Source organism: Vanacampus margaritifer, chromosome 4 (assembly GCF_051991255.1).
Source record: "Vanacampus margaritifer isolate UIUO_Vmar chromosome 4, RoL_Vmar_1.0, whole genome shotgun sequence".
Classification (NCBI taxonomy): Eukaryota; Metazoa; Chordata; class Actinopteri; order Syngnathiformes; family Syngnathidae; genus Vanacampus; species Vanacampus margaritifer.
In genome coordinates this window covers 3,586,916-3,716,785 of record NC_135435.1, presented here as the reverse complement: position 1 = coordinate 3,716,785, position 129,870 = coordinate 3,586,916, and the positions used below count along the sequence as shown (strand labels likewise).

At 39.6% G+C, this 129,870-nt stretch overlaps 3 protein-coding genes and 1 long non-coding RNA gene across 6 annotated transcripts; 1 reads left to right on the top strand and 3 right to left on the bottom strand.

Annotated features, from left to right (window-relative positions):
- Positions 1–12,959: 12,959 nt before the first annotated feature.
- ano1a (anoctamin 1, calcium activated chloride channel a) lies at positions 12,960–70,986 on the bottom strand. 3 transcript variants are annotated; one of them, XM_077563779.1, is made up of 27 exons: positions 66,966–67,051; positions 64,125–64,170; positions 63,930–64,030; positions 63,195–63,334; positions 57,993–58,340; positions 55,130–55,228; positions 52,528–52,679; positions 50,477–50,531; positions 50,194–50,236; positions 47,383–47,438; positions 47,156–47,197; positions 45,679–45,743; positions 45,131–45,265; positions 41,212–41,372; positions 32,871–32,953; positions 31,115–31,186; positions 27,893–27,967; positions 26,273–26,474; positions 26,024–26,135; positions 23,020–23,077; positions 22,328–22,428; positions 20,472–20,614; positions 19,312–19,464; positions 18,647–18,699; positions 18,340–18,524; positions 18,111–18,216; positions 12,960–16,326 (listed from the first exon to the last, which is right to left on the bottom strand). In XM_077563779.1, exons 1-27 carry the CDS (start codon positions 67,033–67,035, stop codon positions 16,084–16,086), a joined length of 3,099 nt encoding a protein of 1,032 aa, XP_077419905.1. In that variant the 5' UTR covers positions 67,036–67,051; the 3' UTR covers positions 12,960–16,083. The 3 variants fall into 3 exon arrangements, with proteins under 3 accessions (XP_077419905.1, XP_077419907.1, XP_077419906.1); XM_077563781.1 differs by lacking the exons at positions 63,930–64,030; positions 64,125–64,170; positions 66,966–67,051 and adding an exon at positions 70,887–70,986; XM_077563780.1 differs by lacking the exons at positions 63,930–64,030; positions 64,125–64,170; positions 66,966–67,051 and adding an exon at positions 69,786–69,973.
- Positions 70,987–74,179: 3,193 nt separating this feature from the next.
- LOC144050860 (uncharacterized) lies at positions 74,180–79,622 on the bottom strand. The gene is made up of 2 exons (XR_013293957.1): positions 76,097–79,622; positions 74,180–75,654 (listed from the first exon to the last, which is right to left on the bottom strand). It is a non-coding gene; the product is annotated as an uncharacterized LOC144050860 (long non-coding RNA).
- Positions 79,623–84,763: 5,141 nt separating this feature from the next.
- Positions 84,764–96,565, top strand: LOC144051082 (apoptosis regulator BAX). The gene is made up of 6 exons (XM_077564862.1): positions 84,764–85,009; positions 86,904–86,952; positions 88,723–88,884; positions 91,924–92,056; positions 94,138–94,242; positions 94,340–96,565. The coding sequence occupies exons 1-6, from the start codon at positions 84,940–84,942 to the stop codon at positions 94,436–94,438; spliced, it is 618 nt and encodes a 205-aa protein (XP_077420988.1). The 5' UTR covers positions 84,764–84,939; the 3' UTR covers positions 94,439–96,565.
- Positions 96,566–99,471: 2,906 nt separating this feature from the next.
- Positions 99,472–114,419, bottom strand: fgf19 (fibroblast growth factor 19). Its single transcript, XM_077564459.1, has 3 exons — positions 114,206–114,419; positions 114,010–114,113; positions 99,472–99,792 (listed from the first exon to the last, which is right to left on the bottom strand). The coding sequence occupies exons 1-3, from the start codon at positions 114,417–114,419 to the stop codon at positions 99,472–99,474; spliced, it is 639 nt and encodes a 212-aa protein (XP_077420585.1).
- Positions 114,420–129,870: the final 15,451 nt, after the last annotated feature.

Sequence of the window (129,870 nt, the reverse complement as noted above, 5' to 3'; positions counted from 1 at the left end):
CAAGATTTAGCGAGAAAGTTGCCAAGTTGGCATCAATGCTTACCCTAAATGAGGAAATGATGCGAGAAAAATAAATAAATCGCAAGACCACACACTTGGTCCCAATCACTTGAATCAGAGCTGAAGCCTCAACGAACCCTCAGCCTGACGGCCGTAGACATTATCGTCATTGACAGAATGCCAAGATCCGTTAGTATTGATGCGTTTATTGATGAGTACATTGACAAATGAAAACTCACTTCCTGCAATCCATCAGTTTTTCTAAGTTTCATCATTGATGGATTGACCCTTCTATCAACATTGACAGGTCCTGCACAATTCTGACATTGCTTTTCTTATATTTGTTCCTGCTTGTATTATGAATGTGTGAAAACAATGGCTCCCATCTCAGCATTTCTTTTCCTGTATTTCTTTCATCCTTTTTCCAATTTTGGACATTCTGGCCAACATGGACCAACATGGATATTTTAGTTTTTGACTGTTTAAATTGGAAGGCCACTTTTGATCCTGGAAGGCGTAAAGTGGCCCTGTTATCAGAATCCAGGCCGCTATTTTGACCAAACCATGCCCTCATTCACCAGTGTTGTGATTAAGACACATACGATGTGTTCTGTATTTAATCCACAAAATAGTCCCACACTTGACTGGCTTTTTTCATTCGGCGCTGCCGCTGAGCCTGGTTTATTAACTGTTCTCCACAATGCACTTCCAGTAGCATGACAAAAGAAAAGCGTTTAAGTTCACAAAAATTACATCTCCCTTTGCAACCCCCCCAAAAAAATACCATTCAGCAGGTTGCAAAATAAAAAAAAAACTACACTCCTACTTGAGGTACAGAAACAAATAAAATGCAAATTTTCTATATATGCAGTATTTGCTAGATTCCTACCAAATTTCACATCTTGCGATGTTCAACGAATGTCACACTTTGTGTACCGAGAACTGTTATAAGCTTTTGACAATTGCCATATGGATACAACAATATTATGCTGACTTAGTTACTCCTGTAATAATTACAGATCTTTACACATTTTACAGAAACACACCTTTGCTTAATATTTGTTCTTGTTTTAATTTTTTTGTTGACACATGTACCTTATGTTATAAGGACTCTCTCTAATTTCGAACAGCTTCTGAGTACTGTGGCAGAGTAGATTGTTGTGTGCTTTATACATTATTTGTGCAATTTTAAATTTAACTAAGTCGTAGAATGTCATTGTATTTGATTTGTTGGCTCTGTATATTTTGATAGATTTATAATTCTTATGACTCTTTTTTGCAGTTTGAAAACAGGATCGGTATTTGTTTTATATGTGTTTCCCCAGATTTCCACACAATATGTCAGATATGGTAATAATCATGAACAATATAATGTTGTCAATGGTGGTAGTCAAATATTAAATTTTACTGCATCTTAGAGCTTTGTCTACATATATTGCGACACCCCCTCCCCTTTTATTTTCCCTATTTGTTGCAAACAATTCAAATCCTTCCAGTACCATGTAACTATTTTTTAAATTATCAAGCCATGTTTCACATATGGCAATTGTTTTGAATTTATTTAATTTTTCAGGTATTCTTTGATTTTTGTAAAATTTCTGTAGATACTTCTACTATTAAAATGTATAATTGAAAGTACATTTTCCATGTTTATATATTTGTTGAATTGATCGTCCATGTAATAGTTGCAAGTGAAACTGCAGTGATCATTTTTGTAAAAGTGATTGTCTGGGTCCAAATTATTCTCAAATTATAATCATGTTCAACTTTCCTTTGTGTTACTGTGCTGCTGTTGATATGTACTTGTGCTGTATTTGTGTCATCATTTACAGTGAATTTATTGTATTGAATGCCCTGGAGATTGTTTATTTCTCATACTTTTGTGGTTTATTTGCCTTTACTGAGTTTTGGTGTGCTGGTGCGAGGATGAGTAATCAACTTGTTGTGTCGTAAGTATGCTATTTCGCCTCTCTCTCTTGCAGATCTCAGTTCAGGCATCAGCTCTTTTCTTTTCCTTTTAACAGCATCTATATAGTCCTCATTTATGAAATTTTTTGTTCCCTTAAGATTTTTAGCTTCGTGTACAATAACTGAATTGTCCCTAAATCTTTGCAGCTTCACTACCACCGGCCTTGGTCTTCCTTGTCTTTCCTCACTAAATTTTCCTGGGCCATTTCTATCTCAACTATTTGCTGAATTTTTAGGTTTTCAGTTATCGCTTTCATAACCTTTCCCTCCGTCTCAGTCCATGACTCTCCTGGTGACTCCGGAATTCCATCAAAGATTAAATTGTTTCTCTTGGACTGTCCTTCCAAATAATCAATTTTGTCAGTGACAACCAACATACTGTCACATACTTTGAAAACATCCGTCTGAATAGCTTTGCTATACTCCATCTGTTTATCCGTGTCCATTTTTAAAGCATTCACTTCTTTTTGGATGCATTGTAAGCTTATTTTTACCTCCTGTATCTCCCGTGAGAGTGCATCTAAACTGTTGTTTGTTGAATCCACAATTATCGATACCAAACTTTTAACATTTTCCTGTTGTGAGCTAAAGTAAAATAAACAGTCCATGTTAATGTTATGGTTGTGTTGCATGTTGACTTTAAATGTTATGAAACAGGTCAAAAGGACAGTGCTATTTTCCCCATTATGGGACTAATAAAAGTCACCTTGTCTTATTTTGATATTGTTGATTAGACAGATTATACCAAAGTAAAAATATCTATAACGTTGGTCTAACAAGATAGTTGCCAAAATTATATATGAGCATTTTTGCAAAACAAGAAAAAGCACAATTTTTAGCAAGCACATTAGTATTTTTTTTTATTGATTTGGCGACAGTAAGTTAAAAATGACTTAAGAAATTGTGCTTTTAGGCTGAGAAGGCTGATATGCGTTTGTGATGCTGAGGAAAACAACCACAGCAAACAGGCAGGTTAATTGAACGAAAAACAATTAACAATAAATTCTTATCAGTGAAGACTTTTATATGATAAAAGACAGGACTTAATAGAAAAGACAGGACTTAACAAAACAGACCATACAACAGACTACACTTTTCAGTCTACAGTTAATCTACATCCCATAAAGTTATAGTCACATCAACACATTTTTTGCTTTGTCAAACATGAAGAATGATACTTTGCTTAAAAAGTAACAGTTTTAGCTACAGTAAAATCATGTTATTTCAAAAAGAAAATAAGGCAACTTCACAAATTAGAAACATTAGTAGCATAATGGACTAATACACATATTGACAGATATGTGTAAAAAAAAATGTGGCCATGATCATTCTTGGATTAACTGGTCGCCAGTCCAGTTTGAATTCCTGTTTGAAAGCTGGAAGTTGACCCGCACACCAAATGAACAGTGACACTATGGCATATATTTCAACAAGATACAGCAGCAGGTAATGTCAGTAAACTGCACTCACATTAAGTTCACTTGACAGCAGAGTTATCAAAAAGTCTGTGAGAAAAAAAGGGTCATTTTGACTGATCTTTAATCAACTTACTGTAATAGATGTCTGTTCATTTAATTAGTTTCATTATTACAATATGTTAAATAAATGGGGCCTTGCCATGGTGCTTTTTTAAAAGAGCCGGCTGAGGAGCTCCTTTGGTGGAATATCTCATATGTCGTCATGTCTCTTCCTGTACAAGACACCATCGAGAAGTTTGAGCTTTGGTAACTCCCTCAAAAGAAGTGGCAAGATTGGAATCTCTTCTCGAGCTGTGGGCGGTACTTTCTCACCAGTTTCCAGCTGGTAGATAACCTCACGAAGTGCTGGATCTGCCTGTTGTTTGTCCTGGAGGTCAGCATGAGACAATACAGGATCAACGGACAGACCATGAAGATCTTCCATGAACATGTCAGGGACGACATCAGCAGTGGTTGTCAGTGAGGGTTCAAGAGCAGTATCGGCTGATGACCGAACAAGACTACTCAGACATACAGCTTCAACCACCTCAGAAGAGAGCTCAGGCGGACCCGTGGCAGCAAGATGTTGCTGAACAAACGTGTCCAGGAGTTCACAGTCTCTTTGTTCTTGCTCCAGAGTGGAACTGTCATGTGGAAGTCGAGACAGTGCATCAGCGTCCATGTTCTGCTTCCCTGCTCTGTACTGGATCTTGAATGAAAATGTTGAGAGAGCAGCCAACCACCGTTGACTGGTGAAGACATTTAACATTTTCAATTTATATTTTTACTGTTTATGAATTTCCTAATAAGTATATATTGGACATATAACTGTGTATTGGAATGAATAACACTGTGATAATTTTGTTGTGAAATGTATTGGAACCTTTACTCCCTTCCAGTTCTCATGGAGATAACACTGTGTGTCTGAAGGGAGTCAAGTTCTCATGCTACATCATATATCCGGGATGGTAGGAGAGCTGGAGTAAACATGTCGGTATATCACTTGTCTGCTTATTATAATTACTAACCCTTTGTCCAGCCTGTGAGTGGGAGAGGGAGTTTCTTGTGGATAAAAGAGTGGGTGTTTTCATATTCGGATACACTCGAGGCTGAACATCACTTTTGAATGTAAGCAAATTCTCCTGTGTCTTTTAAGAGCTCTTGAAATAAATTCTTTGCAAAGAAAGCTTCTTCATAAGATCTCATATGCAATTATTTAGAACACGCAAATATTACACTTAATATAGTAATCAACTAATACCCTCAAAATGGTGACCTCCGACGGCGACAAATTGGGACGTTTTGCAACAGCTGTGATGATCCTGAGCATTGAATTTGTAAATGCGCAAATATTAACAAGGTGAGTGGACAATTATCCACGTAGAGAAATTCTGTTTGTTTGGGAATATTCAAAGCTGCATTACGTCCGTACCAAATTGTATTTGAGATCTGTGAACAAGTTTGTGGGGTTTAAAAAGTCGTATTTGTTACGGAGGGACGCGAAAGTCCTCGATTTTGAAAATTACTATGACATTGAACTATGCATAGAGAGTGAAGCCCTTTGTGTACGGAAGTGACGTTAAGTAGGAGCGCTCCGCCGTTCGAAACGGCATATGAGATTGGTTCCGCGGTGGAATAGGCTGTTTTTATTTGTTTTTTGTGTGAATTAGCCGCCCGTGTGATATCATTCACACGGAGTGAGTGCTGTGAATTAGCCGCCCGTGTGATATCATTCACACGGAGTGAGTGCTGTGAATTACCCGCCCGTGTGATATCATTCACACGGAGTGAGTGCTGTGAATTAGCCGCCCATGTGATATAATTCCTCGGAGTGAGAGCTGTGAATTAGCCGCCCGCGAAGATCCTGGATATATTTATTAAGTCGCGCAATCGATATTTTAATTTCTGTTTCATTTTTTCTTTTTCTTTTTCTGAAGAAAAAAAAATATAATAATAATTTTTTGGGGGGGATTAACTCTTTCACTGCCACTGACGTTTAAAGACGTCAAGTAAAAACCTACGCTTCACTGCCAATGACGTCAAAAGACGTCATCCAATGATTTTTTATTTTTTTTTTGAAACGGGTAGAGGAAACCCTTCCGCATGTCTGATGAAAGTTTCAAGTCTGTCTGTTGTTCCTAATGACTATTTTTGGCCCCTAGAGGGCAGCGATGACTCTCTTTTGACAAGATCGGGTGGGCGTCAGTAGAGGCGGAGCTAGAGCGTCGAGCAGGAGATGAGAATGGAAGACAAAGGAAAAATGGCGGCCGGTCGCGAGGAGCTCACACCCGAGACGTTTTTTTCAAAGACCAAAAGCATCGCTGAAAAAGCACATTGTTGACGATGATCATCATAGATGATGAAGATGAGGGTGACTCCGTGGTTGGAAAGCATTGACGCGGCAGTAGAAGACGTTAGATGGAGCTAGATGGAGGAGGGAACGGGCAATGGCGAGCGTTTGCAAGCAGCTCTACACTTACAAGACGAAAGGCATCGACCAACGCTAAAATAGTGCATTGATGACGACGGTCATCATCCTCGATGATGATGAAGGTGAATCCGAGCTTGACGGCGAAATTGGAACCGCTGACGCGGCGGCTATTACGGTGTCGTAACGCGGAGCGCAACCGAGCACGCACAGGCGGACGTTCGATCGGACGACGGAGAGTGCCCCGAGTCCAATGCATATTCATCGGAGGAGTGTGTACAGTCTGCTACTTGCTTTTTATTCCCCGGAAAAAAAGGCCGTCAAGAAAGTGTAACGTTTGCACGCAAAACGGACCAATGTGAAAGTGAAAGTAAACTGTTGTGCGAGTCCAGCGGCGTCTCCTTGCACGCAGGAGAGCGTTACAAAAGGAAAAACTGTATTTGAAACATCCACATAATTGTAAGTAGTACCACAGTTGCACACATTTGGAAATAGTTTGCGAAATTGTTTTGTCAAATTGTTACACTGTTGAATGGAAATAAACGTATTTTGCAATCAAAAAACACTTTTTCATTGTTGATGAAAGCGTTTTACAGAAGTAAAGCACTATTCAGGTGTTTGTGGCATCATTCATGGACAAAAAGAAGTGTACAATTCACTAGAGTGCATGAAATAACATCGTTTCACAAAAAGCTCTTTTTCTCCGTTTTTTGTTTCAAAAGAGAGAATTTCGGTGAAAGTAACCATTTTCTATTGTTGATTACTGAAGAACGGAATAAGGTAGAAACAAACTTTTTTTTTCTGATGAAAGCTGAGAGTCCAATCTTTCATTTGGTAGTATGTGTGTTTCCATAGTCCAAACACAACATTTTCTGTGGACCTTGAAAGATCACTCAAAATGCTTAAATCGGCTGGCAGTGGGGACAACCCGTTTCTGAAAACGTCTGGCAGTGAAAGAGTTAATGAGAATAGTTTTGATCTGTTGTATTGTAGTACCATAAGTGAGACGTCACTGAGTTTATAAATATTATAAACGACTAAATTACTACATATAATGGACGACATTTTTGACCAAGACTCAGGATGGTTCGATTTGCATAAACTTACGGTCCATACTCAGAGCCTCTCGCTAAGCGAACAAGTAACGGCCGCAATGCTCGTCATGGCTGACGCGCTCCCACCACGGCGACGGCGTAAGATGAAAAATCTTTTAAATGAATGGATACGCACTAATTGTGATAAAGGTTGGTTCCCACCGTTAAAATCTGAGGCATGTCTGATTGCATTAATGAAGTCCGTAGAACTCGCTTGTGTAAAACAGCGCCAGACACTGGTTAACTCCGTAAAAAACACATCTATATTTTCTTCGAATGGGAGAAAAGTGAGATGACAATATAAGGTCGTGGACCAAATGTTGGTTAACGCTAGAATGCTTGCTTTGGGCAGCTCTGTGAAAGTTGCTCGTAAAGCTGTGTTGAGCGAGTCCGCTAGCCACGGCTCGGCTAACGGCAACGTGTTTGATAAACGCATGGCTAATGCTAGGCTAAAATCTCCGCCAGCTTATGCTGAAGCCAGTGCGAGTGATGGATTTGGCCCTAAGAACACGTTTACTGAATCACCGTATAGTATGTCTATTCAAATGCTGCAGGAAGCACCTATGTTGACAGTAAATGGTGGTAATCTCGATGTAAAATGGGATTCGAGGAAATGTGACGAGACGCTAACTAGCGACTCCGTTGTGAAGGCTGCTAGTGCGTTAGCTGCTGGCGTAAATGCTTCTGTAAAGCGGCTGGAATTGCATTTGGATAAATTGTTAGACATGAGAGGTGACCCGGAGAACAGATTAAATAAAGCAAGAGCTTTCGGATTGGAATTGGCTCGGCATGCGGAGATTCCACAGTCTATTCGTACTAATCTGGTGCGTTTTGAAAAGATCGCTGGAGATGAATTGATTGAACAAAATAGTGCTTTGAGGGCCGAACGTGAGGAATTGTTCCGTCAGCGGGAACATGAAATGACCGGAGAAGCATCTGTTGTTGCTAATAGCCATCAAATTGAAGATATACATAGGAAATTGGCAAAGCTAACATGTGCGGTGGAGAATGTTTCTGGGTCATGTGACCTCAGCGTGCCAGACGGACTTTTAAACAGTGCTTCTAATGAAATAGTGACTCGCTCTAAGACAAGTTTGCAGGCACCCATGTTGACGAAAGTTGATCCGGCCACTGGAAATTCCGCTACGATTTACAAGCCATTTCTGCCTACAGATCTGAGCGTGTTGCTACAAAGACTGCCACCATTGCAGGCGGGGGGGGGCAGAATTGTCTGAGGTCTTTGCAGAGAGAGGTGATAGGTCAGATTTTGACAGCGGGGGATGTGCGTGCATTGTTAACACAGGCGTGTCCTTTGTCTCAACTTGAAGTCTTAATGTCTAATTCTGAGATGCCTTCTCTACTGGATGGTGAAGCGCTAACACGTGAGAATTATTTGTCACTTTTTGAAGTATTAGGTGAATTATTTTTCTAAAATTGATGAGGACGCTGCTACATTCATTGATCGGGCACTTGTCGAATTCTCTTTAAAGACTGGACACTTGCCGACCGATTCTGTATTGTATTCACAAATTTTTCGGTCTGCAATTCTAAAAGGAGCTCCAAAACCAATTGTGCAAGCTATGGAGTCCAATCCGGACTTGCCAGGCGCTGAACATGTAAGGTGGTTGAGTCATCTTAAACATCATTTGAGAAGGTATGCAAAAGATATCGAATCAAAAAATGAAAAACGTAAGAATACTGAATTACAATTGACAATGCTACAATTACAAACTTTGAAGAAAAAAGAGGAGGACTTTGTGAGTTCGACTTCTGTGGACACGTCATCCCCTAATACTGTTGGATCAGATTTGATTATGTTTCAGAATGGAGCATCACATGATCGGAATTCTTGCTATAATTGTGGAAGACCAGGCCACTGGGCAGACACTTGCCAGGAGGAATCAGGTGTCAGGGGCAGAGGTCGGCGTATGCAAAGAGGACGTCAAAGTGGAAGGAGGAGAGGCCGTGGCTTCTTTCACCAGAGGGGGCGTGGTGCTATACGTGGCTTGTCAGCGCCACGACAACAATATCCCTCTGTTCCCAACCAGGAGTTCCTGCCGCCAACTGGTGGACAATATCCGCAATGACTGAGCCCTGAATCTGCTCTCTCTGAACCGATGCTTGATATTAAGGCCGGCTGTTTCTGGCTCAACGCTGCCACCCAGGGCAACCATCTGATGATCTACGCCCACACCAGTTGGAGCCATCTGACGGATCCAAAACATGCCGTTTCCAGTGTCTACCTGACAAGCTGTCCAAGGGGGGGAGCTGCATGCGGAGGAGGTCGCTGAAAGGAGATTCATTGGAGTGCTTTTTCCTAAGCCTCATTGCAGTTGATTCGCCTGGAAAAGCTGATCCAGGGGCAATCTGCTGTTTGAAAGGGGGAAATCACTCAATGGTGATTTGAGTCACATGCCCCTTTTCATCAATTCACAAGGATAGAGTCACACTGGGAAAGAAATCCCGTGACCTTTCCTTGGATCGCTGGCAGTGAGCCAGGGTTCGGAAAGAGGCTGACAGCGCCTCTTACTCTAAGAAAAAAATAAATAAATCAACCAACGACTGACAAACATCCTTCTCCTTCGACAAACGAACTTCTTCTCAAGATGGTTTGGAAGAAGAACTCTGCTACTAATTGCTGCATTGTGACGATTTTCCTCATATTAATTGTTGTGCCATTTTGGTTTTTCATGAAACCCCTTGACGTGAGTTTGAATACAACACACCGTGATAAAAGAAATGTTGTTTCTCCCCAAATTCCATGGATAATCTCCTGGGCGTATAATAACTCAATTGTCCTGACCGTTGCTCCTAACACAAACACATCTGTCAAACTCCCCATTAAATCTTTGAAGGGAATTAGTAGTGGGGGGCCTTTGGCTCAAGTACTGGTGGTATTTGACAGGTAGTGTTTTACGACTAGACTGGAGCACCTTCATTACCACCCAAAGTGGCCGATACTGGCCGTCAGGTTCCAGCGGGGAGGCAGTTTTCTTTAGCAAGAGAGTAACATTGCGTAGAATGGGAGGTCAATTCGAATTAACTTTTGTTCTTCCTGAAGGTAATATCCGGCCACCTAATGTAACCATAAATAACACCTTTTGTTATGGCCTAATGCTGTGGGCATGGTTCTCTGGAACTGATCCCTATTTTCCAATTTTAATTTGCATTGATAAAACTATGAGTAAGACAGAACAACCTAATATGACTAAATACACAATGGAGTCTGGGGTGGAAGCTTTTAGTTTCCAAATTGATGATGTAGTTGAATGGTTTCGGGCTACAACAGGTCTGTCTGGTGGCAGTAATAATTGGCTACTGTTAGCAAATGAGGCAGCACATGCTTCGGGAGACGATTGTGTTGTATGTGTGGACCCAAGACCTTTATTAAGGGTAATTCCTGCTAAAATAGAGGATAAATGTGTAATGGAACTGATGAATAAAACTGTCCCCAATGATAAATGCTCTAAATGGGATAAAGTTTATCCACTGGTTGATTGGCAAGATACTAAACCTATTTTTTCAAATAAAGTGGCGGATGGTGATTTTTCATGTATTAAAATGTCAGGTACTGGGAAACAATTGGGAAAACTGAACCACACTGCATTTCAGCAACAGATGTGGGTCGCAAATTCCAGCCTCAGTCCAGAGCTGACATTTGGTGGTGGTGTGGGGACAGCCGGATATTTGATAAGTTACCTCTGAATATGAAGGGATATTGTGTTCTCATCACCCTCCTTCTGCCAGTAGATATTTTCCCTACATCGGTTGATAACCTTCTGCAAATTGTTAATATTTGGCAACCAAATTTTTCTCATTCTTTTCAGAGGGCCAAAAGATCCACTTGGCAGGATCAAAATGTTCCCACATACATAGATGCGATTGGGGTGCCACGCGGGGTCCCAGATGAGTACAAGATTGCTGGCCAGGTGGCTTCAGGTTTTGAATCTTTGATTTGCTGGTGGTGTACCATTAACAAAAATGTAGATAGGATTAATTATGTACATTACAATGTTCAAAGACATTGGACTCAAACTGGTTTTGAGGCTGTACACGGGCAGTTGTCTGCCACATCTTTAATGGCTTTTCAGAATCGTATCGCCCTTGATATGTTACTTGCAGAAGGGGGTGGTGTTTGTTCAATATTCGGAGAACAATGTTGTACTTTTATTCCTAATAATACTGCACCGGATGGAAGTTTAACCATTGCAATTGAGGGGCTCCGAACACTTAATAAAAAAATGAAAGAGCAGTCCGGTATCGATACGTCAATTTGGGACACCTGGATGGATGCTTTTGGAAGATATAAAAATTTGGTTTCATCAATTTTAATTTCTGTATCTGTTTTTGCAGCTTTTTTAACTACTTGTGGTTTCTGCTGTATCCCTTGTTTAAGATCGTTGTGCACGCGGCTTATTGCCACCGCCATAGAAAAACAAGATGTACAAAACAAGTCGTCTTATATGATGGTAGAATCAGTAAATTCTAAAGCTATGACCGCGGTTGCGACATCCGATGAAGATCCGGCTGGAAATTTTCTCTAAACTGTTTTTTAAGGAATTAAATGTCTAGGTTTTGAACTTATAAAAGTTCAATGTAAGGACTGAAGACATTTAACATTTTCAATTTGTATTTTTTACTGTTTATGAATTTACTAATAAGTATATATTGGACATTTAACTGTGTATTGGAATGAATAACACTGTGATAATGTTGTTGTGAAATGTATTGGAACCTTTACTCCCTTCCAGTTCTCATGGAGATAACACTGTGTGTCTGAAGGGAGTCAAGTTCTCATGCTATTACTCATTATGTCGTAAAAACTGAAGGTCCAAGATCATTACCTGCCTACATCATATATCCGGGATGGTAAGAGAGCTGGAGTAAACATGTCGGTATATCACTTGTCTGCTTATTATAATTACTAAGCCTTTGTCCAGCCTGTGAGTGGGAGAGGGAGTTTCTTGTGGATAAAAGAGTGGGAGTTTTCATATTCGGATACACTCGAGGCTTAACATCACTTTTGAATGTAAGCAAATTTTCCTGTGTCTTTTAAGAGCTCTTGAAATAAATTCTTTGCAAAGAAAGCTTCTTCATAAGATCTCATATGCAATTATTTTGAACACGCAAAGATTACACTTAATATAGTAATCAAATAATACCTTCACTGGTGGCATCCAGCTTTGCGGTTGTCAGGGGGTAAGTAAGAGAGTTACTGTCTGTAACTACATTAAAATTGTGAACTGAGCTGGAAGTTGGAAGAATCACTATTGCAAAACAGCTCATACTGAATTTCAAGAGTGCTCATGCCAAACAGCAGAGAAGCTGGCAATTCAGGTCTGATACCTGGAACAAGTGCAAGAGTTTGTAGTGTGAAATCAGATCTAAGGAAATCCTTTGAAAATGTTGTATGTTGTCTCAACATATCCCAAATAAGGAACACTTTGACCTGCTGCACCTTCGATATGGAGGAGTTAATCAAGGAAATGAAGGGGTTGATTTGACAATCCAAATACAGTTCATTGTAAAATGACACAGGGATTGTTGTTACTTGTGAGTCAGTATCGAAAAGACCCAAACAAGTTTGGCCAACGAAATTTATTTCTGCTGTACACCTGGAGCCAATTAAACCCTTTGTTGGTCGTTTCTTTAGTCCTATTTTGGATATTAGTTACACATTGGACAAGCTTATCATTCACGGGACAGGATTGGTCCGGCACAGCTCCTGACTGTCCCTCAGCAGGAGCTGAGATCAGTTTAAATGTCCCGTGGTACTTGGTTTCTGCTGTTTTTGATCTGAAGGTTATCAAAACCCTCCATGATGGCAAACTGGTGAGAATGGATACCAGCAATATTTACTGCCCAACTGCCCTCATGGCTAGCTCACCAAGAAATGTAGCAAGTGTTTGAGCAATATTAGGTTATTGTATGTATCGTAACTGGGCTGGATCAGATGATTCTAGATTTGGCTACTGGAGGGCAGTGGTAGTAAATAAAGACAAGATTCAAAGCTTTGATTCAGGTGACCAATGTATTGGAAAAATAGAGATGAAAAACAATAGAAAATAAGCAAAAATAAATATTTACAGAACTACAGTCATGACAATTCACACATGTGCACGATCACAGTCAACAGCATGATAAGTTTCTCCCTTGACCCAAGAGTTCTCTTGCTGTGAGCCAGGCCCAGCTTAGGGCATAGGCGCCCTAGGCGGTTACATAGGGCGCCATCTAGTGAAGGGGGTGCAAAATTGCAGGGTCCCCCAAAAAAAAGATAACAAATATTCCCCCCTCAGGTTTTCTAAAATAAAATATGTAAATGACCCTGCTATTATTTTTGTTTTTGCATTTTGGTATTGCAGAATTGTGTTGTTTTATTGTGCTATTATAATATAATTGATACTTTTATTTTGAAGGATACAGGAAACGGTCTCATAAACCGGTAGGAACTGACGTAAGTAACCGACGTACTGCCATAAGTGCCATTAGTAGCGGCGTCTTCCAAATGCAGAGAAGACGTGTGCGCGCCACAGGAAATCAGAGAAAACTCAAGTTTAAAACTATTTCAGTGACCGATTCTTAAGCACCTGGCTGAGAAGGAAACAAGGTTTGTATTGGAGCAATGTTTAATTGTTTAACTAATGTTGCTATATTTCATGTTCATTGTGTAATTTACTGCATAGTAAAACATTACCGTTTTCGTCCACTAATGCTCCTTGGTAAATATTTAGCAATGCTATTGCTCAAGATTCTGTTTTATTGACAAAGAATCTGTATTTCTGTATGGTTTATTTTTGTTTTAAGATATTTATAAAGGCAACAGGCAAGTATAAATTGTCCTCAAGAGATTGTCAAGACTATAAAAAGTAATAATTGAAGGCAATTCATTAATTTATAGTATATGGTAGGGTGTGTGCCCTCTTTTGGGAGGACAGACCATTTTCTTACGTCCTGTTGGGGCGTCCGGGGGTTTTATAAATTCATGAAAATGTCCGGTTGGCATTGCGTGACTAATTGGAGGTGAAGTACACTGTGTAACTGCGACTGGTACCACACTTTCAAGGCAAGAGTCCTCTTTAAAAAAAAAAAAAAGGACTATGGCCACCCTAGCATATGGCTTAAATACAGTAAAAGGATACACAAAACATACCGTTTGAGTTATTAATGGCAATTATTGTTTATTTGTATTGTAGCTCTTACAGTGTGTTCACACAAAAGGTTTAATAAAAGTATGCTACAAAATGTTATAGAGCATATATATTTTATTTATTTTTCATTATATATATATATATATATATATATATAAATATATATAAATCTAAATCTGACCTGCTGCTATTTATAGTGAAAGGTAGAGGGAGGGGTTGCGCATCATCTCAGAGTGTTAGCGCTATTGATAGATGGATGGCTCGCTTATGTTGTTGTCTATACATCAAAAACCTTTACAATGAAAAGGTCCAAGCCCTCAGGTACAGCATTTAGAAAGCGGCGAAAGGAGGAGGAAAAACGGGCCCAGGTTAGAGGCATGTATGTCAGTCAATCATAATTTTCTATAAAACATAAGCAAAATCAAAATAGCGTTAAGTTTCCCCTCAATTGTTATACAAAATGGGCGTCTGTCATTGACCCCATTATTCTTATTACTTTTTATATGTAGCTTACACAAATCTATTGTACATAGTTTGAAAACATTTTGTAGTTAATGTCAGCACAAATTACACTAAACAGTTGTATTGCACTGTATTTATGCTATTTATTTGTATTTCTTGTAGTTGGGGGGGGCTACAATCTACACTTTCGCCTAGGGCACCAAATCACCTAGGGCCGGCCCTGCTGTGAGCTCAGGTGAGCGCGACTGTACTTTGAGTTCCTTTGATTGTGGTAGCAATGCGCGGATATCCAGAGAGAAGGTTGAGTTGCGGCGGCGCTCGATGCGAGTAGAGCCTCCTACCAGACCCTGGCCTCACACTAAGAGTTGACTGACAGGGCGTTCATAGGCTCCTGGTCTATGTTCATAGCTCACAATCAATGGAGTCAGAGTCATGGCACCTAGCCTGCAGCTGCTGCTCCTTGGCTTCTCTCCCACCTAACTGAAGGTAGCGAAGCCAAGGCAGCTTATATGGTGTCATGTTGTGTTCAGGTACCGGCGGGAGTGTGGGAAAAAACACTACTGAGGCAAAAAGTGTTCTTAACCCTGGTTGCACGCATACACGCACACACTTCTGGACAATATAAAACAGCTTTTCTTTACATTGAGACTTTTCTGTCATTCCGATTGAAATCATTCCGATTGAAGATCTTGATTGATTGATCTTGATTGAAGATTATGCCCTGCGATTGGCTGGCAACCAGTTCAGGGTGTACCCCGCCTACTGCCCGAAGCCAGCTGGGATAGGCTCCAGCACCCCCGCGACCCTTGTGAGGAAAAGCGGCCAAGAAAATGGATGGATGGATGGATTGAAGATTACATGTGACATGATCTCATTTGGTTTCATTCTAATCAGAATTCAAGGCTCCATGTAAACCTGGCCTTAGCGTCTTCAGTTAACCTAACATGCAGTGTCTTGAAATATAGAAGGAAGCTAGAGTACCCGCAGACAATTCATACCAGCACGGGAAGAACTAGCAAACAACACAAAGACGGCCTGAGCTGAGATTTGAACCCTGAACCCTGAAATGTGAGGCAGACATGCTACCTCAATATACAATCCTCAAAAAAAAAAATCATACACCACACAATATAATGATTAATAACAGAAAAAAGTACATTGTAATCATGTTGTAAAAAACCCTAAAATGATTAATCGCACTGTGACTACATTAAGACTTTAAGTTTGATAACAAAATAATTGTAAAACCCAGAATGCAGTGGAAAGCTGCTTTCGTGGAACTGCATAACATTTTATAGCTATAGAGGATGAAAAGAGATGAGCAGGTTATTCACTTAATGAGTTGTATACTGTAGGGTGGGCTATTAGTTAATGTTGTTGTATTGTATCATGTTGTATCTTACGATTTAGACACCCAAAACATTTTTTAATATTATTTTTTTTTATGTTTCCTCTGTATGGAAAGTTAAGGGCCACCCTGTATTTTATTTGAGTAATTTGTGCTTATGTTTCCAGAAGCTAAGAGTTTAATAGCAGTTTGTGTTTGACACAGGACGAGAGCGTGGTTGTTGCGGGCTCTGGTTCGAGGAAGACGGGGAAGTACAACTGTTATGGTGGTGACTGTCCCGTAAAGCAAGCCTCCTTCCGTGCTCTTCTTTCATGAATAGCTCCACCATGAGGATCTTCTCCTTGTGGATCTGGAGACTGATGTCCTTTGGTATGTCTGGGATCAACCAATCCACAAAGTCACTCATGAGCATCACCACATTCTGCAAAAGGCAGCAAGTGAGGAAAGATTTGAAACATAAGAATAAAGAGAAAGGGCAAGTGATAAATGTTTTTGTACATCTCTAATGAAAAAATGAAGGCTATAATGCTGTTTATGCATACAAAGCAATTTCCAAGGTGGAGGAAACTGGTCAGAGCTATATTATTCTCAAAAGTAGAAAACTGGGATCAGCGGTAAACCTTCAAAATAGTTCAACGTAACAGAATCAATTACTCATTCATCTGTACTGATGAAGCAGAATGAGGAGCAAATAGGAGTTCAGTATCTTCCTCAAGGACACTTTGAAATGGTCAAAAGGGCCAGGGCTTGACCCCACAACCTCTGCGTTGAGAGACAACCACTGAGCAACATATTGATATGATTCAATAGATTTTTGGGTGCAGTACACAGTAAATTTTGTATAGTAAATTTTATTCTGAAAAAGACTATTCAGTCCCAATCTAAACAGCAAACTTTATACACAGTAGAGAGTAAAATATTTTAAAAAACAACAACAAAAAAACAACAACAGTTGAGGAACAATCACAGAACTTTCAGGCAGTCAACCTAACCACTGACCCATGCCACTCGTACTCAGAGTCAATTTAGCGCAGATGTCAAGTGGAATCCATGTACAGCTCAATTTTTGGTCTACTTTGGGAAACATCAGCAATATGTCAGCTCACAATAAATCTAGCATAGCTCAAGTGGTAGAGTGGCTTTCTTCCATGATGAAGACTGTGGGATCGTTCCTCAACCCTTGAGCATTTTATTGTTGTTGTTGTTGTTGTTGTTTTTTTAAGGATTTTAGTCCCTTCCAAATGTAAAAGTTTACTCTGTTTAGAGAGGGACCAAATCTAGTCTTTTTAGAGTAACATTTACTCTATGAAATTTACTGTACTCAGCTCATAATTACGTTCTGCAGGAGGCTCTCAGCTGTGTTCGAGGAGAGAGCCATCAAAAACATGCAGGACTGCGGCTCTCTAGGACGGAACTTGCCTACCCCTGCTCTAACCAAACCGTGCCCGAGCCCAGTTGCCTCTGAAATATACGCCATCACGTTGACTCACGCAAGAAGAAGACATCATCATAGGGGGACTGCACTTCATCATCAGACCAACATGAGCCCTTTGCTGCTGCCATCTCTTTGGTAGGGATGCTCTGGTTGTTGTATGGCCAACAGTTCTGGTCACTCGCTATATACGTCGCACATACGTACGTGACGTCATGGCTACGTTTCGCGCGGCGACTACCCACCGCGGCTGTGCGCATGTGCGACCAACCGTACTGTTCTCTGGCCCACCTCTCCCAATTGTGCTAAACTGGGGATCCGAACCGTATTCAGGCGCGAATCGATTGCGCTCACACTACCGGACTTTGGCAGCAAGCGTACAATGGCCCTAGTATAAGTAAGGAAGTCGCACAACAACATTTACAGATTTTGGAACTCATGCACACAAAAGGTGCACCTAATTATAAGACACACCATCGATTTTTGAGAAAATGTAAGACTTTTAAATGCGCTTTATTTACGTGATAATATGGTAAACCTAATATATGAATTGCAGGGGAGGGTGATGACTCTAGTGTAGCCCAATGTAGCGGTGTAAGAGTAGTGTTTCTTCTTCACACATCTATTCAAGTAAAAGTAAAATGTATTGTGTGTTAAAACTACTCTTAGAAGTACATTTTTTCCAAAAAGTTACTCAAGTAAATGTAGCGGAGTAAATGTAACTTGTTACTACCCACTTCTGGTTACTCATCATCGTATGCGTGGTTACAAACCTGAAAGACAACAACAAAAGCCAGGCGAACTGCAAGAATGGCCCAGAACTCCTTCGAGAAATCATATGGTGTGCTGGACCAGGGTGGCTCTCGGTAGTCTTTATACCTAATTCAGACACATAAATAACGTCCTCAAATCATCTGTCAGAAGGTCACATCTTTACTCGTTATGCCGCATGGACATCATGAGTACTATGAATAATTAGCCAGCTGTAAAACATAACCTTACCTGCATATTTCTACTTTATGGCCTAGGATCATTGGCTGGACAGGGTCTGTGCCTGGCTCAAAGTCACTCACGTTGAAGTAAGACAGAGAGTGATTGACAAAGCCGTGCATGCTGCCATCAGGACTGTACATGTACTGGTACACAAGCCGTGGAATGAAGTCGGATGTGAAAGCGATCACAAAGGCCTGGGAACCAAAAACAATGTATTACTACTGTCTTCAAGAAAGGTGGATGAGATGATATGGGCAACATTGTTAGCTTGGAGCATGATTTGCAAGGGTATATGTTGACTGACTTGAAAACTCACATTTACGATGACAGCCACCTTGCTGAGGCCCCTTAACAGGTTGTACCAGATACCTACAAACAAGAAAGAATGACCGTCACCAAGTATAACATCTGAATGTCGGTCTTGGGCATGCTATTGGGATTTCAGTGAGCGCACCCCCAGCTGCACCTGGGCTCAAGTCTATCATGAACTTGAAACTGCATCCATCCATTCATTCATCATCTATCACTTATCCGGAGTCGGGTCGCGAGGGCAGCAACTTTAACATGAAAGCCCAGACTTCCCTCTCCCCAATCACTTCGTCTAGCTCTGATCCCAAGGCGTTCACAGGCCAGCCGAGAGACATCTCTCTGGTGTGTCCTGGGTCATCCCCGGGGGCCCCCTTCCGGTGGGACATGCCCGGAACACCTCTTCAGGGAGACATCTAATTAAGATGACCAAGCCATCTCAGCTGCATTATTTATTATTTATTTTACTAATATTATAAGAATACACCACCTCATATCACCACACAAATGTGCATAGGATTTATGTTCATGGGATCATGTAGACTCAGCTGTGAATAACTTTTATTTGGGTTCATTAACACAGGTGGGACTGACCTTTAAAAGCTTTTTACAAAGAAAATCTGTTGAATGAGGCCCAGAGTTGATCAATGTTTGTGTCTCAGGAAGAACACCTACCAATGTTTTTGGCTCTAACTGCAATCGGCCTTCGGAGTCCCATAACAAACTTTTTGGCATCCAGACGTATCTCAATGATGTTATTCAGAAGAGCGAAGAGTGGAGCCAGAGGAAATGAGGCCACAAAAAGAGTCACCATCCCAAATTGGATGACTACAGAAACATGAGACAGTTGCTCTTGTTAAAATACTGTAGAGGGCGAATTCAACAAGAAATCATAAATTATGTAAAACAGATGTAGGATATCAGATCTGAGAAACGAATGTAATCTTAGACAAATGACAAAAAAATATATAGGGTTTGTTTTTTTGTTTTTTAATTTACATTAAAGGAACAGTGTCTAGATATTTTTTGATTTTTCAATCTTTATTTAAAAAACACTATTAATTTCAAAAATATGCAAAAAAATATGTTCTACCACAATGTAATTTCTTTTTAAATTAGGGTTGTCAGGCGATACATTTTTTTAAGCGTAATTAATCGCATTACTTCAATAGTTAACTCACGATTAATCATTAAACTCGTTAAAGTTTTATATCTGTTCATTATGTACAATAAAATGTACTCTTACTATATATACTCTTGTTAACATAAAAGTGGGGGAAAATGTTAAACTAATACAAATATGACTGCATATTTTAGTCATTGATACAGTAATTTCATAATAATTCATTACATTGAGGTAAAATTAAAAAGAAAATGAGTGTGATATTGATTTGTGTTGGTCATTTTTCTGCTACTAGGTGGCATAATTGCATTTGTAAGACATTGGTGAAAGCTCAGTGCATTTTTCTTTTCATATTAAGAGCTGTCTAATCTTTAACATGAAGTAACTTGTGAAATTTTCTACATTTTAAAAATTGTAAAATACAAATTGACCCCAAAAATATATGCATTATTATTCAATTTATCTCTGCTAAATTTTGACGTGGACGTGTCTGCTGCATTGCGACTGGAATTCAAATGCATGCGCTTGGAATTTAGGTCATTGCATTCTATTAGTTCACCACTAGATGGCATTTTTTTTACTTTAAATGCTTTCAATGTTTTTTTTTCCTTTAAATGCTTTCAATGGTTTTTTTTTCCTACCATGGCACCCTGCTCACCCTTACCTCATACATTATCTAGTATCTAATGGTGATTTTTTTAAATTAACATACTCATTTCCATGTACTCTGGGGTAAGACCAACAAAACGACCGAGGTAATGGTCCTTCTCGTGTTGTTGCAAGGTTTTGGCCAGCTCCTCTTGTTGCTTTGGGTCCAGCTCAGACTTTTTCTTACGTAGCATTTTTTTCAGCTTGCTACAGAAAAACAAAGAACAATGAAAGTAGTGTCCCCCTTGTGGCTCACCAAACACGGCCTCACCACATCACAAACTTTTTGTCAACCACTGTGTCTATAATGAAAAAGGTACATAAATGAGAAAAGTTTATAAAATTCATGGCTGTGTCACAAACTGTGATTGCGGAGATGGTTGATGAACGTCTGGTTAAGTTCACTTGCAAAAGGTATTCTCAAGAGTCCTGGATACTGTTGCTCATGCTCAGAGGTGGCAAATCCAGGTCCAGAAAGTAAAAAACCCTGCCACAGTTTGGCTTTAGCCCTTTGTGCTAGCTAGCTAGCTCCCTATCAGGTAAACGAGCACCCGGGAAACTAGCGAGGGAGGTCGTTAGCGAGCACCTGGGGCTAAAGCCAAACTGGCAGGGTTTTTACTTTCTGGACCTGAATTTGCCACCTCTGCATGCTGATTTTCTGTGGTTCCTAAACTCACTAGTCCCCTAAATCAAATGGCACCAAAACTCCTCTCGACATAAAACATGTACTGCACAGAAATGGAATAAGCTTCCAACATAAGCCAAGTTAGCCACATGCCACCTTTGTACGTGCTTTTAAATCCAGGTTAAAAACTATGCTCTAGGTCTTTTAAAGCACTTTAATAATCAGTTTTTCCCAAACTCTTATTATTGTGCTATATGTTCTTTTATGACTTTATTAAACTATTTTTGATTTATTTAGTTGGCTTCAAATGTCTCTAACTTTTATGTTAGTCGTGCAATGCTTTTAAATGTTGTACTTTATATTATGTAAAGCAAACTGAGCTACTCTGTGTATGAAATGCACGAAATAAAGCTGTCTTGTCTTACTTTGTTTTTGTTGCATGTTTTGGGCCATTCTGTTGTAACAATGACAAATGGAAGAGGCTTTGTCAAGTTCTGGGGTTGCTCTACTGCATCCAGCCAAGGTGTCTTGAATCTGTCGAGTACATTGAAACCTCAAGACTATCCAGGCATTCTTTTGTATAGTGTTTGAGCGTCTAGGAAGGCTGAATGAAAATACTGTGGCGATTGTTTTCTCGTACATGCTAGTTTCCATATGGGTAAAGGTGATTTGGGGCAAATGCTTGAGATAGTGTACAATATACTCTGCGATCAATCTTGCTTCTAGCGCTAAATATAAGGACCGGAAGGTGAGTTTTTGTGTGTGAAAAAGGTCCGGGTGACGTCTCGTTACCATTTGTCTAAACCTGGGTTGTACCTTGTCAAGTATTAGTTAGTTTTCAATAGTGTTTGTTTATACTTTGACCCTTGTTGTTTTGGACTTTGTTTATTTAGTTATTTACTGTTTTTGTTTACCTATGTACCTTGTTTGCCTTCTTGTTGTTGTTAAATTATTTAAAAAATTTTAGCATCCCTATCTCACTGCCTTGCTTTCTCCCTACAACGCTGTCAAATAAGCCCAAATAAAAAGTTTGTGTTTGGTATAAATGTTCTTGCATTATTCGACACAGCATGCAATGTTAGCCTGGTTTCTTGTTCCAGACAGAAAAACCTGCTCAAGGACATGAATATCGTAGTGTAGTTTAGCTCGCAAGACGTTTATCAGGTTCTGTGTACGGAATAAATTTTAATCTAACTTTTCATAAAACTGAAAAAATTAGCTCAATTTGGTTGCCATGTGATGGCCATCAGACCAGTATTGGAATTATTCCAAAGAAATGAAAGGTTAGCACTTACGGTATGCCAATCTCAAACAGGTTGTTTTGGATGAGCTGCTTGCCAAGCATGGTGATGCATAACTGGATGCATAACTCCATAAGGCAGCCTGCATGGGCACACTGAAAAACAGGACATAAAGACGCTCAACTCATCATGCTAAGTGTTGCATGTGTGGAGACAAATGATCACTTTTCATCAAGTTTTAAAATATTATTAGAATCAAATTTCTTACCTTAAATTTAGTGATAGACCGATATGGGGTTTTCAAGGCAAATTTCAACATAATTTCTTCATTTTATTTAATTTTTTTTTAATTTTTCAAAATAAAAATTTTAGGGAGTTCCCAGTGTCTGCATAATTTTTATAAAGGGGAAATTTAAATAATCCATAAATGAAAAGTTTCCTGTATCCTAGATCTTCGCAGACAGTGAAAAATTGTCTGAATATGCTCGAAATGTCTTTGCGACAAGTAAAAACTGTCTGTGAACATATTACAAATCCTGATTAAAACCCTGAATCCGCTACATTCTCAAGCATTCACCGCTAAGTGAGATACCAGCATTATCGGCCTTCAGATTCGTATAAAGACCAATGCCGATATTTTGTATTTTGACAAATATCGGCACCAATAATCGTCCTGGACGATAATCGGTCTATCCCTAATTAAATTATATGAAATATATATCTTAAATATAAAACTCTATTGTTACCTCTTCCATTCTGTATGATCCTACGACATACAGGTATTTTCCTGGCCGCCCAACAAGCCTATTGAACAAGCAAATGTTTTAAAAAAAAACACACATGCAAACAGACACACACGCGTATGACGTGTAGCAAGCAAGAACCTTGTATGCATCATAAGATTTGTGACAACTTAATTTTGGGAACCTTTGCATCTGCTGTTGTGCTTTTGGGTGCCTTTTGTCTGTTTCCTAAAGTGACTATCCCACTGAACTGTGAATGTTGCCAAACGTTGCAAAATATTGAATTCGCCAACTAATGAGGTTGTCGTCTTTGTCATTTTGTGACCTTTTTGCGACATTTGAGAGGATGTGCGAATTCACCTCAAATTTGAGTCAGATTGACCCACACAAGAGATGAAAATGATTATTTTTCGTTTTCTTGTTTTTAGAGGATGTAATTATTGGACATTTTTGTCCAGTATTTGCCATCGCTGTGACATGTTGCAGGCATGCAACATGGCCCTGTTGATTTTTGACTTTTTTTCTAGTATAATGTGCTATAAAAATACATATGGCGTCGTCAAGTATTGCCATAATTTAGATAGCACTCCTACCCATCTCAAATTACATATTCTTCCGTCGAGAAAGGAAAAATATATATTGCGGAAGCGAGTAGTGACTGGCGAACACAGCCAACCTGTGTTTGTGTGTGCAAACGGTACATTACGGTGTCATACGAAGAAAATATTAGAATGAAACTCACAATATTTTGGATAATTAAACGAGAAGCGTTGCCATATTCATATGCTTATGCATAACAGCGCTTTCGATATTAACACATTCAGACCTTTTAAAGAATTTGTCCTGCACTCCCAAAAACGTATTTCTACGTTTTTTTTATTTTTTATTTTTTTATGCTAGAACATACTAAAGGCTTTGATACAGCTTCTGACATGAAGAGGTAGCTTAAAGCAATATTAGTTATTACAAAAAACGGCCAGCAGGTGGCAGCAGAGTACAAGAGATCAACCAGGGCCATGTTGGAAACAAGCTGATTTACCCACAGTTCTAAACTGATTTGTGAATAATGATGAAACTTATCTATATTCTAATGCTAATTGCAGCAAAACTGAAATGGATAGAAGTATACTTTCTTTCTGATGAAAAGAAGAGACTCTAATTATTATTTTGGTAGGTTCCATGATTTTATAGCAATAGAACAGAATATTTTCCGGACCTTGCAAAATCAGTTAAAATCTAGTAAAACAGCCAGGCGCGAAGGGGGTTGCTTCAGTGAAAATGACTGGGAGTGAATGAGTTAATATTATCCAAAATATTGCGAGTTTCCTTGTAATATTTTCAGACTATTATTATCACATATGTCTACACTTTATCATAAATTTCTGTGGCAATTAGTCATGTGTTTTGGACAAAAAGTGACGTAATGTACGAGGCAGGGGCGCAAACGTTACGAAGTGAAGAATAAAAAAAACTACTATGAGTTTCGGTCTAATATCAGAGTATCATTAGCACATGAACCTAAATTATTTTAGGAAAATCAGTCACGGTTTTCATTCATATGTCACCAACGGACCGGTTGCACACAAAACACGGGTTGCTGTGTTCATCAGTCACTTACGCAATAAATGTCTTTTTCCTTTATTTCTTTCTCAAAGGAAGAATATGAAACCTGCAGATGGGTAGCAGTGCTAATTATGGCAATACTTGACGACACCATACTCTTTTTTTATAGGATAATAGACCAGAAAATAAGTCCAAAATAAACAGGCACGCAACACGTCATGGCGATGACGTGGACTGCACAATAATGTCCAATATGACAGTGTGCATTGTATGTCATCATTTTGACACTTAACTTATTCACTCCCAGCCATTTTCACTGAAGCAACCTACGGCTGTTTTACTGGATTTTGACAGATTTTGCAAGGTCCACAGAATATTATGTTCTATTGCTATAAAAACATTAGATTAGAGTGTCTTCTTAAATCAGGAAAAAAATTATATTTGTATCCATTTCAGTTTTGCAGCAATTAGCATTAGAATATAGCTAAGTTTTAGGTAATAACTACCATTGCTTTCGGCGACCTCTTCATGTCAGAAGCTGTATCAAAAAGCCTTCTGTATAAAAGCATTAAAAAAAACATAAATACGTTTTGGGGAGTGCAGGACAGAGTATTAAAAAACATTCATACGTTTTTGGGTTTGTATGAGTTAATCTGCAAAAAAAAAATCAGGGGATTCAGATGCCATTGATATTTTAAAATTCATATAGCCTACGCCATGGGCTGCATTTTGTTGTGTTTTGGAAAAATTTTCTTCGGCTTGACTGTCCGCACTGTCTGCGTGGTGTGCACATTGAGAAAATATGTTCAACATATGTCTCCAAGCTGGATTTTTGTTTGTAGTTTTTGAAATATAATTTTCATGCATGTGCTCCTCCAAACAGATCTTGCTCCGCCTAAACACAAGCACTCTCACCGTAGTGAATGGGTATCAGAATGAATTTATGAATGGGGCCTCAGAAAGAACTTTGCCGACATGTCTTATGACAGATCAAGACGGTATTTACAAGCAAATGCGCATGTTGGCGAAACAATGGATTCGCAACAATGGCGACTAATTAACAGAAACGCAAAACAAATGTGCCATTTTCCAAATCCTGATGAAACGCAACATTCGTAATGTTCAGCAATGTTTGTAGCTCAGTGGAATAGAGGCTTTAACAATTATCTAATTTAAAATCTAATTTCACTTACTGCAATAGATGCCACATTTAGCAAAACTTCACAAATCCCAATTTAAATACAGTACAGTTAAATGAGAACTCACAAATGCAAGTCTGTTGTGTGGCATGGAAGCAGTATGCAAGGGAAACCTTCAATAAATAAATTAATGGGATTAATTGAGTTTTTTTAAGTTACACTAATTGGCCTGAGTAAAAGTGACAGTACCAATAATTAAATTTAAGTGCAGCGCCACAAAACCAGTAAACTGTGTTAATTCTTACCTCCCCCTAAAAAAAGCCAAATAAACAAGAGGCGTGAAAGCATTGACAAACTTCAAAATAAACGTCTTGAAGATAAGCCGCTCGTCAAAGCTTTTGCCTGTTTTTGGAACCTCTGAAAAAAGAAAGAAAAAAGAAAAATACTAAATAAAAATGAATAAAATGTGGCTCTTTCTATGAGAATGATCCAATTCCAGACACCATAACATTTGAGACCAATATTTCAAGCTTTTGAGTGAATTTGTTTCTTACCAAGTACAGTGAGCCAGTGTGCAACTTTGCCATAGATTTCATCTAAGATGATGATGACGATGAGGTTGAGGATGGCAGCTGTTGTTTTGACAGTGGCTCGGACATTGTACCGTACTGCAGGGTAGGTGCTAATGTGTAATGCTGTTTTAATGCTAATGCGGTAGAGGATAACTCCAAAGACAATGACAAAAGTCACTGCTATCTATGAGAAAAAAGAAAGAGAACAATTTAGCAATAGAAACCAGTGAAGGATTAATTTACTGTATCACTGCTTTTCTGGCAAATCTGATTTTTTTTTGTATTAACACTTTTACATCTTCAAGGAGACACTTTTATGCACTTGTTTCACAATCTTAAACAGTTTCCAGGTTACCCACATCATGCATTCAGTTAGTCTTAATAAGATGTTAGTTTTCATAGTAACTCCCTTAGTAAGCCACAGTTACAGTAACAGCAAGCCTTATTGTATATAGTTGGCCATTTTTCTTTCATTTTGAATTCTAATTAGTCAGTTGTTAATAATACTCTTCTTTGCAATGTGTCAAAAAACTATGTATAGTCTTCAACTATTTCTGAAATTGGCCACAGAATACTATTGAGTTATTCTGCATAAAATGGCTGCCATTTATAAATTGCACTTTTACAATTTTGAAGCGAATATTGGATTCATTCCTCATGATTCCTATGTGGGAATGATACAGGACCCAAACGACAAACCTCCCTTTAGCCGAGAAGTCTTAGGACTTGTTGCTTTTCTCATTCACAATTATAACACCTGTACCTTCAACTCAAAGGACTGGTATGAGAAACCCTCAGTGAAATGTAGATTGCTGCCATTGACATGTGACCATAACCACAAGAAACTCAATAAAATAGTTTTAGAGGAGAAAACACCACACAACACCTTTTTTTTTTTTTTTTTTTTAGAGAGGCCTTTGGAGAACACAGGGTCTGGTCGATTCACACTTCAAGGGCTAATGTAGACATGGACCAAATTGACTTGCCAATCAACATTTCTACTACTACACCCATCTCAACATTGTTGAAATGGCAACTCCAAAAGGCGATCACAACTGCAAGATACTCGACTCATCCGGTTTTCCCCAATTTAACAGAATGATAAAATAATGAAACTTCATGTCTATGTAATAAGTAGAATTCTATGAAATATTTTAATGTATTTATTGTTTAATGGCTGTGTGTTCATTTTTTTAAATCACTGCATGATCTACATTAATTAGTTTGCTTGTAGTAAGAATAACACTTTTGAATTAGAACATGTCTTATTTCTTTTACAATCGGTTGCACATTTACAGGGTTCGTACTTGTACTGCAATGGCGCCCCTTTAATTTGACTTTGTAGCCGAGGTTAATTTAGGAACTAGCCCTTACCCTCACAAATATTTAATCAAACTTATTAAATCAGCGCAATATTTGCTACAACGGCATGGATTGTAAAATGGCTTAATGGGGGCTTAATGGGATGGTATGCCAGTCAACATTTAATTCCACTTAAATTATGCACACCGAATCAAGCATAATGAGCAGAAAGGATATTGTTAAAACATTCCTTTCAATAAGGCTGTTAAAGGATCAAATTGAAAGTGACGTGTTACTCACCATGAAAGCCATCATGGCCACAGTAATCAAGTAAGCTGGCAGTCTGTCTGTACATGTCAGCTTCACTTTCTCATCCTATCATAAAAAACATACATGGAGTAAATACACAGCAACATAAAAACACACTGCATCTGGAGCTGACTGGATTATTGAATACTGTATGTTGAAAACATATATTTTATAGCCACAGGTCATTGTATAAAAAAGATGCACATACCCAAAACATATAGTGTACAGTATACAGAATCACTGTGTGTCTCCAGTGGAGCATAGCTAATTCAGCCTCAAGCAACTACTATGTCATAGTCAAGTCAACTGAGAATAGGGTCAAGAGACTCAGGCACTCTTTTCTTCATAAACAGACAAACACAAAAAGCTAAATTCCCAACATTTGGCCTTTATACAAATACACAAGCTAGTTACAATTTATAATGATAATTTATAATTGACTAATATATATGAGGTGCAGTCAAAATGGAATGAGCCCTTTTAAATTACGCGACTTATTGTATATGGTCGTTCATATTTTTTCCAGAAATTTCAACAGTGTGTAGTATAAACTAGTGTTGTTCCGATACCGTTTTTTGGCCCCCGATACCGATTCTAATACCCAGCTTTGAAGTATCGGCCGATACCGATACCTACGTTTTTGTTTGTTTTTTCTACATGAAAAAGCTGTCCTGCCATTGGTTCAGAGCATTCAAGGGCCAATAGGATATCTTAGCTCGGCATGCAGTGAACATGTCACACATCAGTGAATGTCGTGCATGAGCGAGGCACAAGATGATGCATCCAAAGTCCTATATTAGCATCAGAATTAATGGTATAGACATGTTACTTGTTAGGACTCACCGATACAGATACCACTGTTTTAATGCAGTATCGGTATCGGAACAACACTAGTATAAACTGTTAAATTTATTTGATAGTATCCTCCTCAAGTCAGCAATTTGGAAATAAAATCAGCATTGGGTGTCCATCAGAAGCAAAGAGCTGATTAAATAATAATAAACATTTTGAAAATATTGGAGAAAGTTGATGGGAATGGTGCAATAGTCAAAATGTGGGTTTCAAAGTGGGATCAAAGGTGAAGTAAAAGTTTAAACAACAGACAAAGAAGTGGAGGGCCATCGTGAGCGGGTAATCCTGGAGACAGTGTTAGGGGTGAGAAACTAGTCAGAAAAGATCGCAGAATCACAATTGATGACATTGTTGAGCTTTTTGGAACAAGCCAGGGAAGTGCTTCAAATATTGTGAGGCAGCTAGAATTTGCAAAGGTTTCTGTCAGGGGGGTCGAAGATGCCCGCAAGCCTGTTTTGAAGCTTGTTTGGAGTTATTGAGTGTCACAAGAGTGACAAAACTTTCCTCAACCGTATAGTGACAGGAGATTAGACCTGTGCTCCAATCTTTTGAAAATCTTTAACAGTACTTCTGTTGTAGGAACTTTCCGTTTATGTTGATTATGGCGGCAACATATGGATAAAAGCGGTATTGTTAAGTCTGAAGGAAGACCACATTTCCTATGAGGACAAGCGCATTGCGTTGTTTCTTAGTTCAGAGTGAAATCCAGGCCATTGTTGATCCTTGACTGTCCTTTTATCCGGGTAGCTTCCCTTCTTCTTTTTTCATTTTTGTCTACTCAGACAAAACTTTTCAGTTGTTTTGCAGTTCCTACCAGAAAAGCAGTAATCGTGCGTCAACATTCAAATTAACTTCCTTCTTTGTATGGGAAAAGGGGGTAGTGACAAATGCCATAAAGCAGTCAGCACATTTGTAGTTTTTTGTGTACCACCCTCCTCAAAGTTGTTTAGTGCCAGTAAAAATGATACAGACCCCACCTGGCCATGGCAAAGGTACCATTCAACTTGTTTTAAGTTGATGTTTCATCAGAAGAGTCAGGAAAATATTTTATTAAGGTTGAAAAGTTCCTTAGTGCTATTTTAATGTTGTGACTCTTCTTTTGTCATATTGGCCTTTATTCTGTCATATAGAATTAAACCTGGTCTTACTTGGAGTTACTAATTGACACGTCAAAACGTCTGCTCTTTGTTGTTACTTTTTTTGTCTATAAAGACTTTTATTTTTTCTGTGTCCTGTCGGCATTTGGGTCCAAGTTCTGCTACTCACATGACAGGTTCCCCTTCCAAAACTAGGAATTCAATCACAGCTGTTTGCTTCTGACAGACATCCAATAATGGCAACAAAAAAAAAAATCATTTTGTCTACAAATCTATATCGTCCTGTGGTTTTTCTTTTTTAAGACAAAAAAAGGTTGTGTTTTACCTTGATTAGTTTCGGCGACAACTGCCGCCTTCCTCAGAAGCAGTCAAACTGACAGTTATCAGCTGATGTTCCTGGGCGTAGCCGGCGTGGCGGAGCTGTCATGTGACCCTCCACGCCGACTATGCGCTCCGTAGTCGGCGTGGAGATCATCGAGCAACGGAGGTCGTAGTCGGCATGGAGCGTCACTTGACATGACATCCAATAATGACGTTATTTCCAAAATGGCTGACAGGAAGTGGATACGGTCCCAATTTTTTTTTAACATTATACATTTGAAGACACTGATTAGAGGACACTGCTTGGTGCTCAAATTATTATTTTTAATTGAAAATTATTTATTTTTATTATCATTTCTATCTTTTCTAGGGGTACTGTCATTTTTGTCCAGGCCTGTTTCTTTAGTTCATAATTAATGTTATGTTGTTATGTATGTTAACATATGTTATGGGAGCCAGCCATATATTAACATATGTTATGTTATATAATGTTAAACCACAATTGAAAAGCAATGACTGATTTGATGACTGGTTTGCATTGGATACTTTCAAAATGTTTAAAAATTTGTATTACTTTTGTCAGCATCAAGTTATTTTTTGTCACCACAATGGATTTTTCTTTCAATACCACAAGGGTAAAATTTTGTCTATGTGTGCATTTAGTTTTCATCGGCTTGTGGTTGTGCCACACTGTCAAGAGGTTTTAGGTGTGCTCGGATCTTATAATGTCTTGATTGCCTGTAGATGTGAGAGTAAGAATGAATGGTTGTTTGTCTACATGTGTCCTATGCCCCATATCTCTCACCCAAAGTTATCTGGGATCGGCCCCAGCCCATGACGGCAAGTAGGATAAGCGACATATTTGCAGGGCTTTTTTGACATAATAGCATTTTATCTGTTATAGATGAATAGAAACTTACTGGACATTCACATGTATTTTTACCTCAGAGTTGAACTCTTGTTGTCTCATTGCTTTTTTCCTGACACGGAGCTCATACTCGGCTCGGTTGTGGTCCTGAAAACGACATCACTAGATCATGTTAGTTATCGGTAATATCATATTTGATGAACAACCTAAGGAGACTGTAAGTAAAGGTCCTTAAGGAGTTTATAAAAATGTAGACATATATGAAATACACCAAACAAATAAGGTTAGAGAAAAAAAATAAACAAAAATACATGGGTCACAACAACATTTTAGGGTTAGAAGCAATCCCTTGACACTCAGTTTCAACTGCAAGATTAGTGTAGTACAAAGTCTTGCATCAGACACATCTACGCTGAGGATGGTTTCACACTAGCACATTTTGACTGCACTCGAGTTTGTGTCCCCCGTTGGTGCAGTTCAGTTGGACAGGTGTGAACACAAGGCTCAGAAACACCAATTCCAATTGTACTCTAGTGCGGTTACCATGTGATGTGAAAGCAATTTGACCTTGGTTCACTACAGCCTGCATATGAGCGCATCATTTTTTACCCTAAACTGCTCATCTTTGTTTGTTGTGCTGCACAGTTGAGCAACCATATTAGCCCCCCCGAAATACCAACCTGTTAGGCCACACATATCTTACATACCAGAAACTGTCACAGATGTTATGTTAACTTGTAAGTAGCTATAGCAGTGTTAGCTGTGGATGTGGTTGATGGGCAATTAGTGAGTTAAGATCTTGTTTGTTTGTAAAAAAAACAGTAGCATCTTTTTTCTGAAATGTATTTGCTGAGAGCAAAATAATATTTAGTTAATATTCTATGCTCGCATTACGTTCATATGCAGCCATGTACCCATATAGCAGTCTGCAGTAACAAATAGAATGCAGAAAGAGAAAACAAATGCTTAGCAAAAAAGTACAGCTGGCCAAAAAATCTAAAGTTTGAAAATAATACCCCAACGGAGAAGTTACAGGAATATAAAGAAAGCATTAACAGAAAGGAAGCAGATAACGTCAGTAAAACTTGTACTGAAGACTAAAGTGTTAATAGTGGTAAAAGGTAAAGCAAGTCAAACCTTATGTTCCTCCTGTAAAGTACACCATAAACAAAAAAGGGACAACATGTCAGACATTGTTTATATGATATACAATAATTCATACATTACAGATAAGCAGCTGTTTTAATAATAGTGGCAGAAATATCATCACAGTCATTTTGTGAGATTCTGTATCATTTTTCTGAAAACAGGTTTTCTTTATTGATATTCTAAATAAAATTACCATAGAGTGTTTGATTTATACAGTACATTTAAGCAAATATAGTAACTGTAAAAAAATACAAAATAATCTTAAAGAACTAAATGAAGTAGCTGTAATACACTGCTTTAGTGCTTTCGTACGATAAGTGCTATTAATATAACGTGTACCCTTCCAAATTATGTTTCAAATACACATAATTCCTAATTTGACATCATTTTATAATCTCATTTTATTATTTGACCATGTTGGATGTTGTCACCATGTATCAGGTGCCTCATAACCAACATGTGAAATCACTTCAAAACTCTTATAACTGCTGTCAAGGCGTGTCAAGACATTTGCCTCATTGTTAGAATTATGTTGTTATTATTACGTTCTATCATATTTTATGGAATTATGTGTGACATTGGAAATTATACAAGATTTGTGCCAAAATAATAATATAAATGCAAACAGAATTGTAAGAATTTGTGGACAACATCTTGAAATACGTTTTGGGCTTCAGCTCACCTCTTCCTCTCCACTGCCGGTCAGGTTCCAGACATAGTTAAGTCGCATCTGTCGTCTCTTCCAGTGCTCCATGAAGAGAACAGCTATACAACCAAGCATACACAACTAAATGTAAAACTCATAATAAATATTCAGATTTTTTTTATGTCAACACTAAAGTGTTGAAAGTCGTGTCATCGTTGACTAGTCGCTGATGAAATCATTGCTTTATACAATTGTAAGTAAGAATTGTCATGTTTATTTTCAGTCTTGTTTACTCCCTGTCATGTTTTCCTTGTGTTTTCCCCTTGTCTTGTCATTTCCTGTTTTATTGTGAAAAGTCTGACTCCTCTCGTTTCTGGTCACTTGCCCTTCCTCGTGTGGTGTCTGTGTCAACCCTGATTGTGTCCACCTTTCCCCATTACCCTCATGTGTCATCCAATCAGTGCCCTCAGCCAGGTGTGTCTTGTCATGTCATTAGTGTTGGTGTATTTAGTCGGTTGTCTCCCCCCTGTCTGTGTCGGTTCATTTTTGCTGTTGCAACTGTTGTAAGTCTTTCGCCACGTCACGCTGAACTCTTCGCCTGATCAGGATCCATGTCATGTTGTTAGTCTCGCCTTAGTTGTTTTGTCATGTTTAGCTTCATGTTTTGTTAGTTCAGTTTATTTTGTATTTTGAAGTTAGGTTTTTTTTTGATTAGATATTAAAACGTCTTTTTGGACTGCACCTCTGCCTCCTTGCCCTGCCTTCCCGCATCTGGGTCCTAAAGCCCCCACCTTACTGACAGAATGAACCGACCAAGATCAGACCCAGCGGGAAGCTTCCGTAAGCGACCGGCTCGTCGTCGGTCGACACGGAAGCACCATCAGCCTGCCATCCAATCCATTCCTTCCAAGTAAGCTCCTTTTCGCGGTATTTGTCTTCTCTTCCCCTTTCACGCGATCAGCAAAACGCACTCAAGTCTCTGCCCTACGACACCATTTTGTCGCCTCAATGTTTTTTAGACTCTGACATCTCCGATGATGAAAATGAAGGTCCCTTTCCCATTAATGCACTTACGGATTACAGTTCCGAATCTGACTCCGAATTGGACTTTTTCACCAGCTTAGTTCCCCACATGTTTTCATTTAGGGATTATTTTGACACCGGGTCATGTCACCCCTCCTCACCTGGGTCTCCGCTGTGTTCACCACACCGGTCCCCATCGCGTGCACCTCATAGCCCACTGTTACCGCCAGGTCATGACATAGTTTCCCCTTTACCTGGTTCCTTACCCACTCCCGTTAGTTTACGTCACGATCCTTCACTCTCGGTATCCTCGGGTTATAGTCTCCCTATTGCTCCTCACTCCCCATGGTGGCAGGCTGATGAGGCTCCGGCTCCGCAGCCTCAAGTCCCTATCGTGCCACGTCAGCCAATGTCCAAAGTCCCCGAACCGCGTCGGCCGTCGGAGCCCCAGGTCCCCGAACCGCGTCGGCCGTCGGAGCCCCAGGTCCCCGAACCGCGTCGGCCGTCGGAGCCCCAGGTCCCCGAACCGCGTCGGCCGTCGGAGCCCCAGGTCCCCGAACCGCGTCGGCCGTCGGAGCCCCAGGTCCCCGAACCGCGTCGGCCGTCGGAGCCCCAGGTCCCCGAACCGCGTCGGCCGTCGGAGCCCCAGGTCCCCGAACCGCGTCGGCCGTCGGAGCCCCAGGTCTCCGAACCGCGTCGGCCGTCGGAGCCCCAGGTCTCCGAACCGCGTCGGCCGTCGGAGCCCCAGGTCTCCGAGCCGGCTCCGCGTCAGCACCAGGATCCCGTGCCGGCTCCGCGTCAGCACCAGGATCCCGTGCCGGCTCCGCGTCAGGACCAGGATCCCGTGCCGGCTCCGCGTCAGGACCAGGATCCCGTGCCGGCTCCGCGTCAGCACCAGGATCCCGTGCCGCCTCAAGTCCTCGCGCCTCCACGGCAGCCTCAGGACCCCGGGCGTCCTCGCCTCTGCAGCCCCGGGCCTCCTGGCTTCGGCCGCTCTCGTGCGGGGTCTCTTCGCTTCTTCCATGGCGGCGTCAGGCCCATGGGGGTGGACAGGAGATGTTCATCCCACGGCCGTCCTATTCCGGTGTGGCGTCCGGGGCGCCCTCCAGATCAGCGCCGCCGGGCTCCCCTCGTCTGGCGTCCGGGACGTCCCCCGGACTAGACTGGAGGGATGTGTCAGGATCCCGCCTCTGCGCCCCCTCCGCCCGCCCTGTTTTTGAACTTTTTAAGGGACGTCTGGAAGCCGTCCCTCGACGGAGGGGTTCTGTCATGTTTATTTTCAGTCTTGTTTACTCCCTGTCATGTTTTCCCCTTGTCATTGTCATTTTGTTTTATTGTGAAAAGTCTGACTCCTCTCGTTTCTGGTCACTTGCCCTTCCTCATGTGGTGTCTGTGTCAACCCTGATTGTGTCCACCTTTCCCCATTACCCTCATGTGTCATCCAATCAGTGCCCTCAGCCAGGTGTGTCTTGTCATGTCATTAGTGTTGGTGTATTTAGTCGGTTGTCTCCCCCCTGTCTCTGTCGGTTCATTTTTGCTGTTGCAACTGTCGTAAGTCTTTCGCCACGTCACGCTGACCTCTTCGCCTGATCAGGATCCATGTCATGTTGTTAGTCTCGCCTTAGTTGTTTTGTCATGTTTAGCTTCATGTTTTGTTAGTTCAGTTTATTTTGTATTTTGAAGTTAGGTTTTTTTTTTGATTAGATATTAAAACGTCTTTTTAGACTGCACCTCTGCCTCCTTGCCCTGCCTTCCCGCATCTGGGTCCTAAAGCCCCCACCTTACTGACAAGAATGCATTTCCTGTAAATAGCACTTTTTAAAATACACAGTTGCAAAGCACTTCACAAAGGCAAGCAAGATTGAGTCAGATAGGTTAGTAGAGACAAACAGGAATAAAATTGACAAGCAGGTGACCATAACATCAACAGAAATAAAAAAATATGGGCACTTTCATAAAATCTCATTGAAGAATAATGGTAAAAACGATTTTTTTTATGCCGCCTTTATGGAAGTAAATATGGTGCAAAACTAACTTGTAAAAAAAGTCGAAATTTGTATCTGTAAAAGTTGTGATTTGTACCTGTAAAGAAAAATTGTATCTGTAAAAACAAATTTGTACCTGTACAAAAAAATTTTTGTACCTGTACTGAAAGTGTCAATTTGTATCTCTTTGACTGCCAGACGTTTTCAGAAAAGGGATGCCGTGGGTGCCAGCCGATTTAAGCATTTTTGACTGATCTTTCAAGGTCCACAGAAAATTATGTGTTTGGACTATGGAAACACACATACTACCATGAAGGATTGGACTCTCATCTTTCATCAGAAAAAAAAAGTTTGTTTCTACCTTATTCCGTTTTTCAGTAATCAACAATAGAAAATGGTTAGTTTCACCTCTGTTTTTAAAAAAACGTATTTTAACGTCTTTGGCACTCCTCCATATGATTTTACTAAACGTTATATGTTTTTGGCAGTCAAAGAGGTATCTGTAAAAGTTGTGATTTGTACTTGTAGAAATGACAACTTGTAGTCAAAGACTTTTACAGATACAAATTTAGACTTTTTTTACAAGTTAGTTTTGCACCATATTTACCTCCATACGCCTTGGTTTATATGTATGTCACACATGCTTAAACGGCCGTGCTTAAAATTTTCTAAACATTTTAGATTATTTTAAATTTTAGGCATGAATACAGTAGTAGCCTTACTGACAGAGTAAACAGTGGCGGTCCACTGAAGTTGAAATCTTGCATAATGGTAAACACAAGTGAATAACGGTAAATATATTAACAGCTTAATGCAAAATATCACTGTGCATTGCAGCCTTACTACACTGCAAAAAACAAGTTTAAATGCATGTGGGGCGCCAAAAAAATACTGTGAAATAACCAAATCTTATTCTGACTTCTCATAAAAATATTTTAAAGTTTGATTTCCCCATAAATAAAATACAGTTTGTAGTTGTAATTTCAACAAGATTTTTTCTTATTTTCAGGTTTAATTTAATGTTTAATTAGAAACATCACATTTCAAAACAATTACGTTACCTAGAAATATAGCAAGTAAATGTATTAATAATTGTAATGATTAAAATTACAGAAATATACTGTTATTAGTTGTTTTTAATTACATGATTTTATGAAAAGAGGTTACATAATGTGTTTGATGTAATGTAACAGTATATGACACAAAAAAGTTATGTGATTCATCTTTCAAAACATGTAAAAAAAAACTGTTGAAAAACTAGACATTGGGTTTAAAAATGCAACAATTTACTGTTATGGTAATTCATTTATGTAGCACTTTTCCACCTTACACGACCGTCAAACATTTTGACTACTCATTCACCTTCAGATGACACAGGATCAGGAATTCAGTAGCTCAAAGATACTTTGACATGGTCACAAACGGGATCGAACCCACAACCTCAGGGATACTAGATGACCACTCTACCCCTGAGACACGCCACCGCTGTTTTTAGTTTATGTTGTTCCAAAAAAATAACACATATTCAAACGGAAGGCAGCAACACTTTGCTTGTAAGAGTTCTGGGCGTGTTATATCTACCTGTTTTGCATACATTGTGTGGCGCAATTAATGAAGTTATAGGACGTTAGTTCATGTCATATGTGTTTGTGTTACCAGTAGATGAATGCGTGTCAAATTCAGCACGTTTATGTTTGATTTATGTTGGTCTATGTTTTTATTTATTTATTTTTTAACAACAAACTGTAACATTAGGTTGTGTGTAAAATAATTACAGGTCAATTCAATGTACAAGTTGCATTGCTTATCTGAGGATTGCTTGTGAAATTACAAATGTATATGTTTTGAGTTTGGCCTTCTGGTTAATTGGTCTGACATTACTGTTTTTTTCCCCTTTTTTTTCAACTTTACTATTTTTATATTATATTATACAGTGTTGGAAATGGCGGCCATCCACCTACCATACAGAACTTCATCTAAAATAGCACAGCATTCTTCTGTGATAAAACAAACAAACAAACTTGTATTTCCGAGCCCACTGAAAACACTTCTCCTTGTAACATGGTGGCCAAAATATAGCTTAAAAAATAGAGCTCTATGCATGACTAAGAGGTTTTTGGGACTCTAGAAACACCAGCAGCTTCAATCGCCTGCTTGTGAGTCGCCAATGGCTTTGAGCTGTTCCTTTAATAAGATACATTTGCCTGATTGAATTGAATTGAAATTTTCAGTGTTATTCGGTGCTCCTCATCAACAGAAAGAGTGTTCCTATTCCTCAACCATGAAGTCTGTGTCTTGCTGAACAATAAGGAACAACCTTTTGAAGTAATTTACCTTTAACCTTTTAAACCCCCAATATGAGTTCAATGACCCACCACACCTGGTAAGCCGGAAAAACATCATTTTCAAAAAACTCCCCAGAAAAAAAACTGGAAATCGAAGGTTTATTTCATTTTTCTACAATGGTAAACCCAAATTTAATTTTCACCAAAAAATTCAAGTACAATACTTAGGAATTAAAAAGGTCAGTTGCACTACTTGAGTAATTCAAGCCTACTTTACTAATATGGGCGCAAAGTAGAATGTAGCAATAAATCTAAGCTTAAAGGACTAAAAATATGTACTTAATCACACCCCTATTCTGATTAAAAAAGAAATAGGGCTCAGTGATTGGCTGGCAGGAAGTGGGAAGCATGACTTTTCCGACTTCATACCAAGAAGTGTGCACGGGAGCGTCACTTTTGGAGATTCGAGTTGCGATGTCTGTCATGTTTGGGTTCTGTTTTCCTTGTGTGTCTCCCTTGGTCTTGTCTAAGTGTAATCCTGCCCTTCCTCATGTGAACCAATCAGTGCCCTCAGCCACTTGTGTCTTGCCCCAGGTGTGTCTTGTTGTGTCGTTAGCGTCTGTGTATTTGGTCTCCTGTCTCCCCTCTGTCTGTGTTGGTTCATTGTCTTTTCCCCATGTCATGCTGCTCATTTCTGCCTTGTTGTTCCCCCCATGTTTTGGTTCATGTTTTGGTTTATCTTGTAATATGGAAGATCGCCTTTTTTTTCATAGAAATTAAAATCCCTTTTTGCATCATCAACTGCATCCTTGCCCGGCTGTTTTTGCTCCCTGCATCTGGGTCCTCCACCAAACCTCAACCTTCTTGACAGAATGAACCAACCACCATCGGACCCAGCGGGAAGCTGTCGTCGCCGACCGGCACGCCATCGGTCGGCTCGAAAGCACCGTCAGCCTGCCTCCCCATCCCATTCCCTCCATCTTCAAGTCCCCGAACCACGTCTGCTGCAGCTCCAGGTCCCCGAACCACGTCTGCCGCAGCTCCGGGTCCCCGAACCACGTCTGCCGCAGCTCCGGATCCCCGAACCACGTCTGCCGCAGCTGCGGGTCCCCGAACCACGTCTGCCGCAGCTTCGAGTCCCCGAACCACGTCTGCCGCAGTTTCGAGTCCCCGAGCCACGTCTGCTGCCGCAGCCTCGAGTCCCCGGGCCAGGTCTGTCGCCGCAGCCCCAGGTCTCTGAGCCAGGTCTGCCGCCGCAGCCCCAGGTCCCCGAGCCAGGTCTGCCGCCGCAGCCCCAGGTCCCCGAGCCGGCTCCGCGGCAGCCCCAAGTCCCTGTGCCTCGTCTGCCTCGGCAGCCCCAAGTCCCCGTGCCTCATCTGCCTCGGCAGCCCCAAGTCCCCGTGCCTCGTCTGCCTCGGCAGCCCCAAGTCCCCGTGCCTCGTCTGCCTCTGCAGCCCCAAGTCCCCGCGCCTCGTCTGCCTCGGCAGCCCCAAGTCCCCGCGCCTCGTCTGCCTCGGCAGCCTCAAGTCCCCGCGCCACGTCTGCCGCCTCAGCCTCAAGTCCCCGCGCCACGACTGCCGCCTCCACGGCAGCCTCAAGTCTCCGGGCCAGGTCTACCGCCTCCACGGCAGCCTCAAGTCCCCGGGCCAGGTCTGCTGCCTCCACGGCAGCCTCAAGTCCCCGGGCATCCCCGCCGCTGTCGCCCCGGGCATCCTCGCCGCTGTCGCCCCGGGCATCCTCGCCACTGCAATCCCTGGCCTCCTGGCCTCGCCCACTCTCGTGCAAAGTCTCTTCGCCTCTTCCATGGCGGCTTCAAGCCCATGAGGGTGGACAGGAGGTGCACGTCCCACTGCCGTTCTGTTCCAGTGTGGCGTCCGGGGCGCCCTCCGGACCGGCACCGCCGGGCTCCCCTCGTCTGCCGTCCGGGACGCCCCCCGGACTGGCCCATGAGGGTAGGACAGGAGGTGCACGTCCCACTGCCGTTCTGTTCCAGTGTGGCGTCCGGGGCGCCCTCCGGACCGGCGCCGCCGGGCTCCCCTCATCTGGCGTCCGGGACACCCCCCGGACTGGCCCTGATGGGTGTGCCAGGCTCCCGCCTCCGTGCCCCCTCCTGTCCGCCCTGTTTTTGAACTTTTTTGTGTTAGGGACGTCTAGGAGCCGTCCCTTGAGGGAGGGGTTCTGTCATGTTTGGGTTCTGTTTTCCTTGTGTGTCTCCCTTGGTCTTGTCTAAGTGTAATCCTGCCCTTCCTCATGTGAACCAATCAGTGCCCTCAGCCATTTATGTCTTGCCCCAGGTGTGTCTTTAGCGTCTGTGTATTTAGTCTCCTGTCTCCCCTCTGTCTTTTCCCCATGTCTTGCTGCTCGTTTTTGCCTTGTTGTTTCCCCCATGTTTTGGTTCATGTTTTGGTTTATCTTGTAATTTTGAAGATCGCCATTTTTTTCATAGAAATTAAAATCCCTTTTTGCATCATCAACTGCATCCTTGCCCGGATGTTTTTGCTCCCTGCATCTGGGTCCTCCACCAAACCTCAACCTTCTTGACAATGTCGGGGGAAAAAAATTATCCCGACTTCATCGACCGGCTTCAATCTGGATGGATGGATGAATGGATATTCAACTTAAATTGATGAGCTAGAACTTTGTGAATATTGACAGCTCAAACTACAGCTTGAAGCTGTGATCAGTTTGGTCATGATCATCGCACTAAGAAATTTCCATAACGTTTTATCTCTCATCAGAATACGAGACATACTTTTACAACCGCTTCAAACGTAGGAATGTAAGTGAGTAAGTTTTATTTGTACAACACAATGGAGAAAAAGAAAAAAAAGAAAAAAGTAAGAATTGTTTGTTTAATATGAGTGTATTTTTGTTAATGTTTTGTTCTGTAAAGAGCTTCGTTACAGCTGAAGCTGTTGTCAAAATGCTATATAAATAAAGTTGAGTATTCAAATCTGCCAACCTTAACTATACAAATGATTATTTTTAACAAGTTTTATTTGCATTCATTATGTATTATATGAAGGAGATTTACATTAAAATGGAGTATTATTTATATAAGAAAATAAATTGCAATGTATTTACCCCACAGGGCCATGAAGATGGAGAAAAAGACAGTTGCCGGGTTGTCGAAGAGGTGGCTGGCTCGTGCAGTACCACATGCTTGCACAAGTTTCCAGTAGCTACAAGCGTGATCACAAAGTGGGCACATTGTGATATTGTTCCTTGGATCACAAATCTCCATACTAAAGGGGGACAACGGAAAGCAAAATTAGAATAATTAATGGGGGGGGGGGGGATTATGCATGTGAAGCATTTGATTTTTTTCACGTTAGTTTGCCATATAAAAAGCAATATAGATACGAATACAACAAAGAATGAAAGTCCTGGACACTTCGACTTCAAATCGTTCCAATGTTAAATAATTATAAGACATAACAAGGAAAAGTTTCATTCATACCAATGTAGCATATTAGGAGAGTAAAGCCACTGTAAGGTGTTTGAAACTGCTGGTGTCTTTGGTGTCCCAACAACCTCTTGATCCAGCGTCTAGCAGTCATGCATACAATTCTATTTTAGTTGCACAAGCAATTTCATGAGGAGAAAAGTTTGAGTGTTTGTTTAATTCTGAGTCCAATAGGCATTTCTAACTTTGTTTTGACTAGTGAACGAGGTGCAACCCTGCATGGTCCAGATGGATGGAGTTCTGGACGGTTGGTGGGTTGAGATGCTAATCATCATTAGGGTGTTTAAATGTGTCAAAATGGCCGCTGAAAAATATGCAGAGTTTCTAACTGACCGGTCCCTGCCTTGGTAAAAAGTAAAAACCATGTCACAGTTACACGGCACTTTGAGTTGGGAGGCGGTCTCCAAGTGCCCACTTCACAGATCTCCCTAGCCAACTTTATATCATGGATTATTGGGGCAGCTGTGGCTCAGTTGGAAGAGTGGATCATCCAGTGACCGAAGGATCGCCAATTTGAATGTTGGCTCTGACTGTCGAAGAGTCATTGGGCAAGACACTGCCACTGCAATGTTCACACCCACAACTTTGAAAAACACCACTTTTTAAATACGCCACGCTGCACCGGCTTGCACAGGTATTCAAAAACATCAAAACTTAAGAGAAACCCATATCGCCTAGCCCTACCCTAAATAATAATATTTTTTTTGTTGAAGAAATTCAACAAAGGTATGATACGGAAGCGTATTGCATTCACTTGAAGAAAAAAAAGTCCTGTTTTCTTGACTAATTTTTCGGGGAGCTTTGTTTTTTTGAGTATTTTTTTTCAGTTTTATTGAATATTTTTTTCCATATTTTTTTGAGTAATTTTTTTTTCTCCATCATCATCTACCGCTTATCCAGGGTCGCGTCACGGGGGCAGCAGCTTTAGCAGGGAAGCCCAGACTTCCCTCTCCCCAGCCACTTCAGCCAGCTCCTCCGACAGGATCCCAAGGCGTTCCCAGGCCAGCCGAGAGACGTAGTGGGACATGCCCGGAACACCTCACCAGGGAGGCATCCAGAAAGCATCCGAACCAGATGCCGAGCCACTTCAAATGGTTCCTCTCAATGCGGAGGAGTAGCGGCTCGATACTGTGTCCCTCCTGGATGACCGAGCTTCTCACCCTATCTCTAAGGGAGAGCCTGGCTACCCTGCGGAGAAAACTCATTTTGACCGCTTGTATCCGGGATTTTGTTCTTTCGGTCACGGTGACCATAGATGAGGGCAGGAACGTAGATCGACCGGTAAATTGAGAGCTTTGCCTTTCGGCTCAGCTCCTTCTTTACCACAATGGACCGATACAGCGTCCGCATCACTGCAGACGCTGCACCGATCCGCCTGTTGATCTCCCGCTCCAACCTATCCTCACTCTGAACAAGACCCCAAGATACTTGAACTCCTCCACTTGTGGCAGGATCTCATCCCCTTTTCCGACTGAGGACCATGGTTTCAGATTTGGAGGTGCTGATCTTCATCCCAACCGCTTCACACACGGCCGCGAACCGCTCCAGTGAGAGTTGGAGATCACGGCTTGAAGCCAGCAGCACCACATCATCTGCAAAAAGCAGCGATGCAATGTTGAGGCCACTAAAACGGACCCCCTCAACGCCTTGGCTACGCCTAGAAATTCTGTCCATAAAAGTTATGAACAGAATCCGTGACAAAGGGCAACCTTGGCGGAGTCCGACCCTCACAGGAAACAAATTCGACTTACTGCCGGCAATGCGGACCAAACTCTGACATCGGTCGTACAGGGACCGAATAGCCCGTATCAGGGGGCTCGGTACCCCCCACAGGACTCTCCGAGGGACACGGTCAAACGCCTTCTCCAAGTCCACAAAGCACATGTGGACTGGTTAGGCGAACTCCCACACACCCTCGAGGTAATTACGCTTCCCCTGGGGACTCCCTCGTTCTGCTGGGGGACTTCAACGCTCATGTGGGTAATGATAGTGAGACCTGGAGGGGCGCGAATGGGAGGAACGAGCCCCCCCGCCCCCCGATCAAAACCCGAGCTGTGTTTTGTTATTGGACATCTGTGCTCGCCACGGACTGACCATAACGAACACCATGTTCAAACACAAGGGTGTCCATATGTGCACTTGGCACCAGGACACCCTAGGCCGCAGTTCGATAATCGACTTTGTAGTCGTGTCATCGGATTTGCGGCCGTATGTGTTGGATACTTGGGTTAAGAGAGGGGCGGAGCTGTCAACTGATCACCACCTGGTGGTGTGTTGGCTCCGATGGCGGGGTAAGATGCTGGTCCAACTGGGCAGACCTAAACGTACTGTGAAGGTCTGCTGGGAACGTCTGGCAGAATCCCCTGTCATCTGATATTGAGTCCGAGTGGACCATGTTCCGAGCTTCCATTGTTGAGGCGGCCGATCGGAGCGGTGGCCGTAAGGTGGATGGTGCCTGTCGTGGCGGCAATCCTCGAACCCGCTGGTGAACACCAGCGGTAAGAGATGCCGTCAAGTTCCTAAGGGCCCTGGATGTTGTGGGGCTTTCCTGGTTGACACGCCTCTACAACATCGTGTGGACATCAGGGACAGTGCCTCTGGATTGGAAGAAGGGGGACACTCCTCAGCCTCCCAGGTAAGGTCTATTCAGGGGTGCTGGAGAGGAGGGTCCGTCGGGAAGTCGATGCTCGGATTCAGGAGGAGCAGTGTGGTTTTGTGGTTATTTTTTTTTCAGTTTAGAAATATATATATTTTTCTCTGTTTTTCAGAATTTTTTTTGGAGGGTTTTCCCCTCAGAGAACAAACCATAATACAGTATACACATTCACTCCTTTATTGAGAGCCAGTAAGTAAACATGACCATCTTATTGCATATGTATGCGGGAAAGTGTCCGCTTCTGCTATTAGCAAGTCTACAACAAGTTACTTGAAGTTCAGAGGTAAAAAAAATAAATAAATACTCCAAAAAACAGCTCTGTTTTTTTTTAAATAATTTTTCCCCCCGTTTTTTTGAATAATTTGTTTTTCTGAGTAATTCTTTTCAGCCTGTTTTTCTGAATATTTTTGTTACAGAAAAAAACCCATCAGTAAAACATAAAAATATTCAAAAAAACAGAAAATGAAAAAAACAAAACTCCAAAAAAACAAAACTCCCCCAAAAATTTGTCAAAAAAACAGGAGTCGTTTTTTTTTTTCAAGTGAATGCAAAACGCTTCCGTAGTATGATATATTGTTTCATTAAGAATTTACAATTTCATCTGAGATTGAAAAAAATAGATAAATAAATAGACATTGTCTTTTACGATGACTGGATTAGGGGCAGTGAAGTGGGGAGAAAAGGGTTGGCATGATTTGACTTTACTTCAATTTTGACTTACTCAAGTAGAGTTATGAATTGTGGGGGGAAGTCAGAAAGTCAGAATTCTGAGAATAAAGTCAGAATCCTGCCCTAATCCTTTTTCGATTCCTGCATAAAATAAATGAGTTTCTGCTTGGAGTTGTGCGTCAAATTTGTTATTAATCAAATTTCCAGTGTACCTTGGTATATTATCATCAACAGTGGCACAGCCATAAAGGAATACAATTACTCCAACAATGGCAGCAGGGATTAACATCTGTGTGTAGACTCCCAGCCAGGCAAAGTAGAGCCCAACCTTTTCCCCAAAATACTTCCTGTGGGCAAAAAAACAAACAAAAAAACAATGAAAATGCAATCATTTTCGTCTCTTAGATGTACATATGTCAATGCAAATGTAAACAACTCTCAATGTTACATTTTAATAATTAATTTTTAAATAACGTACTGCTGGCAGAATGAAAAAAAAAAGCGCACATAAGTGCTATGCCAGCATAACAAGTCATGTAAGTGAATAACACTCATTTTTATTAACACTAAGAAAATAAAGACTATATGATTGAGATATACCCTGTCATGTACCCATCTCTTGTGAAAACCAATGATTGGATAATGACTCGATTGTATTGCTACTGTCTACTGCCCCATTTAAAAACAAAAACAAAAAAACTAAACTGTTTACCAGGCTATTTTTTCCTCCTTATCTTAAGAGCAGTACAATGAATCTCACCTAATTAGTCCAATGGGCTGGTACTTGTAGAAGACACTGTAGCTGGCCCATTCTTCATATAGTGTCTGTGAAGAAAGATAGTCAGTAACCATTCCAGCTATATGGAAATAACCACATGAAATACACACTATGCTAACTTGACAATTGAGATACTGTCAACAATTATACAATATTTTCTGAACATCGGTAATGAATGACTAAGTAAAGAAGCAATTAAGTATCAATACATTAGCAACACAAAATACAGCAGACACCATAAAACACTGAAACATTGCTGAGTCTCATGCCGAGTCAAAGCCCTAATAACCAGGAGCTGTCGTTTGAACTAGGAATAGGAAGATTAACATGTATTGATAAACGCAGGAGTCCCGATGCATGTGCATCAATAGACTAGCTGTGAATCGATGCAATTTTGGGCCGAAATCAAATTCCATCCGTTTTTTGAATGCCTCTTCAAGCATACAATCTGATCCAATTCATGTGGAAGTTAACCGTAAACATTTCTTGACAATAATATGTTATATGTGACCTCTCTAGTCTAAACATGACATTTTAATTAATATTACTTGTGTGGTATATGAGTTGAGCAGCAAAATCCAGTTGTTTTTATCCATTTTAGGGGGCTGCTTCAGGGTTGCATTCATCTCTGGCTAGTAGCCCAAAGAGTTAAATAGTAAATAGACTGTTTTTTACTTGTAGATCGTGCTTTATCCATTACACCATAATGTGCCCAAAAACACTTTACAAAGCCTCACATTCACCTATTCACACACACACATTCATTCATTCACCAGTGGCCGGCTGCTGCCATGCAGGACACTGCCAGGTCCACTGGGAGCAAATTAAGGTTCTGTTTCTTGCTCAAGCCCACGTTGACATGGTCACAAAGGCTGAGGATCGGTTCAAGTTCCTGTATCCAGTTTGCATGTTCTGTCTAAGAACTTTCAGGTTAACTGAGAATACTATTTAAGTAATAAAAGTAATAAAGCCAACTTAATCTTTTTTTTCAAGATTTCAGACTACTTGAAATAACTAAGAAATAATATATTTTTTTAAAGTTTACATGAAGTTAAAAATTTCATGTTGCAATAACTGTTAGAAAAATTATTTACATAAGTCAAAGCTGTAATATGAGGTGTGACAGATGACTTAATTTAATTTTTTTCAAATTCATCTAATGTCTCATTTTTTTCAGAGTACAAATAAAGGCTGTAGAACCATGTAACTGCAGTAAACCATTAGAAGCCTGACAGGAATGATGTCTTCTATCACATAAACAAACTTGTGAAGAGTTCCCTTAAAATTAAAACACTCTATTTGCAAGTTTATAGAAAGTCTAGTGAAATAGGATCAAATATGCGAATTCGCTCATTTAAACTAAGTTCGTTAAATTATCTGTTTTTAATACCTAGTTGAACTAAAACATGTATCAAGTAATAAAACAGATTACATTTATGAGCATGAGTCTATTGGTTACCTTTCTGTCATTGGGTTGGTCATTGACTCCCTCAATCTCCCCCTGGAACATTCAAACAACATTAAATTCAATATCTTCAACACACCAGCACAGAATTTAGAAGTTGCATGATAATTATTTGTTTGAGGCCACACGTGCCACACGTTCTATAAAATGGTACCAGAATTATGCAGCCTCTGGGGCCATCACTATTATACTGAAAATGTTACCTGCGCTCACGTACTCACATCATGAGGAGGATAAGCATCTGAATAATCACCGTTGGCAAGCAGACTGGTGATCCCTGTGAAAATTTATATTACAATCCGAAACATAACAGACAGAATATTCATCACATTTGAAAGCCAAAATATCTATCTATCTATCTATCTATCTATCTATCTATCTATCTATCTATCTATCTATCTATCTATCTATCTGAGGTTGAGCTACATTCTTTGAATAGGCAGGCGGACCACATCTTTTATAGATGAGATAAATAGAAATACATAGTGCATAAACAATAGTTTGTGGAATAAATTACTAAATAAATAATTAATTTTTTTAGAATAATGTTTATTTTTATTTATAATAATTCAAATCACCTTATTTATTTATATAAATTAATAAAAACTAAATACAAAATGAATACACATGAAAAAATGTTTACTTTTACCGATAAAATAATAATTATATTTCTAAGGCTACGTTCACACTGCAGGGCGTGATGCCCAATTTAGATTTTTTGTTAAATCCGATCTTTTTATGGACTGCTCACATTACAAAAACAAATGCGACATCTAAAGTGAACGTAACATGCCCGTGATGCGACTCGCATGCGCAAAGAGCACACGTCAAGTGACGTACAACCCAAAACAACGTCACGTTGCAGTGTTCATGGAAGTAACCCAACTTGCAACGTTTCACCACCAGCCAAACCGTCGAGGCAAGCGAGCTTTATTAGTGTCATATGCAAATTTAGCTGTGCCAACGCACGCTACAGATTGGTGGTCTGGTGGACTCGTTTCGCGGACGTGTTAGGAGTTCAATTCACGTGTCTTGTCTGCATACATTACGCTCGCTCCTGTTTGGCTGCTGTCCTCGGCTTCCTCGTGCGTCAGTTTTGAACGTGCTGTTTACAAACAGCAACAGAAATCCGTCAGACTTGTTTTTTTCATCTCATGTCGCCAGAGTAGCGAGGTTGGAAGAGGTAATTGAAATATTCGGGGGAAATGAGGGGACACTCAAGTCTACCGAAGATGTCGCGTCATCGCCATTCGTGATGAACCGTCTGAATTTATACTATCACCACACATGTCAACTTCATGCGTCATGTATCAAGTGTGATTAAGTTAAAGAGAAATAAAAATGGAACACTGTTACTCAAAACAGCTTTGTATATTCACAGACGTGTCAGTAGTCTCCCTTCCAAGCACTCTGCCACCCGCGCAGAGCGCATATCAGGCTTTTGATGACGTCTGAATCGGATGTGTGCGGTGCAGACGCATCGCATACATATATGATTTATTTCCACATATGAAAGAGGCCCAGGTCTCTGGTGTGAAAAAATATAAATTGTGCCGTTCACATTGCATGAAAAAAATCAGATAGCTGTGAAAAAAAATCGGAATTGAGCTGCAGTGTGAACGCAGCCAATGTTGTATTACTTTTAATTAATTTACATAGAATTAATGAAGCAGTTATTGACCTTATAAAATGTTAAAATTATTTTACTTATGATTTACTGTAATTAACATATATCAATAGATGAATAAAAAAGTTAATACAATTAACAAAAATGTAAAATACTTTCACTAATAAAATAATTAATTATAATTTTCAAATGTAATAATTTATAATTAAATGTTTTTTTGTTTTTTTATCTCTTGAAGAAATGTTTAATGTTAATGAAAGTGGTACCGGATATGGTGATCACACCACAGTTAGTAGGCCCTGGGATCGACAGTTGGAGTTTATTATTCATTTAAGCTATCCATACTGCTTGTCCTCATTAGGGTCGTGGGTGAACTAGAGTTTCTCAGCTAGCATTCGGCAAAGATGCAGGGTACACACTGAGCTGGTTGCCAGCCAATCACAGGGCATCTCTGGTGTTCAAAAATGTTATCTGTTGATAGTGATAATAATAGCTTTATGTTTTCTGATGACACACACAGAGTAGACCACAAACAAATGGGCATGCCTCAATCAATTTTAAATACAGCTCATCCTTATTTGGGTCATGGGTATGCTGGGGTCTATCCCACCTTACTTTGAATGGTGCACACCCTGGACTGAGTTGCAAGACAATCTGCGTGCAATAATACCCCTCTGGTTTCTCTGCCTGCATGCTTTTCCGTTCTATTTAATATTTGGTCAACACATCACCGTATGGGTAACTCTCTTTCCAAGGATGAGCTATTCGAGAGACAGTTAGTAAATAAGGCAAATGGACCTAATCAGAGATTTGTGTTTTACAAGCTAGACTCTTGCTAGTGACGTCACAATACAAGAGATTGAATCATTATAAACTAGTGCGCTCAAAATTTGTGCAAGAAAACCTCTCTCATGTCATCACTGTCATATACTGGAAACATATAACCTACTAGCCTGTACAAAAATCTGTATGGACTTAAATCACCAACATTAACAGAATATATTAGGGTGAAGCCTACTACTGGCAGAACTACTAGACCCATGTCGAGAGGTGACTGTGACCTTCAGATGTAACACTTTTGCACAGTCAGTCCTCTCAGTATATATATATTATTATTATTATATATATTATTATATAGTTATTGTAAGATTGTTATTGCTTCTTGCTATGCCATGTTCTATGTTTCTTTTAAACAATTTAAATTAGCTGTATGTTAACTTTGACGCATTTATGCAGTTATTGTACCAGTGCTCATCAATGTGCACTGTCCCTATAAACAACAAATGAAAAAACAACAACAACAAAAACATGGACATCATGGATAACGTTCTTGGATTTTTTGAATCTGGATTTGTAGTACTGTAAAACTGGCCAATAAAATTAGAGTGATTTGAAGAATTCCTACCCATTAAGTGTACGGCCTTTGTCCTTTTGAGCACTTCATACACCTGGCAACACAGAAAACATCAAAATTATATCTATATCACGCACACACACACATATATATATATATATATATATATATATATATATATATATATATATATATATATATATATATATATATATATATATATATATATATATATATATATATATATACATACAGTATATATATCGTTGTTAATCATTGAGTTGTTTGTTTGATCCACACCTTTTCATACTGCATAAATTATATTCATACTTACAATTGAGCTCCTTGTCTTGCTGTCAAAGAAATTATCTCTGTCAGATAGATCAAATCTACAGACGAAAGCAAGAACAGATCTCATTTTAGATGCTTATTTCCACTTGGCAGTAACCATAATTTCAATGACATGTTATTATGAATAACTATCAACAGTTTATACAATCAAAATACACTAAACCAAGTAAAAATACAATAATAAGGGTGCAATATACGGTCTCAGTCAGGCGACTATATGCCGAGGGCCATTGTATCATTTTTCTACTGCTGGCGTGGCTACCAGGTGTCTTAAGTCTCACCACACCTAGAAAATTGGGTTGGAATGGAAGTTTTGAGCAATTGAGTAATTGCGTTAGCAGCATTAAATTTATAGACACTATTTTTATTTTTTTTAAATACATTGTATAACACATAATGATCATGCTTAAAACACATCTTAAATATCACACTGCTACCATGTAGGTACATCCACTGAAGAAACAAAAAATGTTCACGTCAACAAGGTATTTAAGTGGTGAAACAAAAGCATTCAACCAACTTAACTCTTTCACTGCCATGGACGTTAAAAGACGTCAAATAAAAACCTACGGAGGGCCGCCAATGATGTTAAAAGACGTCATCCAATTTTTATTTTTATTTTTTTTTGAAACGGGTGGAGGAAAGCCTTGGCCAGCTGTGGTGAAAGTTTCAAGCAGATCTAGTTAGCCTAATGACTATTTTTGGCCCCTAGATGGCAGCAATGACTCTCTTTTGACAAGATTGGGTAGGCGTCAGCAGAAGACGTGAGGCGGAGCTAGAGGGGACAATGGCTGGGGAAGGGAAGAGAACATGGCGACCAGTTGCAAGCAGCTCACGTTCGAGCAGTTTTTTTCAAAGACGAAAAGCATCGACCAACGCTTAAGAGCACATTGATGACGACGATGACCATCATCGATGATGATGATGGTGACTCCGAGGTTGAAAGCATTGACGCGGCAGTAGAAGACGTGAGGCGGAGCTAGATGGCAGAGGAAGCGAACATTGGCGGCCGGTTGCAAGGAGCTCACACTTGGGAATTTTTTTCAAAGACGAAAGGCATCGACCAACGCTAAAGAGCACATTGATGACGACGATGATGATCATCGATGATGATGATCATCGATGATGATGATGGTGACTTCGAGGTTGACGCCGAAGTTGGAAGCGCTGACGCGGCGGCTATGACGACGTCATAAAGGTTCACGGGCTAGCGATGCTAACACCGGAAAACGCGGAGCACAACCGAGCACGCTCAGGCGGACGTTCAATCGGACGACGAAGAGTGCCCCGAGTCCAATGCATATTCATCGGAGTAGTGGGTACAGTCTGCTACTTGCTATTCCCCGGAAAAAAAGGCCGTCAAGAAAGTGTAACGTCTGCACGCGAAACGGCCATGAAACGTATCTGTTGTGCAAATCCTGCTCCGTCTCCTTGCACGCAGGGCAGTGTTACAAAAAGAAAAACTGTATTTGAAACATCCACATAATTGTAAATAGTACCACAGTTGCACACATTTGTAAATAGTTTGCGAAATTGTTTTGTCAAATTGTTACACTGTTGAATGGAAATAAACGTATTTTGTAATCTAAAAACACTTTTTCATTGTTGGTGGTAAGTGTTTTACAGAAGTAAAGCACTGTTTAGGTGTTTGTGGCATCATTCATGGACAAAAAGAAGTGTACAATTCACTAGAGTGCATGAAATAACATTGTTTCACAAAAAGCTCTTTTTCTCCGCTTTTTGTTTCAAAACAGAGCATTTCGGTGAAACTAACCCTTTTCTATTGTTGATTACTGAAGAACGGAATAAGGTAGAAACAAACTTTTTTTTCTGATGAAAGATGAGAGTTCAATCTTTCATTTGGTAGTATCTGTGTTTCCATAGTCCAAACACAACATTTTCTGTGGACCTTGAAAGATCAGTCAAAATGCTTAAATCGGCTGGCACTGGCGACATCCCGTTTCTGAAAACGTCTGGCAGTGAAAGAGTTAAGTTATTAAGGAAACATTCAAATCAGGTGAAGATTTTACTCACAGGTGTGCCTTTTCTCTGGAAAATGGGTGAGAGAGTGGTTTCACACTTTGTGGCTTATTGGTGTCCACTTTTGGGTGCAAAGGAGATGTGACTTTGTGAATGAAGAGTCGGATCTTTTCAACAATATTATTTCCTTGATTAACTTCAAAAACCTATAAGGAATACAAGAGGAATGAAATAGTGTTAATTTGAAATTAACATTGCCTGCCAGTGGTTTATCTTTCTTTTGATCTGATAATTTATTCGTGTTGATTTGAGAGTTGAACAGTGAGAAAATGTAGGACAACCAGCCAACAAGAAAAAAAAGAATGTGTATGAAATGCATCTTAAAACAAAAACCCTCTATTGCAGCCCTTTGAATGTCTAATGTTACATAAGCATAGAACTTTATATGGGCTGACAAAAACAAAGTATAGTAAGCATATACAGGGAGTCCTCAGTTTGCGATGGAGTTTCATTCCTATGGCGGCAACATAACCAATGCAATGCAGTCTCCAATTGCACAGGTCCCATGCGGGGTAGATCACATAATCTACAAGGGGAAATAATGCAGTTTACCTGCCAATACCATGCACAGACCCCAGCGAATTTGTTTTCTGTTTAAGCAAAGTCAAGCCGAGCACGGTCCTACCAACCTGATTTTAAGCAGGTTTGAGGATTGCCGCCACGACAGGCACCGACCACAGCTCCGATCGGCCACTTCAACAATTGAGGTGCGGAATATGGCCCACTCAGACTCAATGTCCCCCACCTCCCCCCGGGACAAGGGAAAATTTCTGCCAGATTTGGGCATTGAAACTCTTTCTGACAGAGGAGTCCACCAGACGTTCCCAGCAAACCCTCACAATACGTCTGGGTCTGCCAGGTCTGACAGGCATCTTCCCCCACCATCGGAGCCAACACACCACCAGGTGGTGATCAGTTGACAGCGCCGCCCCTTTCCTCACCCGAGTGTCCAAAACATGTGGCCACAAATCCGATTACACAACTACAAAGTCGTTCATTGAACTGCGGCCTAGGGTGTCCTGGTGCCAAGTGCACACATGGCCACCCCTGTGTTTGAACATGGTATTCGTTATGGACAATCCGTGACGAGCACAGAAGTCCAATAACAAAACACTACTCGGGTTCTGATCGGGGGGCCCGTTCCTCCCAATCACGCCCCTCCAGATCTCAATGTCATTGCCCACGTGAGCGTTGAAGTCCCCCAGCAGAACGAGGGAGTCCCCAGGGGGAGCGCTCTCCAGCAAACCCTTCAAAGACTCTAAAAAGGGTGGGTACTCTGAACTGCTTTTTGGTGCATATGCACAAACAACAGTCAGAACCTGTCCCCCCACCTGAAGGCGGAGGGAGGCTACCCTTTCGTCTACCGGGGTTAACCCCAAAGTACAGGCACCAAGCCGGGGGGCAATCAGTATGCCCACACCTGCTCTGCGCCTCTCACCGTGGGCAACTCCAGAGTCGAAGAAAGTCCAGCCCCTCTCAAGAGGATTGGTACCAGAGCCCACGCCGTGTCTGGAGGAGAGTCTAACTAAATCTAGTCGGAATTTCTCTGCCTCACACACCAGCTCGGGCTACTTCCCCGCCAGAGAGGTGACATTCCATGTCCCAAGAGCTAGCTTCTGATCGGACCGCCAAAGTTCCCGCCTTTGGCTGCCACCCAGCTCGCTACGCACCCGATGTCTTTGGCCCCTCCTACAGGTGATGCGCCCATAGGAAAAGGGACCCACGTTGCCTTTTCGGGCTATGCCCGGCCAGGTACCATAGGTGAAGGCCCGGCAACCAGACGCTCATTTTCGAGCCCCACCTCCAGGCCTGGCTCGAGAGGCGGGCCCCGGTGACCCGTGTCCGGGCAAGGGAAACCACGATCCAATATTTGTGCTCGTCATAAGAGGTCAGTGAGCCATGTTTTGTCTGGTCCCTCACCTAGGACCTGTTTGCCATGGGTGACCCTGCTAGGGCCATAAAGTCCCAGACAACATAGCTCCTAGGCTCATTGGAACACGCAAACCCCTCCACCACCATAAGGTAATGACTCACGGAGGGGTCATTAGTTAATTGTAAACACAAAATTGCCCATAGGTCTTAATGTGAGTGTGAATGGCTGTGATTGGGTAGAGCCTATCCATCCATCCATCCATCCATCCATCCATCCATTTTCAATTCCACTTATCCTGTTGAGGGTCGCAGGGTGTTATCCCAGCTGACTTTGGACAAAAGGCAGACTACATCCTGAACTGTTCGCCAGTCCGTCATAGAGAACATACAGAGACGGACAAAAATGAACACAGTGAGTGAGTGGAAACTGTACCCACGCTGCTTGCACCAAAGGCGTATGTACCACTCTCTACTATCAGTGACTGTTATGAACGATGTATGCAACGATGTATCCTTATGCCATTGCACAAACTGGTTAATTAATTCCATTCCAAATCTCATATGCCGGTATGCAAATCAAGGACTCACTGTACTCGCTGAGAGGAATATCCATATTAGTTAATCATCATCTTTACTCCTGAGAAATAGACAAAACAATGGCTTTCCTCTGAAGTGTAAATAAGCATTTGATTAATCCTTTAAGGCTGGATTTCTTTGTGTGTACCTTCTTTGTTGGCATCTTGAGCTTCATGAACTCAGCCTCCCGACACAGGACATTCCATGGGGTGTGGATCTTCAAAAAGCCAATTCCAGGGACCTTGCACTGTTTAGATTTTCAAAGAGATACTGTAGATGCATAAACCATTGACAGTTGCATGACAGACACATATTTTATTGTCTTCTATTGTTATTGTCTTTTCTTTTACTGTGGATTAATTACAATTATTATAATTCATTCATGACACATTTGAGTAAATATTAAATGCTCTACATATTAGAGGGGGCTGTAGGTTAAATTAGCCGGGGTGACTTTGTGCAAAACTTAGTTTTGTTGAATACACAGTTTACCATCGACTAACAGTGTTAGCTTTATAAAGTCCACAAGTTGAAACAATTTGATTTCACAATCTGCGCTCTTCGTCCACAAGTAGAAGCAAGCAGTCAATCACAAAATACACTTAAACGAACAATATATTCAAATATAATTATTAAATCTTGGGGTATTTTGATGAAAGCATTTTGACATTATATGAAGACATCTGAGAAATATTGAACCCCCACCCCTAAAAAAAAAACTACCGAAAATGCAATTTGCAATGTTATCCTTTACAGGATTACTATAGTAACTAATAGTTCTCTGGTGACTTTGACATGGACTCATCAAAATAGCTCAAATGATTAAGAATTATTGAACATGTCTTGCTCAAAGTTGTTTATTTAAAAAGCAGATACTTGGAACTTTGTTTCATTTTGCTTTGCACTGCTTTTGTATGTACAGTAAACTAACAATGAAGCTTGTTCTATCTTGAATCTACTGCTGGGTTAGTGGCGAGTATTCATTTTGTATGACGACTGTTGGCTTGAGGAATGGGTGGAAGGACTTGGCGCCAAATATAAACAAGCAACTGCAAATTGAGAAGCACTAGTGAGGCGCCTCAAAGACCGCATGAATTTTCACATTTAGTCAGCACCAGGCCATCAAATTACCGTGAAAACCCTTGTGGAGAAGACACACCCCCTTAATGTATTGCCTCTTCCGCCATCACGCTACTTTTCAGAGCAAATAAGTCATGCCTCTTATCTGAAGCTAACACTCCGAAGCTAAGAATAACACTGTTGAAGCTCCGTCTCTGTCTCTGTCTGTCTGTCTGTCTGTCTGTCTGTGTCTCTATCGCTCTCTCTCTCTCGCTCTGGGTAACAAAAGGTAATACGTCATTTACTGCTGTCATTGTCATTGATATGTGTTAGACTAGCAACCGGAAGTTAGCATGCCTCCAGACTCCAAATGTGACAATGGTGCATGCATAAAGTCCATTTACGAAATAAAAACGGTTGATTATATATATATATATATTTATTTATTTTTTTTAAATGAAACCAACTGGGCAGTTGTTATGAAGTCAAATGTCTTGGTTCTCTCTGTCTCCGCCTCCTTTCAGCCACACATGACATTTAATTTCCTCATTCATTCAGTCAAATGGCGAGACTGGCGGAACATAGTTCTGCCGTCTGTTGTAAAAAAAAAAACAGTTAATATGCCTATATTAATAAAAGTCCACTTTTTTTTCACGAACACGGCATGTCCTTTTGACAATGATCCCATTGATGAAGGTCTACTCTAAAAAGAGAATTGTTGAACCAAATTAAGATTACAAATTTTATTTGTCAAAAATTGATCCAAAGTGAATATATTAAGTTTAATGAACTCATAATTAATTAAACTTAATATATTCACTTTGGATTAATTTAATTCAATTGTGTGTTACCAATTGAAGCAATTTTATTAAGTTGTTCAGCAATTCAATTATAATCTTAAATTGTTTCAACAATTCACTTTTTAGAGTGTGCAGGCAGCATTACTGCGCAAGGAATTAAATATTCCTCGTGAGATGGTTATCAGGCCGCGCATAGGTGTGCTGGCATTTCCAGACAGACAGTTAATCTTTTTGAATGGTACCGTTTCACATTACAGTCCATCAACTACATACACAACTTAATCCGTCCTTACATCTGCAACATTACCAGCCATAGTCATGCACTCACATCCCAGGATATATTGTGAGTTGCGCTCCGTTTTTTTCTTACCTGTTCAAACAATGTCTTTATATTTCTTCTTAATTTCTTTTTATATTTGATCTTAAGTCAAGTGTGCTTCTCCCCCACGGGATTGTACCGAAATCAAATAAATTAATGAGATACCATTTTACAGGTTTCCCCTGTAATATTATTGTGATTCCAAAGGACTACATTTAAATTTACGCATTGACCCGAGCAGCAACGTTCTCCCGCGCCACATCCCTCTCTTTTGCAGCTGCTGCGGTGTTGCACTTTTTTTTCGAAAGACGCCGGCCTCTGCTCCCCATTGCCATGGTGGCTTGTCGAATCAGAGTTCTATTGATGTGGTAACTCCAGGTGAAACTACTCTGCGTTGATCACACTAAGTCAAATCAGCTGTCCAGGAACCGAAAACACAGAGTTTCCTCTATCTGGATAGGTCAACTCACTGTTCAGGGTTAGTTCCAGAGTTTGTTGAACCTGCTTTGTGAAATGGACCCCAGGTCACTAGAATTAACCTGCCAAAATCTGCTTTTTCATTCTAAGCCTGCTCCTCACAAGAAGCCATTGATTAACAAAACTGCTCCTCAAATAAATAAAAAAAAGTTATTTCAAGCCTTGCATATACATACGGTACATACAGACAGTATAGCATTACTAACCGGTAATTTTCCACAATATGTCCTCTTCGATTGATAGTCAAGCTCATTTGATTATTTGTAATTATTCAATGAAACATCTATGAAGCTGACATTAGTACTAATTAGTATGCAAATTGTGAGTTGCACTGGATTCAAACAAGTTTTCCTTACCTCATCAGACTTCTCCAATTCCAATCCAGTCTCTATGAGGTTTTCCTCAAACTTTTTGCGCTCGCCTCGCTTGTCATATTCAGAAAAATCTGTTTGTTGCTGTTGGGCAGCAATCTCTGGGTCTTCTTTGGGCTGTAATGGTGCACGGCTGCTCCTCATGCTCAAACTACGTCGAAGCCGGCGAATAAAGTTGTTATCTCCAAACTTGGGCGATTTTCGACGAATATTGCCGGGCTTCTGGATGTGGTAAGCAAGAACATAGTCCACTCGCCTCTGGCCATCAGCAAAGTATGGGCCTAACTGAGGGCACAATGGTGATCTGTCTTCAGCATTAAGATTTTTCATGGGCTAGAGGAGAGAAAGATAAAAACACTTACAAAGAAAATGATAGCTTTTGCTTTTTTAATTGTTTAAAAAAAAAATTATTCACAAAGATACTGTAATCCCATATACATACACACATACGCACACCATAATTATTTGTTATGCATTGTAAAATTAGAAACACAAACAGAGCCTGCCCAGCCCCAGGTAGACGAAGATGTCAAGACAATGAAGAATATTTTTATGATTAAAAAAAGAAAAGAAAAGAAGAAGAGCTGCAACAGTTGCCATTTTTTTTTGTTTATTTGGATTTGCCATGGTCTGGTTTTGGTTGGATTTTAGTTGTCATGTCATTCAATCAGCTCCCTAGCTATGTGTATCTTGTTCAAGTGTCTCTTGTTGTCTTGTTTGTGAGTGTGTGTGTGTGTGTGTGTGTGTGTGTGCGTGTGCGTGTGCGTGTGCGTGTGCGTGTGTGTGTGTGTGTGTGTGTGTGTGTGTGTGTGTGTGCGTGTGTGTGTATGTGTGTGTGTGTGTGTGGATGATAATAATAATAATAATAATAATAATAATAATAATAATAATAATAATGCATTAGATTTACATAGCACTTTTCTAGACACTACAATGGAATGGATACATTATTCATATACTCACACATCCACGTTGTGGTGGCGGTAAGCTACTTAAGTAGCCACAGCTGCCCTGGCGCAAGCTGACGGAAGTGAAGCTGCCAGTGTGCGCCTACGGCCTCTCCGACCACCACCAAACATTTGCACCGTCCATACACCAGTGTGAGTAGCACTGGAGATAATGTGTGGACACAACTACACATGACTTGGGGAGAGCAGGGATCAAACAGCCAACCTTCTGGTTACTGAACGACTGGCTCTACACCATGAGCCACAGTCGCCAGTGTGTGTTTTAGAACACAGGGAGCGGGAGTTTTTTTTAATTTAATCTTTTACTATTAACTGTTCTACGGTCTGCGATTGGCTGGCAACCAGTTCAGGGTGTACCCCGCCTACTGCCCGAAGCCAGCTGGGATAGGCTCCAGCACCCCCGCGACCCTTGTGAGGAAAAGCGGCCAAGAAAATGGATGGATGGATGGACTGTTCTACGGTAGAAAATAAAATGCATACTTAATTTTTATATATAGTGTGCTGCTGTAGTTAGTCTATGTGTGCCTTGTGATTGGCTGGCGACCAGTTCAGAGTGTACCCCACCTTCCGCCCATTGACAGCTGGGATAGGCTCCAACATGCCTGCGACCCTCGTGAGGATAAGCAGTTCGGAAAATGTATGTATGGATGGATGGATGGATGGATGGAAGGATGGATGGATGTTGTGAGCTCAAGCACAACTTTGCCTTCCACTCAACAAAGTTTCACATCTTAACCTTAACCACATCTTAACCTTCAAGTTTCAATTCAAACAGATCCCAAAATATTACTTTTTGGGCAAGTCTGCTAAGTATGGTGGCCCTAAAGTGCAAAACACAACAACAAATCAAAAAACATGAAAAACAGCAACAACAAAACCAACTTGATCACTCCAAAAGAGAACCTCAACATTTTCATTTCACTTCCCTGTTGTCTGTAAGCCATGCAACATGGATGGCCTCACCAATATTTTACCAACCATCACCTCTTTACCACAGTTAACATCGCTTAGGACTGTTGACCCTAAGTAAGTAAAGTACTCCACCCTAACTACTTGACTCTCTTTTCCCTCTTTCCCGTCCAACCCTCCCGTTTATGCACATGTATTCTATCTTCTGCTAACCTTCACTCTCTCCTTTCCGACACATGCTTCCACCTTTTTAAAATTCCCTCTACCTGCTCCCTGCTTTCACTGCAGATCACAATGTCATCAGCAAACATCCCGGTCCATGGGTATTTCAGTCTAACCTCATCTGGCAGCTGATCAATCACGATTGCAAATAGGAGGGGGCTTAGAACTGATCCCTGATGCAGCACACCCCACAACTGTTCTTTTGCTCTCATACATATCCTGTACTATTCTAATACACTACTTCTTGCAAACTCCAGACTTCCTCATGCAAAAAAGCAGTTCCTCTCGGTACACTGTCAAAAGGCTTTTTCTAGATCTATAAATACACAATGCAGCTCTTTCTGATCTTTGATTTTTCTCTGGCCCTGGATAAGAGTTGTGATACATGTGACACTGCGCAGTTACTAATCTTCTCACGTGGGATCACTGTAGACATTTTTTAAGTTTCTTTGTTTTTTTATTTGCTGTTATTTATTTATTCACTTTTTTTTTCATTCCTGCTGTGTCTAGTTATTTTTTGTGTTAAGTGCCCCCATGGTCAAGTCCTTCTGCCTCAATTCAAGTGAAGTTGCTACTCAATTCCCAATTCCATGTCCACTAGTCCAGTCTCATATCTTTCAGTTTTTGTCAATCAAAATAGCAATTCTTGCCAACTCAAGTCCAAGTCTGACTCTCTTCCCCTTCTCTACTACAGAACTAGAGTGACACCAACTACTGTCAACAAATTTGTTTTTCTTTCTTTATTTTAAAAATACTTGGCCAATTAAAATAATCCTGATTCTTGATTTAACTAATAATTGATGAATAACTCAGAATGTAAATGGTACAATTTGCAGGGACATTGTGCTTTTTAAGTGGTATTTATACACCATGCACTTGAGGTTTATTATAAACAGGCACCTTACCAAAAACTGCATTTTAGTTTGAATTTATTAGCTATATTTTGATTTGACTGTTGTTACTCCCCATTTTTACTGTTGTTGGGTCACTGATGGTGTAGTAGTTTAGTCAACTGACTGGTAGACATCATGGGTTCAGTTCCCACAATGTGAGTGAGTGAGTGAGTGAGTGAGTGAGTGAGTGAGTGAGTGAGTGAGTGAGTGAGTGAGTGAGTGAGTGAGTGAGTGAGTGAGTGAGTGAGTGAGTGAGTGAGTGAGTGAGTGAGTGAGTGAAAAGTTCCTGATCTACCCTATGATTGATTGGTGACCAGCACAGGGTATAGTCCGCCTTTCACCAGTTAGTACATACAGTATGCCCTGAACAGGATAAGTTGTATAAAAAAGGCCAGATTTATCTTGTTGTTTCATATATTTCTGGCCCTTAGCCACTGTGATGTAACCCATTCTGACCCGGATTCTGTCTCTGAGAATGTCATCAATGATTTTGCAGCAAATGTGTTGAGACATATTTGGGTTGAAAAAAGAAATACATCACCTGTCATTGCCAAGTAGTTTTTTAAATATATATAATTCAGAATACACTTAACAATGTAGCTACTAAAAACATGGTGGAAAAGAGTGGCTAAAAGAATGTTAAGTGGAAGACAGAAACACACAGTACCATGAATGTGAATGTAACGTATGTGCCTGCTGACAGAATCATTTTTGTGGTGAGCAAAATGCGTCAGTGTTAGTGTCTCGCTCAACATGTGCAGAAGACAGGAGACTTGTCACCATAACCGGTGGGGGTCCAAGATGCAGCCTGTCACCCTACTGCCCCCGTTATTTTGGAAAGCTGCCCAGCTCCAATGTCTCATGACTGATTGTGTGCTGCATTGTATGTTGTGATGGGCTGAATTTCGGGATCAAAATTGTATGTGCTTTTTTAGTGGTGTAAATTAACCTACCGAAGACTAAATTGCTGGCTGGCTTGAATGTGAGTGTGGATGGTAGTCTCTCTCTTTGTGTAAGCCCTGATTGATTGGTGATCAGTGATCAGAGCGGAAATCTGGATTTATGAAGTCACACTCAAATTTAACCTCTAAAAAGTGTGCAGTTGGGATTTAGAAACAAAAACAAAAAATCCCAGCTTTGACTACCGTAATCAGCAATTTACATTTCTACATTTCTGTTTAAGTCCTTCCTCTCTGCACAGTCTGACTTCACTTTCACTGTACTAAAATGCTTTGTCTTTTCAATCATTGTTATCCCAGTCATTAGGCGATCTACTGTACATACAAGTCATTATAAGCATCAGTTAGTGGTAATGTCATTCAGGGTCATGTCACCAACTGTCACACCCTGATCTGAAATTATACTGAATCTAAATTATGTGTGGAAGTTTTCTAGCAACACCACCTTGATACACTACTTATTTCTTTGACAAATGGTTGTGACTGAGGTGATATACATATTGCATACGATTTCTACTGCTACAACTACAATTACATATGCTGTAGTTTATTTTTGTTGTTGTTTTTCCACAGTGTGTCATTTGTTTCCATTTAAGCCTATTTTCTGCATGATCCTCTCTAACGCCAACAGGCTTCATGTCTTCCCTCCCTCATGTCTTCGATCAACTTTCTCCTAGATCTTTTTCCAGCTCTTTTGCATGGCAGCTCCATTCTCATTATCTGTCTACCAATATACTCACTATTTATTAAATTTATTCCTCAAAATTTTTCCGCAACTCTGCACGTCACCCTTGGTCTATCAGGGGTGGGCAAACTCGGTCCTTGAGGGCCGGAGTCCTGCAGGTTTTTTATCTTTCCCTTCTCCAACACAGCTGATTCATTTGATCAACTAATTAGCCCGCTCTGCATGAAACAGATAACGATCCTGTTCATTGGAATCAGCTGTGTTGGAGGACGGAAACCTCTAAAACCTGCAGGACTCCGGCCCTCAAGGACCGCAAGTTTGCCCACCCCTGCTTTAAGTGTATTCTATTGTTGCTTTTTTTTTCTTTACTTTTTTTTCAAATCGAAAGAAACATACATATTGAAACTTTTTTTTTTTAAATCCATTACTTAAAAGATAAATTATGTGTTAGTTTTTAATGATTGATGACTACTTAATGTGCATTAGTCATCCCTCCGTAACCACATAGTATAGTTTCCTATTCATATAAAAAGACAGATGTAGTTTCCTACTATGGAGTTGTCGTTCCGGGCCTTGGCGTTGTCCATCTCAAGGTTTTTCTCCTCACTAGGAACTGGCGAATAGTTGTCACTCCTCCGCATAATGCAGAGATCCTCAACTTTGAGGCTATCTGTCCTCAGTGGGGGAGAACCTTAGAAAAGTACAGAGAGATGGATTTAAAATCTGGATTTTTTCATAACAATAGTCAAACGAACATATTCAGTTTTACAATACATACAGCACCATTTGGGACTAGTCACCACTGTCTCTTGAAGCAATTACATCATATGTGAATGACTCAAAGTAGATCATTTTTAAGCTGCAAGCATCCCTGAACTCATTAGGGATTTTCATTAAATGGCATGCAGGTTATGAGATTTAACCTTCCTTTGTCCAAATTTGCTCGATTTCACATTTTTTCCACAAACATATTCCAGTGGTCAGACCTCATATTTTTGCAAATTAGTGACAAATCTTAAGGGCTCTATTTTCGTGCCCAGCGCAAGTCGAGTGTAAAGTGTAGTCCAACTGTGCGCATCGGTGGAGTTTTCTTTCTTTTGGTATTTCCGTAGATGGGCCCAGTTAGAAATGGGAGTTGTTGTGGGAGTGAACACAGCCAATGGAATCCTTTTCAATTGAGCACAGGAGAGGTGTGCGATCTACATAGTAAAAGCATAACAGACTCCCTGGAATCTGTGCAGTAGACGTTTAAGTACGTTTAAGAGGAACTGCAAGAAGATTTCCACCTGTGGGTGATGTAAACTGCAAATTGGGCACTTGGAGCCTTCCACACCCGATCTTGTGTCTGTGTGACAACCACATACACGCACTGTTGGGTTCATTCAGCCTAGAACATTTGATAAACAGACACGGAAGGAAGACAAGAGATATAGACTCGCGAGGAGAATGAACAGAGATGTGGACAGATCACAACCTCCTACCCATTCTGACACATTTTGTCGTTCTTCCTGTTATTATTGGGTTGACCTAAAAAAAAAAAAGGACATTACAGCTCTGAAGGGTTTGGGGGGAATGTGACAATTGTTTACACAGGCAACAATGCAGACATTCTTTAACATTAAAAGCTTCTCAACCATAAAAATGTTCCGGTCATTTATCTTGGCCATTTGTCTTGTGATGAGGGCACATTTCCTGTCTTTTGACTGCAGTCGACTCCAACTCACACAGTTCAAACAGAGGTCACAATATTGAATGAATCCACAAGGTTGAATAAATGCTTTACCATTAATAAAAGACTAAATATGGGATAATTAAGATACATTAATCTAACATGCATGCACACACACACAACCCAAACACATAAACACATATATTGGTGCCACGGTTAGTGGGCTGCTTTCAGAAAATATATGGCTGTAATATTAATGATGCTAATAAAAAATAATGCATACAATTAATTCATTTTAACAACGATTCAAATGGTTTGATGCATGCTGTTGTCATATTTATGAATGCTATACGATGACATCCACCAAACATATCAGCGGAGCACAGAATCTGTTTGCCTGTGCCTAGATCAAATCCACCCAAATCATGTTGCACCACCTGCGCCACAACTTAGATCTGATTTCATCTGGTCTAAAGTCTAGTCTACTTTCTGTCACTTAATTATCAGCTGCACCTGGAGCATCCAATAAAAAACACTCTTGGTCTGGCGGAACGCCCAGCAAGGCATAGTGCAGCCTGCCAAATTTCCTCATGAGAAATGTGGTCTTCCTTCAGGCATAACATTACCGCTTTTGTCCATATGGCGTCACCATAATCAACGTAAACTTAAAGTTCCTTAGTGTTGCTTTAACTGAGGCATCATAAGGGAAAGAAAAGTGAGGACTCTCTGGGTTCAAGATTTACAAGTGCCCTCAAAATAACCATTTTCAATCTGTGCCATTGAAGCGGTGGGGCCAAAATTAGGGCTCTATAAGTCAATGAGAAAGTTGGTTGCATCGGCACATGATTTGGTCGCACCCTTTAGAGGAAGAACAGCATGACTATGCTGATGAGTAACTTTTTTCATTGGCATACCGTTGTTTCATATGAAGTAAAGATTGACAGTGACTTGAGTTATATTTGCAATATTATGGTGAATAGCAAATGCATCTGCAACAAGCAGTGGTTTACCAAACAAATTAATTTTAAAAGAAGTCATAACAAAAATGTGTTTAAAAAAATAAAAGGCATGTCTGTGTTTACATGTGCTGTGATTTTTTTTATGAATGTCATACATAACAGCAGAATAAATTTAACTTAACAATTCAACTCAGAGTAGCCAGCTCTTATAGGAGAATAGTGGTTGGGCTCCTCCTCTCATCGTATGTAAATCATTATTATGTTAGTATTTCACATTGAAAATGTAACATATTTTCCAAATGCAACTTTGTGGAATTTACATCTCATGAAAACCTCACACTCTTGGAATTTGGGCCAGATTTTAATGAGTCACGGCCCTTTCGTGTTTACGCACACATTTCAAGGTTGGGTTGATGGGTGTGTTCAAAGACTGAATGGGAGAATTGACACACCTTGACAGTGCACAATCCAGACGTGCGAAAAAAATGACTTAAGCGTGAATGGGAATATTTGGGCCATAGTGGGAAAACCACATTTTAACATCCTGCCTAACATGCCATATTTTCTGGCCCCTCAACACTGATTGACTGAAGTTTAACAAACCCTATAAAGTATCGCCAAACGTATAATATATATACTACATGACATTATGAGCCCTCTATTTCATGGATATTATATTTTTCCCCTTAAAAGCGTGATGTGTTGGATCACATATATGCATTGCACGGATAATCCTAAAGAGGGTAGGAATTTCACAACCAGATGTCTTCCCAGTGACGTTACATGTTAGCCATTTTTAAGAAAAGAGAGAAACCTGATTTGTAAACTAACTGTCAAATTTTAAAGAGGTCAAGGGGAAAAAAAGTTGGAAATTTTTACTGACACAACATTATAAATAGTTAATGAGTATATACAATGTGAAATTACTCAATATTTTATAATCAGTGTTTTAGTAGAACTGTGTTAAAAGTCGGAGTATAAAATTTGAAACAGCAGGTGTCATAAATCTCAGGATCAATCAAGTGTTATTTTATTTACTTTAGGGCATTTGACATGTTATCAAATCTTGATTTTTCAACTCAGCTACAAAAATGTTTAAATTACATAAACTGGTATGTTAAAAAAAAACTGATTTATTTATTTTTTTTATTATGACTGATCACTAATGTTGCTATAGCAGCTAGTAAGTTACTTTTATTTTCTGATATTCACTAATAAATATTACAAATTGCAGGGAGGGATATTGACAATAACCTGTTTTGTGTGTGTGCATCAGTGTGTGAGTTTTAGATGGCAAACCAACAAACACTGCATTGGTGAAATGATTATAGATGGCATTTCAAGTGATGTTTAGCAGCTATAGGAAGATAATAATAATAATAATAATAATAATAATAATAATAATAATAATAATAATAATAATAATAATAATAATAATAATAGGTCAGATTTATATAGCGCTTTTTTGGACACTCAAAGACGCTTCAAAATGGATACATTATTCGCGCGCTCACACATTAACACTCTGACAGTAAGCTACTTAAATAGCCACAGCGGCCTTGGGTCAGGCTGACGGAAGCGTGGCTGCCAGTTTGCGCCTATGGCCCCTCCAACCACCACCAAACATTCACACCTTCAACAGTGTGAGTGGCACTAGAGGCAATGTGTGTGAAGCGTCTTGCCCAAGGACACACATGAGTCAGGGAGAGCGGAGATCGAACAGCCATCCTTCCGGTTACTGGACGACCGGCAGCGCTTCCTCATTAGCCACAAGATGATTATGAAGGGTAGAAATGGACCACTTCTGCAGCAACTACAGATAATAGTAATAATAAACAACCAGAAAAGGACACAACTGAACCAAAATATACAACACAGAAGCAGTCATCAAGGAGCCAAGTGAAAAGGATGGAGTATCGGTGGAAAAGTAAAGAAGACTCTGATGAAAGACTTGATTGGACACCGTACATATATTTCAAAATGCTACATGAAATTGCAAAGGAAACAAACTTGTAAAGTGTGCAAAAAGATGGAAAGTCAGCAAACACAAATGATAAAGACGCTCAGTAAACTCTGGGCATGTTCATACACATGGTGCTAGCACAAAACCCCAACACATGAGACAATTAGGAGATTTCAGGCCTTCCACCATCCAAAATAAAAGGTTTGTGACCCAGAAAATAAATGAATAAATAAACCAGAAATGTTCCTCCTCAAATGCTATTAGCAGTTCCGTTGGTGGCGTTCTCAATGCTGCTATTAGCAGTTATACAATTGATTATTAGTGGAAAAAAGTTTTATATGATGATATTATGTGATCAATATTACCCACGTGGCATCTATCGCACTATGGTCTTCATAGAAAGGGATCCATCTACCTTTGGTCCTTACTCAATGTTTTTTCTTTTTACCCAAAATTGTTTTTACCTTCCCCAGTTGGGGGGTTTAGATCAGGGGATGTTGCTATTTGTCAACTGTCAGGCTGTGAAGCCCTTTGAGACTCTTGTGATTGAGGGCTATACAGCTAAGCTTCAAACTTCAGACTTCAAGCTTTCGTTTCGCCTTTGTAAATTAACTGTGTATTTATTATACAAGGGCGTCATAAGGGAAAGAAAAGTGAAGATTCTAGTTAGTCTATTAAAGTCTCATGATTGACAAGAGTCCTATAAAATAATGTTTTCAATTAGTATCGTTGAAGTGGTGAGGCCAAAAGTGTTATTTTATACAGGAAGCCCAAATTCCTGGTAGTGCCCCTGGTAGATGGAATTGACCTAACTGGCAACATGGTCATCAAAGTTGTTTCATTTATCTATCCGTCTGCTTTTATTTTGACTTTTTTTTGTTAATGAATAGGCAGAACATGTAACAACTAAAATGTTTTTCAGCTTCCACAAACTGTATACAGAACCTGGGGCAATGTACAAAATGAGGAAATGGTAGTGGATGAACTGTAGCATAATGGCTCTAAGGAACTCATTGTGATATCTTTATGTATTCAAATTGCTATCAAAGCATGCCCCTGTGTTTGTTTTGCCTGCCAAATTTACGTATTATTTGTGTGTAAACCGGTTCCATGTCATTGAATTTTGTCAGTTAAATACAAATAAATTAAGCTAACATTGGATTAGTTTTAGAATGTTGTGTTTGACAAACATGGAACCAGTTGGCACACAAATATTAGTAAAGTTGACGTTTCAACGTCACTAATGTCGTGTTTCATGAAATAACAAAAAATATGTAAGATTATCTTACAAGCACTACATGCAATTGTAAGGTTTAACCCTCCCTGTTGGGTTGATTTTTCAGAAACAGCAGTAATGTTCCTTTATTAAAAAGTTATATTGATTTAAAAGTGCATTACAATAAACATCATTAACCAATTTAATTGCAAATGTTTTAAATAAACAATTTTTAGCGTGTTTCATCATGAAATACTACTATTTATAGTTTTTTAACTTTGAAATTAGTCAGCCCTTATAATGAATATGCAGCTCATGATTAACAGTTTTCAATGCAAATAAGTTAAAATGAAAAAAATTCATTGCCTGTTGATACAGTTTCATTGCAAAAATAATTTTAACATTTTAAGTTTAATGTTCCAAAAGCATTTAGATAAACCTTTAACATGTAATTGAAAATATGTCAAAGTCAAAGTGAACCAAAAAACTACATAAGTTAAAATGGGTCAATTGACACATGTTCCAAAAGCATTTTGATAAACATCTTGTCTTTCAGTGAGATGTGTTATAAAAAACAAACCCCAAAAAATAATTATAATACTATGGGTCAATTTGACCATTTTATTGAAATTAACCATTTCTTATAGACAGTTGGTGTAAATGTTGGGTTAGTTTGACCAGTATAGGCTCAATATTCCTTGCAAATATCTCAAAACTTTTTTTTTTTTTGTATGTTGGTGCCAAGTAGGGAAAAAGCTAACATTTGTTCATTAACTTGACTGTGGTTCATTTAACATAAAAGAAGGGTTAAATAAATCAAAAGCAAGACTATGAAAACAAACTAGAACCCTTGCAAAGCTTTCAATTAAATTCACTTCCACTGCTGAGTAGACTCCTCTTTAATGGCGCATAGAAAAAGATCGTCAAAAGTGTTGCAGGTAATGCTGTAGGCTTAAAACTGTTGCTGTGAATGCGCGCGCGTGGTTCCACTGTTAGCAATTAAATAAACGTTGACTCCACTCTCAAATGAATGATATGTTGGTTTCGTAGCTATTTTATGTCAATCATTTCCATGGATACATAGATTTTGTCAAACACTACTGTTACCCTAGATAAGCATTTGGATAGGCATATGGATTTGTTTGGCATGCGGGTTCACCGGTATAGGAATTATAGTACTATAAGTCGATGTTGATCAGCGGTCTCAATATAGAGGGAACTACATTAGTTTCTTAAAACAAATCCCCCCCCCCATCACACGCACGCACGCACATACACATTACCGCGCGCGAGCGCTCGCACACACATTGAATATGGCAAAAACCGCGCTCTTACCAGTATCCTCTATTGTGTCTTGGTGAATTAAACCCCCAGCCGCTTGGCCCTCCATCATAACAGCCTGTCAGCTTTACTGCAAAGACCCCAACCAGATCTATTCCACAACAGTAGTGTGTAATCATGTGTGCCCGCAGGTTTATAAGCGCCTGCACTGTTGCTTAGACACGCATGACCGGCTGCTACCGCTCACGATTTTGGATGACAAAAACGAGGCTGGCAAGTGACGCACGTAAAAATAATAATAATAATAATAATAAATAAGTAAATATAAAGTAAATAATAACCTCAGAAGACGTAGCCATTTAAAGAATATCAGAAAATGAGTTCACATATAGACAGAAAATTGCCCTATCCGCAAAATATGCTTAATGGTAACACATTTGACGTGAAGCGTCGTTTTAAATATAAATAAATAAATATTATGATTATTTTAAGGTATATGTCCCGTTGGCTAAATTAGCTCTTGTACATTTGACTAAACAAAAACTAATAATTGAAAATAATTTAACCCTCTTGGAAATATGACGCAGAATTGATTTGGCGTGTCATTGGTCGATATTATTTGTTATTTGACGGAATGCTGCAGTGTTTGGGTGCTGAATAGTCAACAGTCCAGCCGGTACCGCCCACTTGCGAAAGGGAATAAAGGAGCCCAAAAAAAAAACACCATCACAAGGCACCAGCAAGTGCGGAGGTGTTTCAAACATCAAGATGTAAAAGCTCTCACGTCGACTACACGTCCAGAAAAAGCATTTTTAACGATCCGTGAGACGTGAGTGGTCGATGTGAAGGGATTATAACAAATCAGTGAGCTGCTGATAATTATGATTATAAATACAATCAAGTTCAACACCTAAAATGTAACTAGTGTTAGACGAAGAAATGCGATGGTACCGCAAGACACGTTGACCTCGCGATGATATTCGGCTTTCTCATATAGGCGAACATGTTTCCATTTTTTTTATTGTATATAGGCCTATATCAAATGTTAACAGAACATACAGGACATTATAGATTCATTCGGCTGTGATATTATTTTTGATGAAAACCGACATTTAGATTCCACAATAAACAATGAACAGAACACGGAGACTTTACCTTTTCACCACGTAAAAAGAGAATCCGATTGTTTGTCAGATTTCACAGATTATTTGCAGTTATGGTCTGTGACACTTCGCTCTCACCTGAAAGAGACAACAGGGTGGAGGAGGAAGTGTTTCTCGTCTCTCCAGGTAAGTTTCTCCTCCCACACTTGTAGCATACAACACTTTGTCTGGGAGTAACCGATTGGCCACAAGCAGATCGAGGATAATTGCTCTAAAATAAAAGTACATTCAACCCCATTCTAAACTGCACATGGTACCGATATAAAATAAGGTAAAGTTGTGTTGGTTATTTAGCAAAATTATTGATTTTTATACTCTAACAACAACTACAAACTTACAGAAACTTCCTTAGTGAGAGATAGACATTCCTAAACAGACGTGTTTGAACTTGTGTGTTTTGTCATTTTTTATGATACACCCCACCAACTCCCTCAACGTCAGAAATCAGGTAGAGACTACACAACATAGCATAATGTGCAGAGGAGGACATGACTTTGTTTTTAATATTTGCTGAAGGATACTCAAATCCATAGACCCTTTATTTGATTGATCATCACAATAATGTTAATGTACATATAGTGACAGTATCATGTTTACTAAATTGTAAGTGAATCCTGGCAAAGTGAACCAACCTGATTGGCCTTTATCAACTGACTCAGAGCACAGCACTAATGTTTAGTGTGTGCACCTCAGACAGGGAGCACTGTTTGCAAAATATTTCACTCTTGGGTGTCAATGTGGATATTGGCGGATTCAAGGTTTCCCATTGCTGAAAGTAACGCCTGGCCTTGGTATGAAGGGAATGAGTTGCACATTTGTAATGAGTTGAACTGATCCTGTCCATTGTTCTTCTGAATAAGGGCAAGCCCTCGGTGTCGTTTTACCAACCACACCCAAAACCTCCACACAATTTACAACTTAATTAGAAAGGAGGGTTGAAATTATTTTTCTGGTAGTTTTCAGCAATGTGTCCATATTTTACTAATGCCTCCTTACTGCCTATATAGTGCTTTCTCCTTCAGGGTTCAGTTGGCCTCTTAATGTGTGAGAACGAAGTGTGGTCCCCCCTACAACAGCCTCGTTTCTTATTTTTGACACTTTGAATCTACAGTTTGAGGAACTGATAAAACTGATAGAACACTTTATGATAAGATGCATGCATGCATGTTCTATAGTTGTATTTATATCACATTACTGTTTTATCTGCATTTTGTTCTGTTGGAAATATGGATAAATGATTCGATGTTAAAGAAGGGTGTTAAAAAGTTTAATTAATTTATAATTCATAATTTTTCTTTCTTCACTATTTTATAATTTTATGAGTTCACCAATAATTTAATAAAGTAAGCAAAAACAATGTTAAATACATGTACTGTATGCTCTCACATGCACATGTACTTTCTGCTTTTTTCTGCTCCCCTTCTCTTTTTTTCTAGCCCTCTGCTGTTACAGTCATAACACAATGTAGCCAACATCCAATTTGTTCAGATGTCGGAACAACTCTCAGAAGCGGTGCTGGCATGAATGAGCCCCAAATCGGGACAACTAACCTAGTTACCTGAAACCACCCAGCAAACAGTAAACAACAACACCCTCGCCTTTCTTGATATGGTTTATTCCACTCTCCAAGGCGGTAGGTACGCCAGTTTGAGTCATGTTCAACAGAGGGCGCCATTCACTTGTCATAATTTGACTCGATGTGGCCCGCGACTTGCCGATCTTGTGGCGGCTGTGGCTCAGGGTGTAGAGCCAGTCGTTCAGTAACCAGAAGGGCAGCTGTTTGATCCCCGCTGCCCCCAAGTCATAAGTCGTGTCCTTGGACAAGACACTTCACACACATTCCCTCCAGTGCTACTCACACTGGTGTATGGAAGGTGCAAATGTTTGGTGGTTATCGGCGGGGCCGTAGGCACACACTGGCAGCCACGCTTCTGGCAGCCTGCCCCAGGACACCTGTGGCGACTAAAGTAGCTTACCACCACCACAGTGTGAATGTGTGAGCGCATAAATAATGAAACTACAGTGGAGCGTCTTTGGGTATCTGATTAGATAGAAAAGCGCTATATAAATCCAATGCATTATTATCTTGTATTATATTTTCCAAAAGGTTGGTGGGTTGGATTTTTTGTTAAAATGTGACCGTAACATAGAAAAATTAAAAAAAATAAAGCTTTCTAATTTTCACCAGCAGGCCAAATAATTACTTGTAAAACATTCCTGCGAATTTTTTTTTTCCTGCCAAATCATAAGAATTCTATTTTGTTGTGAAAAGCATATCAAGTGGTAGGCTATATTAGAATTGATAAATAAATAAATAAAACTATACAGGTGAAATAGTTAATATCCCAAATTCAACTTCTTATATTAATGGTATTGATCCTATGAGCAGACACACTGTGAAAATTGTTACATGCATTTGTTCATTGAAAGTAATAATTTCCATTCAAAACAGGATAAAGTTATTGATTTGATTGTGAAAACCATTTATTTTGCATTGACAGGAACTAAATATACGTCCAAAGTACCCAAAATAAAGTTGTTGATTTCCTTCCAATTAATTTTTTCCTTCGTGCCCTCCAGGTATTATATTTATTTTTGAGTCAAATGGTCTTGTGCATGCACATTGAAAACGACAGAACATCAGTACCACCATGGCATTGTACTGTAGCTGTAGCCATTTAAGACTAAGTTATAGTGCTGTGAGTGAGTGTTTTAAATTTGGTTGTTTGAGGGTCAAGTGCTTTCATTTGATATTGTTTAATTACAGCTTAGATTGAGAAGGCCTGTTACCTCGAGTGTTTGTCCGGTCTCATTTGCTTGTTAGACAATCATTTTTTTTATTTATTGTTGTTGTCTGACATCTTTCGGAAGACTGCCCATGGGATATTATGGGATATTCTGCCTTCTCCATCATCTTCTTTCTCCCCTTCGCTTTCCATCCTCATCTAATCTCAAGTTCATATGTTGCATATGGATCATGTTTTAAGATTAATAAATATATTTTGAGTATACTCTGTTGGCCAATAAGTGTCTTTTTGCAGCGTTTATGATACACAATACATTTTTTTCCCTTTTTTTTTGTGTCAAATAAATTTAACAAGCTCAGTGCCTAGTGGTAGAGTGTCCACCCCGAGACTGGGAGGTCGTGGGTTTAATCCCCAGCCGGGTCATACCAAAAGACAGAGACCCATTTGCCTCCCTGCTTGACACTTGAAGAAGGTATATTAAAAATCCATACTTTTGCGTGTCCAATAAATCAAATTATGGGATAAGAAATGAACAGAGTTCCTGCGCAGGATGATTTATTCCGGAGATCTCCGTTACATCATTGAATCAAACTCCAACAGTTTCAGATCAATAATGCTACTCCTCTTTCGAAGAGCCCACACTTTATTACAATCACATCGCAAGAACAGTGTCTCCAACACCGCCCCTCATGAATAAGTAAATGTGTTATATAATGGAAAAATACAGGTTGAAAAACAGAGTTCTCAGGACACAGATACAGCTGTATTCGTCTCTAGTCAAAATATACTTTCAAGGCACTTCTAGTACTTTCTCCCATAACAAAATCTCACAAACAAGTTGAACTCAACAGCTCCTAATGTAACATAGTTATATGAGTGTGCGCTCTCTCTCACGAACAGAAATGTGTTTTCGCACAGAGAAGGAACTTCTAGACCAAACAATGGGTCCCACCTTAAGGTCAAACTATACTGAGTTCAAAACTACTTTACCTACTTCACATCTATAAAACATTTCCACATGGTTAATATAAAGAATTAAAATGTTAATAATGTATAACAATGGTTAATATATGAAATAAAGTATTAAAAATGTTATAATATCTTTCAGTCCGCCCTTTGGGCTTTTTAAAATAAAGCCCAATAACTAAATATTTAAACATTTTTACCAAAGGATTCCCGCGGGATTTTCATCATCGCAATGGCAGGTGCAACATAGGAAGAGGAAAATGAAAACATTCTTTTTAGCAGGAGAGGAGGTCAGTCATATGTCAAAACAATGTGATTCATTAAAAGATTTTTTGTTTTTTTCTCAGTAAAATAAGCATATCATATATGAAGACAGTGTGTTGTGATTATGTTCAAAATTTGTGTTGGGGGATCACAGAAATAGCAAATTGGCATGACAGTCAATATGAGAAAGAGTGTCATGATGTACGTGCAATTGGAGACGCGATTGAAGACTTGTCGTTTGGGCTAGGGAAGTTTTGTTGCTTGCGTTTTGTTTTTGTTTTTTTTGGAGTTTTTTCAAACAGAGTCCTTCAGCTTTTCGATTGGCTGGCAACCTGTTCAGGTTGCACTTTGCCTCCTGCCCGAAGCCAGTTGGGATAGGCTCCAGCACCCTCACAATCATTGTGAGAACAAGTGGTCAAGGGAATGGATGGATGGATGGATTCCTTCAGCTTTTTTAGAACCCACATCAACTGCCAGAGATGATCACCGGGCCCAAGGTGTGACTCATTCTTTGTGGAACGCCTCGGAAAAGGGACACATTCCTCCTATCTCCATTGGGTAATCCTCAGCTCATCTGGTGGAAACTGGAAGCAGTTGAATGGCCTCTCGGCTGGCACGTCTGGTCATTGGAGCAGCTGGCTGGTCTCTCTGTTGATTCCCGGTGGTGGCTGGCTCCTGAAGGTGGGGGTTGAGTAGAAGGCGGACCTCCGGCTGGTCTAATAGGCAAGATGTGGAACCAGGTGCCCCGTGGACTGGACTAGATTGACCTTTTCATCACCTCATCTGGGTGCAAAATATTTTCATTTAGTCACTAATAAACATTTATTTACATCCCTTCTTTTTGAAAGAGCATTTTGGTAGTGTTATATAGTTAGGAGTTAGTAAATGTTAGTAAAGTTCTGTAGGCCTCTCCTGTGGGAAAAAATTCTGTTTGTTGTGACATTCAATTAGGATCCAGCCTTTGGCTGACTTTAATGACCTGAGCACATTCTTAAATGCAAAAAATGAAAATCTTTAGCCAGTTCAAATCTGACGAGGCCAATTTTGTTTACAGAATGTAATAATTATTGGAATGTTTTATTATAATATTTATTGTTATAAATATAGCATGGATGTGCTTCCGCCATTAAATAAATGCAACTTTCGTCAACAAATAAAATCAAAAAATAACATCTAACCCCAGGGCCCCAGGGGAAAAATAGAAATAGAAATGGAACATATTCACCTTATTTTCGCCGTCTCTGCCAAAACTTACTCCTTCTCCATGGTCAAGGAAATCCCCAATTGTCCTCCTGTAAAATTCATTCTCACGGACTATCTATAATTATCGCATTAAGACTAACTTTTAATTTTAAATGTATTTATTTAACATGGACTGTTTGTGTCCTTCGCGACGATATACCCAGACCAACCAATAATTCCCCCATCTGAAAAAGATCGCTTTAGAGAATTTTTCAGACTAATATATAAAGTTTTGCAGTAAATAAATTTTGCTTGCTTTTTGTTTAGAAAGAGGGGAAAATTTTACATTTAACCAGCAAATTCGACAATGCGTCCCAAGCAACTATTTAAATTTCAAAAGAGAATTCGGGAAAACACTAGAAGACCAAACTTAAAAAAGTAAAATATAATAATTAAGATTGAAATAAATTGTATCTTATCTGTATTCATATTAGCTGTTTCAATTTCTGAAACCAGACGAAATTTACCTGTATTATCTTTTGTACTATAAAAATATTGTAGCTTATGCCAATGAATTTTATAAAGAATCTCAGTTTTCAGCCAATTCATCAATTATTATTAATACATAAAGTTGCCCTTAGTTTTAATGTTACCATTAAGCTTGCTAGTCCCCCTTGTTGATGTTTGTCCAAAAAGCTGACTGTTTTAAAATAGACAGAGATAAACAAATCAGATCAAATCAAAATAGACATCAAACGTTTTTAAAATGTAATAAATCTGTGTGTATATAGTGTTGTCAATCAGTTCATTATATTTACGAAATGTTTTACTGTAAATGTTATCACCTTATATCTGTCAAAAATAGAGTGCAGTGTAAACAGTCAGTATCACATCATATGGTCTGGTATCACTAATTCAAGGAAAGCATTGTTTGTGGGGTTGAGTCACCATCGTAGTGGACAGTTCTGGACGCAGGAATGCTTTAAGGACGCTTGTGCAGAGCATATGGAGCAGTTTTTCATAGGACAGTTCGTGCGGAGCATTGTGTGCATTGGGCAGTGGAGCAGTTTTTCTTTTATCACATTTGTATATGATGGCACAGTCATTGTGGCAACAGGTGGCGCCAGGAACCTCCCCTCTCCATCAGGTATTGGCAGGATGTTTTGTGATGATGGCTGCATCACGCCCCTCTGATGGTGGTGGCAGTTGCAGTTTCTTTGTGGGTGGGGGGGGTTTAAAGAGGTCTGTGTCCCGCCAGTTGACTTTGTTCTGAAATAATGACCCCTGACCAATAATCCTCACTCGACTGAAAACACTAAAATCTGCCCCAACAGTATTTAGGTTATAACATGTCAGTAAATATTAAAAACAAAAACTTCCTTTATTAAAAAAAAATTCAAAATTTTTTTGAGAAAGGGGAAGAAAATAAAAATAAATAAAAAATAATAATAATAATAATAATAATTAAAACAATGAAAGTTTACAATTTTAAATAATTGCTAATTATATGTCAATATTTGAATTTAATATGTTTTGCATACCTTCATAAATAATAATTAGGATGAGGTAGGACAGATATACTCTAACAATTTACAAATATAGTTAATTAATAAGTGTGTAGTTTTCAATTAATGTTTTCTCAATGGAGGCCGCAGCCCGTAAAGTCAGCCTTTGGTCAAACGTCAAAGCAGGAATGATTTTTAATTACATAGCACCTCAAATTATGTCAAAAATGTGATTCTTCCAGATAGCTTCCCCAGTCTGTTTGTAATGAGACTTCAAATGTCGAATTCAAAGGTTAAATATATTCAGGAGAGATTAAAATTATTTTCTATTTATAAACATGGGAGAGAAAAAAATAAAAAATAAAAAAACTCCTTTTAAATTATAATTAACACATTACTTCATCCCCAGGACCGGAATATGGCACTTTTGTGGGACCCTAATTGTCCTTAATGGGTGTGTCTCCTGATTCTGAAAAGATATTTAAAATTTATTAAACAATGTTTTCGCGCACAAACAAAATCATAAGGGAAAAAACAATCATCTATATAAAGAATTATTCCACATTAATTGCCATCCAAGTTATTCGTTTTTAGTTATTATTATTATTATTATTATTATTATAAGAGTAGAGACTAAACTACTTAATCCAAAAACAATCCCAGAAAAACCAAACATACATCCTCTCATTAAACTTTAAAAGCAGATTAACAATCACACAATTAACATTACCTTTTAGAAAAACATTTTATTTGACCTCATTACAAAGATTGATGGCTGTTGGCATTTTTTAACCCGAGAAAGGGAATGAGTCATAGCAACTACAATCAGTCAAAGCCACCCATGCTCTACAAGCATAAGACATGCATCTAAATTTTATAATATCTTAAAACTATACCTCTCTATGTTATTTGTGTATTAATATTCGTTCGTTTTATATCAAACATAATTTTAAATATGACGTATTTGCACTCGTGAAGCCAGTTTAAGTATTCAACATTAGTGCTTAAGAAATTTATATAAGGGGCTTATAAAATCAGTTACGGCAACAATTTATATAATGTCGTTCAATTATTTAACGCAGACAATTGCGGGTTTTAGCGTTAGAAGTTGTATTAGTAATTTTACCGTCTAATTAATTTATCCCGTTTAGCGCTTATTAAACGGCTTCATTTGTTTTATTACGTAAATTCAAAATCATACGAGCTGTTTGTATGAAACAATCGAAAGTCAATATTACAGCATTAATCATCATTTAATACACTTTTCTTAAAGTTACGTCCGGGATATTCCTCTATATTAAAATACATATAACTCTAATACTTTTCTAATCCACGGTCTGCGTTTACGGAAATACAAAGTTAAACTACCGTAGACCCCCAAAACCATCGGACAAATGCCATATCTTATTAGAATAAACTAACCTTTTCCACAATATAATCAAGTCCCGTCGTTCAATATTAATTACATTTTAAGTCATTATTTAAACGGTATGTTTAATCCGGAAGCTTTAATTCCGACTAGCGGAAGTGATATCAGGTTAAATCATTTAGTCTTATATCATTATTTAAAGTTATATAAATGGTTATAACTTCACAAAAATACCTAAAGCTAGTATTCTAGCATTATTCATCATCATCTTATCCAAAAATACACGATTATGTGTCGTTTTTATTCCACTCGTAAACGTGTTCTTTTATCTCGTATTTTTACGTCGAACGCCCGCGGCGCAAGCCTCAACGTCCCCCATCAATAAAATTAACTTACTGTAGCTTATAACGGCGCCATAAAATTTATTCCATCGCAATCGTATATCCATTTTATCAGTTTTTCAAACCACGGACTGGGCATTTCTCCGATCGCAAATGCGCATGTGCTCGCAACTCCCTGTCGCCTCATGACAACCATTTTTGTAGTTCTCAAACAGTGTTTTCTTTCTATTAATTATTGCCCGTATTTTATAGCTTATTGTATTATATTATATTATATTATATTGTAGCTAAGTCGTATTAATATTTCTAAATACAGTGACGTCTCACTTATAACAAAATTAGTCAACAACATATCTCATCGCGGTCCCTTTAAGGTTTTACCGTGACGTTAGAGTTTCTTCACCGATCAGACGGCATACACACACAACGGACAGACAAGACATGTCGCTTTGTACGACATATCAAAACATATAAAATCCGGATAACTGTTCTTGTCCCAGCTGAACAGTATTGTCTGAGAATTTTAATAACCCAATATTCCAAGACCTATCGACCGATCTTAAGGCGTTCCAAATATTCTTATGTCGGTCTGACTTCCATAAGTTGAGCAAATATCTCTTGTCTAAGAATATCAATAACCAATTATTCAAAAGACCTAGCGATTGATCTTAAAACGGCATATTAAGTCCGTTTTATGTCAATCTGACTTCCATAAATTGAGCAAATATCTTGTCCCGATTACATAACAGCAGTCGTACTCTCTGCTGCGTCTATCCGTTGACTTTATTTTATTCAAGGATCATTTCTAATTACCCAAGAATCTATCGCTTGTAAAAACAAAATGCTTTTCTTGTAAAGACAAAAATGCTTTTCAAGCTGACTTCCCCTCAACTTCAATACATATATATGGACTCCAAACCAATTATCCAAATATCTAACGCTTATAAAAACAAAAATGCTTTTTAAGCTGACTTCCTCTCAACTTGAACCCATATATGTGGACTTCAAACCACTTATCCAAACAACTTCAACACATATATATGGATTTCAAACCAATTATCCAAATATCTAACGCTTATAAAAACAAAATGCTTTTTAAGCTGACTTCCCCATGCAGTTGCACTCAATTCAACGTGACAGCATCTTCATAAATATTGCTCGTCACCACATGTGTATTTTTCAAATACCGTAGGAAAATCCACAATCATGGACTCCATACAACCAAACAATTTAAACTTATACCTCTGTTCACACAAATCCCACCTTTGATTTAGTTATTTACAAAACGTATGGCGGCCGGAGCGGTCCCAAACAGAAAGAATTCCTTAAACGTGGATAATTACTCCACTTACCTCAGTTAATATGGCGCCAGGAATTCAAACCGTCCGCGAACGCCACAACCGTCAAACGTCTTTGTAGTCAGGTTGTCACCATCTGAAGAAGGTATATTAAAAATCCATACTTTTGCGTGTCCAATAAATCAAATTATGGGATAAGAAATGAACAGAGTTCCTGCGCAGGATGATTTATTCCGGAGATCTCCGTTACATCATTGAATCAAACTCCAACAGTTTCAGATCAATAATGCTACTCCTCTTTCGAAGAGCCCACACTTTATTACAATCACATCGCAAGAACAGTGTCTCCAACACCGCCCCTCATGAATAAGTAAATGTGTTATATAATGGAAAAATACAGGTTGAAAAACAGAGTTCTCAGGACACAGATACAGCTGTATTCGTCTCTAGTCAAAATATACTTTCAAGGCACTTCTAGTACTTTCTCCCATAACAAAATCTCACAAACAAGTTGAACTCAACAGCTCCTAATGTAACATAGTTATATGAGTGTGCGCTCTCTCTCACGAACAGAAATGTGTTTTCGCACAGAGAAGGAACTTCTAGACCAAACAATGGGTCCCACCTTAAGGTCAAACTATACTGAGTTCAAAACTACTTTACCTACTTCACATCTATAAAACATTTCCACATGGTTAATATAAAGAATTAAAATGTTAATAATGTATAACAATGGTTAATATATGAAATAAAGTATTAAAAATGTTATAATATCTTTCACACTCAGCATTATGGGTTGGAATTGGGGCGTTAGATCGCCAAATGATTCCCGAGTACAAGCCCCTGCTGCTGCTCACTGCTCAATCAGTTGAAGGGTAAAATGCGGAGAATGAATTTCACCCCACTTAGATGGGCGTGACAATCAGTGGTACTTCAAACTTTAATTTTATAAAATGCGAGAAATAATATTTGGTTATACATAAATTAATTAACTGGTGTCAAAGTGAATATGTTCATTCAGTTAAAAGTAATTAGTTTGATTCAGTAATTAAAATGTTAAGTTGGGGTGAGGATGGAGAGAGAAGAGGAGAAAGAAGATGATGGCGAAGGCAAAATATCCCATTTATAATATCCCATGGGCAGTCTTCCGAAAATATGTCAGACAACAACAAAAACAACAAAACAGATGGTCTAACAAGCAAATGAGCCCAGACAAACACACAAGGTAACAGGCCTACACAATCTGGTCTGTAATTAAACAATATCAAATGAAAGACTGCTTTCTGAAAGCACTTGACCCTTAAACTATCACTTCTGTTTTTATGTATATTTTGCATAATTTCCCAACTTCATTGAAATTGGGATTTGTAGACAGAAGCATGCATTACTACGTAGTTGAATTCTTGATTTGTGATGTTTTCTAATTCACAAAATGCTGAGCTTGTATCACTTCAAATTTGCTTGAGCTCACAGTACATACACACACACACGCACACATGCACGCACACACACGCACACACAGGTTTGTTTTACTATCTTTGTGGGGCCATCTCATTGCCATAATGCATTTCCTAGCCCCTCCCCCTAACCCTAACAATCAAAAATTATTGCCTACCCCTAATCCTTACCCTAACCTCAACCATAACCCAATTCAAACCTAAACTCTAAAACCAAGTCTTGACCCTCAAAAAGAGGTCTAAACTTGTGGGGCCCAGCAAAATAACCCCCACATGGACGGGTGAGCCCCACAACTCTGTGAAATCTCGAAATGTTTGCCCCACTATGTAATAAAAACAAGACCACACACAGGCCAAAGGGTTGTTTGTGTATGAACATTGTGAGCCCATAATCTCAACATTGCTGCATCTGCACCATAGAACATGACAAGGCTTTCTATTTGTATTCATTCTTTCTTTCTTCTTCTCTTCTGTTACAGTTGCAGTTGTTTTTTTAGTTGAGCATCTCAAAATAAGCCGTGCAAATCTACAAACAGACCTGCATGTACTGTGAAACAGCAAATGGCTCATTACAGTTTTTTACAATTGCTTAAGCACGAAATAGAAAACAGGGATTGGATTTTAAAAACACTACACACAATTAGCTCAACCATACTCACAAGATGCAGAACATCTGACATCCTGTGCAGAATTAATCACTCTTGTAAAAACTATAAACACATAAACCTACTTATGTTGCTTTTTGAAATACAGTACACACGTTTAAAAAGTTTTAAGTCTGTTTGAACCAGTTACACACTGCTGTGTTTAACTAAATAAAATAAAAACTTTTAGCAATTACTGTAAGCGAAGTACACAAAGAAAGTGCAAATATTGTCACACTCTTCCAGTTTTTTAAAAGTTGTATAAACACTAGAGATAAAAGTATTACATAATTATCAACACCTTACACCGAAGGAGCAAAACAATTAGGCCGTTTGTCCACACGACGGCGCAGTTTCGGAGCTTGAAACTGATCATTTTTTAAACCGGGCTCCAGAGAGGAAAGATTTCAAAACGCGCCCCGAACGCGTCCGTCTGGACACCATATGCAGGATACTCTTCCAGTGGTGACGTAACGGCCGCAGCTCGATGACGACGCAATGTCGTAGTTTGATGGTGTATGCTCCAACTCTCGCATGACTGCGCGCAAGCCGTCAGTCTGTCAACAACAATGGCGGATAGCCGTGTCGTAGTCGTTTTGTGCAGCCTCCTTAGGTTACTTATGCTTTTGCAGCTAAATATTTTGCTTCTTCATTCCTACGTCCAACAAAAGGTGTTGTACTTGAATCACCCGCCATTGTCACTTCTCCTGTGTTCGTCTTCTTCATGTTGTTTCGATACATGCAAAGCCATGTTTGTTCTGTAAATTGCAATAAAGTTAAAAAGTGTTTGTATTCTTCGCTGATTCTTCTTCTACGCTTTCTGTTAACTCCCTGTGACTGTGCTACAGCGCCACTCCAGACTTGGCATATACATTACAGCCGTTTAACGTCCTCAGCGTCTTCTTTTGGACACACGCGAGTGTCGCATCCTGGTTTGTTGCTTTGTTTTGTTGCCCTTTTTTGTGTGTGTGTTGCAGAGCCCAAGGTGTGTGGTGGCGGAGCCTCCTGCATCGCACCTGCTCTGCATTATCATTAGCAGAGTATTTGAGCGCAAGAGAGACAGGAGAGGGGTGCCGAGATATTGTAACCTTTGCTAATAATTGCCATCGACACTGCCAACTTGATACTCTCGTGCTCCTTGTAACTTAGTCCTCGCCAGTAGTGCAACTTGTTCTTCTGTTTATGAGTAAGTACTATTGTGATTTTTTGTTCTGTGTTACTCCCTCAGCGTTGTGTAGGTTTAGAGTGATTTTTGCGTTTGCCTTCAGTCCCCTTCTCCTGTAGCTCTCCGCTCACCTTCCTAGTGATTGTGTACTGTTTGTTTCCGCATTGGCCTCGTGTCAAGTTGCTTTTGGTTGTAGTATTTATTCACGCTAGCGTGCTCCCTATGTCCAAATAAAACTTTTAAGCTTGCTTCTTTGTTTTTGTCTGTCTTGGGTCCAAACACACGTTTTACACAGCCGTAACAGCAAGTCTTGAAACGCTTCTGTGTGCACGAGTTTTGTTTGAGGAAAGAAGCCGCCTTTGCTTCCATTTGGACGGGGCCTTAGACGTCTCCCTCCTCCAGCACAGGTGATTCAAATGATCAGCTCACTAGCAAGCTATGGAGAAGCCTGATAACAATCCTCACCTATGTTGGAGGAGGGAGACATCTAAAACACACAGGACTGCGGCTCTGTAGGACAAAGGTTGCCTACCCCTGAACTAGGCTATTTATTTATTTATTTAACTTTACAGTCAATTTAACCTGTACTGGTAGTACCGTATTTTTTGGGGGTCTATTTTCTGGGCTTACAGTGTTGGGACACGTTTCGTTGTGATTGTCTATATTGGCTGATTTCGGTTATATGAAGAGAAATAAATCCTATTTTCAATAGTGTGTAGCATTGATCTTGTGTTTGATGATTAATTTAACATAGTGGGTATTTGTACTTACTTTGTATTTTTCGCTTCCAGCAACTGCTATGTGTGCGCGCGTGTGTGTGTGTGCGTGTGTGTGTGTGTGTGTGTGTGTGTGTGTGTGTGTGCGTGTGTGTGTGTGTGTGTGTGTGTTGGGGGGGGGGGGTGCGCTTGTTCCGTGTGCATCAACTGGAGACTGTAGGTTACTGCAGCAGGCACTTTTCATGTCATTTCACTTCCTCGTTCCACAAACTTTCGACGTTTGACCGCGACGAGACATTATTCTGTTCGTTTTATCAGCGTCAGATATTGAAATTATTTACACTATACATACACGAGTTCCGTGACCACGATCCAACAAATATCTTGGAATATGTCTGACGACCGAGGAAATGAGAACAACGACGAAGAACAACAACTTGTTGGTGCTGTGGGTGGGGAAGGTATGTGCGCCGTGTTAACCTGCACCGATGAAATTTATGGCAGTTTTTATATTCATTTGGGATGAGAATGTTTTACCCAGCGCTCAAGTTTTCCCAGTTTGAAACGCAGTTTGAAAGTTGGTGACAAATTCAAAGTTCTACAGGCCGTGAGCTTTGTTCGCCTCTTGGAAACGTGTGAGCGATAAGGGTCATAAATGTGATCTTATTAGCAAGTACAAATGTTGTTAGTACAGATTGAAGATTAAAGAAGGTTGTAATAAATTGGGTATTTAAAAATAATATGTGTCAGAGAATAGATACGAGCCAAAATGTCGTGAATGAAAGGTTGTTACGCGTACATTAACCAGCTATTATTCAAGGTGATCGTAATTTGTAAGAGTAATTTAATAAATACTAAACGTTTGATATTGTAATGTAATTTCAAACTATGATTTTTATTTCTCTATATATTTTATAGATAAACATTAATTACCTGGTTTTACAAAAAAAAAACACACGCACACACACATAGAACCAGAATAATGCTTGTTTTGTTGTGTTTTCGTTGCCGGTCGGTCCTGCTGGTGTCAACACCAACTAAAACATAACCTGCCAGACCCACCGGGAGCAATTTAGCGTTCTGAGTCATGTACAAAGAAATTTCAACAGCAGACAGTTGAACCGCCGTCCTTTTGATAATTGGATGACCAACTCTAACAACTTAGCCAGAGCAGCCTAGCAAGTTTATGTTGTCCTGCTGGTCGCTAGTGAAACCTATCACAAAATACCAGAAGGGCAACAGCAACTTGCTTTCCTGCTATAGCTCATTTGTATTCGGGCCCTAAGCGAAACTTCAAAGGTTGGTAACCTCTGCTATAACTAACATCTATGTGGAGAGAAATATAGATCAGCATCCATAAAAGAAACATCTGTTTGATCAATTTCACAGACAGACAAATCATTCTTAGTCGTCAAACATGAAGAACACTGGGGGGAAAAAGTCTCATTTAAAAATTTTTTTTTAATGTCTGAGCATTTGTTGCAGGCTTTAAAATCATGTTTTACCAACATGAATAATACACAAATAAAATCATACTCATGTTGAAACAGAATTTAATGTGTGCAACCAATGTCCTTTTTTTTATGTTAAAGCTACTGAACACAGAAAAGTCAATTTTGAATCGCTACTGTCACCTGTTGACGAAAATTGAAACTGCTTACACCCTTCTCCACGTACATGATGTGCACATGATGTCACATCCACAGACTGAGGGCGGGAAATTCAAACCTGAATCCTGTCTGAAAACTATTGACCAGAGGCGTACGCACTGTGAACAGCTAAGGTTTTAAATCTACTAATTCAATCTTTCAGTCACAAATGTTCAAATAAAAAGGCTATTCCACGCCTGTAATCCCACAACTCAGAGATAGTGAAGTCTGCGTTGAGCGCAGATGGCCAAGAAGTCATTGTTATCATACTATCTACAGTCATTGTTTCATAAAAACAAAATGCACACATATTCAGAACCTGAATGTATTCATCTTGAGTTCTCCTTGAATGCTGAATACTCACTACAAGTATTATTAAATACTGTACATATTTCACTGTTATGAAAAATGTATTTATATTCTGTGTGTAGCTTGGTCAATATGAATAGTTGTCATGGCCATCATGTAGCTACACCCCTGGACACAGAGTTGGAGATGTATTAATTTATTTTTAATAGCAGTGCTTGAAAAAAACCTGCCATCGTTTCATTATTGACGGCAAAAGGTACTGCGGTACATTTCTTGTACCAGCAGTATAGAGCACACCCTAGTCTCCTATTTACCTTTTGATGTCAAACTCAAATGTTCAATACTTTTGGAGCGGAGTTGAACTGAAGGCTAATCAAGCATCTACCATCTTTAACAGATGTCATTGATGATCCAATCCTAGAGCAAGGTGCAATTGTCCTCAGAGGGTAAGTCCTATCAAAACTGCTTTTTAATGGGATTTGAATTTTCTTGTTGGTTCGATTTTTTTTCTGTTGTCTTATGCAGTATGATTTGTTAAATTTTATTTTGCACTGGCAAAAAACTTGGGAATTCTTAACAAGCATCAATTTTAATCATTGTATGTAATGTATGTGCTTTTTGTTTACTTGTATCTAACATAATGTTATACAAATGTATATTTGTATTTCTATTTAGTGATGAAATTCAGATTTTGCTATGAAATTCCTAGCGTTGCTGACATGGAAAAAATACGAACAAACAAACAAAAGCAATTTTTTATGCAATTACAGTGAAACGGGTTTAAATCATGCAAGGGGTGCTCAATTTATGGCAGAAGTCCATTCCTTTGACATCAACGATAACATGATTGTGTACATAATTGAGAATCAGTGATGCCTTTGATACGCTACTAAGTTATGCGTTACTCCAATATGATGACTATTTTTGGTAACTTGTAATCTAATGCGTTACTATTTTCAAGCCAGTAATCAGATTCAAGTGATTCATCCAGCACTGTAAAAAACTGTCAGCATTTCACAATAATTAACAGTATCATTTTACAGTAATTTGTTGTGAATGATGAGTGAATGAAGGGAGAAATATAAACTTTTGGTCCTGTTTGAGTTGTGAAATGAAATCAAAATATTTACGTTTACATGTGCCACTACATTTATTAGAGCAGCCGTTTTACAGCCAAGTGAAACGCGAAGATCTATGTAAACATTAGGGATGTAAAGATAACGGAAATATTGTGATATTGCGATATTAAAACTGCCACAATATCGTCGTCGTCATGTCACGATATTAAAAGCAGCACGTCTGTTAAAAAATGTCAAGTTGATTTCCATTTGTGCAGTTCTGGCACCCTCTGGTGGTTAGTTTTTTTTAGTGCAGTTTAATTTTTATGCGGCATGTTTTCACAGTGTCCCGTAACTGTTTAGCTATTTTTAAAACAGACCCCAGTTGCTCATTTTGTCTTTGGGGACTTGTCACGTGTACACTTTAACGACATTACGTGCCTCCCCTTATCCCCCACCCCTTTCCCTTCTAACCTCCTCCGTGTGCACGACTGCGCGTGTACTCGCAGGAGAAGGTAAAGAAAGTTAATTGAAGACAATTAACTTGAATTGGTTCGTTTTTACGCAACTCAAGAAGAGCTCATTATTGGTGACAGACAGTATTAGCGGTTATTGAAACCTTGACTTTTTTAAACCAGGGTAAATCATCAAACTGGTTATCGGGGGGTTGGATTCACTACCACTCGTGTCAATTAATTTGATGGTCAATTAGTTGTTGATTAATCGATTATTTGTGACTAAAAACTCCCAAAAAACATGCGCCAAAAATATCTTTAAAATCTGTGATCTACTGGGGTGGTTTACTGCTAGACCATTTGTAAAGAGAAAAAAAAGTGATTTTGTTTCTTTTAGAAATTGTGTTTCTTATTTATTGAGCACAATTTGCAATTGAGATCTTTTTTACATGAGGTATTTTCCTTATGAAATGCAAATCTAGTGATTGCACTGACCATGTAGGGAAAGTGAAAGGCTTGGACAGTTACATGAATGCCACAACACTATTGTATAGTACAATTTTAAAAATAAATGTTTTCTCTCTCTTTTGGGTGGAGTGATGTGATTATGAATTTCTTGTAGAACTACTTCTGTATAATTGCACAACAAATTAGTTTTATTCCATTGAGAAAGCATTTTATATACATCTTTTGTTCATAACAGGTATGTGATTGAGCGAATAAATACAGAAGACCCCACACGACATGTTACTTCCGAGGATTTAGGTGGACGATCCAATGAACAAGAGGAGCCACAAATCAAAGAAGTTGTGGAGCAGCTCCTTAAGATTGCCGATGAGTTGAACAGGAATGCGGAGCTCCAACGGTATGCTTTAAACCAGGGGTGCTCAAGTTCGGTCCTCGAAAGCCCCTAACCAGCCTGTTTTTCATGTTTCCCTCCTGCAGCACAGCTGAATCTTTTTTTTTTTTTTTTTTTCTCCAGAAGAGCTCAGTATTGTTCATTCGATTTGACATCATCATTGCTCTCCTCTTTTTTTTTTTTTTTTTTTTTTTTAAAAAACAACAAATCAATTAAAAAAATTTTAATAATTTTTTTTTTTTTAAATACATATACATATATATATACATATACACACATATATATATATATATATATATATATACATATACATATATATACTTTTTTTTTTGTATGTGGGTGAGTATGTGTATGTGCGTGTGTGTGTGCGTGCGTGCGTGCGAGCGTGTGTGTATTCATCAGTTCACCTAAAGCCCATTAAAAAAAAATCCCATACTAATAATATAATATAATAATAAATTGCCAAATGCAGAAACATCAATGTAAGTTATCACGATGTAGTGGCTCTCTCTAACAGACACAGCTGAATCTAATGATCAGCTAATCTGCAAGGTTTGCAGAAACCCGATAACGATCCTGATCATGAATCAGGTGTGTTAGTGGAGAGAAACATGGAAAACAGACTGGATAGGGGCTGTCGAGGACCAAACTTGAGCACGCCTGCTTTAAACAGATTAACTGGTTCATGCTTGGTTAATGTGGTTATTTTACTAATGCACAATGTTTCCCAAAGACTTCATTTCATAATCTACTCTTTAATTATCACCATCAGCAACAAGTGGACGTGGAGCACAGTACACACACGTTCTTAAAGCGACAGTGTGTAGAAATTAGTGCCATCTAGTGTTGAAATGATAATCCATTCATTTAAAAAAATCCACTACTTATTTCAATAATATGCTTAAAAAAAACATTCTAACACATCAACATAGAATCTTTGTAGGTGTGGGTCTTACAGGAGGCGCGATCTTTCTGCTGCGGATACCCAAAGGGGAATAATTTTGTTAATGTAGTTAGCCTGTGGTGGTGCTTGCCGCTAGTGTCGGACACAATGGGTCGACCGCCGCTTACCTTCTACAGCTAGGGCCTGCATGTGGTTGTTGCTGAGTCCCGTGATTCGAGCCAAGTCTCGACACTGAGAGGAATTCACCCGCAGATGCGGCCAACTGTACAGCCTGTGCTGGTAAAAAATGTATCCGGTCACACGGCACGAGTACATGTTCAAATGAGTGATGCAATGGCTCATCTTTGAGCCATGATCCGTGCTACAGAGGCCAACTTCAAATTAAAAGCCATCCAACTAATACATTGACGTTGATGCAATTGCCTTGTTATTTCTATATTGAAATTGACCCACACAGTGTGTGGTAGACGTTGCGGCTCAAGACGCCCAGCTTCACTCGTCCTCACGCGACTGCCGACTTCCAACATCAACACAACACTATCCCAATTATTATATTTGATTGCTAATTAAGGACGCTAATAAACCGCTTGTTAATTAGTCTGTCATTGTATGATATGGCAGAAGTCTCCGGTGTTAGCAACTAGCTAAATGTTGACAGAGAGTGGCGAGCTGCATTCAAAAACTGTCAAACATTTCAAACTAAGACAGAAAAAAAGTCCATCAATGGATCAAATGTTAATCATTGCAAATATCTCAAATCTATTTTAAATTAAATTTCCTGCATTGATCAGCTTTAAGTTAAAATGGAATAAATACATGTTTCTAAACAAACATTTCTACAAGATTAAATACAAACGTTAATTTGCAACTGAACTGTACTTAACTGTGTACCACTGGTGGTGCTCCTACCACACTTTGAGAATCACTGCTTTAAGGTATTTTTTAAAAAGAACAATACAAGAAGGGGTAAATAAATATTAGTGATGGCAAAATCAAAGCACCGGAACCCAGGCTGAACTTGTGATTCGAATTGCGTTCCTCAATCTGTCTCAGAATCACAATGTCACGTGACAGTTGCCTTTCGCGTTCCATTACGCCTCCAAACGTCACATTGATTCAGCAAGTGAAAATATTATCCCTTTTCTAAAATTAGATAAAATCCTACCACTGGACTATATGAAAATGTCTTCAATCTGAAATATATCCAACCTAAGTATACTTCATAGAGGTGTTAGAAAAAATCGATTCGGCAATATATCGCGGCATTACAGCGTGCAATTCTTGAATCGATTCGATATGCGGCCGAATCGATTTTTAAACATCAATTTTTTATGTAAATATTCAACAAAACGTCTTACTTAGGGTTACGATTCACACATTAAGCATGGAAGAATCTTATATTAATGGAACATTAAGCCTTAATATTTTATTTCAGTGCTGTTCAAAAATGAAACAGATTGCAACCTGTTTACTAAGGCTCAGTTATAAGCCTGAATTTTCTAATTAATAAATACATTTTCATACAAATCTTACAGTGTACATGTACAAGTTTACTGATTAGTATTTTCTAAATTTGATTTTAAAAAATTCGCAATAATCAATTTATAGATTCACATCGGGATTAATCGGTATTGAATCGAATCGTGACCTATGAATTGTGATACGAACTACGTACTAGGCAATTCACACCCCTAATACTTCATGTATAACATAATTTGCATAATATATATATAACATAATAAAATGCCAACATACTTTGGAGCGCGGTGGTTGGTTCACAGGCGACCCTGGTTCATTTCTCAGTCCAGTCGGTCATTCTTTTCCCTCTCAAATGCTTTCTGTCTAAATTAAAAAAAAACAAAAAAGTTTTTGATTAAATGTGATAGTACTGTGCTACTGTTTGAATGTGATATTTTACAATTGGCCACCAGATGTCGCTGTGGGGAGATGTTTCAAACTTCCCAAAAGATCTATACTTTTTCTGACTCAATTGTTCCAAATGATTTGATTGTTTCAATGTTCCATTTCTGCCATCCCTATTAAATATATTTAAACCTACTTGACCTGTAGGGTACAATGTTGGAAGTGAAATAGAAAATAATCAAAATTCTTGCTTACATATTTCCATTTCTCATTCTCAGACTAATCAACCAGGTTCAAGGGAACTGTGCTCAGGATATTTTCATGAAGGTGGCCAGGAACATCTTTGCTGATGGCATCAACTGGGGTCGAGTTGTGGCTCTCTTCCATCTAGCATACAGACTTATATACAAGGTAACAAGCCAAAGCAATGTGTGACATCAACAGAGTTGGGGAATCCAGGTCCACAAAGTAAAAACCCTGCAAGTGCTTCTACTCAACAGACAAGCTCGTTTACCTGCCAGGTGACTAGAATAACCTGAGGCTAAATCCAATCTGTGGCAGAGTTTTTACTTTCTGGACCTGGATTGAAGGGGGTGTGCAGTTTTATTTTTCGTGATTCGAAATGGAATTTTCTGCATTTAGAAAATGTAATATTTTATTTATATTTTACAAATCTTGGAACTTCTTCAAAAACCGCTGCTAAACATTTATTATACGTTACAGTATTGTATATAAAATAGCATTTTTGTCAGACATCTGTTTGGGAAGTGCGTGATTCTATATGACTTAGCACTGATGAAAAATCGTGGCACGCTCCAGCATTTAAGTTGCCCGTTCCTATCATAGACTCAGCCCAACTAAACTCAACTTTATTTATAGAGAACATTACAAAAAAACATTGCTGCATACAAAGTGCTGTGCATGGAGTAAAAATTAGTCATAAAATAACAAAAATAGTTAAAACAATGAATTAATAACATGAAAACGATAACCCCCCCAAAAAAGACTAAAACAATGCCAAGTCTCATGCTGTGTCAAAAGTCATAGACTAAAAATGTGTTTTTAGACAAGTTGTAAAAAATAGACAGAGAGGTGTTTGCCTAACATTTAATGGGAAGTCATTTCAAAGAGATGGACCAGCAATGGAAAAGGCTCAATCCCCTCTGAGCCTTCGCTTGGTCCTTGGTACCTCCAGTAGCATCTGGTCTGCTGACCTAAGGCACCGGTCAGGTGCGTATAGGGGTTGATTAGCTCGGAGAGGTACGGTGGAGCAAGACCATTTAAAGATTAGGAAACAAAGAAAATAATCTTAATGTACTCTAAAATTTACAGGAAGCCAGTGAGAGGTGGCCAGAATTTGAATTATGAGCACCAGTTATGAGGTGAGCAAGACCAGCTGGAGATGCTTGAGGGAGGACTGGCTGACTCTAAATAAAGTGCATTATACACTTGTGTTGCTTTCATGCAATGGCTGAGTTTGCAGTACAGTGCTCCGCTCCTTAACTACAAGTCCGACATTTAGTGGACCGTCATTGTCAAATAAGTCTCTGGTGCCTCACCTAGGAGGTCCAACAATCCGAGGTCAGTGAAAGGCTTTTGTGTATTCGGCAAATATTTTTATATGGCCTGCATGCTTCGTTGTAGAGTTTGGGAGTTATGACTTTGCTGTGTCGCACCCTATAATAATATTTTGGAAATGTAATACAATTTGCGCTTAACTAAAATGCAATAAAACTCAATATTGTAATAATTTTATCAATAATGCGATAAATTCCTGACTGTTATTGAAATAACATTTTAACTGATTATTTACCTATATTGATATTTTGCAAAAGTTTAATGGTTTGCATTTCCAGTAGTCATGTGAAATATAAATAATATAAATGGATAATGAAAGAGATGACCTGACACTTGGGCAGGACTGGCCATCGGGAATTTCAGAAATTTCCCAAATGCCTAGTCCATCCACGGTGACAAATCGAATAGTAATTAATGGCTTGATGTCGGTCAAACAACAACTTCCCGAAAAAAGTTCAGGCTCAGGATTTTTGTTTTTTACTCTAAGCCCTGTGTACGTCTCTTGACGTCATTTGCACAATATGTCACACAAGCAGATTTGTCACGGCACACAATACTTTTTCTTCCTTCTTTTTTTTCTTTGTCTGTTTACATGTAAACAGACAATCAAGAGTGAGTACATCATAACTGAGCATAGAGGAAAAGGAAGAAGATAAATACAAAAAAAAAGAAGCTTTTTAACAACTTTATTTATGCAACTTGCAATAATAAGAAGCATTGTATTTGGAAGGTTTTAGGACCTGTGGGAAGATCACACAGGACTTTCCTGACAGTTCTCCATTCACTGCTGCTCAAATCTCTTGTGCACAAACATTTGGCGTCTCTAGTGCCTGGAGCCAACGCACACCATAATTTGTGTTTGTGTGTGTATATAATGTCCATGCGGTTACATAGTTTTTTTTTTTATCTTAAAGGCACTGACCACGAATCATCTAGAGAACATCCGACTCATAATCAGCTGGGTTCTCCAGGTTATCAAAGAACAACTCTACTACTGGCTTGTCCAGCAGGGAGGCTGGGTGCGTCATGCATGAATATCATTAACACCTGTAGTTTGGATGAATATCTTGCTGTACTGACTTATAGATTTATCTTTGTTTCTGTCTTTCATTGTAGGAAGGGGTAATCCATGGATGGCCTCGCTGGAGGACATTCACCTTAGTGGCATCAGTGATTTTAGTGGCAGCCTTTGTTTATTATAGGAGAACACGCTGACGAACACAATCTAATAAGAACTAGTTGCAAACAACATTTTCAGTTGTTCATATAGAATATTTTTTAGGAAATGAATAACTGTCAATTATAAACCAAAGAAAGGGTCAGGCCAAGGGGTGAAATCACTGAAGATACTCGTCTCTCTCAGGTCATCCTAAATAGAAATGGACGTAAACTGTCCTATGGACATTTGTATATTTGTATTCGTCACAGACTGCTTTTCATTGTTAGGAGTTCATTTAGTTAGGAGTTGCTGCTGCACTTCTTTAGCCAGATGGACACAATTGGTTTCAAAAGATTACAAGTCTAATAACTGCTGAATATGTCACTAATGTTGTAAATGTTTTAGTTTCATTTTTTTGTTATTGAGATATCATTTGTAATTGATATTTTCTGCAGATTGGATGGTTTCAACTGTAGGTAGGTAAGCATTGACTCGGCATTTTAATATTTTTTTCATATGCAAGATAAAGTCTGTTTTAACCCCCTGTATTTTTTTTTTTCATTTTTTGTTGCTACTAAATGTGACTCACTTCTTTCTCTCCTCCATCTTGTCTTTTAAACATTAAATTAATGATTCACTGAATTATTGTTTTTGTTAAAACAAGTAAATTACATTAAGACACCTCAGTAGTTTATTATTTTATTTGCTTTAGACCACCTTCAAATTTTGAAGAATTGTTAATGTTTAGAACTGTTATTATTAAAGATTGAGCAGATTGAATTAGTTATACTTTTTGGTGGTGGGGCGGCACTTGAACTTTTTGGGGGTGAAATACTTAAAGCGGCTCTGACATGCCCAGACACACCCAGACTATCTCTAATGGCCCTCACATAAATTGAGTTTGAGACCCTTGTTCCAGAGCAAGCATGGGCAATTACTTTTCCAAAAAGGCATAGTAAGAAAATTGAAAAGGTTGTAGCCATGCCAACATGCTGTTTTTGTATTTAGTAAATACAGTATATTTATATCCAGAATATTGTTAAAGTTGCATTGTGCCGTTTAAAAAGCTAATGTTAAAGCTTTTTCTACATCATGCATGCGCCAACAATGCCCAGATGAGTACTAAGAGTCCTGACTATTTTATTCTGACTGCCCCTATAAGCTTTTATCTTCCCTTTATAGTAGAGTGTGTGGACCCTCACACTCTACAGTTTCTTTGGGGAGGGGAGGGGCGGAGTTTTTCTTACCTCATTTGAAGTCATGTCTTCATTTGTCAATTGTGGCTGTCGTGCACGTACTGGCACGCACACCATGAACGAGCCTGACACAGATGCTGCAGTTACGCTTTGGGCCAGTTGTGGCAGTCACAAGTAAAAAAAGTGGCAAACTGCACACAGATCCTTTAATTAATTATTATTTTAATAAGTTGTACTTATGTTGATGTGGTATATGTGGCTATAATTACAGCATTAAAATTATTACACAAGTATAATCAGTCATACCTAAAATACATATGTACACAACTTATAGTAGCCGTTACAAATTAATATTACATCACTGTTTATTAGGGATGTAACTATACTAGCAATATTGCAATATTAAAATTGCCATAATATCGTCATGTCATGATAGCAGCACATTTGTTAAAAAAAGGAAGGTTGTATTCCATTCGCGCAGTTCTAGTACCATCTGATGGTTAGTTTATTAGTGCAGTTTAATCTTAATGGGGAAGGGGAGAGTGGAGTAATTTCATCCGGTAAAAAGGGAGACACATGGCTTGAGAAGTAAGCACAGATACCCCCCCCCCCCCCATATTGTTTTGCCCCCCAAAGTAAAATTTCTATGATTAAGATTTTTTGATAGCTGTGTTTGAACAATTACAGACAGCTTTGAAAACAGTTCACACATTTTTTTAGTGCTTTAGTATATACATTATGTGTCTAGGGTTAGCATGATGCTGGCTCAAAACAGGGGTGATTTGTACAAAAGGACCTGGGTTAAGTTATGTCAATGCACAACTTCTCCTAAATTATGATTATTTACTCTATATCACTTTATTGTATTTTATTGGTGTTGTTGTAAACTGTGTTTTTACATTTGATCACTAAATGTATGTGCCTTTCTTAATTTTTTACCAAGATGGAGTTGTCGAAGGCTCACAAATAAAGAGAAGATAAAAAGTCTGAACAGGAAAAGCAAAAGCATGAAATAAGAAAAGGTCTCTGAAACCTTTTTGTTTGTTTGAAAAGTTTTGTATTGAATTTGTCTTCCTTTTAGACAGCATCGTCATTTGTAAGCTTAAAATGTTTTTATTTTTTTTACTTCAGTTATCAATGGCACAATTTACCCCACTGAATTCTGACTAATGGCACAACCTACCCCACACTGGGGGCAAGTTGTGCCACAAAACCTTTTTTTTTTCTAAAGCCATATTTCTCAAACAGTTTATTGAAGATCCAAAGTGACTGCTCCCAGGGATGCACAACATCCTAAACTATATGAACATAATTTAGTTGGAGGCATTTCTGTAATGCCCTTGTGTAAATGACAATTTAAGTAAAAATTAGCACTACTTACCCCACTCTCCCCCAGAGGAGGTGGAACTTCCGGCAAAAAAGTTAATATACACAAGACAGCAGATCAGATAGTCGATGCTAATGGAAAAAAGAGTTGTGCCAGCTACACACAGAGTCTGGTAGCTCTGGAGAACACTACCTCATAAATAAGGTAGCATAAGGCTCGCCACCGAGGTAACACATTGTTAACACTATGTAAAAGCGTGCTTACTTACCTTTATAAACTGCACAAATAAACTACCTACCAGAGGGTATTAGAACTGCACAAACATAATAAGTGTTATACACTGTAATCCATTTCTGTAAAATCTGCAGTAATAAATGACAGCATTATCTTTTTATTTTTTTTATTTTTTTTTACAATATTTAACTATATACTGCAATGCATTATGGGGAAAATAAAGTGCATTATGGGTAAAAAACAAAGTACAGTAATTAGTGGTCAAATACTGTAGATTTCACAGCAAGTGTTTTGGCATGTATATATGTAGATTACATGTAACTACTGTGGAAGACTGTCGGATTTTAGTGGGTATGCACTCTAAAAAGACAAATTATTGAACCAACTCAAGTTTAAAAAGAGAATTGTTGACCAGGTTTAAACACTAGCAACATATTTTTTTATTAAATTTGCTGAATTTGAATGGTTGAAGAAGAACCACAACTGAAGGCTAAACCATGAATGATCTTTAAAATACATGATCACTGTGCAGTAACTTTTGTTATTGTAACAACAAACACTTTTTATTTATTGATGCATGAATACATGAAAATAAATTTCACTGTTCAACCATCAAAGTAAACATTGTGAGTATTCACCCTCAGCAAGAAACAGCAAAGTTTACACCATAGTGTTCCATAAGCACTCCATAGAGCAAAGTGCCTTTCTAAAAGGCATCTCGACCATAAATGCATGTCTTTAGTTTGTCCTCCTCTTCAATGAGATCTTTTAAGATGTTGGTCCTTCCAAACTCTCCATTCATATTGCCTAATACTGTTCATAGCCTCTAGAGTATTGACCTTTTGCACGTGACCACCCTCATGGGAACGCCCCCTCCGGGACGCTGGACGGCAAAAGAACCACTTGCCTGTATTGTAACCATTGAATCTCGTACAGCGTAAAGTCCTTCATCTTATCAATTTTCTCATAAAATAGTCATATCTTGCTGTGCAGTCGGTTGTACAGATAGACAAGGGAGTAAATCAAATATTGCTTTATTATCGCATACCTACTAATGAAGACAAAAGACGTCGGTGGATAGCAGTAATCAACAGAAAGTACTGGCAGCCTACGAAGTATTCATGGATTTGTAGCGATAATTTTTTGAGAGGTTAGTAGATAAATAAATGTTCATACATTTTACTAGTAAACGTACACTCTAATAACAGAGGTGTGAAATTACGTGTTTCAAATCGCATTAAGGAGCCAGATAGTTAGAGTCCACTCCAACTGCACGTACACACATTTTAGTTTTAAAATGTACCTTCTTCAAAACAATTAAGTGCATTTGACTGTTTAATAATGGAGGGTTTCGTCTTTGAGATTGGAGTTTTTCACTCTGGAGCCGGAGTCATATTCATGAAATGACTGCATAGCTTGCCACTACGATAGTCTTTTTTTCCCCATGCTGGTCAACATAACATCATCACAGCGTTTCAATACAGAACGGAAAGTGTCAAAATAAGTCAGTTAGCATGATCAACAAGTTTTACCTTTGCATTACGAGGTATAGTGTCTCCCGGAGTGAGCGTAGCATCTGTACTCACAGACTGCCAGCGACAAGCGTTTAAATCAGCTCCGGTGTAAGAAGGAGAGCTGGTTAGACAGCATTGACTACATAATGATATAGGTCGTGCGCTGTGAATTTCGGCAAAATCGGCGATTCGATTAACTTGGTCAAAATAGCAGGCGACAGAAGGTAAGAGGCTGTTTTCAAACTAGCAATCTCCAACTTAAGTAAATATCGCGCTCTATGAATCCCGACTAAATGTGCCACTTCGACTGACAGGCGAACTTTGGTTGAAGTAGTAGATTCCATGGCTCTGTGGGCAATAATAACTTTTCATTTGTAAAATAACAGTCGCTAAGTCACTAAGTCGCTCTGGGTCACGTCCACTTCCAATATATATATATATATATATATATATATATATATATATATATATATATATATATGGCTGGTCACTCTGAATTAAATCAAGACATTGATCCTTTCCAGGATCACAGGGATGGAAACCTATCCCAGCCAAATTAGGGACTTACAGCCATTCACAAGAACATTCACAGTCCACTGGCTAATGCTCAGCGTAGGTGTTTTTCAGTGATAGGTTTGATTTTGACAAATCACAAGAAGCCCATCTAATTCCCCATCTGTTCGGTTCTGTTTGGTCAGATTGACCTTCACTGAGCTGACTATGAGCTGAATATCATAGCAACATCCCCGAGGACATGCCTGGGCATAACAGGCATTGAGCAGGCCATCTTTGTTGATTGCTTTCTCAATGCTGCCTTCTCATCGCTTATGAAAGCTGGGGCTATGAATGATTCGTGCAAGAACACCAAACGATTCGACCGCGTCAGGTGGTTGTTCTGTTTGTGATTGGACTTGGCTTGGGTGATAAGTGGACTGCAGCGTTGGAGTTGATGGCTGATCCACAGTACTGATTCGAGGCAGGAACTGAGCCAAAGCTGGAACAGCGCTGTCTCTGCCTTGCAGCCGCCGCCGATGGTTTCCCAGGCTAAGCAGTACCCCGTGCCTGACGGAGATGTAGACGCTGTATCCATCCGGCATGATTTGTTCCCTGAATGTGCAGTCATCTCTGCTGTAGATGCGCTGTAATATAAATGGCCACATTTAATATACTTTCAAATAATCTGTTATGAACAAATTGAACTAGTTTCCAGGGTGCATTTTGTGATTTTGCTCTCAAAAAACCTCAACAATGTATTTGAAATAATGTCATCAAGATGTAACAGGTTAGATAAATACCTGTTACAATATTCAGACTTTTATCTGCATCATTTGTCTTAAAATAGCAAGGTATTCCATGGAGATGTAACGATGGCGGCAATATTGTGATATTAAAACTGCCACAATATTGTCGTCATCATGTCACAATATTAAATTTGTTAAAAAAAAATCTGGTTAGTTTCCACTAGTGCACTTCTAGCACCCTCTTGGTGGTTAGTTTTTTAGTGCAGTCACAAGGCATGTTTTGCCACTTCTTTGTCATAAATCCGCGCTAATGGTCAGATGAAGGGGAAGGTAACATGCTTGTGAACTGAGTCAATATGTGGAGGAACTCAATGTGTGCGTGCATAATAAGTAAGTGCCTCAAAATTAAGTGTTGTTAGATATTGTAGGTTGTTTATATACATTGCTACAATATTGTTTTTTTTTAGTATGAGCTAATTTTTTTTTACAATATTGTGACTTTTTTATATCGCCAAGCTTATCATGACAATTATATAAGTATCGTGACCTTCATATTGTGATAATATTGTATCATGATGTTTGGATATCGTTACATCCCTTGTATTCATTTTAACGCTTTGAGTTAATTGTCAAAATGCGTTTGAGACCCTGAAAATGAAGGCACTTATTTTTTCATAAAGGGCAAATGCCAAATATCTGTGATCTGCCCTTTATACAAGAGTTCACATCTTGTTGTTTTATTTTATATCCATTGTGGTGGTGTATGATGACAAGGCAGTTTTATTTATATAGCATATTTCATACACAAGGCAACGCAATGCGCTTCACACAAGACACAACACCTACAAGTATCAACAAACCCTATACATTCACAAGCAAAGCTGAGAAAGCAAAGTGCCTTACAAACATTACTAAACAAACGTACACTGACAATGTTTAAACACATTGTATTGTTTGTATTGAGCACCCGAAGTCATGTAGTCAGAGACCTTCCCCACATTCACATCTGGTCACTCAACACACTTTCTAGGCAATACTGACATCTAGGGGTAATTAACGGAAACAAAAAAACTACATCCAAGACACAAAATAAGAATAGCTTTCTAAAATAGCTATAATGGATTTTAAAATGTTTAGAAGACCTTAATCAATAATATGGGCGAAGCAAAGATTCAGACTGGATTTAGAAGCATTAACACTCTGGGCTGACTTCACTTCCATTGCCACCTTATTCCATTTATGTAAATCATAGTGGTTGAATGTAGTTTTACCATTTTACTGTAATCTCTGGGTTCTACTAATTGACCCAAGTCTGCAGATCTCAGAGCCCTACTGGGTTTATATGAAATTAGCACTTCTTTAATACCTTTATATTCAGGGCCCAAACCATTCAGTAATTTATATACCAATTTTTTTAATAGTTCTATTCTATTCAGTCAATTATTTGCTGTAAAGTTGGAACAGAATTCACAATAGTTTTGAAGTCAGATGGTATTGAATCAAGGGAGCACTTTTCATGTTGTACACAATTTGAACACTTAGGGGCAGTGTGGTTTGCATGTCCTGTTACCTGGGTTGGGAGGGTTACTTTTAAAATGTAATCCATTACAGTTACAAGTTACCTGCTAAAATTTTTACGTTAGTAACGTAATCCGAGTACCATAATATTAAATAATGTAACTGCATTACTTTTGGATTACTCCAGTATTGAGTATGCTCATGAAGACAAAATAAAAATAAATATCAACACAATATATATTCTATACAATGTGCCCCTGCTATTTGCGGGTGATAGGGACCCGGGCAGCCTACAAATAGCAAAAGTCCTTGTGTAATTAAAAAGCATGTAGGTTATTGATTGATTGATTGATTGATTGATTGATTGATTGATTGATTGATTGATTGATTGATTGATTGATTGAAGGCCATATGCTGTTTTCGAACTGTCACTGAAAGCAACCACACCTCAAAGTTTGATAGATAGATAGATAGATAGATAGATAGATAGATAGATAGATGGATAGATAGATAGATAGATAGATAGATAGATAGATAGATAGATAGATAGATAGATAGATAGATAGATAGATAGATAGATAGATAGATAGATAGATAGATAGATAGATAGATAGATAGTCATCCAATGAAGACTGCAAAATGAACTTTTATCCCAGTCACAAGTTTGTGTATATGTTGTGTATGATGTTTAAATAGTGAATTGGTGGGAGGAAGATTTGTTTGGAAGGTGTAACTCACATTATGGTTGTAGGCTAGCGGGCTAAGCTAGCAAGAAGCTACGGCGCGTAGCATGCCGCTGGACTCTCAGCTCAAACTTTCGCTCTGAGTAAGTTCCAGTGAATACCGGTCGCCATTTCCTTCGGTTGGAGATCACAGCTTGATGAAGCCAACAGCACCACATTATCTGCAAAAAGCAGAGATGCAATCTTGAGGCCACCAAACTGGACCCCCTCAACGCCACTGCTGCGCCTTGGAATTCTGTCCATAAAAGTTATGAACAGAATCGGTGATAAAGGGCAGCCCTGGCGGAGTCCAACCCTCACTGGAAACAAATCCGACTTACTGCCGGCAATGCGGACCAAACTCTGACACCAGTCGTACAGGGACCGAACAGCCTGTATCAGAGGGGCTTGGTGCCACATACTCCCGAAGCACCCCCCACAGGGCACCCCGAGGGACACAGTCAAATGCCTTCTCCAAAACTACAAAACATATGGTAGACTGGTTGGGCGAACTCTCATGCACCCTCAAGGACCCTGCCGAGTGTGTAGAGCTGCTCCACTCTTCCACGACCGGGACGAAAACCACACTGTTCGTCCTGAATCCGAGATTCGACTTTCCGACGAACCCTCCTCTCCAGCACCCCTGAATAGACCTCACCAAAGAGGCTGAGGAGTGTGATCCCTCCGGTCTCCCTTCTTATAAAGGAAGGACCACCACCCCGTTCTGCCAATCCAGAGGCACTGCCCTCGATGTCCACGGGATGTTGTAGAGGCTTGTCAAACACGACAGCCCCACACATCCAGAGCCTTTAGCAACTCCGGGCGGATCTCATCCACCGGGGCCCTGCCATCGAGGAGCTTTCCAACCACCTTAGTGACTTTGACCCCAGAGATAGGAGAGCCCACCTCAGAGTCCCCAGACTTTGCTTCCTCAAAGAAAGACGTGTTGGTGAAATTGAGGAGGACTTCGAAGTATTCTCCCTCCCGACTCACGACGTCCCGAGTCGAGGTCAGCAGCACCCCATCTCCGCTATACATAGTGTTAATGGTGCACTGCTTTCCTCTCCTGAGATGCCGGATGGTGGACAGGAATTTCCTCGAAGCTGTCCTGAAGTTGTTTTCCATGGCCTCACCGAACTCCTCCCAGTTTCGAGTATTTGCCTCAGCGACCGCCAAAGCCGCGTTCCGCTTGGCCAGCCAGTACCTGTCAGCTGCCTCCGGAGTCCCACTGACCAAAAAGGCCAGATAAGACTCCTTCTTCAGCTTGACGGCATCCCTTACCGCTAGTGTCCACCAGCGGCACTGGCGTGTACAGGTAGACCCCTAGTGGTACTGACACCCTTGCCCCTCTGCCCTCTCTAAGTGCCTTTTGGAAAGTTCTTTTTTTTTTTTTAATAAACAATTTACTGAGGACAGGTCAATATTGACACAATCTTATCGAAAAGCTGCACAATTAAACGCGTGGGTGAAAAAAAAAAAGCCCCGGTATGTGCCCCGTGCACGCACACCCGACCTAGCTGTCTCTTTCTTTGTTATGTGAACGCAAACTGTAATAAGCCACGTGGTTTCGTCGCACACACATGCATCTATTCCCCTGCTGCTGCTCCACCTCAGCCATGTAACTGTGTTATAAATCCAGTGAAATTGTACTGTTTGTGTGCTCTCTATTCCCTACCTACACTCGTTTTGTTTTGAAGTAGCACAAACAGCTGAGCATAAATTAGCCGGATGGCCACCTAATTAGCTAGTTTAACGCTATACACTAATCAATAATAGATAACGTGATGACCACCTGAGGGTACGATATAACTATATGACGGCGAAAGGAAACTTTCTGGTCCATGCTTTGAAAAGCTTTGGACTTTAGATCATTGTAATGTGATTTGTGGGGATTATTTTGACTTCAAAACGTGATGACTGTCGTTTGTGTCTGGTTTGTATTATACTAGCAGTCAAAGGCAAAATCAATCCACTACGTCGTAGGTGGTCGGAGCATTTGCATTGAGTTGCATTGTGGACATAATAATAATAATAATAATATTGCATTAGATGTATATAGCGCTTTTTTGGACACTCAAAGATGCTTCAGAAATGTTTGGAACTGTTAATTGCCTGTGAAAAATACCCTTTTGCCTTCTGGTAATAACAACATTCGGTCTTTTTTATTCTCATGCCCTTGGTCTGTTTTACAATAGGTTACAATTAGTCTATTTATTTACTAATTGTAGCATAATGCCTAGAAAGGAGAAGCTGAAAAGGGGAAAAGAAAAGGAGCTACACAGCAAGCAACCAAGGGAAGACACATGAAGATGAAAGGTCAGAGTCAAGGCCAGAAAGAGTCATGTTAACAAGTAGCACCTTTTAAAGCTCCCATTTTAAATTAGATTTGCTCCTTAAGGTTAATTTTATTGAAAAATCTTAAAAGCTGTTCACATTTTATTTTTAAGTGGTTTGTACTAAATCAGCAGGCATGAAACTATTATTAGCTAAATTATTAGCTATTATTTTGTACAAACCATAACTGTAAGTTATTTCTATGCTACAAGTCTTGCAGTGATGTTGCCAGGCTGTTATTAAAACTAGCTGTGGGGGATTATTATTATTATTATTATTATTATTGTTATTATTATTATTATTATTTGTGTGTGTAATGTTTTTTGTTTTTTTTTTACTTTTAAACAATTCCGAACATCCGGGCATTTCTGGCACTTCCCCAATGCAATGCAATGCAAATGCTTCCTTTATTAAGGTGAAAGCAAACGGTGGATTGGAATGCTTTTACCTGTGACTATCATACAAGCCACACCGATTGTTATATTAGTCAAACATCTCATCACATTTTGAAAAATCTAAATAATCCTCACAGATCAAATTACAATGATCCAAAGTCCAATGCTTTTCAATGAGCGGATAGATTTCGTTCACCAAAAGACCAAATTTACCACCATCTTGACTCATGACGTCATCTTGGAATTGTCAATAAGGTATTCCATATAAGTGCCCTTTTTCCCCTGGACCATTTGCCCCTCAAAATGTCTGTGCACGCCATTAATGAGCTGGTTTTGAGAATTGCCGCCACGTCAAGCACCGACCACCTTACGGCCACAGCTTCGATCGACCGCCTCAACAATGGAAACGCGGAACATGGCCAACTCGGAGTCAATGTCCCCCGCTTCTCCCGGGACAAGGGAAAAGTTCTGCCGGAGGTGATCCTCCCAATCACGCCCCTCCAGGTCTCACTGTCATTGCCCACGTAAGCGTTGAAGTCCCCTAGCAGAACGAGGGAGTCCACAGAGGGAGCGCTCTCCAGCACACTCTCCAAGGACTCCAAAAAGGATGGCTACTCTGAACTGCTGTTTGGTGCATATGCACAAACTAGTCAGGACCCGTCCCCCCACCCGAAGGCGGAGGGAGGCTACCCTCTCGTCTACCGGGGCGAACCCCAACATACAGGCACCAAGCCGGGGGGCAATCAGTATGCCCACACCTGCCCTGCGCCTCTCATTGTGGGCAACTCCAGAGTGGAAGAGAGTCCAGCCCCTCTCGAGAGGATCGGTACCAGAGCCCATGCTGTATGTGGAGGAGAGTCTGACTATATCTAGTATATTTCTCTGCCTCACACACCAGTTTGGGCTCTTTCCCTGCCGGAGAGGTGACATTCCATGTCCCAAGATCTAGCATTTGTAGCCGGGGATCGGACCGCCAAAGTTCCAGCCTTTGGCTGCCACCCAGCTCGCTACGCACCCGACCTCTTTGGCCCCTCCTACAGATGGTAAGCCCATAAGAAAGGGGACCCACATTGCCTTTTCGGGGCTATGCCTGGCCGGGCCCCATGGGTGAATACCCGGCTGACCCGCGTCCGGGCAAGGGAAACCACGATCGAATATTTGTACTCATCATAAGAGGTCAGTGAGCCATGTTTTGTCTGGTCCCTCACCTAGGACCTGTATGCCATGGGTGACCCTGCCAGGGGCATAAAGCCCCAGACAACATTGCTTCTAGGATCATAAAGGAAGAAACATCAAATCACATAGTTCAATTTTAAACACTTTTTTCCTGAAAGAAGTAAGCTGTAACATTCCGATAATGTTTGGCTTGAAGCACACAAATGGTACTAAATTAAGTCAGATGTGCCATGAAGTGAGTGGAAAAAAGCACATGCTGATTGCGAGACATAGACTTATCCCTTTTGTTTTGTTTTTTCCCCCCTTTTTTTAGGAGCTCAGTATTATTCATTCGGCAGCCTTCCCAACATGTCATCATCATCGCTCTCTTTTTATAGTGCTCTTTAATTCACCTGAAACCCTTAACCGGATACTTCAGAGTTCCACCAGAGTTGTGAAGTTGTCAGGAGACCAGAGGAAGGATCAAAGGAAGGAAGGACGCAGCAAAATGAAATCCAACACCAACCAGGCACCACCTTCCACCCACAGAGTTACATATCCAGAATATTTCACCAACCCCAGATGCATCTGAATACCAACAGGATTAGGGAGACATCAAGAGACCAGAGGAAGGAAGGAAGGAAGGAAGGATAAAGCAGAGTAAGATCCACAAACGTCAACCTCCACTGATTCAGCGACCAGTGGGAGAAGCAAATTATTTTTGAGTTTTAGTAGAGGCTGGCGTGGTGGATCTGGCATGCATGAAAACCTCCACCAGAGAGGGGAGCTGTCAATCTTTGCCCGACAAGGCAAGCACAGCACCCCAGCACCCCTCCCAGGCCACGGTAGCACCAGGGCACCCCTTTTGTTTCTGAATCATTGCTGTTCAGGCTATTTGTATCAGATTACAAAACACTTTATAATCGTCTATTGTTGTGCATTTGCTACCTAACTTTATAATTTAAAAAAATCACAAATATGTTAAGATATCATATAGTTGTTTGAGTAGGAAACAAATTTTGTCATTAGTATATCATTAAAACAAAGGAGGGGTTAGCAAATTAGGACTGGATTTCTGTAAAATCAATGAAAGTCCAATGTTTTTATATTTAAGGCCGCAACAGAGGGTTTAATTATTCTCAGAATTAACAAAATACAATTTTAACATTTTACATTCCTTAGACAAATAAGGTCTTTTGATGAAAAAAAAAAAGTCATTCAAATATTGCTGTTCTTTCAGTTCTTCGACATTTGTTTATCTTGGCGGCAGCTATCTATTCAGAGGTCAAGGTTATTTTTGCTGGCACTTTTCATTCAGGTTTTTGCTTTGTAAACATATCCTATCCTTTACCAAACTGGACAAAGGTTGATGAATCAAATGCCTTTGAAATGAATGACTGGACATCTGGTGGTGTCTGAATACAGATGTTTACAGTTACGTACACACACACACACACACACACACACACACACACACACACACAGACAAATTTGTCGTCGTTTTGGCCGTCAATGTTTTTGACACCGTGGACAATTTGGACATGTATGATTATTGTGACGCGTGGTAGCGCTGAGAAGCCCCCTGCTTTTGTGTCCCTTTTAATAAAGTAAGCCCATTTTTGCTATCCTGCTGCGCCGTTCATAGCAGCACCGCGCGTCACAGCCCCCAAAATGGCTTATTTGTTCAACCATGAACATTGCATCATCAAAGAGAGCAAGTCATATTCAACACTTTAGGTTAGGTTGTTATTCATTAAAAATAAATAAATAAAAATAACACCTACATGTGCACTGACAGACAAATAGTATAGATTTTTGAAGAAATATGAATTTGTGACTTATGAGGTTTCGGCCCGACGCCAGCTATATTATATACAGTAGAGGCCAAAAGTTTAGACACACCTGATTCAATGTGTCAATTGCTTGATTCTCATGACTATTTACATTCTCACTGAAGGCATCAAAACTAAGAATGAACAGATGAATCCCAAAGGGTTGGATGCTGCATATTCTTGTGTTGTGTCCAGCTCTTGGGCCCTCACTACATTAGACTAACTACACTAACTAACAATAACACTAACACAATGTTTTGTTAATCACAAATTAATGTTCAAATGGCTTGCGACTCCAAACAGATTTGGCCGAAAATGGCTTTTTATCAGTAAATGTTGCTGACCCCTGCTCTAGACCCATGACATTTCAGTATATAAATCATTCTTATCCTGTACTGTATTGTTAAATGCTAGAATATCAAATTTAGTCAAAAGAGTCAGACTGTTGTGCAGTCTCCAGAACACTAGAAAAAAAATCGCTACATTTGTCGCTAGTTGCTTTTGCCCCCCCAAAAAAACAAAGTCTCCAAGGGGCTTTGGAAAGTCGCCCGTTTTAGCGAGAAAGTTGGCAACACTCCCAAACCTCTGTTCATTTCCCCCAATTTCCAGACAGAAAATAAAAATCCAGACATGCGTAAAAGAGGCTAAACATTTTACAGTTCTTGAACACATTTATTTAGTCAATATCCTGAAACCGAGGGAACAGGAGAAAGCATCACGAAGCTTGCTAGTGGAAGTGTAGCGAAACTAATGGAGTGACAGAACATAACATAACATTTTAAATAGAGAAACTTTTTAAATTGAGAAACATTTCCACATTGTGTTGGCTTTATGTATTATTGCGGCATGTCACATTGGCGATTAATTCGCTGAGTGTTATGTGGCCAGAACAACACTATTTGTGTTTTGTCATTGACAGGGTTTGGATGCATTACAAAACTAGCGATTTACAGATACATTACTTTTCTCAGCAATGCAACATACGACGGTTGGCTTCAAGACAACTCATTACGTTATGTGCTGTCAGCACTAAATATCCCCAATGCGCCAATTGGGGCAGACCACCACGCTAGCACCAGCATGCCCCTAAAATTGCCTCATGACGATTCTAACCATTGTGCCTACATTTCAGTCAAGTGGCGGGATTAATTTTAGCTAATATTCATCATATTCCTCCTCCATCACCACCACCCCAATTTTTTTTGCCTAAATCATCTCCTCATGATGCAAATAGTTCAGTTTTTTGAGTTTTCTGAAAAATCTGAAAAAATGACTTCTGTGATGAATTTAAGAAAGTGTCGATGTGCAAGTCCGTGTGCGTGCGTGTCTGTGTGTGTGTGTGTACACAGAAAGACAGATTACCTAATGGATATAAGATTGTTTTTGGCAAACAAGTGCTAGGTTAAGGTAAGCGTTTTAGATAAAATATTCAATCCTTTAATGATGTAAGTTAGATCAATGTATCAGTATATACAGTATGTCTTTACTGGATATAAAAAGCATTGCTTGGTTATCTGCCATTTGATGGTGCAGAGTGAGACAGAGAGAGCAGAATAGGAAGGGACTTACAGCGCCTTGCAAAAGTATTCATACCCACTGAGTTTTTCAACGTTTTGGAATGGTACGACCCCAAACATAAATATATTTCATTGAAATTTTATGTAAAGTTAAACACAAAGTAGCACACAATCATGAAGTGAAACAAAGTGTATCTTATTTAAAACTTGTTTTACAACAACAACAAAATCGTCAAAAAGTAGGGTGTGCAAAAGTATTCAGCCCCATTTTGGTCTCATCTGAACAGAGCACCTTCTTCTATAGTGGTGTCTTCTGGCAAACTGGAGACGTGACTTCTTGTGCCTCGCTTTTAGAAATAAAATACTGAGACTTGATTAAACACATGACACATTCCATTTAGTCATTAGTGGCAACAGGCGATCAATTAAGACATAACCAGGCAACCTCTGAAGACAAGTGGCTACACTGAAGGACAAGGGGGCTGAATACTTTTGCGCACCCTACTTTTCAGTTGTTGTTTTTTTATTGAAAACAAGTTTGAAATAAGATATCAACTTTGTTTCACTGCACGATCGTGTGCTACTTTGTGTTTAACTTTCAACTAAAATTTTAATGAAATATATTTGTTTGTGGTCGTACAGTGCAAAAATGTTGAAAAACTCAAGGGGTATGAATACTTTTGCAAGGCGCTGTATATACTGAATAAGCATTCAGTTTATTATTTTATCACTTTTATGTCTATCCTCACATTCAAAAACACACAGACACTGGCATATATGTCAGTGGATCTTCATTAATATTAATTAACTACATGATTTAGGATTTGCTTATTTCACTATATGAGGAGGAGAAGAATAGAGAGAGACTGCTTTTCAAGAAAAGCGGTTAAAAAAAATTCACTCACTGTAGGGGTTACTCCAGAAACACGCATACTGTCAATGTGTATGTTGAGGTGCTGCTGCATCAAAAAAAGATGTCCTCTCCCGGAATCATACACAGGATATGATGGTAAAGTATCCATTGTGCCAATAGATGGTATTTACATAAGGTACGTTTTGAAAATATGGGAGTGTATTTTGACATGGAGAGGAGAGCAATACCATTCACTCGCTTTTTTTGTTTGTTTTGGACACTTCATCAGTAGTATTCCTTTGAATCAGTGGGTGTTTCGGCCTTTCAACACTAGACACCCTCATCAAAGGTGGCCAGCTACAAGGTGATGACGCTTGAGCTTGTGTCTTATACCCAATCATAAGAGTAACCCAATTGTAAAAGGTGGTGGGTTTTAGCGAGCTGGCAATACCGCCACTCTTTTGGGCCCAGTCCGGATCTTTCCGCTTTGCCCATATCCACCTGCTGCTTTTCTCGGCTGCTTCAGAGACTGATATTATTGTCTGCCACAGAGCCTGTCCATGAATCCCAAGGAGCTTCAATAGGCTAATTGTGGAAGAAGCCACAAACCCTCTGCATCCCACTTCAGTCGGATAGACTTTTGTATCCCACCCTATCCCACCCATTCTGACAGGCCCCACAATGTCGTTCTGCCTCAGGGCTGATGTAGCTTGCAGCGCAGTATTAGATGGTGACCATTTTCGTCCAGTTACCAGGGGTGGTGCAACATTACTGATAGTCTACTCTCTAGAATCCTTCAAAGTCATCTGGAGTCTTACTTTAGAGCACTTGTACTCTTCGGTTAGGCTTGTTATAGGTAGTTCAAGGACCGCTTTGCCGTAAAGGCTGATGTTAGTCAGGCAGCGTAGGGCCCCGAGCCATTTCTTAATGTATGAGGTCATGTTTCGTTCCATCTTCTCCACCGTTGTTATTAGGACCTCATAGAGTGTGAGAGGCCACAATACTCGAGGGAGAAGACCAAATTGTAGGCACCAGAGCTTAAGTTTTCCTGGCAATATTGTCTTATTAATGTTTTTCAGACTGTTGGAAATGTCCTTCCCGAGTTGTTGCATTTTGTCCTTGTCCCTGAGGCTTGCATTGTACCACCTGCCTAGGCTTTTAACGGGTTGCTCAGACACTGGGTATTGGGTCATCACCAATGCAGAACTTCCCGTTCTTAAGCTCTCCCTTGACGATTGAGATGCTTCGTGACTTGTTCGACTTGATTTTCATCCGGGCCCACTTGATGTTCTCCTGCAGTTTTGCAAGTAATCGCCTAGTGCATGCTGCAGTAGTAGTCAGAATGGTTATGTCGTCCATGTATGCTCTGATAGGTGGAAGGCGGATCCCGTTCTTGGCTCGCTCACAACCCACCACTCATCTTGAGGCCCTGATGATGACCTCCATGGCTATTGTGAAGGCCAGGGGTGAGATTGTACAGCCTGCCATAATGCCTACTTCTACACGCTGCCATGATGTTGTGTAGTCAGCTGTTGTGAAGCACAATTGCAGGTCTTCAAAGTAGGCTTTTATTAGTGTAGTGACAGATAATGGAATATGGAAGAAGTTGAAGGATTTGCAGAGGAGGTTATGGGGAACTGATCCAAAAGCATTAGCCAAGTCAAGGAAAGTGACATGGAGGTTCTCTTTTGTCCTTCTTTGCTGCTTGGATCTGATGGCAGATCATACTGGTATGCTCCAAGCAGCCAGAAAACCCAGGAATGCCGGCCTTCTGTACAGATGTATCGATATACTTATTCTTCTCCAGTTAGGTGGATAGCCTTTGTGCTAACACGCTGAAAAAGATTTTGCCCTCAACATTGAGAAGAGAGATTGGCCGGAATCGACTAATGTCTGTTGCATCCTTTTCTTTAGGAATTAATACGCCTCCAGCCCTTCGCCACACCTTAGGTATCATTCCCTTCTGCCACACTACCCTCATGAGCCTCCAAAGGTAGCGTAGAATATCTGGTGCATTCTTGTAGAGCTTATATGGTACTCCATTCGGACGAGGGGTTGATGCTGATCGCGTGTGTCGTACTATGTTCTCTACTTCCTTCCATTTTGGAAGGTCAGATACTGCATTAAGGTTACATTTATATATTTTTTTCATTTTTTAGAGTGATAAGTGCTCTTACAACACCCCCACCCCATTAACCCCCACGCCCACCCACCAAACTCTTACTTTAATTAGTCAAGCCACAGACACAACACATGCATGGACCAATTGTAAAACAACACACACAGTGATGCACACACAAACCCACAAACGTACGCAGGCACACAAACTCGACAACAACTTATGTTGCAGGACAAAATTATTTATCACATTGCAGTATAATGTGAGTTGAATTCAGTTTTTTATTGTCAAGCTTGTTAATGTTGATGACTGTCACCAATTTCTAATCAACAATGAACTTTACACATGATCCTTTTAGATATATATATATATATTGCTTGGTTTTCACTGAACCCAAGTAATATAATTCTTGTATCAGTCTTGCAGTAGAGGCAAGTTAAATGAAATAACGCAAAATAAAATTAATATCATTAGTATTAAAGTATACACGTAAATAAAATTAATATTAATACATTGATAACAATAAGTAGGGAAGTCCATCCATCTTCTTAAAGAATGAGTAAATAAGTATCAATAAAATAACACAAAAAGCAGCCTGCAGACACAATAAAACAGTGAAATGATGCAAAGTCTCAGGCTGAGCCAAAAAACAAAGAATAGAGATGTCTGACAAAAACCACGAGATATGAAATTTTGTCCGTATCGTACTGCCTTAAATCCAACCAACGAAGGAAGGCAACTTCTTGTCACTTGCGGATAAAAGGGGCTGGGTCACAGAGTCATTTCTTCGGACATAGTTGTCTACAGAAATGGCGTTCGGCTTAACTTTTGAGTGAATAAAGGCACACAGAACTACACCATTGTTTTTCGTTTGTCCATTAAATTTCATGATGAACTGCCACTTTTAAGTGAAAGAAAATATTTCTGAGCACGGTTGCAGTTGTCACAACGCCACTATTCAGCCTGAAGAACATTAGATTTAGGTTGAAGAAGTGATCCCCCTCCCAAAAATTTTTCATTATCCTCCCCGTAATTTATTTCTGCAGCCGGGTCTGATGTATGGATTGTTGCGTTGGTGGCAAGGTTTGGTGGCAAGTCCATTTTTGGTAAGGCCGGATGGGGTTGAGATGGGGGCGCCAAGGGAATATTTTGCCCAGGGCGAGTAGAGATGTGCATGTGAATTTTCTTGACGATTCATAGCATTGTTGTGTCATTAAGCAATGTTTAGTTTTTGTACATTCACAATTATGCTCGTAAGTTTACATACTCCAAGGGTGTGTAAACTTTCAAGCACAACTGTAGATAGTCCACCGTACTTGAGCTACTTGTTTACATGGACCCATTTAACTTCCGTCCATTTTGTGTACTACTTTGTCCTTATTCGGCCCATAGGTTAGCTGAAAGCCTATCCTAGCTGACTTTGAGCAAGAGGTGGGGTAGCTACAACCTGTACTCCACACCAATCAATCACAGAGTACATATAGACAGATGACCACAATGTCAAAGAAAATGACCCATATATATATATATATATATATATATATATATATATATATATATAAACATCTGAACATTATTCCAATAAAACTGTTAACTGTGTTCCAAGCATAAAGTAAAATTATTAATCAAATAATGTGTTCACATCCTGTGTAGAACCATTCTGTACTTACCGATGAGTACAGCCTTCCATCAACATCCATGCAAAGAAACTGTGCAGTTTCAATTCCTCTGATAACAATACAGCCTGGAGCCACAGGACGAATCTCCAGCAGACCTTTTATTTCCATTTAATAGAGTCGAAACAGTAGTCAAGAGTAATATTATTGGCGAAAACACTACATTTTGCATTGTCAAATTATGACTTACTATACAGAGTTTGGTCTGCAGAGCCGAGAATCTGTCCATCTTCATGAATCATCAGATGTACTCCTGCCCTGGCAGCATACAGGTGCCTAAGGCGAATTGTCTCGCTCCAGCTGTTGTGTAAGTGGGATTCCAGGTTTGAAAGTGGTATGTAAACAAATGTTACCACAAAAAATAAATTAACAACTAATATATTGACCTTATGTACTAGAAGCATGATTCTTCAAGACCCCTGTACCTATCTGCTTTCTGCTATTGGTCGTTTGATAGTATAAAGTACTCTTTCCTCGAGCTAGCCTTTTAAATGTGGTCCTTATCAGTTAGTTGCCGATAACCTTCTCCCCCAAATCCAGTTCCAAGAAGCATTCCAACACACCCCTTCACAACGTCCTACTAAATGGTTGTTCTCATTGGCCTCTTAGAGGCCCAACTACTACAATAATTAAATCAAGCACACAGCAAAATCGCCAGTTTTAGATTAACACTAAGAGTGTTATATGTATGTTATATGTTTTATGTGTCCACACCAATAAGTGTAAATCTGACACTTTTCAAAGAGTTACTTTTTTCATTCTTAACCAGTGTTACTCCAACACTGTATGGCGTAAAAAATCTACACTGGTAAACACTGAGTAGTGTTGAAAGTACTCTACACTAGTGTTCGTGTTAAACACTTAATTCTGCCAAACTACACCTAACTCTGGTGTTTAAACACTTATGAGCGTATTGCACTAGTGTCAGTGTTAAAAATTTAACTCAAACTACACTTTACTCTAATGAGTGGTATTTCACTTATACAGCATTTTTCCTCCTTACAAAGCCCTCAAAGTCCTTTACATTTTGACTACTGATGACACGGCATCAAGAGCAACTGGGGGTCCAGTATCTTGCTCAAGGATACTTTGACATAGTCCCACTGGCCTGGGATCGAACCAACGTTCTCAGGGACAATTACTCTACCACTGAGCAACACCGCCCCGACAACAACTGGATGTATCACTATTGAAATGTTGACAGCGCGCTGGAAAATTGGAAAGTTTCTCCTCGACCGGAACACTGTAGGTAGTGCTATTCAGGTTACACCCAACATCCACCCCAACACTCAAGGAAATTTACTCTGACAGTGTAACTTGTCCTATCAGTGATAAAATAACACAGTTTACTGCATATTTAATACTGCTGTGCACACTGTACAGGTATATATCAGTTCTATGATAGATATCGCTAGATAGCTGCAGGCCAGTACATTTATTTTGATAATTTGTTTCAAAAACTGAAATGTGTATGTTACATTTGTTCACCACACACAAAGTTAAATATTTAATGCCTTAATTTATTTCAATTTTGATGATTATGGCTGAATGACACGCACAGTGTTTCAATAAATTTGAATATTTCATGTGAGCAACAAGAAAGGACCTTAAACACAGAAATGTTGGCCTTCTGAAAACTGTATTTAAGCAATGTGTTCTCAGTAATTTGTTTGGCCTCCTTTTGCATTAATGACAGCATCAAGGTGGAGCAGCGCGGAGATGATCAGACTTGGGCACAATTCAGGTGTTGTTGTAGCCTGCTTTGATATATTGGCCTTCAGCTCATCTGCATTTCAGGGTTTCTGTTCCCTCGTCTTCATCATGACAATACCCCATATGTTTTCAATGGGGTTCAAATCAGGTCAAGAGTCATGAAGTTGTCAGGAGACCAGAGGAAGGATCAAAGGAAAGAAAAATTAAACAAAGTTAAATCCAACACCAACCAGACACCACCCTCCAACCACAGTTACAAATCCAGAACCTTTCACCAACCCCAGATACATATAACTTCCAACAGATTAGGGAGACATCAAGAGACCAGAGGAAGGCCTGAAGAAAGGAAGGAAGGAAAGATAAAGCAGAGTGAGATCCACAAACACCAACCTCCGATAGGAGAAGCAAATTATATTTGAGTTTCAGTAGATGTTGGTGCAGTGGATCTGGCATGCATGAGAACCTCCACCAAAGAAGGGAGCCGTCGACCTCGGCCTGACAACGCAAGCACAGCACCCTAGGCCACGGCAGCACCAGGGCACAACCCCCTGGGCCCCAACATGGCTTCACAAACCATTACTGAATGTGGAAACTTCACACTGGGCTTAAGCAGTTTGACTTTTGTGCTTCTTCAGACCCTGGGCGACCTTGATTTCCAAGTGAAATGAAAAATTTACTTTCATCTGAAAAGAGGACTTAGGACCACTGTACAACAGACCAGTGATTTTTTTCCTTAGCCTAGCTTTTTGTGGATATTTTTGGTTCAGGAGTGGCGTGAGTCATGGAATTCTACAGCTTTAGCCCATGCCATACAGGCATCTGTATGTGGTGGTTCTTGATGCACTGACACCTGCCTCAGTCCACTCCTTATGAAGTCCCCGAGATTTTTGAATCACTGCTGCTTTAAATCCTCTCCATTCTTGTCACTTGTGCACTTTTTACGGCCATGTTTTCCCCTTTCTCTTAACACTCTGTTTGTGTACTTTGATACAGCGCTCTGTGAGCATCCAGCTTCATTTACAGTTCTTTTTGCAACCTTTTCTTTTAATGGAGGACATTAATGGTTTTTTGCTTAACGGTCATCAGTGGTCTTCCCCATGATTCTGAAGTCTTAGTTTCTGACACACTACAATTCTAACCTCCATAACATTCTCAATACCCTGTCCCCACTCAAAACCCGAACTGTCTCCTTCAATCACATAGCACCCTGGTTCACCCCTACCCTCAAACAACTTAAATCAGAAGGCCGTCAACTTGAAAGATTATACAGAAAAACTGGATTCGCTATTCATAAAGACATGTACACAACCCACTTCCTCCAATACAAGGACTCCATCTCCAAAGCCAAATCCACCTACTACTCCGGTTTAATCAGTTCCAATGATGGTAACCCCAAGACACTCTTTTCACTCATTTCTAAATTCACAAAACCTGGTGACACTCTTCCATCACAACTTTACTCCACTGATTTCTGTAATACCCTGGCCTCATTTTTTACCTCCAAAATCCAACTTATCCACCAGCAACTCACTCCCTCATCTACTCCCAACCCTCCTACTCCATTCACCCCAGCTTCTACCCACGTGTTCTCTGCATTCACCCCACTCCTCATCTGTCAACCAAATCTCCACCTTAATTCAGAAGTCCAAAACCTCCACCTTTCAACTTGACCTTCTCTCGACTTTTCTTGTTAAAGCCTCTATATAAGCCTCTTTGCCCTCTCATCACTAACATTAATATCAAACATCAAAATATCTAATGTCCTTCTTCTCTCTGCTGACTCCGCTCACTCGTCATCCTCCTCCTGCTTGACCTCAGTGCAGCCTTTGACACCATCTCTCACTCCATCCTCCTCGAAAGACTCTCCTCCATTGTTATCACCAGCACCCCCCTCTCCTGGTTCCGCTCCTATCTTTCTGACCACACCAACTTCATATAGCTCAAATGTTTTAGATCTCGCCCCTTTCAACAGCTTTCTTTTCCCTCACTTTAGGTGTTCCTCAGGGTTCTGTCCTTGGCCCCCTGCTGTTCCTAATTTACCTTCTCCCTCTCTGAAACATCTTCAGGAAACATCACATTCACTTTCACTGCTCCGCGGATGACACCCAGCTCTACATCTCCAGAAAACCAAACGCCACACATCCACCATCGGCCCCAAACAACTGCCTCCAGGAATTAAAATCATGGTTCACCTCAAACTTCCTCAAACTAAACAGCAATAAAACTGAACTTCTTCTCATTGGCACCAAATCCACCCTAAATAAAATAAACAATTTATCTATTTCCTTTGACAGTTCCACCATCTCCCCTTCCCTTCAGATCAAGAGTTTGGGTGTCATCCTCGATAGCACCCTCTCCTTCACCTTACACATCAACCACTTCACTCGCTCAGCATGCTACCCGCTCAAAAACAATCCAGTGGCTCTTGCTCGTCTCTCACCCCTCACTCCACTGCTATACTCGAACACAGCCTCGTCACCTCCCAACTTGATTACTGCAACTCCCTCCTGGTTGGTTTTCCTCAAAAAACCCTCCATAAACTTCAGTTGGTCCAAAACTCAGCCACTCGCATCATCACACACACACCATCCATAAACCACATCACACCTGTCCTCCAACAGCTCCACTGGCTCCTGTTGGAAGATATGCTTTTTCTTCCGCGTGTTCGTTTTCTTTTGGGGAGTGAGAATGTTGGTTATCTGAATACAGGCTGGAGATCGATGAACAGTTCCTTCAAAGCTTTTATTTCTACAGACTATTCCGGTCACAAGTGAGTTACAGACAATGGCTGTAGCCTCTCACAAGTGCGACGATTACAGAGGACTCACAACATTCTTATACTATCTTGAAGGGCGGTACCACACAGTTTCCAGTAAACAGTTAGGAAGTTGACCGGACATGCGATAATACTCAAGGACACTATTCAAACACAGAACAAAGCCCATTTGAGGAATAGAGGAAGTTATTCAGTCATGACTACACCTGGCAGAAATTGCGATAACACTCACAAGGATATATCCGCAGAACAAAGCTCTACTGAGGAAATGAGGAAATTAAAACAGTTATGACTAAATCTGGGCAGAAGACACACTTCACTCCCGATCACACACCGCATCCAATATAAAATCCTGCTCCTCACTTTAAAAGCCATCCACGACCTCACCCTTCCATACCTATAAGCAACCTTATCCACATTGCCACACCTGCCCGCTCTTTTCGTTCCTCCTCCTCTCTCCTCCTCACTGTCGCCCCTGCCCGCCTTGTCACCATGGGGAGCAGAGCGACTGAAAGCTCTGCTCCCCAGCTGTGGAACACTCTCCCCGCTGACCTCCGTAACAGACTCATTAACACATTTCAAATACAGCCTCAAAATGCATCTGTTTAGACAAGCCTACTCACTCTGTCCATAACTGCATCGTTTTTTTATTTTTATTTTATTCTATTTCATTTTATGTTGTTCTTTTTTTTTTTTTTTTTTCTTCTACAGAAGAGCTCAGTATTGTTCATTCGATTTGACATCATCATTGCTCTCCTCTTTTTTTTTTTATTTTAAAAACAACAAATCAATTAAAAAAAAATTAATAAATGTTTTTTTTTTTTTTTTTTTAAATACATATACATATATATATACATATACACACATATATATATATATATATATATATATACATATATATACTTTTTTTTTGTATGTGGGTGAGTATGTGTATGTGCGTGTGTGTGTGCGTGCGTGCGTGCGAGCGTGTGTGTATTCATCAGTTCACCGAAAGCCCATTAAAAAAAAATCCCATACTAATAATATAATATAATAATAAATTGCCAAATGCAGAAACATCAATGTAAGTTATCACGATGTAGTGGCTCTCTCTAACAGACAGAATTAAGTAACCGGAATTAGGTTAAAAAATTCTATATACGTAGACCATGTTTCTATAAATTTTGATATTTGGTTTTTATTTGAGGCAGATATTTTTTCCATTAAAATGTGATTTATGAGGAGGTTAGACCATTGGTCGATATTCAGAGTTTGTTTATTTTTCCAGTTAACAAGAATTGTTTTTTTAGCGATAGTAAGGGCTACAAGTGTAGATTGAAATTGTTTATGTGGTAAATCAGTTGTTGTTAGGTCACCTAGCAAACACAAGTTTGGAGATAAAGGTATCCTACAGTCCAAAATAGCGGAAAGTTTTTCTAAGACTTTAGTCCAGAAATACATAACCGGAGTACATAACCATAAAGCATGAACATAAGTGTCTGTAGTGTTTTGTAAGCATTGGAGACAAATGTCGGAGTCTGAGAGTCCCATTTTCTTCATCATATATTGAGTAATGTATGTTCTGTGAATAATTTTATATTGGATAAGTTGTAAATTTGTGTGTTTTGTCATTTTAAATGCGTTTTCACAAACTTGAATCCAAAAGTCAGGTTCCGGTGCTATAGACAAGTCTGTCTCCCATTTCGAGATGGGTAAAGACATTTTATCAGTATATGAAAGTAACTTATATATTTTTGAAAGTTTTTTTGTTGTTGTCGGAGAAAGCTTGTTAATATCTTTAGCTAAAACAGGCGGTTGGAGCGTACCCCGAAGTGTTGGAATTTTTTTCTTTATCATATTTTTAACTTGTAGATAATGTAAAAAAATTCCGTTTTTTATATTGTATTTTTGGAGCAAGGATGTATATGATATAAACATATTATCTGAGAAGAGATGGTGGAGATGTGTAATTCCTTTCTGCTCCCACACAGCTAAATGAAACGGTTGGTTGTTAAGTTGAAAGTCGGGGTTATGCCATAGGGGAGAAAGTCCACAGGGCTCCACTTGGGCTTTTGTCAATTCTAGTGCCTTCCACCAGGCAGTCACGGTGGCGGAAATCATTGGGTTTTTAAAACAATTATGGCGCTTAATCGATGTTGTAATAAAGAGTAAATCTCGAAGTCTGAGGTTATTACAATCCTTCTGTTCTAGTTCCAACCAACAGTTAGTGTCTCTGTTGGGTTGTGCCCATAGAACGATATATTGTAGCTGGTTAGCTATATAGTAGTACATAAAATTTGGTGCCTCTAGACCACCTTTGGATTTGCTTTTCTGAAGAGTAGATAGACTAATCTTTGCTTTTTTTTTATTCCAGTAAAATTTTGTTACGGCTGAGTCCAACAACTGGAACCATTTAGCCGTAGGTTTAAATGGAATCATTGAGAAAAAATAGTTTATTTTAGGTAAAACTTTCATTTTAATGGTGGCTATTCGTCCTATTAGAGAAATAGGAAGATTATTCCAGCGCTCCAAGTCACTATAAATGTTATCCAGAAGTGGAGAAAAGTTTAAATTAATTAAATCAGTTAATTTAGGTGAGATTTTTATGCCTAAGTATTTTAAATTACCTATAGGAAATGAGTAGTGTGGGTCCTGGCTTGCAGGGTTCCATGAATTTTCTGTAATAGGTAGAAGTGTTGATTTTGTCCAGTTAATAGAATAATCTGATAACTGTGAGAATTTAGTTATTAAATTAAATACTTCCCCTAGCGAAGTAGCCGGCTTTTCTAAATAAAGTAAGATGTCATCGGCATATAGATTAATTTTATGTTCTGTTACCCCAGAGTGAATTCCTTGAATCCTTCTTTCCTGGCGTATGGCTAATGCAAGTGGCTCAATAAATATTGCAAATAATAAAGGGGATAGTGGGCATCCCTGTCTTGTGCCTCTCTGTAAAGTAAAGCTCTGAGATATAATCCCATTAGTAGTAACTGTAGCTTTTGGAGAATCATATAATACTGATACCCAGTGGATAAATGATTTCCCAAAGCCAAATTTATTTAAAACAGCAAAGAGGAAGGACCAGTTAACTTTGTCGAAAGCTTTTTCTGCATCCAATGATATAATAACTGCCTTTTTATCATGCCGCTGTGACATGCTAATAAGGTTAAAGAGTCTCCTAATATTATTAGTAGAGTGCCGATCTTTAATAAAGCCTGTTTGGTCGCTATGAATAATTGTCGAGATTACTGTTTCTAGTCTAGATGTGAAAGCCTTAGTGATAATTTTAATATCAGTATTAATTAGTGAAATCGGACGGTAACTTGATGGAAGGGTGGGGTCTTTTTCTGGCTTTAATAAAAGTTTAATTGCTGCTGTATTCATCGTTTATAGTAAGTGGCGCATCTAACATGTCTTTATATTCAGTAGTTAACTGAGGCATATTTAAGCTACTGAGGAATGCCTCAATATGCTCAGGGTTAGGCTTGTTAGTTTCTAAGTATAGGTTACGATAATAGTTATAAAAAATGTGATTAATTTCTTCTGGTGATTGTGTGCATTCACCAGTTGTCCCTTTAATCGCCGTTATAAGAGACTTTTCCCGATTGCGTTGAAGTTGGTTTGCAAGAAATTTACCTGATTTGTTATTATATTCAAAGTTGTTATATCTCAATTGTTGTATTATAAATTCTGTCTTTTTAGTTAGCATATCGTCTAACTGTATTTTTGTATTTTGTAAGTCAGTCCATATTTGGTTATTTGGGTTTATTGCGTACTCATCCGTCAGTTGTTTAATTTTATCTTCCAAGTCTTTTTCTGATTTTTGATCCTGTTTCTTTTTATAAGATGAATATGATATAATTTTACCTCTAATTACTGCTTTCCCAGTTTCCCAGAGAAGAGATGGCGATAGGTCTGGAGAGTCATTTATTTCCAAAAAGTCTGCCCATTCTTTTCTTATAATTTTGTCAAACTCTGCGTCGTTTAGCAGTGAGATGTTAAACCGCCATGTCGGTGGTGGTTTAAAGGTATAATCAACTTGTAGGGAAAGGGAGACTGGTGCATGGTCGCTAATAATAATAGGATGTATTTTTGTAACAGTTTTATCAGCAATAAAGTTATTTGTAAGAAAATAATCAATTCTTGAAAAAGACCGGTGCACAGCGGAAAAGAAGGTAAATTCCTTCTTATTTGGGTTTTTAAGTCTCCAGCTGTCGACGAGGCCAAAGTCATCCATATATTCCCCTATTACTTTAGTAGATTGTAATCGTCTACATGTTGTATTATTAGAACGGTCAATTAATGGATTTAAGACTGTGTTAAAGTCTCCTCCAATAATAATAGTAGAGTTCGCTGCTAAATCAAACAGCTGAGAGAAAAATTCATGGAAAAAGGCCGGATCATCATTATTAGGGGCATATAAATTACCAAGTGTATATATTTTATTAAATATAGTCACCTGAATAACAATGTATCGGCCCTCTGGGTCTATTATTGTATTATTTAAAGTAAAGAGTAAATTCTTATGTATGAGTATACAGACTCCTCTTTGTCTACTATTATAAGGGGCAGAGTACGCTTGGCTAAAATTCTTATCAATAAGTAATTTTTCTTCAGATTTTTGTAGGTGGGTTTCTTGTAGGAGGCAAATATCTGCTTTTAATTTTAAGAGATGGTCTAAAGTTTTTATTCTTTTTGCTTCTGAGCGAGCGCCACAAACATTCCAGGAAACCAGAACTAATTTATGCATACAAACAATATAGACTCAGTCCTGTGTATATATCTGCATAGGCCATTTGTCAGTATTAGTATGTTATAGGATAGAATCAAAGTGGTTAGGTGGTTTATGTAATTTGTGTAAAATATGAGGTAACGAGTAAGTAAATATAACAGTGAAAAAACAGGTAGGGAGGTAAAAGTAAAGGAAGTTAACGGGGGATTAAACATAAAAATACACCAATAACTGGTAACCTAAGTGAGATTTTTGTTTAAATATACTTTAGATATAGTTATGTATTTAATAATAAATTTATAATATCGCCTAAACATAATGAGTATTCATATTTAAGGTTTTATAACCACATATACAGTATATGTATACATCTAATGATCAAACAAAGTTTAGTTCCACCAATGCCATTTAGAACAGCCAGGGAGTGGAGTTGGGGTTCCGGAATAGTTGGCCATCGATGTATAGTTTATCGACGACCATCGCAGTCCGTTTACCCTCCTGCCTATTTTGTTTCATTATAGGAAACAGTACCTTTCGTCGCTCATTAATCTCTCTCGGGAATTGGTCGTTCATTCCAAATGAGGTCCCTTTAAGCTCCCGTCCTTTACTTTTAACAAATTCTTTCTGTTTAAAATGCTCAAACTTGGCGATAATAGGACGGGGTCTGTTGCCCCTAGGGGCTCCAAGCCGATGTACCCGGTGAAAAGAGATGTTATTTACCGACTCCTGAGGAATTTTTAACGATATAATCATTTTATGTTGTTCTTATGTTTTTAGCTGTTGTTGTAAGGTGACCTTGAGTGTCCAGAAAGGCGCCTATTAATAAAATGTATTATTATTATTATTATTATTATTGTAAAAGTCTGAAACTCAAAAAACAGATTTAAAACTTGTAACGACCTGTAGTTTCAATACAAAGCCAATACATAACAATATCTATACATTGTCGCAGTGAAAACATCATTTTAGTAGGACTAGTATTCAACATTACAGAACCAAGAAATATGATTTTTATCAATTATTAATTTTATTTAAATCTGTTCAAGGCAGCTATGGCATAAACCTTAATTTGAATAGTGTTCTCATAAGTTTGGTAAGCACTGTGCATGCTCTTTGTTGATCAGTTTTCAAAATAAATGTTGCATAAAATTTCACCAAATACATTCTGCCATGTTTTATTTGTCTACAGGGTAAAGTCTACAAATTGGAGTGGACACACTTGTGAAAACACTGGGTTACTCCACACTAAAAAACAACAGACTTCTTTCTGTTCTTATCGCATTCTGGCCTGTGCTTCCGATGCACTGCCGAGCATTTACATACAAGTTAAACAGTAATGGAAAAACAAATAACACCATAAACCACATGGAGCTGAAGCCATGGATTTTTAACGCTTACATTACATTAGGTAACTTTTTTGGGTGGCATATTCAAAGTGTATTAAAATGGTACTTTTGTGTACAAGTTTAACTATTTTGACTGATTTCTGTGTCACCAACATTGATGCCAGTAATGTTTCAATGAATCTAGCGTGTTACTTTTTCCACACAAGTAATCAGACTACAGTTCTTCCTCAAACATCGCTAAAGGTTACTTTCTAGGATACGTCATATTTACTTAAACATCAGTATTTGAGAGAGGCACCTTTAACGGCCACCACAGGCAGTTGTAGTTGACTACCTGCAGGATGCAGTTGTGTGAAAGAATTGATTTAAATAAACACATACGTCACCGCCACGGTGACTACCTCACACACACACACACACACACACACACACACACACACACACACACACGAGTTTGTTTTACTATCTTTGTGGGGCCATCTCATTGACATAATGCATTTCCTAGCCCCTTACCCTAACCTCAACCATGACTCAATTCAAACATATAATTCTAAAACCAAGTCTTGACCCTCAAAAAGAGGTCTAAACTTGTGGGGCCCCACATATATATTTTTAAGAACATTATACAAACATTAAAACACTTGAAAATTAAAACTTCTAAAAATATGATTTAATTTTTCTTGTTTTTGTTTTTTTGTAGCCTCTGCACCCCCAGACCGTGCAGGGGCACGTTTCAGATGGTCAGCCGTGGCGGAGTGCCAAGCCGGATGCCTTGTCCTGCATGCACCGTCCAGCCGCCGAGGGGAATCCGCCCGAAATGATTGTTCCGGAGAACAGAGTGTTGGGGGCCTTTCAGTGGGAGGTAGAGAGGAAGGTGGTGGAAGCAACTGGCAACACACAGACCCTTGTAGCTTGCCCTGGAAATAAGTTGTTTTATTCCCGCACACCTTCGTCAAGAGGTGCTGCAGTGGGGGCATACATCAAAGGTGGCATGTCATCCTGGGGTAGGTCGAACTCTGTCCCTAATAGCGCAGAGGTTTTGGTGGCCAGAGCTACGCAAGGACATTAAAGAATATGTCTCCTCCTGTACAGTGTGTGCTCGAAACAAGCCCTCTCACCGTATGCCAGCCGGTCAGCTCCATCCTCTGCCCATTCCGTCCCCGTCGCACTTGGCACTGGACTTTGTTACCAGGCTACCTCCTTCCCACGGTAAGTTTGTGATCCTTACTGTGGTGGACCAGTTCTCCAAAATGGCACACTTCATTGCTCTTCCCAGATTGCCCACCTCTTTGTAGACAGCGGATATCCTGATAAGGGACATATTTAGGATCCACGGGATCCCATCCGACCTCGTCTCCGACAGGGGGCTTCAGTTTGTGTCCCGGGTGTGGAAGGCATTCAGCAAATCATTGGGAGCTACTGCTAGCCTATCTTCGGGCTATCATCCCTAATCCAACGGGCAAACGGAGAGAGTCAACCAGGACTTGGAGGCTGCGCTCCAATGTCTGTGTCATCAGCATCCTTCCTCGTGGTTGTCCCACCTTCCATGGATTAAATACACCCACAACACCCTCGTGTGCTCTGCCACAGGTTTGTCCCCGTTCAACACGGCTTATGGCTATCAACCCCCATTGTTCCCTTCCCAGGAGAGCGAGGTCGCCATTCCCTCGGTCCACATCCACCTTCGCCGGGCTCACAGGGTTTGGCAGGACGCCAGAAGAGCCCTGTGCCGTACAGTGGCCGGCAACAGGCGGATCGTGGACAGGCACCGGATCCCAGTGCCGTCCTACAAACCGGGACAGAAGGTGTGGCTCTCCACTCGGGAATTACAGTTTGCTGGGAGTTCCAAAAAGCTGGGGCCTCGGTTCATCGGCCCATTTGAAATTGACTCGGTGATCAACCCTGTGACAGTTCGGCTCAGCTTGCCTCCCACACTCAAGTTGCACCCAGTCTTTCACACGTCCTTACTCAAGCCTGTCTCTGTCTGCCTATTGTGTCCGCTGGCCGCACCTCCACCGCCTCCCCGGGTCATCAACGTTCAGCCAGCTTACATGATTAGGGCCATCCTGGACTCTCGAAGGCGTGGCAAGGGGATGCAGTATCTGGTCGACTGGGAGGGGTCAGTGGTTCCCCCGCTCCTGGGTTCTGGACCAGTCGCTGATCCGAGACTTCCATTTGTCGCACCCTTCTTAGACAGGTGGGCCGCCTGGGGGCGTCCGCTAGTTGGGGGGTACTGTTATGTTTTGGTTTTCTGCTGTTTCCTGTTTCCGATTTCTCCCTTGCAGTTTCTTGGGAAACAGCTGGAGGGCGGATCCTGCCGACACACCTGCTGCCCATTATGTTATCAAGCCGTAATAAAAGCCTGGCAGCAACAGAGAGGAGTGTCGGGTTATTGCTCCGCGACGCTTCTCACTTTACCTGACGTTTTCGATACTGCTACCTTTCTAGCGGCAATCTTTCTCGGTGTTGTGGACTGAAGGAATATTAAATTACTATATTAAGTGTAATCTTTGCGTGTCCAAAATAATTGTATTCAGGATCTGATGAAGAAGTTTTCTTGCAAGAATTTATTTAGAGGCCTCTAAAGACACAGTCAGGACACCACATCAGAATGCAACGTGGATTCCCCCAAGTGTGTGACAATTTACAGAACATCGACTCATTTATACAAAAAAGATACAAGGTTCCTCCTCCCGGCTCTTGATTGAACAAAGGGCAGACATGTCATCTCCTAGTGACCAAATGTGTAATGTTGTTAGTAAGCAGACGTTTACATACAGACATGTTGATTCCAGGTTGGCCAAAGGTGTAATCTTATTAGTAAACAGACATTTACATACAGTTCCCCTTCTTGACTGGGGGAGAAATGCAATTAGGATCTAACCCCAGACTTTTAGACTCCAATGCCAAAAGGCTCTAAATAACATCATGCACATTCCTATCTTCAATAGCTTTGAGGGTGAGAGGATAAAATAAAGTTCACAAAATCATTATTCCACTGTATTCTATTAAACACTCATGATTATATCACATTGATATGCCTATAAGTAAATTAATAAACAGTAAAACATCAAATTGAAAATATTAAATGTCTTCAGGACACCACTAGTAATTGGACTAGTAGCATTTTTCTTTAATCATCTTTGTGTGCTACTCTCCTCTCTGTTTTATCCGCCCTCCGGCGTGATTTTGTGTTTTCTTGCTTTTGTCTATGACGTACATCTTTTTACATCGTACGCCTTTTGTTAAGCAACCTTTTTTCCACGTGTTGTGCACTTTTTGTTGTTTCATTAAAATTGAGTGACTTTCGCCCTGGCTGGGTCTGCCCTTTTCTTTTGGGGTCCAACAAACACAACACACAACCTAAAGTTATGGATTGTTGAAAAAAAACAAAAAACAGACCAACTTAAGTCAAACATAAACGTGCTGAATACGACACACATTCAGCTGATGGTAACACACATATGACATGGATTAATGTCCTATAACTTCTGAGAGAACTCCTATAACTAATTAACTGAGCCACACAATGGTTTCTGGAAGCAATATATATGCAAAACAGGTAGATATAACACACCTGGAACTCATACAGACAAAAGTGTTTTGCGTTCTATTTGCATTCGTGTTATTTTTTGGAACAATATATTTACATTTAAGCCCCGCTATTTAGTGCTGGCCTGCACATCTGTGTATAACTATTACCTATTGTTTTTAAGTTATATACCATGATTTTACCGGTCCGGCTCATATTTTCCTCCATGTGGCCCCTGAGCTAACATGAGTTTGTCACCCCTGACGTAGACTTAGGTATTTTTCCAATACTCGTACTTATGGTAAAGGTTTGATCCATATATTCTCTGAGCTACCTTTTTCTTTTCTACCAAGAAAATAAAAAATGTCCCAGAGGTCACACGCGCACACCTTGGCATTTCACCACACCCCTCTATTTGAGAAGGACTGTCTTAACCCTATTTAGGGGCTGCTACACCCAATTATTTATTTTCATCTTTACTTTTCCCTTTCTAATCCTCTGCTATTACTTAAAGATATCTGCAAGTCTTCACACACCATTTCCACAAATGTCCTCTATAGTCTTCTTTCCTCATACCAGCATCCTTCTACCAATATATCCATAGTCCCTAAGCTCCTTGTCTCTCCTGTGCATACAGAACTCGACATATGGTTCTTTTCCACCTGCTCCTGAATTTCACTACAGATCGTTATAACATCTGCAAACATTTTTGGCCGTGAGATTCTTGTCTGATTTTACTTGTCAATCTGTCTATCCTCATAGGAAACAAGAAGGGCCTCAGAGCCAATCCTTGAAGCAGTCTCACCTCCGCCTTCAATGGTCTTAAGTCACTCGAGCCGAATCCCTGCTGTCCATGGACTGATATAACATACTTGTCTGCCACTCCAGATTCGCTGATACATTATCACAGTTCCACACTTGGCCCTCTGTCAAATGCTTAAATAAAATAAAAGGGAAGGGACACAGGCTTGAAATAGTTCAAATGGCTGCACTTTCATGTGTGATTTACATTCTTTGTCTCATGTCCTTAGCATGATAAACTGGAAAAAAACAACACTCATCACGTAATTCCCTTAAGTGGTCATTGCTCTTCTCTGTTTGGATGTGTGCTGAAATCAGTTAAAGACACAGGGTTGTATTTTTGTAGACGGGGCCTCTGCGCCATAGCACTAATGTTGCTGCATCCTGATTTTCATATCAGCACAAAGCTCACTGTACGTGTTTGGAACTTTGCAGACCGGCCTTCTATTAGCTCGACTGGACGTCGCAGCAGGAGTCGTGCCCTAGAGATGCACCTGGCGGAGTGACAATCGACTCTACATGTATGGAATATTTCCGGTCCCTATGTGACAGCATCCAACCCTTCAAAGGATACTTACTGTCTGCTGATATGGCATCAAGTTACCTTTGTAATTGCTGCAGGTATCCAGTTATGAGTGATAGATTCAAAGGATCCATCTGATTTAATAACCCGTGGGTCATTTTTTTTTTTACTTGACTTGTGGTATTTGAGCCTAAAATGGGTACTGCTCTTGAAGCGTGTTAACTAAGTCAAGTCAATTATAATTATAGTTTTACTTTCAACTATACTCAAAATGTTCAATGGCAATCACACTTATCCGTATACACTATATAGTTTAAAATGCCCTCTATGGACCATAAAAGTAGTATTGTGCTATGAACAAAACTAACAATATTTCATATGATATAAATAGAGCCTTGAAAAGTCAATACATCATAACAGCAAAAAAAAATTCTATGCCTGTTTTTTTGACAA

Excerpts from the sequence above, each read along its gene's own strand:
- ano1a (XM_077563779.1), bottom strand. The coding sequence starts at position 67,035 with ATGAGGAAGCGCTGCCGGTCGTCCAGTAACCGGAAGGATGGCTGTTCG. Across the intron at positions 50,532-52,527 it reads TCCAGAGAAAAGGCACACCT|ATTTGATCTATCTGACAGAG; the intron begins GTGAGTAAAATC and ends TTTCGTCTGTAG. Across the intron at positions 50,237-50,476 it reads GCAAGACAAGGAGCTCAATT|GTGTATGAAGTGCTCAAAAG; the intron begins GTAAGTATGAAT and ends CTGTGTTGCCAG.
- LOC144051082 (XM_077564862.1), top strand. The coding sequence starts at position 84,940 with ATGTCTGACGACCGAGGAAATGAGAACAACGACGAAGAACAACAACTT. Across the intron at positions 86,953-88,722 it reads GGTGCAATTGTCCTCAGAGG|GTATGTGATTGAGCGAATAA; the intron begins GTAAGTCCTATC and ends TGTTCATAACAG. Across the intron at positions 92,057-94,137 it reads CATACAGACTTATATACAAG|GCACTGACCACGAATCATCT; the intron begins GTAACAAGCCAA and ends TTTATCTTAAAG.
- fgf19 (XM_077564459.1), bottom strand. The coding sequence starts at position 114,419 with ATGCTTCTAGTACATAAGGTCAATATATTAGTTGTTAATTTATTTTTT. Across the intron at positions 114,114-114,205 it reads TGCAGACCAAACTCTGTATA|GTCTGCTGGAGATTCGTCCT; the intron begins GTAAGTCATAAT and ends TGGAAATAAAAG. Across the intron at positions 99,793-114,009 it reads ATGGAAGGCTGTACTCATCG|CGCATCTACAGCAGAGATGA; the intron begins GTAAGTACAGAA and ends TTTATATTACAG.